The 144,179-nt window shown below is 46.5% G+C and overlaps 1 protein-coding gene across 5 annotated transcripts; it reads left to right on the plus strand.

Moving 5' to 3' along the window:
- Positions 1 to 3,055: 3,055 nt before the first annotated feature.
- LOC125467293 (RNA polymerase II elongation factor ELL) lies at positions 3,056 to 115,537 on the plus strand. 5 transcript variants are annotated; one of them, XM_048562948.2, is made up of 12 exons: positions 3,056 to 3,196; positions 34,953 to 35,000; positions 69,508 to 69,638; positions 77,352 to 77,515; positions 79,387 to 79,652; positions 84,388 to 84,515; positions 91,643 to 91,757; positions 93,157 to 93,658; positions 94,711 to 94,774; positions 106,240 to 106,411; positions 107,948 to 107,992; positions 110,436 to 115,537. In XM_048562948.2, the coding sequence occupies exons 1-12, from the start codon at positions 3,056 to 3,058 to the stop codon at positions 110,541 to 110,543; spliced, it is 1,884 nt and encodes a 627-aa protein (XP_048418905.1). In that variant the 3' UTR covers positions 110,544 to 115,537. The 5 variants fall into 5 exon arrangements, with proteins under 5 accessions (XP_048418905.1, XP_048418906.1, XP_048418907.1 ...); XM_048562949.2 differs by having other exon boundaries at positions 69,511 to 69,638; XM_048562950.2 differs by lacking the exon at positions 3,056 to 3,196 and adding an exon at positions 28,773 to 28,850.
- The last annotated feature ends 28,642 nt before the right edge of the window (positions 115,538 to 144,179 follow it).

Consider the following 144,179-nt stretch of genomic DNA (forward strand, 5'->3'; position numbering starts at 1 on the left):
AACGAGATGGACAGATAGTTATTACTGAGTGGGCAACGAGATGGACAGATAGTTATTACTTTGGGAATCAAAATAGGAAAGCAAAATGTTTATTAAAAGGCATGAAACTTCTAGACCTTGATGTTCAGAGACACTTGAATATTTTATGAGGAATACAGAAAATTATCAATCAAATATTGGAAGCAACTAGAATGAAAAATGACATGTTGACCTTTATTGTACGTTCACTAGAGTTTAAGTTTAAAGACATCCTGTTATAATTCTATTTGGTTTGGTGAGATAATCACCAGGAGTATTGTGTGCTATTTCAGTCTCTACTTTTCATAGATCATAGATCATAGAATCCCTACAGTGTGGAAACAGGCCCTTCAGTCCACACCGATTCTCAGAACATCCCACCCAGCTCCATCCCCCTATACCCCACCTAATCAACACATCTCTGAATAATACAGGCAATTTAGCATGGCCGATCCACCTAGCCTACACATCTTTGGGCTGTGGCAGGAAATTGGAGCACCCAGAGGAAATCCACGCAGACATGGAGTGAATGTGCAAACTCCACACAGAAAGTCACCCAAGGGTGGAATCGAACATAGGTCCCGGGCGCTGTGAGGCAGCAGTGCTAACCACTGAGCCACCGCGCCATCTCGAGGCCACTGGGTGGGCCAGCCACTTATTAATTTAATGAACGATATATTTGTTTTGGAGATAGTACAGTGAAGGTTGACTAGATTGGCTCCTGGGATGGCTGTCTTGAGTTCAGAGATTATGTAAATTGGGCCTATATTCTTTTGGGCTTGGAAGAATACGAAATGATCTCATGGACACATGCAAGATTCTGAGGGGGCTTAAAGGAGCTAAACATTGTGATGTCATTACCCTAGCTGAATACCAGGTCAAAGGATGAGGATATGGAGTTGCCCCATTTAGGACTGAGCTGAGGCATTTTTCTCCACTCGAATGTCTGTGAACCTTTGGAAGCATCTACTCTAAAAAGCTGTGGATAGTCCACCACGCGTATAGAATGATCTTTGGCCTTCAGGAAATCACAAACCATGAGGAGGAGACAGTGGTTGAGGCAGAATATCAGCCATGGTTGGTTTGAATATTGGGCAGGTTTCCAAGATCTAGTGTAATATGTGACAAGTCAGAATCTCAGTGCAGTGAATGATAGATCATATCCAGAGGCTTGATGACACTTTGGGATCTTGGTGCAGTGAGTGACAGCCTGAAATTGGGAAACAGAGGAGAGAGTGGCAGGTGGGGATCTTGGAACATGGGAAAAGTAAGTGGCAAGTTAGGATCTATGCAGTAAGTTACTGATATGAATCCTGGGACATAATTGCAGTGGGTGACAGATTACAGTCCCGGGATCTAATGCAGTGAGTGACAGATTGGGATCCCAGGATATAGGAGCAAAGAGTGATGGGTTATGTTCTCATAGCCAATGAATGACAGTTGATGATCCATGAGTCCATCACATGGCAGTGCAGCATCAAATGCTCTAATGAGAGATTGGGGTCCTGGATCTTAAAAGATGAGGATCCAGTGCAGTGGGGTTGTGAATGTCCTTGTCTGTTGAGAGTTAGAACTAGATCATGGATTCCAGTGAATTGAAAGATGATAATCTAGCAAGTGCTTGGGAGGTCTGGATATTGGGATACAGGTAGAACATAAAAACGTAAGGAAAAGGAACAGGAGGAAGCCATCTGACTCATTCACCCTTCTCCACCATTCAACAAGATCATGGCTGATCTTTTTGTGACTCAGCTCAACTTATCTGCCCATTCACCATTACCCTTAACTCCTTTACCATTCAAAAATCCATCATTAGCTTAAAAACATTCAAAGAGGTCGCCTCAACTGCTTCACTGGGCAGGGAATTCCACAGATTCACAACACTTTGTGGGAAGAAGTTCCTTCCCAACTCAGTCCTAAATCTGCTTTCCTTATTTGAGGCTATGCCCCCTAGTTCTAGTTTCATCCACCAGTGGAAACAATCTTTCTGCTTCTATCATGTCTATTCCCTCCATAATTTTATATGCATCTATAAGATTAGATTAGATTCCCTACAGTGAGCAAACAGGCGCTTCAGCGCAACAAGTCCACACCGCCTCTTGAAACATCCCACCCAGACCCATTCCGCTATAACCCATACATCCCTAAACACTACGGGCAATTTACCATTGCTAATCCACCAAACCTGCACATCTTTGGACTGTGGGAGGAAACCGGAGCACCCAGGGAAAACCCACACAGACACGGGGAGAATGTGCAAACTCCACACAGACAGTTGTCCAAGGCTGGAATCAAACCTGGGTCCCTGGTGCTGTGAGGCTGCAATGCTAGATCTCTATCATTCTTCAAAATTCAAATGAATATAAACCCAATTGACTCAACCAGTCAGCAAAAGCCAATTCTCTCAATTCCGTAATCAACCTAGTGAATCTCCTCAGCACCCCCTCCAGTGCCAGCACATCCTTTCTCAAGTAAGGAGACCAAAACTGCACACAGTACTCCTTGAGTGGCCTCACCAGCACACTCTAAAATTGTAGCAACATAAACTGTTGTTAAATTCCTTCACTGCGGCAATAATCTGGTAAGCAGTGATCTAAGTCACCAGGTGGTGATCCCACGCAGAGTGAGAGGTGGTGATCTAGTGTGGTGGGGTGTGTGCACAGAGGGAGCAAACCAGCGGGGAAGATATCTGGTGGGCAGTGGGGCGAGGCAGCAATCTGGAGGTGAATTGGGACAGGAGGCAGTGTCCTGACAGGCAGGAGTTGGTGCTCTGGTCGGTTGGGCTGGCAGGCAGGAGGCAGCGAGCTGGTGGGAAGGAGGTGGCGATTGGTGGTTGGTGACCTGGTGGGCGGGGCTGGCGGGCAGGAGGCGGGACCTGGCGGGCGGGGCAGGCGGGCAGGAGGCGGGGAGAAGGTGGGCGGGGCTGGCGGCCTGGAGGCGGTGACACGGTGGGCGGGGCTCACGGGCAGGAGGCGGGACATCGCGGGCGGAGAGCTGGTGGGCGGGGCTGGCGGTATTCCAGCCTGTTTTGGTGAAGATGGCGGCGGGAGCGCTGGGTGAGGAGCGGAGCTTCGGGCTGTCCTGTGAGAAACTGAACCCGGGAGCTCGCCTCTCGCTGTATCACGTCAAACTGACGGACACCGCCGTCAGGGCGCTCGAGGCTTATCGTCGGCTGGCGGTCAGTGAGCGCGCGCCCTACGGGCGGGAAGGGTTGGGGGATAGAGAGAGTGTACAGCGGAGGGTGAGTGGGTAAGGGAGGGAGAGGGAAGGGGGGAGAGCGGTAGGGGAGAGGGAAGGAGGGAGAGCGGTAGGGGAGAGGGAAGGGGGGAGAGCGGTAGGGGAGAGGGAAGGGGGGAGAGCGGAGAGAGGGAAGGGGGGAGAGCGGTAGGGGAGAGGGAAGGGGGGAGAGCGGTAGGGGAGAGGGAAGGGGGGAGAGCGGAGAGAGGGAAGGGGGGAGAGCGGTAGGGGAGAGGGAAGGGGGGAGAGCGGTAGGGGAGAGGGAAGGGGGGAGAGCGGAGAGAGGGAAGGGGGGAGAGCGGTAGGGGAGAGGGAAGGGGGGAGAGCGGAGAGAGGGAAGGGGGGAGAGCGGTAGGGGAGAGGGAAGGGGGGAGAGCGGTAGGGGAGAGGGAAGGGGGGAGAGCGGAGAGAGGGAAGGGGGGAGAGCGGTAGGGGAGAGGGAAGGGGGGAGAGCGGTAGGGGAGAGGGAAGGGGGGAGAGCGGAGAGAGGGAAGGGGGGAGAGCGGTAGGGGAGAGGGAAGGGGGGAGAGCGGAGAGAGGGAAGGGGGGAGAGCGGTAGGGGAGAGGGAAGGGGGGAGAGCGGTAGGGGAGAGGGAAGGGGGGAGAGCGGAGAGAGGGAAGGGGGGAGAGCGGTAGGGGAGAGGGAAGGGGGGAGAGCGGTAGGGGAGAGGGAAGGGGGGAGAGCGGAGAGAGGGAAGGGGGGAGAGCGGAGAGAGGGAAGGGGGGAGAGCGGTAGGGGAGAGGGAAGGGGGGGAGAGCGGTAGGGGAGAGGGAAGGGGGGAGAGCGGAGAGAGGGAAGGGGGGAGAGCGGTAGGGGAGAGGGAAGGGGGGAGAGCGGAGAGAGGGAAGGGGGGAGAGCGGTAGGGGAGAGGGAAGGGGGGAGAGCGGTAGGGGAGAGGGAAGGGGGGAGAGCGGTAGGGGAGAGGGAAGGGGGGAGAGCGGTAGGGGAGAGGGAAGGGGGGAGAGCGGAGAGAGGGAAGGGGGAGAGCGGTAGGGGAGAGGGAAGGGGGGAGAGCGGTAGGGGAGAGGGAAGGGGGGAGAGCGGAGAGAGGGAAGCGGGGAGAGCGGTAGGGGAGAGGGAAGGGGGGAGAGCGGTAGGGGAGAGGGAAGGGGGGAGAGCGGAGAGAGGGAAGGGGGGAGAGCGGAGAGAGGGAAGGGGGGAGAGCGGTAGGGGAGAGGGAAGGGGGGAGAGCGGTAGGGGAGAGGGAAGGGGGGAGAGCGGTAGGGGAGAGGGAAGCGGGGAGAGCGGTAGGGGAGAGGGAAGGGGGGAGAGCGGTAGGGGAGAGGGAAGGGGGGAGAGCGGTAGGGGAGAGGGAAGTGGGGAGAGCGGAGAGAGGGAAGGGGGGAGAGAGGGGAGGGGGGAGAGGGAAGTGGGGAGAGCGGAGAGAGGGAAGGGGGGAGAGAGGGGAGAGGGAAGGGGGAGAGGGGAGAGAGGGAAGGGGGGAGAGGGAAGGGGGGAGGGGGGAGAGAGGGAAGGGGGGAGAGCGGTAGAGGAGAGGGAAGGGGGGAGAGCGGTAGGGGAGAGGGAAGGGGGGAGAGCGGTAGGGGAGAGGGAAGGGGGGAGAGCGGTAGGGGAGAGGGAAGTGGGGAGAGCGGTAGGGGAGAGGGAAGTGGGGAGAGCGGTAGGGGAGAGGGAAGTGGGGAGAGCGGTAGGGGAGAGGGAAGTGGGGAGAGCGGTAGGGGAGAGGGAAGGGGGGAGAGCGGTAGGGGGGAGAGCGGTAGGGGAGAGGGAAGGGGGGAGAGCGGAGAGAGGGAAGGGGGGAGAGCGGTAGGGGAGAGGGAAGGGGGGAGGGGGGAGAGAGGGGAGGGGGGAGAGAGGGAAGGGGGGAGGGGGGAGAGAGGGAAGGGGGGAGGGAGGGAAGGGGGGAGGGGGGAGAGAGGGGAGGGGGGAGAGCGGTAGGGGAGAGGGAAGGGGGCAGAGCGGTAGGGGAGAGGGAAGGGGGGAGAGCGGTAGGGGAGAGGGAAGGGGGGAGAGCGGTAGGGGAGAGGGAAGGGGGGAGAGCGGTAGGGGAGAGGGAAGGGGGGAGAGCGGTAGGGGGGAGAGCGGTAGGGGAGAGGGAAGGGGGGAGAGCGGTAGGGGAGAGCGGTAGGGGGGAGAGCGGTAGGGGAGAGGGAAGGGGGGAGAGCGGTAGGGGAGAGGGAAGGGGGGGAGAGCGGAGAGAGGGGAGAGCGGAGAGAGGGAAGGGGGGGAGAGCGGAGAGAGGGAAGGGGGGGAGAGCGGCAGGGAAGGGGGGAGAGCGGAGAGAGGGAAGGGGGGAGAGCGGCAGGGGAGGGGGGAGAGCGGAGAGAGGGAAGGGGGAGAGCGGCAGGGGAGGGGGGAGAGCGGCGAGAGGGAAGGGGGAGAGCGGCAGGGGAGGGGGGAGAGCGGAGAGAGGGAAGGGGGAGAGCGGCAGGGGAGGGGGGAGAGGGAAGGAGGGAGAGCGGCAGGGGAGGGGGAAGGAGGGAGAGCGGCAGGGGGGAGGGAAGTGGGGAGAGGAGACGGGGGGGAGAGGCAAGTGGGGAGAGGAGACGGGGGGGAGAGGCAAGTGGGGAGAGGAGACGGGGGGGAGAGGCAAGTGGGGAGAGGAGACGGGGGGGAGAGGGAAGTGGGGAGAGGAGACGGGGGGAGAAGGACAGGGAGTGGGGAAGGGGGGAGAGCGGTGGGGGAGAGCGGTGGGGTGGAGGGAAGGGGGAGAGGGAAGTGGGGAGAGGAGACGGGGGGAGAGGGAAGTTGGGAGAGGAGACGTGGCGAGAAGGACGGAGAGAGCGGTAGGGGAGAGGAGGATGTACAGAGCGGTAAGGGAGAGGAGGACGGAGAGAGCGGTAGGGGAGAGGGAAGTGGGGAGAGGGAAGTGGGGAGAGGGGACGGGGGGGAGAGGGAAGTGGGGAGAGGAGACGGGGGGGGAGAGGGAAGTGGGGAGAGGAGACGGGGGGGGGAGAGGAGACGGGGGGGAGAGGGAAGTGGGGAGAGGAGACGGGGGGAGAAGGACAGGGAGAGGGGAAGGGGGGAGAGCGGTAGGGGGGGAGGGAAGGGGGAGAGCGGTAGGGGGGAGAGGGAAGTGGGGAGAGGAGACGGGGGGAGAGGGAAGTTGGGAGAGGAGACGGGGCGAGAAGGACGGAGAGAGCGGTAGGGGAGAGGAGGATGGACAGAGCGGTAAGGGAGAGGAGGACGGAGAGAGCGGTAGGGGAGAGGGAAGTGGGGAGAGGAGACGGGGGGGAGAGGGAAGTGGGGAGAGGAGACGGGGGGGAGAGGGAAGTGGGGAGAGGAGACGGGGGGGGAGAGGGAAGTGGGGAGAGGAGACGGGGGGGGAGAGGGAAGTGGGGAGAGGAGACGGGGGGGGAGAGGGAAGTGGGGAGAGGAGACGGGGGGGGAGAGGGAAGTGGGGAGAGGAGACGGGGGGGGAGAGGGAAGTGGGGAGAGGAGACGGGGGGGGAGAGGGAAGTGGGGAGAGGAGACGGGGGGGGAGAGGGAAGTGGGGAGAGGAGACGGGGGGGGAGAGGGAAGTGGGGAGAGGAGACGGGGGGGGAGAGGGAAGTGGGGAGAGGAGACGGGGGGGAGAGGGAAGTGGGGAGAGGAGACGGGGGGGAGAGGGAAGTGGGGAGAGGAGACGGCGGGGGGGGGGAGAGGGAAGGGGGGAGGGGGGAGAGGGAAGGGGGGTGAGCGGTAGGGGAGAGGGAAGGGGGGAGAGCGGTAGGGGAGAGGGAAGGGGGGAGAGCGGTAGGGGGGAGAGCGGTAGGGGGGAGAGCGGTAGGGGGGAGAGCGGTAGGGGGGAGAGCGGTAGGGGGGAGAGCGGTAGGGGAGAGGGAAGGGGGGAGAGCGGTAGGGGAGAGGGAAGGGGGGAGAGCGGAGAGAGGGAAGGGGGGAGAGCGGAGAGAGGGAAGGGGAGAGCGGAGAGAGGGAAGGGGAGAGCGGAGAGAGGGGAGAGCGGAGAGAGGGGAGAGCGGAGAGAGGGGAGAGCGGCAGGGGAGGGGAGAGAGGGAAGGGGGGAGAGCGGAGAGAGGGAAGGGGGAGAGCGGCAGGGGAGGGGGGAGAGCGGAGAGAGGGAAGGGGGAGAGCGGCAGGGGAGGGGGGAGAGCGGAGAGAGGGAAGGGGGAGAGCGGCAGGGGAGGGGGGAGAGGGAAGGAGGGAGAGCGGCAGGGGAGGGGGAAGGAGGGAGAGCGGCAGGGGGGAGGGAAGTGGGGAGAGGAGACGGGGGGGAGAGGCAAGTGGGGAGAGGAGACGGGGGGGAGAGGCAAGTGGGGAGAGGAGACGGGGGGGAGAGGGAAGTGGGGAGAGGAGACGGGGGGGGAGAGGGAAGTGGGGAGAGGAGACGGGGGGAGAAGGACAGGGAGTGGGGAAGGGGGGAGAGCGGTGGGGGAGAGCGGTGGGGTGGAGGGAAGGGGGAGAGCGGTAGGGGGGAGAGGGAAGTGGGGAGAGGAGACGGGGGGAGAGGGAAGTTGGGAGAGGAGACGTGGCGAGAAGGACGGAGAGAGCGGTAGGGGAGAGGAGGATGGACAGAGCGGTAAGGGAGAGGAGGACGGAGAGAGCGGTAGGGGAGAGGGAAGTGGGGAGAGGGAAGTGGGGAGAGGGGACGGGGGGGAGAGGGAAGTGGGGAGAGGAGACGGGGGGGGGAGAGGGAAGTGGGGAGAGGAGACGGGGGGGGGGAGAGGGAAGTGGGGAGAGGAGACGGGGGGGGAGAGGGAAGTGGGGAGAGGAGACGGGGGGGGGAGAGGGAAGTGGGGAGAGGAGACGGGGGGGAGAGGGAAGTGGGGAGAGGGAAGTGGGGAGAGGAGACGGGGGGGGGAGAGGGAAGTGGGGAGAGGAGACGGGGGGGGGAGAGGGAAGTGGGGAGAGGAGACGGGGGGGGAGAGGGAAGTGGGGAGAGGAGACGGGGGGGGAGAGGGAAGTGGGGAGAGGAGACGGGGGGGGGAGAGGGAAGTGGGGAGAGGAGATGGGGAGAGGAGACGGGGGGCAGAGGGAAGTGGGGAGAGGAGACGGTGGGGAGAGGAGACGGGGGGGAGAGGGAAGTGGGGAGAGGAGAAGGACAGGGAGAGGGGAAGGGGGGAGAGCGGTAGGGGGGCAAGCGGTGGGGGGGAGGGAAGGGGGAGAGCGGTAGGGGGGAGAGGGAAGTGGGGAGAGGGAAGTTGGGAGAGGAGACGGGGCGAGAAGGACGGAGAGAGCGGTAGGGGAGAGGAGGATGGACAGAGCGGTAAGGGAGAGGAGGACGGAGAGAGCGGTAGGGGAGAGGGAAGTGGGGAGAGGAGACGGGGGGGAGAGGGAAGTGGGGAGAGGAGACGGGGGGGAGAGGGAAGTGGGGAGAGGAGACGGGGGGGAGAGGGAAGTGGGGAGAGGAGACGGGGGGGGAGAGGGAAGTGGGGAGAGGAGACGGGGGGGAGAGGGAAGTGGGGAGAGGGAAGTGGGGAGAGGAGACGGGGGGGGAGAGGGAAGTGGGGAGAGGAGACGGGGGGGAGAGGGAAGTGGGGAGAGGAGATGGGGGGGGAGAGGGAAGTGGGGAGAGGAGACGGGGGGGAGAGGGAAGTGGGGAGAGGAGACGGGGGGGAGAGGGAAGTGGGGAGAGGAGACGGGGGGGGGGAGAGGGAAGTGGGGAGAGGAGACGGGGGGGGGAGAGGGAAGTGGGGAGAGGAGACGGGGGGAGAAGGACAGGGAGTGGGGAAGTGGGGAGAGCGGTAGGGGGGAGAGGAGACGGGGGGGGGAGAGGGAAGTGGGGAGAGGAGACGGGTGGGGGAGAGGGAAGTGGGGAGAGGAGACGGGGGGGAGAGGGAAGTGGGGAGAGGAGACGGGGGGGGGAGAGGGAAGTGGGGAGAGGAGACGGGGGGGGGGAGAGGGAAGTGGGGAGAGGAGACGGGGGGGGAGAGGGAAGTGGGGAGAGGAGACGGGGGGGGAGAGGGAAGTGGGGAGAGGAGACGGGGGGGGGAGAGGGAAGTGGGGAGAGGAGATGGGGAGAGGAGACGGGGGGCAGAGGGAAGTGGGGAGAGGAGACGGTGGGGAGAGGAGACGGGGGGGAGAGGGAAGTGGGGAGAGGAGAAGGACAGGGAGAGGGGAAGGGGGGAGAGCGGTAGGGGGGCAAGCGGTGGGGGGGGAGGGAAGGGGGAGAGCGGTAGGGGGGAGAGGGAAGTGGGGAGAGGAGACGGGGGGAGAGGGAAGTTGGGAGAGGAGACGGGGCGAGAAGGACGGAGAGAGCGGTAGGGGAGAGGAGGATGGACAGAGCGGTAAGGGAGAGGAGGACGGAGAGAGCGGTAGGGGAGAGGGAAGTGGGGAGAGGAGACGGGGGGGAGAGGGAAGTGGGGAGAGGAGACGGGGGGGAGAGGGAAGTGGGGAGAGGAGACGGGGGGGGGGGGAGAGGGAAGTGGGGAGAGGAGACGGGGGGAGAAGGACAGGGAGTGGGGAAGTGGGGAGAGCGGTAGGGGGGAGAGGAGACGGGGGGGGAGAGGGAAGTGGGGAGAGGAGACGGGGGGGGGAGAGGGAAGTGGGGAGAGGAGACGGGGGGGAGAGGGAAGTGGGGAGAGGAGACGGGGGGGGAGAGGGAAGTGGGGAGAGGAGACGGGGGGGGGAGAGGGAAGTGGGGAGAGGAGACGGGGGGGGAGAGGGAAGTGGGGAGAGGAGACGGGGGGGGAGAGGGAAGTGGGGAGAGGAGACGGGGGGGGGAGAGGGAAGTGGGGAGAGGAGACGGGGGGCAGAGGGAAGTGGGGAGAGGAGACGGTGGGGAGAGGAGACGGGGGGGAGAGGGAAGTGGGGAGAGGAGAAGGACAGGGAGAGGGGAAGGGGGGAGAGCGGTAGGGGGGCAAGCGGTGGGGGGGAGGGAAGGGGGAGAGCGGTAGGGGGGAGAGGGAAGTGGGGAGAGGAGACGGGGGGAGAGGGAAGTTGGGAGAGGAGACGGGGCGAGAAGGACGGAGAGAGCGGTAGGGGAGAGGAGGATGGACAGAGCGGTAAGGGAGAGGAGGACGGAGAGAGCGGTAGGGGAGAGGGAAGTGGGGAGAGGAGACGGGGGGGAGAGGGAAGTGGGGAGAGGGAAGTGGGGAGAGGAGACGGGGGGGGAGAGGGAAGTGGGGAGAGGGAAGTGGGGAGAGGAGACGGGGGGGGAGAGGGAAGTGGGGAGAGGAGTCGGGGGGGAGAGGGAAGTGGGGAGAGGAGATGGGGGGGGAGAGGGAAGTGGGGAGAGGAGACGGGGGGGAGAGGGAAGTGGGGAGAGGAGACGGGGGGGAGAGGGAAGTGGGGAGAGGAGACGGGGGGGGGGAGAGGGAAGTGGGGAGAGGAGACGGGGGGGGGGAGAGGGAAGTGGGGAGAGGAGACGGGGGGAGAAGGACAGGGAGTGGGGAAGTGGGGAGAGCGGTAGGGGGGAGAGGAGACGGGGGAGAAGGAAAGGGAGAGAGCAGTAGGGAAGAGGGAAGTGGGGAGAGCGGTGGGGGGAGAGGGAAGTGGGGAGAGCGGTAGGGGGGAGGGAAGTGGGGAGAGGAGACGGGGCTGAGAGGGAAGTGGGGAGAGGAGACGGTGGGTAGAGGGAAGTGGGGAGAGGAGAAGGACAGGGAGAGGGGAAGGGGGGAGGGAATGGGGGAGGGAATGGGGGAGAGTGGCAGGGGGGAAGAGGGAAGTGGGGAGAGCGGTGGGGGGAGAGGGAAGTGGGGAGAGCGGTAGGGGGGAGGGAAGTGGGGAGAGGAGACGGGGGTGAGAGGGAAGTGGGGAGAGGAGTCGGTGGGTAGAGGGAAGTGGGGAGAGGAGACGGGGGGAGAAGGACAGGGAGAGGGGAAGGGGGGAGAGCGGCAGGGGAGAGGGAAGTGGGGGAGAGCGGCAGGGGGGAGGGAAGTGGGGAGAGCGGGTTGGGGGAGGGAAGTGGGGAGAGCGGGTGGGGAGAGCGGCAGGGGGGAGAGCGGGTGGGGGGAGGGAAGTGGGGAGAGCGGGTGGTGGGAGGGAAGTGGGGAGAGCGGCAGGGGAGGGGGGAGGGACGGAAGGAAGGAGGGAGAGCGGCGGGGGAGGGAGGGAAGGAGGGAGAGCGGCGGGGGAGGGAGGGAAGGAGGGAGAGCGGCGGGGGAGGGAGGGAAGGAGGGAGAGCGGCGGGGGAGGGAGGGAAGGAGGGAGAGGGGAGGGGGGAGGCAGGGAAGGAGGGAGAGCGGCGGGGGAGGGGGGAGGGAGGGAAGGCGGGAGAGCGGCGGGGGAGGGGGGAGGGAGGGAAGGAGGGAGAGCGGCGGGGGAGGTGGGAGAGCGGCGGGGGAGGGGGGAGGGAGGGAAGGAGGGAGAGGGGGGGGAGGGAGGGAAGGAGGGAGAGGGGGGGGAGGGAGGGAAGGAGGGAGAGCGGCGGGGGTGGGAAGGAGGGAGAGCGGCGGGGGAGGGAGGGAAGGAGGGAGAGCGGCGGGGGAGGGAGAGCGGCGGGGGAGGGAGGGAAGAAGGGAGAGCGGCGGGGGAGGGGGGAGGGAGGGAAGGAGGGAGAGCGGCGGGGGAGGAAGGGAAGAAGGGAGAGCGGCGGGGGAGGGAGGGAAGAAGGGAGAGCGGCGTGGGAGGGAGGGAAGGAGGGAGAGCGGCGGGGGAGGGAGGGAAGGAGGGAGAGCGGCGGGGGAGGGAAGGAGGGAGAGTGGCGGGGGAGGGGGGAGGGAGGGAAGGAGGGGGAGGGGGGAGGGAGGGAAGGAGGGAGAGCGGCGGGGGAGGGGGGAGGGAGGGAAGGAGGGAGAGCGGCGGGGGAGGGAGGGAAGGAGGGAGAGCGGCGGGGGAGGGGGGAGGGAGGGAAGGAGGGAGAGCGGCGGGGGAGGTGGGAGGGAGGGAAGGAGGGAGAGCGGCGGGGGAGGTGGGAGAGCGGCGGGGGAGGGGGGAGGGAGGGAAGGAGGGAGAGTGGCGGGGGAGGGAGGGAAGGAGGGAGAGGGGAGGGGGGAGGGAGGGAAGGAGGGAGAGCGGCGGGGGTGGGAAGGAGGGAGAGCGGCGGGGGAGGGAGAGCGGCGGGGGAGGGAGGGAAGGAGGGAGAGCGGCGGGGGAGGGAGGGAAGGAGGGAGAGCGGCGGGGGAGGGGGGAGGGAGGGAAGGAGGGAGAGGGGAGGGGGGAGGGAGAGCGGCGGGGGAGGGAGGGAAGGAGGGAGAGCGGCGGGGGAGGGAGGGAAGGAGGGAGGGCGGCAGGGGAGGGAGGGAAGGAGGGAGAGCGGCGGGGGGAGGGGGGAGGGAGGGAAGGAGTGAGAGCGGCAGGGGAGGGGGGAGGGAGGGAAGGAGGGAGAGCGGCGGGGGAGGGAAGGAGGGAGAGCGGCGGGGGAGGGGGGAGGGAAGGAGGGAGAGCGGCGGGGGAGGGGGGAAAGGAGGGAGGGCGGCAGGGGAGGGAGGGAAGGAGGGAGAGCGGCAGGGGAGGGGGGAGGGAGGGAAGGAGTGAGAGCGGCAGGGGAGGGGGGAGGGAGGGAAGGAGTGAGAGCGGCAGGGGAGGGGGGGGGAGGGAGAGCGGGAGGGAGGGAAGGAGGGAGAGCGGCAGGGGAGGGGGGAGGGAGGGAAGGAGGGAGAGCGGCAGGGGAGGGGGGAGGGAGGGAAGGAGGGAGAGCGGCAGGGGAGGGGGGAGGGAGGGAAGGAGGGAGAGCGGCAGGGGAGGGGGGAGGGAGGGAAGGAGGGAGAGCGGCAGGGGAGGGGGGAGGGAGGGAAGGAGGGAGAGCGGGAGGGGGGAGGGAGGGAAGGAGGGAGAGCGGCAGGGGGGAGGGAGGGAAGGAGGGAGAGCGGCAGTGGAGGGTGGAGGGAGGGAAGGAGGGAGAGTGGCTGGGGAGGGGGGAGGGAGGGAGAGCGGCAGGGGAGGGGGGGGAAGGAGGGAGAGTGGCAGGGGAGGGGGGGAAGGAGGGAGAGCGGCAGGGGAGGGGGGGAAGGAGGGAGGGCGGGAAGGAGGGAGAGCGGCAGGGGAGAGAGGGAAGCAGGGAGAGCGGTAGGGAAGGCAGGAGGGAGGGAAGGGGAGAGAGCGGTAGTGGGGATGGAAGGGGGGAGAGCGGTAGAGGGGAGGGAAGCGGGGAGAGCGGTAGGGGAGGGGGGTGGGTGGGAAGGTGGGAGAGCGGCGGGGGAGGGTGGGAAGGAATGAGAGCGGCAGGGGAGGGGTGAGGGAGGGAAGGAGGGAGATCGGCAGGGGAGGGGTGAGGGAGGGAAGGAGGAAGAGCGGCAGGGGAGGCGGGTGGGAGGGAAGGAGGAAGAGCGGCTGGGGAGGGGGGAGGGAGGGAAGGAGGGAGAGCGGCAGCGGAGGGGGGAGGGAGGGAAGGAGGGAGAGCGGCAGGGGAGAGGGGGGGAAGGAGCGAGAGCGGCGGGGGAAGGAGGGAGAGCGGCAGCGGAGGGGGGGAAGGAGGGAGAGCGGCAGGGGAGGAGGGCAGGAGGGAAGGAGAGAGAGCGGCAGGGGAGGGGGAGGGAAGGTGGGAGAGTGGAGGGGGGAGGGAGGGAAGGTTGGAGGGGGGAGGGAGGGAAGGTGGGAGGGGGGAGGGAGGGAAGGTGGGAGAGCGGCAGGGGAGGGGGGGGAAGGAGGGAGAGCGGCGGGGGAGGGGGGGAAGGAGGGAGAGCGGCGGGGGAGGGAGGGAAGGAGGGAGAGCGGTAGGGAAGGGGAGAGGGAGGGAAGGAGGCAGAGCGGTAGTGGGGAGGGAAGGGGGAAGAGCGGTAGGGGAGGTGGGAGGGAGAGCGGCTGGGGAGGTGGGAGGGAGAGCGGCTGGGGAGGTGGGAGGGAGAGCGGCTGGGGAGGTGGGAGGGAGGGAGAGCGGCAGGGGAGGGGGGAGGGCGAGCGGCTGGGGAGGTGGGAGGGAGGGAGAGCGGCAGGGGAGGGGGGAGGGCGAGCGGCAGGGGAGGGAGGGAAGGAGGGAGACCGGCGGGGGAGGGAGGGAGAGCGGCAGGGGAGGATGGCGGGAGGGCGGGAGGGAGAGCGGGGGAGGGAGGGAAGGAGGGAGAGCGGCAGGGGAGGAGGGAAGGAGGGAGAGCGGCAGGCGATTGGAGCGGGAGGGAAGGAGGGAGAGCGCCAGCGGAGGGGGGAGGGAGGGAAGGAGGGAGAGCGGCGGGGGTGGGAGGGAAGGAGGGAGAGCGGCGGGGTAGGGAGGGAAGGAGGGAGAGCGGCAGGGGAGGCGGGAGGGAGGGAAGGAGGGAGAGCGGCAGGGGAGGGGGGAGGGAGGGAAGGAGGGAGAGCGGCAGGGTAGGGAGGGAAGGAGGGAGAGCGGCAGGGGAGGGAGGGATGGAGGGTGAGCGCAGGGGAGGGATGGACAGACGGAGAGCGGCAGGGGAGGGGGGAGGGAGGGAAGGAGGGAGAGCGGCAGGGGAGGGGGGGAGGGACGGAAGGAGGGGGGGAGGGAGGGAAGGAGGGAGAGCAGCAGGGGAGGGAGGGAAGGAGGGAGAGCGGTAGGGGAGGTGGGAGGGAGAGCGGTAGGGGAGGTGGGAGGGAGAGCGGCAGGGGAGGTTGGAGGGAGGGAGAGCGGCAGGGGAGGTGGGAGGGAGGGAGAGCGGCAGGGGAGGGGGGAGGGAGAGCGGCAGGCGAGGGGGGAGGGAGGGAAGGAGGGAGCGTGGCGGGGGAGGGAGTGAAGAGGGCGAGCGGCAGGGGTGGATGGCGGGAGGGAAGGAGGGAGAGCGGCAGGGGAGGGAGGGAAGGAGGGAGAGCGGCAGGGGAGGGGGAGGGAGGGAAGGTGGGAGAGCGCCAGCGGAGGGGGGAGGGAGGGAAGTGGGGAGAGCGGCAGGGGGAGGGAGGGACGGAGGGAGAGCGGCAGGGGGAGGGAGAGCGGCGGGGGAGGGGGGAAAGGAGGGAGGGCGGCAGGGGAGGGAGGGAAGGAGGGAGAGCGGCAGGGGAGGGGGGAGGGAGGGAAGGAGTGAGAGCGGCAGGGGAGGGGGGAGGGAGGGAAGGAGGGAGAGCGGCAGGGGAGGAGGGAAGGAGGGAGAGCGGCAGGCGATTGGAGCGGGAGGGAAGGAGGGAGAGCGCCAGCGGAGGGGGGAGGGAGGGAAGGAGGGAGAGCGGCGGGGGTGGGAGGGAAGGAGGGAGAGCGGCGGGGTAGGGAGGGAAGGAGGGAGAGCGGCAGGGGAGGCGGGAGGGAGGGAAGGAGGGAGAGCGGCAGGGGAGGGGGGAGGGAGGGAAGGAGGGGGGGAGGGAGGGAAGGAGGGAGAGCGGCAGGGGAGGGAGGGAAGGAGGGAGAGCGGTAGGGGAGGTGGGAGGGAGAGCGGTAGGGGAGGTGGGAGGGAGAGCGGCAGGGGAGGTGGGAGGGAGGGAGAGCGGCAGGGGAGGTGGGAGGGAGGGAGAGCGGCAGGGGAGGTGGGAGGGAGGGAGAGCGGCAGGGGAGGTGGGAGGGAGGGAGAGCGGCAGGGGAGGGGGGAGGGAGAGCGGCAGGCGAGGGGGGAGGGAGGGAAGGAGGGAGCGTGGCGGGGGAGGGAGGGAAGAGGGCGAGCGGCAGGGGTGGATGGCGGGAGGGAAGGAGGGAGAGCGGCAGGGGAGGGAGGGAAGGAGGGAGAGCGGCAGGGGAGGGGGGAGGGAGGGAAGGTGGGAGAGCGGTAGGGGAGAGGGAAGTGGGGAGAGCGGCAGGGGGAGGGAGGGACGGAGGGAGAGCGGCAGGGGGAGGGAGAGCGGCGGGGGAGGGGGGAAAGGAGGGAGGGCGGCAGGGGAGGGAGAGCGGCAGGGGAGGGGGGAGGGAGGGAAGGAGGGAGAGCGGCAGGGGAGGGGGGAGGGAGGGGAGGGGGAAGGGAGGGAAGGAGGGAGAGCGGCAGGGGAGGGGGGAGGGAGGGAAGGAGGGAGAGCGGCGGTGGAGGGAGGGAAGGAGGGAGAGCGGCTGGGGAGGGGGGAGGGAGGGAGAGCGGCAGGGGACGGGGGGAAGGAGGGAGAGCGGCAGGGGACGGGGGGAAGGAGGGAGAGCGGCAGGGGAGGGGGGGAAGTAGGGAGAGCGGCAGGGGAGGGGGGGAAGGAGGGAGAGCGGCAGGGGAGGGGGGGAAGGAGGGAGAGCGGCAGGGGAGGGCGGGAAGGAGGGAGAGCGGCAGGGGAGAGAGGGAAGGAGGGAGAGCGGTCGGGAAGGCAGTAGGGAGGGAAGGGGAGAGAGCGGTCGTGGGGACGGAAGGGGGGAGAGCGGTAGAGGGGAGGGAAGCGGGGAGAGCGGTAGGGGAGGGAGGAAAGGAGGGAGAGCGGCAGGGGAGGGAGGAAAGGAGGGAGAGCGGCCGGGGAGGGAGGAAAGGAGGGAGAGCGGCAGGGGAGGGGGGTGGGTGGGAAGGTTGGAGAGCGGCGGGGGAGGGTGGGAAGGAATGAGAGCGGCAGGGGAGGGGTGAGGGAGGGAAGGAGGGAGATCGGCAGGGGAGGGGTGAGGGAGGGAAGGAGGGAGAGCGGCAGGGGCGGCGGGTGGGAGGGAAGGAGGAAGAGCGGCTGGGGAGGGGGGAGGGAGGGAAGGAGGGAGAGCGGCAGCGGAGGGGGGAGGGAGGGAAGGAGGGAGAGCGGCAGGGGAGAGGGGGGGAAGGAGCGAGAGCGGCGGGGGAAGGAGGGAGAGCGGCAGCGGAGGGGGGGGAAGGAGGGAGAGCGGCAGGGGAGGAGGGGAGGAGGGAAGGAGAGAGAGCGGCGGGGGAGGGAGGGAAGGTGGGAGGGGGGAGGGAGGGAAGGGGGGAGAGCGGTCGGGGAGAGGGAAGGGGGGAGAGCGGTCGGGGAGAGGGAAGGGGGGAGAGCGGTCGGGGAGAGGGAAGGGGGGAGAGCGGTCGGGGAGAGGGAAGGGGGGAGAGCGGTCGGGGAGAGGGAAGGGGGGAGAGCGGTCGGGGAGAGGGAAGCGGGGAGAGCGGTCGGGGAGAGGCAAGCCGGTAGAGCGGTCGGGGAGTGGGAAGGGGGGAGAGTGAAGCGGGGAGAGGGGTCGGGGAGAGGGAAGCGGGGAGAGGGGTCGGGGAGAGGGAAGCGGGGAGAGGGAAGCGGGGAGAGCGGTCGGGGAGAGGGAAGCGGGGAGAGCGGTCGGGGAGAGGGAAGCGGGGAGAGCGGTCGGGGAGAGGCAAGCCGGTAGAGCGGTCGGGGAGAGGGAAGGGGGGAGAGGGAAGCGGGGAGAGGGAAGCGGGGAGAGCGGTCGGGGAGAGGCAAGCCGGTAGAGCGGTCGGGGAGTGGGAAGGGGGGAGAGCGGTCGTGGAGAGGGAAGGGGGGAGAGGAAAGGGGGGAGAGCGGTCGGGGTGAGGGAAGGGGGGAGAGGGAAGTGGGGAGAGCGGTCGGGGAGAGGGAAGGGGGGAGAGCGGTCGGGGAGAGGGAAGGGGGGAGAGCGGTCGGGGAGAGGGAAGGGGGGAGAGCGGTCGCGGAGAGGGAAGGGGGGAGAGTGAAGCGGGGAGAGGGGTCGGGGAGAGGGAAGCGGGGAGAGGGGTCGGGGAGAGGGAAGCGGGGAGAGCGGTCGGGGAGAGGGAAGCGGGGAGAGCGGTCGGGGAGAGGCAAGCCGGTAGAGCGGTCGGGGAGAGGGAAGGGGGGAGAGGGAAGCGGGGAGAGGGAAGCGGGGAGAGCGGTCGGGGAGAGGCAAGCCGGTAGAGCGGTCGGGGAGTGGGAAGGGGGGAGAGCGGTCGTGGAGAGGGAAGGGGGGAGAGGAAAGGGGGGAGAGCGGTCGGGGTGAGGGAAGGGGGGAGAGGGAAGTGGGGAGAGCGGTCGGGGAGAGGGAAGGGGGGAGAGCGGTCGGGGAGAGGGAAGGGGGGAGAGCGGTCGGGGAGAGGGAAGGGGGGAGAGCGGTCGCGGAGAGGGAAGGGGGGAGAGCGGTCGGGGAGAGGGTGGGGGGGAGAGCGGTCGGGGAGAGGGAAGGGGGGAGAGCGGTCGGGGAGAGGGAAGGGGGGAGAGCGGTCGGGGAGAGGGAAGCGGGGAGAGCGGTCGGGGAGAGGCAAGCCGGTAGAGCGGTCGGGGAGTGGGAAGGGGGGAGAGTGAAGCGGGGAGAGGGGTCGGGGAGAGGGAAGCGGGGAGAGGGGTCGGGGAGAGGGAAGCGGGGAGAGGGAAGCGGGGAGAGCGGTCGGGGAGAGGGAAGCGGGGAGAGCGGTCGGGGAGAGGGAAGCGGGGAGAGCGGTCGGGGAGAGGCAAGCCGGTAGAGCGGTCGGGGAGAGGGAAGGGGGGAGAGGGAAGCGGGGAGAGGGAAGCGGGGAGAGCGGTCGGGGAGAGGCAAGCCGGTAGAGCGGTCGGGGAGTGGGAAGGGGGGAGAGCGGTCGTGGAGAGGGAAGGGGGGAGAGGAAAGGGGGGGAGAGCGGTCGGGGTGAGGGAAGGGGGGAGAGGGAAGTGGGGAGAGCGGTCGGGGAGAGGGAAGGGGGGAGAGCGGTCGGGGAGAGGGAAGGGGGGAGAGCGGTCGGGGAGAGGGAAGGGGGGAGAGCGGTCGCGGAGAGGGAAGGGGGGAGAGCGGTCGGGGAGAGGGTGGGGGGGGAGAGCGGTCGGGGAGAGGGAAGCGGGGAGAGCGGTCGGGGAGAGGGAAGCGGGGAGAGCGGTCCGGGAGAGGGAAGGGGCGAGAGCGGTCGGGGAGAGTGAAGGGGGGGGAGAGGGAAGCGGGGAGAGGGAAGGGGGGAGAGCGGTCGGGGAGAGGGAAGGGGGGAGAGCGGTCGGGGAGAGGGAAGCGGGGAGAGCGGTCGGGGAGAGGGAAGCGGGGAGAGCGGTCGGGGAGAGGGAAGCGGGGAGAGCGGTCTGGGAGAGGGAAGGGGGGAGAGCGGTCGGGGAGAGGGAAGGGGGGAGAGCGGTCGGGGAGAGGGAAGGGGGGAGAGCGGTCGGGGAGAGGGAAGGGGGGAGAGCGGTCGGGGAGAGGGAAGGGGGGAGAGCGGTCGGGGAGAGGGAAGGGGGGAGAGCGGTCGGGGAGAGGGAAGGGGGGAGAGCGGTCGGGGAGAGGGAAGTGGGGAGAGCGGTCGGGGAGAGCGGTCGGGCAGAGGCAAGCGGGGAGATCGGTCGGGGAGAGGGAAGGGGCGAGAGCGGTCGGGGAGAGGGAAGCGGGGAGAGCGGTCGGGGAGAGGGAAGCCGGGAGAGCGGTCGGGGAGATGGAAGCCGGGAGAGCGGTCGGGGAGAGGCAAGCCGGGAGAGCGGGCGGGGAGAGCGTTCGGGGAGAGGGAAGCGGGGAGAGCGGTCGGGGAGAGGGAAGGGGGTAGAGCGGTCGTGGAGAGGAAAGGGGGGAGAGCGGTCGGGGAGAGGGAAGCGGGGAGAGCGGTCGGGGAGAGGGAAGTGGGGAGAGCGGTCGGGCAGAGGCAAGCGGGGAGATCGGTCGGGGAGAGGGAAGGGGCGAGAGCGGTCGGGGAGAGGGAAGCGGGGAGAGCGGTCGGGGAGAGGGAAGCCGGGAGAGCGGTCGGGGAGAGGGAAGCCGGGAGAGCGGTCGGGGAGAGGCAAGCCGGGAGAGCGGGCGGGGAGAGCGTTCGGGGAGAGGGAAGCGGGGAGAGCGGTCGGGGAGAGGGAAGGGGGTAGAGCGGTCGTGGAGAGGGAAGGGGGGAGAGGAAAGGGGGGAGAGCGGTCGGGGAGAGGGAAGGGGGGAGAGCGGTCGGGGAGAGGTAAGGGGGGAGAGCGGTCGGGGAGAGGGAAGTGGGGAGAGCGGTCGGGGAGAGGGAAGGTGGGAGAGCGGTCGGGGAGAGGGAAGCGGGGAGAGCGGTCGGGGAGAGGGAAGCGGGGAGAGCGGTCGGGGAGAGGGAAGCGGGGAGAGCGGTCGGGGAGAGGGAAGCGGGAAGAGGGAAGGGGGGAGAGCGGTCGGGGAGAGGGAAGGTGGGAGAGGGAAGGGGGGAGAGCGGTCGGGGAGAGGGAAGGGGGGAGAGCGGTCGGGGAAAGGGAAGCGGGGAGAGCGGTCGGGGAGAGGGAAGCGTGGAGAGCGGTCGGGGAGAGGCAAGCGGGGAGAGCGGTCGGGGAGAGGGAAGGGGGGAGAGCGGTCGGGGAGAGGGAAGCGGGGAGAGCGGTCGGGGAGAGGGAAGCGGGGAGAGCGGTCGGGGAGAGGGAAGCGGGGAGAGCGGTCGGGGAGAGGGAAGCGGGGAGAGCGGTCGGGGAGAGGCAAGCGGGGAGAGCGGTCGGGGAGAGGGAAGGGGGGAGAGCGGTCGGGGAGAGGGAAGGGGCGAGAGCGGTCGGGGAGAGGGAAGCGGGGAGAGCGGTCGGGGAGAGGGAAGCGGGGAGAGCGGTCGGGGAGAGGGAAGCGGGGAGAGCGGTCGGGGAGAGGCAAGCCGGGAGAGCGGTCGGGGAGTGGGAAGCGGGGAGAGCGGTCGGGGAGAGGGAAGGGGGGAGAGCGATCGTGGAGAGGGAAGCGGGGAGAGGAAAGGGGGGAGAGCGGTCGGGGAGAGGGAAGGGGGGAGAGCGGTCGGGGGGAGGGAAGGGGGGAGAGCGGTCGGGGAGAGGGAAGGGGGGAAAGCGGTCGGGGAGAGGGAAGGGGGGAGAGCGGTCGGGGAGAGGGAAGGGGGGAGAGCGGTCGGGGAGAGGGAAGTGGGGAGAGCGGTCGGGGAGAGGGAAGGGGGGAGAGCGATCGGGGAGAGGGAAGTGGGGAGAGCGGTCGGGGAGAGGGAAGGGGGGAGAGCGGTCGGGGAGAGGGAAGGGGGGAGAGCGGTCGGGGAGAGGGAAGCGGGGAGAGCGGCCGGGGAGAGGGAAGCGGGGAGAGCGGCCGGGGAGAGGGAAGGGGGGAGAGCGGTCGGGGAGAGGGAAGCGGGGAGAGCGGTCGGGGAGAGGGAAGCGGGGAGAGCGGTCGGGGAGAGGAAAGAGGGGAGATCGGTCGGGGAGAGCGGTCGGGGAGAGGCAAGCCGGGAGAGCGGGCGGGGAGAGCGTTCGGGGAGAGGGAAGCGGGGAGAGCGGTCGGGGAGAGGCAAGCCGGGAGAGCGGTCGGGGAGTGGGAAGCGGGGAGAGCGGTCGGGGAGAGGGAAGCGGGGAGAGCGGTCGGGGAGAGGGAAGCGGGGAGAGGAAAGAGGGGAGATCGGTCGGGGAGAGGGAAGTGGGGAGAGCGGGGGGGGGAGAGGAGACGGGGGGGAGAAGGAAAGGGAGGGGGGCAGAGGGAAGGGGGTAGCGGAGACGGGGGGGATAAGGAAAGGGTGGGGGGGAGAGGGAAGGGTGAGAGCGGTCGGGGGGAGCGGTAGGGGGTAGAGCGGTAGGGGGGAGAGCGGCAGGAGAGAGGGAAGGGGGGAGAGTGGTGGGGGAGAGCTGCAGGGGTGAGGGAAGGGGGGAGAGCGGTAGGGGGAGGGAAGTGGGGAGAGCGGTAGGTGGGGGGCGAGGGAAGGATAGCGGTAGGGGGGAGAGGGAAGGGGGGAGAGCGGCAGGGGAGAGGGAAGGGGGGAGAGCGGCAGGGGAGAGGGAAGGGGGGGAGAGCGTCAGGGGAGAGGGAAGGGGGGAGAGCGGCAGGGGAGAGGGAAGGGGGGAGAGCGGCAGGGGAGAGGGAAGGGGGGAGAGCGGCGGGGAGAGGGAAGGGGGGAGAGCGGCAGGGGAGAGGGAAGGGGGGAGAGCGGCAGGGGGAGGGAAGTGGGGAGAGCAGTGGGGGGGGGGCGAGGGAAGGATGGAGAGCGCTGGGGAAGGATGGAGAGCGCTAGGGGAGTGGGGGCGAGGGAAGGAGGGAGAGCGGGAAGGAAGAGGGGAGAGGCAAGTGGGAGAGGAGACGGGGGGAGAAAGAAAGGGAGAGCGCGGTAGGGGAGAGGGAAGTGGTGAGAGCGGTAGGGGAGAGGGAAGCGGGGAGAGCGGTAGGGGTGAGGGAATGTGGGAGAGTGGTGGTGGAGAGCTGTAGGGGAGAGGGAAGGGGGGAGAGCGGTAGGGGTGAGGGAATGTGGGAGAGTGGTGGTGGAGAGCTGTAGGGGAGAGGGAAGGGGGGAGAGCGGTAGGGGAGAGGGAATGTGGGAGAGTGGTAGGGGGGAGCTGTAGGGGAGAGGGAAGGGGGGAGAGCGGTAGGGGAGAGTGAAGGGGGGTGAGCGGTAGTGGGGAGGGAAGCGGGGTGAGCGGTATTGGGGCGGGAAGGGCGTTGAGCGGTAGTGGGGAGGGAAGGGGGGAGAGCGGTAGGGGGGTGAGCGGTAGGGGGGAGGGAAGCGGGGTGAGCGGTAGTGGGGCGGGAAGGGCGTTGAGCGGTAGTGGGGAGGGAAGGGGGGAGAGCGGTAGCGGGGTGGAGGGAAGGGGGGTGAGCGGTAGGGGGGATGGAAGCGGGGTGAGCGGTAGTGGGGAGGGAAGTGGGGTGAGCGGTAGTGGGGAGGGAAGGGGGGTGAGCGGTAGTGGGGAGGGAAGGGGTGTGAGCGGTAGGGGTGAGGGAGGGTGGCCAGGAGAGCGAGGTCGGGTGGCGGGGGAGACGGTGTCAGGGTGCGCGGCGCGGGAGAGGGAGGGAGGGAGGGCGGCGGCAGGGGAGCGTGTGGGAAGGAGGTGTAGGGGGCGGCCGGGGATGATGGGGGAAGGAGGGGTAGTGGGGAGGCGGGACAGGAGGGGTAGGGGTGGTGGACGGAAGGTTAGGGGTGGGGGATGGCAGGGGAGGAGTGGGAGACCGTAGGGGCGAGGAGGGGACGGGGGGAGGGGGGTGGATGGAGGAGTAGGGGGCGGGGAGGCGGTAGGTGGGATGGGGAGGCGGGAGAGGGCGGTGGGTAGGGGTGAAGGACGGGGTAGGAGGGAGAGGCGGAAGGCCGGAAAGCGGGATGGGGAGCGAGGCGGAAGGCGGGAGAGCAGGGCCGGGGGGAGAGTTGGGGAAGGAGGGACCGCGAGGTAGGGGAGAGAGGGATGGAGACAGCGCGCGATAGGGGAGCGGGGGAAGGACAGAGACTGCGGGTCGGGGCGAGGGGGAAGGTGGGAAAGCGGTCGGGGAGAGGGAAGGGGGGAGAGCGGTCGGGGAGAGGGAAGGGGGGAGAGCGGTCGGGGAGAGGGAAGTGGGGAGAGCGGTCGGGGAGAGGGAAGGGCGGAGAGCGATCGGGGAGAGGGAAGTGGGGAGAGCGGTCGGGGAGAGGGAAGGGGGGAGAGCGGTCGGGGAGAGGGAAGGGGGGAGAGCGGTCGGGGAGAGGGAAGGGGGGAGAGCGGTCGGGGAGAGGGAAGCGGGGAGAGCGGTCGGGGAGAGGAAAGAGGGGAGATCGGTCGGGGAGAGGGAAGTGGGGAGAGCGGGGGGGGGAGAGGAGACGGGGGGGAGAAGGAAAGGGAGGGGGGCAGAGGGAAGGGGGTAGAGGAGACGGGGGGGATAAGGAAAGGGAGCGGGGGAGAGGGAAGGGTGAGAGCGGTCGGGGGGAGCGGTAGGGGGTAGAGCGGTAGGGGGGAGAGCGGCAGGAGAGAGGGAAGGGGGGAGAGTGGTGGGGGAGAGCTGCAGGGGTGAGGGAAGGGGGGAGAGCGGTAGGGGGAGGGAAGTGGGGAGAGCGGTAGGTGGGGGGCGAGGGAAGGATAGCGGTAGGGGGGAGAGGGAAGGGGGGAGAGCGTCAGGGGAGAGGGAAGGGGGGAGAGCGTCAGGGGAGAGGGAAGGGGGGAGAGCGTCAGGGGAGAGGGAAGGGGGGAGAGCGTCAGGGGAGAGGGAAGGGGGGAGAGCGGCGGGGAGAGGGAAGGGGGGAGAGCGGCGGGGAGAGGGAAGGGGGGAGAGCGGCAGGGGAGAGGGAAGGGGGGAGAGCGGTAGGGGGAGGGAAGTGGGGAGAGCAGTGGGGGGGGGGGGCGAGGGAAGGATGGAGAGCGCTGGGGAAGGATGGAGAGCGCTAGGGGAGTGGGGGCGAGGGAAGGAGGGAGAGCGGGAAGGAAGAGGGGAGAGGCAAGTGGGAGAGGAGACGGGGGGAGAAAGAAAGGGAGAGCGCGGTAGGGGAGAGGGAAGTGGTGAGAGCGGTAGGGGAGAGGGAAGCGGGGAGAGCGGTAGGGGTGAGGGAATGTGGGAGAGTGGTGGTGGAGAGCTGTAGGGGAGAGGGAAGGGGGGAGAGCGGTAGGGGAGAGGGAATGTGGGAGAGTGGTAGGGGGGAGCTGTAGGGGAGAGGGAAGGGGGGAGAGCGGTAGGGGAGAGTGAAGGGGGGTGAGCGGTAGTGGGGAGGGAAGCGGGGTGAGCGGTATTGGGGCGGGAAGGGCGTTGAGCGGTAGTGGGGAGGGAAGGGGGGAGAGCGGTAGGGGGGTGAGCGGTAGGGGGGAGGGAAGCGGGGTGAGCGGTAGTGGGGCGGGAAGGGCGTTGAGCGGTAGTGGGGAGGGAAGGGGGGAGAGCGGTAGGGGGGTGGAGGGAAGGGGGGTGAGCGGTAGGGGGGATGGAAGTGGGGTGAGCGGTAGTGGGGAGGGAAGTGGGGTGAGCGGTAGTGGGGAGGGAAGGGGGGTGAGCGGTAGTGGGGAGGGAAGGGGTGTGAGCGGTAGGGGTGAGGGAGGGTGGGCAGGAGAGCGAGGTCGGGTGGCGGGGGAGACGGAGTCAGGGTGCGCGGCGCGGGAGAGGGAGGGAGGGAGGGCGGCGGCAGGGGAGCGTGTGGGAAGGAGGTGTAGGGGGCGGCCGGGGATGATGGGGGAAGGAGGGGTAGTGGGGAGGCGGGACAGGAGGGGTAGGGGTGGTGGACGGAAGGTTAGGGGTGGGGGATGGCAGGGGAGGAGTGGGAGACCGTAGGGGCGAGGAGGGGACGGGGGGAGGGGGGTGGATGGAGGAGTAGGGGGCGGGGAGGCGGTAGGTGGGATGGGGAGGCGGGAGATGGCGGTGGGTAGGGGTGAAGGACGGGGTAGGAGGGAGAGGCGGAAGGCCGGAAAGCGGGATGGGGAGCGAGGCGGAAGGCGGGAGAGCAGGGCCGGGGGGAGAGTTGGGGAAGGAGGGACCGCGAGGTAGGGGAGAGAGGGATGGAGACAGCGCGCGATAGGGGAGCGGGGGAAGGACAGAGACTGCGGGTCGGGGCGAGGGGGAAGGTGGGTAGCGCGCGGTCGGGGCGAGGGGGTAGTTGGGTAGCGCGCGGTCGGGGCAAGGGGGATGGTGGGTAGCGCGGGGTTGGGGCGAGGGGGAAGGTGGGTAGCGCGGGGTTGGGGCGAGGGGGAAGGTGGGTAGCGCGGGGTCGGGGCGAGGGGGAAGGAGGTTGGGGTCGGGGCGAGGGGGAAGGAGGTTGGGGTCGGGGCGAGGGGGAAGGAGGTTGGGGTCGGGGTGAGCCGGGGAAGGAGGTTAGCGCGGGGGGAGCAGGGGAAGGAGGTTAGCGCGGGCGAAGGATGTTAGCGCGGGGGGAGCGGGGGAAGGAGGTTAGCGCGGGGGGAGCGGGGGAAGGAGGTTAGCCCGGTGGGCGCCGGGGAAGGAGGTGGGCGCAGGGGAAGGAGGTTAGCGCGGGGGAGCGGGTCAAGGACAGAACGTGGGGGAAGCGGGGAGCGCGGCGGAAGGAGGGAACGCGGGGTAGAGCAGCGGGGGAATGAGGGAGAACATGGTAGGGGAGTGGGGGGCGGAGGGAGGTGGGGTCGGGGCGAGGGGGAATGAAGGAGCGCGGTGTCGGGGCGAGGCGGGAGGTGGGTGCGCGGGGTCGGGGGGAGGTGGGTGCGCGGGGTCGGGGCGAGGGGGGAGGTGGGTGCGTGGGGTTGGGGCGAGGGGGGAGGTGGGTGCACGGGGGCGGGGCGAGGGGGGAGGTGGGTAGCGCCGGGGGGGCGGGGTGAGGGGGGAGGTGGTTAGCGCCGGGGGGTGGGGGATGGAGGTTAGCGCCGGGGGAAGGAGGGACAGCCGGGTAGGGAGGTTAGCGCCGGGGGAAGGAGGGAACGCGGGGCCGGGGCGAGGGGCAAGGAGGGAGCGCGGGGTCAGGGCGTGGGGTGAGGTGGTTAGCGCCAGGGGAAGCCGGGGAGTGGGGGGAGGTGGTTAGCGCCGGGGGGAGCGGGGGATGGAGGTTAGCGCAGGGGGAAGCCGGGTAGGGAGGTTAGCGCCGGGGGAAGGAGCGACAGCCGGGTAGGGACGTTAGCGCCCGTGGAAGGAGGGACAGCCGGGTAGGGAGGTTAGCGCCCGTGGAAGGAGGGACAGCCGGGTAGGGAGGTTAGCGCCCGGGGAAGGAGGGAACGCGGGGTCGGGGCGAGGGGCAAGGAGGGAGCGCGGGGTCGGGGCGAGGGGGAAGGAGCTTGGCGAGTGGGGAGTGGGGGGAGGAGGTCAGCGCGGCGGGAACGGGGGAAGGAGGTTAGTGCGGGGGGCGCGGGGGAAGGAGGGAACGCGGAGTCGGGGGACGGGGGGGAACGCGGAGTAGGGGAGCGGGGTAAGGGGGAGCGTGGCGGAAGGAGGGAACGCAGGGCAGGGGAGTGGTGGAAGGGGGGAGCGTGGCAGAAGGAGGGAACGCGGGGTAGGGGAGCAGGGGAATGAGGGAGCGCGGCGGAAGGAGAGAAAGCGGGGTAGGGGAGGGGGGGAATGAGGGAGAACGTGGTAGGGGAGCCGGGGACGGAGGAGTGCGGGGTCAGGGCGAGGGGGAAGGCGGGTGCGCGGGGTTGGGGCGAGGGGTAAGGCGGGTGCGGGGGTCGTGGCGAGGGGGAAGGCGGGTGCGTGGGGGCGCGGGGGAAGGCAGGAACGTGGATTAGGGGAGCGGGGTAAGGGGGGAGGGAACGCGGGGTAGGAGAGCGGAGGAATGAGGGAGAACGTGGTAGTGGAGCGGGGGACGGAGGGAGCGCGGGGCCGGGGCGAGGGGGACGGAGGGAGCGCGGGGCCGGGGCGAGGGGGACGGAGGGAGCGCGCGGGGCCGGGGCGAGGGGGACGGTGGTTCGAGCGGGGCGAGGGGCACGAAGATTAGCGAGGGGCGAGGGGCACGGAGATTAGCGAGGGGCACGGAGATTAGCGCGGGGCGCTGGGCGCGGGGATTGGCTCGGGGCGAGGGGCACGGAGATTGGCGCGGGGCGAGGGGCACGGAGATTGGCGCGGGGCGAGGGGCACGGAGATTGGCGCGGGGCGAGGGGCACGGAGATTGGCGCGGGGCGAGGGGCACGGAGATTGGCGCGGGGCGAGGGGCACGGAGATTGGCGTGGGGCGAGGGGCACGGAGATTGGCGTGGGGCGAGGGGCACGGAGATTGGCGTGGGGCGAGGGGCACGGAGATTGGCGAGGGGCGAGGGGCACGGAGATTGGCGAGGGGCGAGGGGCACGGAGATTGGCGAGGGGCACGGAGATTGGCGAGGGGCGAGGGGCACGGAGATTGGCGAGGGGCGAGGGGCACGGAGATTGGCGAGGGGCGAGGGGCACGGAGATTGGCGAGGGGCGAGGGGCACGGAGATTGGCGAGGGGCGAGGGGCACGGAGATCGGCGAGGGGCGAGGGGCACGGAGATTGGCGAGGGGGACGGTGGTTAGCGCGGGGATCGGCGCGGGGCGAGGGGCACGGAGATTGGCGAGGGGGATGGTGGTTAGCGCGGGGATCGGCGCGGGGCGAGGGGCACGGAGATTGGCGAGGGGGACGGTGGTTAGCGCGGGGATCGGGGCGAGGGGCAAGGAAATTGGCGAGGGGGACGGTGGTTAGCGCGGGGATCGGGGCGAGGGGCAAGGAAATTGGCGAGGGGGACGGTGGTTAGCGCGGGGATCGGGGCGAGGGGCAAGGAGATTGGCGAGGGGGACGGTGGTTAGCGCGGGGATCGGGGCGAGGGGCAAGGAGATTGGCGAGGGGGACGGTGGTTAGCGCGGGGATCGGGGCGAGGGGCAAGGAGATTGGCGAGGGGGACGGTGGTTAGCGCGGGGATCGGGGCGAGGGGCAAGGAGATTGGCGAGGGGGACGGTGGTTAGCGCGGGGATCGGGGCGAGGGGCAAGGAGATTGGCGAGGGGGACGGTGGTTAGCGCGGGGATCGGGGCGAGGGGCAAGGAGATTGGCGAGGGGCCGGGACGAGGGTCAAGAAGATTAGCGCGGGGGACGGTGGTTGGCGCGGGGCTCGGGGCGAGGGGCAAGGAGATTAGCGCGGGTCCGGGGCGAGGGTCAAGGAGATTAGCGCGGGGGACGGTGGTTGGCGAGGGGCAAGGAGATTAGCTCGGGGCGAGGGGCATGGAGGTTAACGAGGGGCGAGGGGCACGGAGATTAGCGCGGGGGAAGGTGGTTAGCGCGGGGATCGGGGCGAGGGGCAGGGAGATTAGCGCGGGGGAAGGTGGTTAGCATGGGAAGGAGGGAACGCCGGGTAGGGGCGCCGCGGAATGAGGGAGCGCATGGTAGTGGAGCGGGGCAAGGTGGGAGCGCGGGGTCGGGGCGAGGGGCAAGGTGGGAGCGCGGGGTCAGGGCGAGGGGCAAGGAGATTAGCGCGGGGGAAGATGGTTAGCGTGGGGTGGGGGAGCGGGGGAAGGTGGTTAACGTGGGGTGGGGGAGCGGGGGAAGGTGGTTAGCGTGGGGTGGGGGAGCGGGGGAAGGAGGGAATGTGGGGTAGGGGAGCGTGGGAAGGGGGGTGCGCGGGGTCGGGGCGAGGGGCAAGGAGGGAGCGCGGGGTCGGGGCGAGGGGCAAGGAGGGAGCGCGGGGTCGGGGCGAGGGGCAAGGAGGGAGCGCGGGGTCGGGGCGAGGGGCAAGGAGGGAGCGCGGGGTCGGGGCGAGGGGCAAGGACGGAGCGCGGGGTCGGGGCGAGGGGCAAGGACGGAGCGCGGGGTGGGGGCGCAGGGGAAGGTGGTTAGCATGGGGTGGGGGAGTCGGGGAAGGAGGGAATGCGCGGTAGGGGAGCGGGGGATGCGGGGAGACGGGGAAGGTGGGTGCGTCGGGGAAGGAGGGAGAGCGGGGCAGGGGAAGGGGCAGGAGCAGGAGGGATGGGGGAAGCAGGGAGAGGGAGCAAGAGGGGGAGGTGGAAGGAGGGAGAGCGGGCCAGGGGACGGGGGCGGAGGGAGAGCGGCTGCACTTTACAGTTGGTATAACGAAGAATCTTAAATGCTGGAAATACCCGGCTGGAGTCTAAGAATCACTGAAGAGATATTAGTAAGCAGCTAGATCATTGTAATTTTAAAAGACTTGCAGTATACAGCCTGTCAATTTCCTGATCTCCTTTAAAATAAAGGATGTGATATTCAAAAATAAATTGTAGCTGTGCAGGTCAAAATATATCTAAAATACTTAATTTGTTTGTTCGAGCCTGCATTTATTTTTAAAGTACTGTTACTGCTATTTATCAAGTGTGTATTTTCATGTTACCAAGTTTGCATCTGAATAAGTGTGTAACATTTTGAGCAAGGTGTTTTAACTTTTCATCTAGATTGTTGTGTTCAAGTAATTTGCAAGCGCCACACAACGCTGTGGTAATTTTTTGTTGTCAGTTTGTTACTAAGATTGTTCTGTATTATTCAAATTGGTTGCTTTTGGTTTACTGCGACTTCTTTAGCTGCACTGTTTGCAAAGTTGATTCTTGTCAAACAGCCACTTTCCCTTCTCCTTAACCGACTGGTAATCTTCCAATGTTACCAAAAATCACTTAGCCTTATGATTCACTTGGTTATGATGTTGGTTAGCTGATCCATAGAGGTTTGAAACACACAATGATTTGGTCAGTTGCGGCCACGAAGGCAGAAAGAACAGTTGGGTGTGAGATTCCTATTTTAGGGAAACAAAAATCGGGGAGGTGCCATGTACTTTCTAGGTCTTCTCCCACTTTATGATGAATACATGTGTGGATCGGGGTCAACAATACTTTCACTCACTTCCCACCTCCTCGAACTGCCACCGTCACTCTTACTGCCCTGGTGAGGAGCCTGCTGACAGTTACTGCTGGGACTTGTAACTACCCCTGCAAGGAGAGACACAGCTATCATGATGTGCTGCATTTGTCCATATTGCACCGTCTTCACACATCTATTGTAGTACATCAGCAATTGCTTTGTGCTGTCTGTCATTCAGTCGCATTTAGGTTGACCATGTCTTTCTGCTGCCTGCCACTCTGCCCTGTGGAAAGGTCTCTGCAGTCTTTGTTCCCATCAAATGGCTGAATACTGACATCTTTATACTGAATGTCTCCTGCTCCCTGTTCAAGGGGCAAGTTACTTGAATGCAGTTGAGACCCCTAAGTCACTGTTTTGAAGAGTTTGTGACGGAAAGAGGAGAGTAGAAAATTCACAGAATAAGAAGACAAAGTAGTGTGCCAAAAAGATAGCATCACATGACAAAGAATGAAATTTTTGCAACACTACACATTGGCTTGTTGCTGCGTGCTACTGATTAAGTAACTGCATTCGCATTGTACTGAGCTGGTGTGGATTTTGTTTTCTATTGGCTATGCAAAACAATGTTGCTTTGAAAATATCCACAAGATTGTGTTTTCTGCTTGTCTTACTGTTTGTTTTGTTTTGGTTTAGTTTGTTTGTTCAGTTTATTTATTTGCAAGTTATCTAACTGCAGGAGATTACCAAGTACCCACCCAATATGTAAATATGTTCATATTTTTAGCTTTCTATTTTTATTCATTCATATTCATTGTATGTGATCATTGCTAGCAAGAATAGTGTGTATTATTGTCTGCCCCTAAGTAGTCTTGAGGATGCAGTGGTGAGCTACCACCTGGTGTTTATATGGAGCAGGAGTCGGCCATTCGGCCTGTTGGGTCCATGCCACGATATGTAGTATGAAGTGTAGCAAGCCCACTGAAATGTCAAGAAATCAAGTGAAATCTGTCTTTTATTTTTTGTTTTGTGATACGGGATATCTGCAGTGAATTTAAGCATAAGCAGTAATTTTTCCAGTTTTTGAGGGTAGGTACTGCCTTCAGGGGGACAGTTACTTCTTGGCTGTTAGTAAAGACTAGCACAGGTATTTGCAGTAGCTTACATAACCATCATGGCCATTTTGTATATTTTTTTAACAAAGCTTTCTCTGCACGGCTTGCGTATGTTTAACCTCTGGGCTCTGAACTGTTCTGAATGTGGACTGTTATGCTGAGTGCCAAAATGAATGTGAATTCATCAGATCATATTAAACATATGAATTCTTTATTATCAGCCACTCCTTTGCACAGGACGTTGATGTACTATTAAATCTGTATACTGTAGTAAATGTGTGTGTGTGAGAGAAAGTCATTCAGTTTTGATTTGGAAACTGGTTTATGTGCAGGACGAGTAACTGAGACTTGAACATTTGTTGACCCTTTGGCTGCCAGTCTATTCATGTGAGCTGGGATGTCTGCTTTCAAGCTGCAGGCAATCATTTCAGCAGCTTAAAACTATTAATACGAAAAAAACATTAAATGTTTTTTAATGGAAAAGTATGCCAAGAATTCCAGTCCTGATTTTTTTTTCATATAGCGATAAGAGTTGTACTGCACAGAAACAGACTGTTCAGTCCAACTTGTCCATGCTGACCAGATATTCTAGATGAATCTAGTCCTAATTGCCAGCATTTGGCCCATATCCCCTTAAATCCTTCATATTCATATACCCATCCAGAAGACTTTATAAATGTTGTAATTGTACCGGTCTCCATCGCTTTAGCCTCACCTTTAAACCTTTGCCATCTAGTTTTGGACACCCCCACCCTGGGAAAGAGACCTTGGCTGTTCACCCTATCTATGCCCCTATGATTTTAGCAACCTTTATAAGGTCAATCCTCAGCCTTTGCTCCAGGGAAAATCGCGCCAGTCTATTCAGTCTCCCTACAGCTCAAACCCTCCAAACCTGGCAATGTCCTTGTAAATTTTATTCTGAACCCTTTCAAGTTTCCAACATCCTTCCTATAATAGAGAGTCCAGAATTGCATGCAGGTCTAACCAATGTCCTGTACAACCAAAATGTGACCTCCCAGCTCCTGTACTTAAACTGGAAGAACTGCAGATGCTGTAAATCAGAAGTAAAAATAGTGATTGCTGGAAAAGGTCAGCAGATCTGGCAGCATCTGTGAAGAGAAATCAGATAGCATTTTGGATCCGGTGGCCTTTCCCCAACAGAGCTTTTTCAGCAATTTCTTTTTCTTTTGTCTCTCCTATACTCAATGTATTGACCAATAGTGGCAAACATACCAAATACTTTCTCATTCTCTGAATTCATAGCTCTTTATGTTTCTGTAGAACAGTTCAGTTATAGTTTTAATCCATTTGATGGGCAAATATTTGTACATGTTGTATTAGAAAATTTTCTGTTGTCTCACTCACTGATTTTAATTTGTTCTTCCAGGTACGTGTTTTGCAGCTATGTATCTTGATTTATTTATCTGACTTTAATTACAGTGACCTTAAAATGTAGAAGGCAAGAAACTAAAATTAACTATGCTGTATATTTTAAGGAGAAAAAATGCTTGGATGGAATTCTTGATTAACTGCTTTGATGTATTCATTTACGTGTACTCATACTGTTTGTTGAATCATAATTAGTTTTAAATGTGAAGAGTAGAATTTCGCAGCATGTTTAATATAGTTAATCCTGTCTCTGACATTTCACACAAATAGTCATTTGTTTTGGAGTGCAGTAACAGTGAGCTAGGAACACCCAACATTGATTTCTGACAAGCTGTCGAGATGCATGACTAGTTAATTCTTTTATGGTGTCAGCTACGGGAGGAATGTTGGCCAAGACCCACGGGATGCTTCATTGGTTTAAACTACCAGAGCAGCAGGTGGATCTGTATTTGAAGGATGGATTAGAAGTACTGAACTGGTCTAATTTGTTTTACTGCTTACAAGTACAGAAAACATTGCCCAGAAAATGCATCGTTAAGCAATACTGGCTTAGCAATAACCTGCTCTCTGCTGCCAGGATCACTCAGTTCATGACCTCCTTACAGCTTTGGTTCAAACATAGACAAAAGAGCTGGAGTCCAAAGGTGAGCTGAGTGACTGCCTTGATATCACGCTGCATTTGAGCGAGTGTAAAGTTAAGGAGTCCTAGCAAAACTAGAGTCAGGCAAATGAGGTGGAAGTCTCTATTTGGAGTCATAGATGGTGCAAAGAAAGAAGTTTGTGACTGTTGGGTGTTCAGTCACCACAATTCCAGGGCACCCTTGCAGAAGTTCCTCAGGATAGTGTCCTAAGCCCAGCCATTTTTAACTGCTTCATCAGTGACCTTCCCTCTAACATAAAGTCAGAAGTAGTGATGTGCAGTCATCAATGAACAAATTTCAGCACTGTTAGCAACTCCTGGGATACTGAAGCAGTCCACGTGCAAATGCAACAATGCCCGGATAATATCTGTGCTTGGCTGTTAAATAACAAGTAACATAGGACTAGACAGATATAAACTGTGGTTAAGATGAAGCCAGAGGCTTGGAATCTTGCGACAAGTAATTTTCTCATGTCGCTGAAAAGTCGGCCCGTTATCTTCAAGACATGTCAGCAGTGAGAAGGACTAATCTCCACTTGCCTGGACGAGTGTACTCCCAACAAAACTTGTGCTTCTGTTTCTGCAGTTTAAAAAAACAACAGTCTTGACACCATTCAAGATGATGCAGCCTACTTAATTTGCACGCCATCCACCAGTATTGACTCCCTCCACTACAGGTCCACAGTAGCAGCAGTGTGCATCGTCTCCATGATGCATTGCAGAAATTGAATAAGGTTCCTTAGACGAAACCTTTACAAACCCATGATCACCACCATTCTGAGGGACAAGGACAGCAAATACTTTAGAATACCACTACCTGTAAGTTCCCACTAAGCTACTCGCCATCCTGACTTGGAAGCATATCAGCATTCCTTATGAATCAAGATCCTGGAACTTTGTCCCTGACAACAGTGTAGGTGCCCCAAAATTGGTTGGCGTGCAGTTCAATAACACAGCTCGCTACCATCTCATGGGCAGTAAATGCTGGCCTACCTAGAAAATCTCTCATCCCACGAATGAATAAAAACTGCCTCATCAATTTTTCTAATTCCATTTAAAAAGTGTACAAGGCACAGTTTACATTTTTGATAAAATGTAAAAGTGAAATCCTCACTCTTTCAAAAAGTGAACAATAGCTCCTTTGAACAGTGCATCTGTAAGTGCACGTCTATCTTTTGCGTTGCTGCATAGACAACATCCGTACCATCAGAAGCTATTCTATGTGCTGCAGTGGGTGTGGACTGGAACTTTACCAATGTTCAACCCATCTTCATAGCTGGTTGTGATAAGGTTAAGAGTGAAAAATAACTACTTATTTTAGACTCTAAAATGTTTAAAAAAAATCCTGGTTTTAATGACCTTCCAGAAATACTCAAATATATTAGAATGGTTCATGTCAAACTATTGATTTGAATTACAATTTCTCATTACTATTGCAACCCAACTTGTTAGCTGATAATACTAAAGACTATATCTATATTTTAAAATAACTTGCTGAGTTTATGAATGACACTCTTGTATGCCTTTAAAAAAACAAATAAACACTTCATCCAGCCCATATAATTGTACTGTTAACCATTGATATAACTGATATGTCTATAATTTAGCAGCATGTAATCCTAAACCAGCAGGTGTATGCTGTATGTTAGCACATTGAAAGTGTAAACGAATATCAAGATTTAGTTGCGTGCAAACTATTTTTACATATTCTTATGTTTAATAGATCATCTGCGGCAATGATTGTTCATTTGTAGTATTTGGGCATTGCTGACCAGGTCAGCATTTATTGCCTGTCCCTAATTGCCCTGGAATTGACTGGCTTGTGGCTACTTCAGAGAGTAGTTGAGAGTGTGGAGCCATATGTAGGCTAGACCAGATAAGGATGGCAGTTTTCTTTCTCTGAGGGACATTAGTGATTTAATTGGGTTTTATGACAATTGACAATGGTTAAATTTTCACCATTAGGCTAGCTTTTAATTCTGGATTTTCTTTGAATTCAAATTTCACCATCTCCCATGGTGTGATTTGAACTCTTGTCCTCAGAGCAGAGTCTGAGGTTCTGGGTTACCAGTAAACTGACATTACACTGTGCCCCCTCCTAGCAGACTATTTTTACCTAATACAATGAGTGGAACATTTTTTCTGACATTGCAGAGTAACTTTATTGAATAATTTTCCTGGGTGTTATATTGATCGTGAATAAATCAAAGTTTATAAACTTTGTAAGTGTGGATCTGTCCTGTCTTATCAGCTTGCATTTGAAACTGAAACTTACTTTGTTGTCTAGGCTTCCTTACCGAATCAGCCAGTAATCTGCTTCCAGGGAAATCAGGGGGTAAGTACTTTCCTTCAGTTTTTTTTCCATTAATCTACCCTATAATTTAGAGCTCTAAGTTCATTTTCATAATTGGTTAGAAGTAAAATTAGCATATCTTTTTATGTTGCATGTAAGCAGAATGTGATACGCAACATCAACAAACAGCAATGAAAAGAAACTTAAATTTATATTGTGACTCAGATACACCGGAACACCACCGTAGAATTATTATTTTATACTGTGCAATATACAGCACAGGAACAGCCCCTTGAGCTTGCCAAGTCTGTACTGATTCCTAAGCCTTATTTAGAGCTACTACTTATTTCCCATACATGGTTTCTATGCCTTGTTTGCCCTTTCTTCATCAATCATTCTTGTGATCTCAGAAAAACACATCAGTTGGTGAGGCATGACCTTCCCCGCACAAACCCATGCTGCCTATCACTAACAAGTCAATTTGCTTCTAAATGTGAATAAATTTTGTCTCAGTATCTTATCTAACAGCTTCCTGACTGACATCAGGCTCACTGGCTTGTAATTACCTAGATGATCTGTTTCCCTGCTTAAACAAAGGAACAACATTGGCCATTCTCCAATCCTTGGAAACCTTACCTGAGGCCATAGAGGATGCAAAGATGCTGTTTAAGGCCCCAACTATTTTCTCCCTTGCCTCCTCCAGTATCTTGGGATAGACCCGATCTGACCCTAGAGACTTGTCTGCCTTAATACATTTACAGTCACTCAACACTTCCTCCTTCATTATGTTGACCTGTCTGAGAATATTCGCACACCTTTTTCCTACCCCCAACATCCCTGTCTTTGTTTTATGCCAACATAAAGTACTCAAGAATCTCGCCCATATCCTGTGGCCTCATAGATAAACCTTCTTCCTTTATTCTGATATATGTATCTGAAATGCCTTGGGATTCTTCCGAACTCTACTGGCCAAAGACATTTCATAGCCCCTTTTTAGCCCTTTTAACTCCCCTCTATAGAGCAGGGCTAACCATAGAGGCTTGAACTGTATTTGCTTCAATGCAAGAAGTATAACAGGTAAGACATTTGAACTTAGAGCCTGGATTAATGCATGCACTTATCGTGTTGTTGCTGTCACAGAGACATGGTTGAGAGGGGGACAGGATTGGCAACTTAATCAGTGGGTGTCAGTGTTTTAGACAAGACAGAGAGGAAGCTAAAGAGGTGGGGAATTGCATTACTGTTTAGGGAGCATATCAGCTGTTTTGACAGAAGACACCTTGGAAGGATCTTGTGTAAGTATGCGGTATTGCAACAGCAAGATTCACTTCATGAAAACTGAGTTGACTGACTAATTTGACTTTGGGAGAGGGAGGAAAGTTGGGACTCTACACAAACTTCTCTGAACAGTGATGTGAAGTTCAATACCTGACATTCGTAACAGAGCAACCCGAACACCACGATGGAATCTTGAATTATTTGTGCACTAAACTTTACATGTAACTTAGAATCCCAATATAAATGAAAAATGTTGAAAAGTCTCCAAGTCTGGCATCGGTGAAGAGAAGAACAGAATTATTCTTTTAAATCAGTTGAGTTTCATCAGAAGTGCAAAAAGTTCAAAGTAGGAAGAAACAGGAGCAAGTGTAGACTATTCAGCAAGGCGAGCCTGTTGCATCAATTCCCACAGATTGTCTATTTTTGTGCCTGCTTTTCCCATTATCCCTGTACATCCTGGTGTCATGAGTATCCGGAAATCTAATAGGTGTTGAGAGTGGAAAAAGAACCAAAAGGAAGGTGACCAACCCCGCCACTTTTGATTCTCTTCAGCATCTAAAATATTCAGGGGAAATATTGGTTCAACATCCTTTTGGTTCAGAGATAAGTGCATCCCCTGAGCTAAGGCTGGCATTTAGTATAAGGTGGGGGCCTCCACAATTGTCAATATTGCTCTATTGTTGGATCTCGCTTCATTTTCAAAATTTATTTAGGGAATCCTATTCCTTTCTCATTATCAATTGCTGATCTCCAGCCTGCTCCAGATTTTAACTTGAAGAAAATGGGAGAATATAACCTGAAAGGTGCAGAATGTTATTTGAGTATTGTGTTATTGGGATGCTGGATATCAGTGTGCCTAAAAGTACAATATTTTAAAAATGCCATTAGTTGTGCTGAGTGAGCAGGCTATTGGCCCCTCTATTTGTTTTGGTAGATCAATTGAGATACCCAAAAGACACATGCAAAATTCTGAGGATATGAAAATAGAAATAGCTGGAAATGTTCAGCCCTGGCAGCATCTGTGGAGCAAAATCAGACTTAACGTTTCGTGTCAAGTGACCCTTCAGAACCGGTTTTTTGGTTTGGTCTTTATTCTGAGGATGTAGTTAGTTTCTAAGTAATCCAAAATAGCAAATAGATTTTTCACTTATACGTTATCTTATACCAAACATTATTTTCAGGAAGGTAAAGTTTCTGTAGTTTCCAAAATAATAATATTAGGTATAATGTTAGGTACAATATTGGGGCAGCACGGTGGTTAGCATTGCGTCTTCTCAGCACCAGGGACCCGGATTTGATTCCACCTTCGGGCGACTGTCAGTTTGGTGTTAGAAAAGTACAGCACGGTACAGGCCCTGTTTGCACATTGTCCCTGTGTCTGCTTGGGTGCACAGTCTAATGATGTGCAGGTTAGGTGAATCAGCCATAAGTGCCGTGTTACAGGGACATGGTAGGGATTTGGGTCTGGCTGTTTAGAGGGTTGGTGTGGACTTGATGGGCTGGATGGCCTGTTTCTGCACTGTGGACATGCAATAATTCTATATTTTTCCCCTAATGTTTTGATACAAGTTTTTTTTACTTCTCTATTCTCTATTGGGAAATGTAACAAAATGTATCCCTTGCACTTAAAAAAAAATTACCCATGCTGTCTGCACAGGAAAATCAATATACTGGTGGATAAGGTGTTATTTTTCATTGTCAAATACATCCTACTGAATTTGTGGGCTATCAAATAATGACTTTGGTATTGCTGTATGCATGGAAATGTGTTCCAGGCAGTGGCATTGCATGATAGAGCATTCCACAGGGAGGCAAAGCAGTTCAAACAATACCAATTTCTGTACTGAAAAGAGAAATTAATTTTAAAATAATTTGAATTAAGCAGTGCAAGTAGTAAAATATCACGTGAATTCAGACCTTTAAATGAGTTATATCATTTCAGTTAAACAATCTGAATTAAAAGTAGTAGACTGTCAGATAATTGATCTTGTTCATGACTGATTTTGCTTCAATGCACTATATTATCTTTATTAAAATGCTGACCAATTGCTTCTCATACTTCATACACATCATTGATTAAATCCCTTGGATATTCTAGAGACTTTTGCATTTCTCTATCAAAGTTATAAAATGCTAAAGCTTAGATTTGTCTATTGATTCCATGTTCAAAATTAGGTTTTTAAATATTAAACACTTTTAAATTTGAGAATGACAAATAGCTGTGATTTTCCTTTGAATATTCTTCGTCTTCCTGGGTGTCTGCTCTTAAGATGACTTCGTCTGGAAAATACGTTCTTGTTTGTGATCACACTGATCTTGATTCAGGCACTGAGTTCAGAAGTTGTTTGTTCTTAGCAAGAAAAGCTGAGTCAGATTTTAAAAGAGCCAGGGAAATTAGGTGGACCTTTTAAAAAGTTATAGGAGGTACCTGGATCTAGAATTCTCGACTATTTTTAATAAACCTGACCTCTGTCAGTGTGTGAAAAGGGATGGGGTGAATTCTTAGCAAGAGCATTTAAACACGATGATGAGTTTAAATAGCCATTTTGGCTGTTGCAAGAGCCTTAACCCAAAATGTCAGAAGCACAAATTGATGGAGTATGCTTTGTTGTTGCCATGATGTGAGGATTCTTTTATATCCCTTGTTCTTTAAACTGTTTTCTTAAGAAAACAAAGCTCTTGGCATTTAAAGACAAACGCTGATTGGCTGTTTTGATTAACAGCCCATTTGCTGCAGTTTGAGGAACCAGAGAGTGCCTTGCCATGAAGTTTGACAAGACCTCTGTTGACATTTCGCCAAGTGCTACAATTCTCATAGAATCCCTACAGTGTGGAAACAGGCCCTTTGGCCCAACAGGTCCACACCAACCCTTGACCCATCCAGACCCATCCCCCTATAGCCCACATACCTCTAAATACTACGGGCCATTTAGCACGGCCAATCCACCGAGCTTGCACATCTTTGGACTGTGGGAGGAAACCAGAGCACACGGAGGAAACCCACGCACACACTGGGAGAATGTGCAAACTCCACACAGACGGTTGCTGGAGGCTGGAATCGAATCTGTGTCCCTGGCGCCATGAGGCTGCAGTGCTAACTGCTGAGCCACCATGCCACCCCAAATTATGTCATAATGAATGCTTGGCAGAGTTTCATAGCTACATTTATCTGTGTAGGGTATCTGAGTTTGTCTATCAATAAACCAAAATGAAATGTGGCTCTTGTTAATTAAACCTCAGTGATCAGTTCCAAACAAAAAGTATGTTCTTAATCTCTTGGGCATTTTTGGAATGCTTCCAGCCAATGTTTTGTTGCTTTACTGATCAGACCTTTGACTAGAGTGTAGTCTTCATTTACTTAGTTATGAGACAGGAATAGTTATTGAATTCAGATCTGATGTTTTTAGTTTGTATTGTACTTCTGTGGAATGTAATATGTACATAAACTATCACTGAAATTATAATCCTTTCCAGTGCAAAGTTAAATTTGGTCTGCCTGACCTAGGCGTAATTCAAAATAAGCAGTACAAAGCCTGTTTCAAAACTAAGCACTGTCAATGTTTGTTAGCAATTTTCTTTTGTCTCATTATCTAGATTGTAATGCCTTATTTACTTTAGTTCTGTGAAACTTATTCCTCTTGCCGTCAATGTGAGATAATAACATTTCTGACCCAACAAAATTTGGAAAAAAAATTTTTGTAACCAAAAAGAAGCAGCAAAGGCTTGGTCCTGTCCCAACGGGCTTTATTTGTTTAACGGTATGTCTACTCTCTTATGTTCCTTCACAAGTTGTTAATTTGTCCTTGGTATAAACATGTATCATAAGTATTTGCAAAGCTGCTGCTTGGAGCAGTTCTTACACTAACACAAAACCTTAGATAATATACCTTCAATCAGTTCATTTTAGTGCCCAAAATCTCCTCTTCTCATTAAACATCTACCTTGCTCATTCAGTTTTGCTACAAGTAAATATAGTTGCTACTGTTACTGGCTAGAGTCTAGCATCTTCGAAGAGGAAGCGTGAAACCATTTTTAGGATTCTCTTTTGCATTGTTCATGGGATGAATTTTAGATGAGTTCAAGAAAAAGTGAGAGAGAAGCTGGGGTGTTGCGGACAGCAGATAGTGTTGGTGAAATTTCTTGAATGTCACCGTTTCAAACAAAAATTTGAGTTCTCTATTTAAACGGTTCTTTCACAACTTTTTTTTATATATTGTAAGTCAGTGACAATACTGATGAAGTGTTAAAACTATCTTGTCTAGTAACACTGAAATTTCCTGAATGGCAGAGAATGAATTTTGGTTTTCGCTGGCTCACTGTTTTAAAACCTGCATTTGTTGCTCGTCCCATGCCCCAGAAAGTCTATCCAGTGAACTGCTGATTCATTTGACTAACAACATCCCAGTTCTTCAACCACTTAACACAAATTAATTTGTTCAGCTGTATGTTGGCAGTTATAATATAGACAGGATGCTGTCTGTATGATTCTATTTAAACCAGGAGTAAATCAGCGAATTGTGACTCATTTTAATTTATCTAACCTCAGCTAGGGCATTGTAAGAGTACTGCAGTTATCAGCAGCCACCTTGAATTAAGAAGGAGCAAGTTAGTCAGATTCTTGATTACTGTACAGTTAGACTATGAATGTTCTACAGACGTTTGCTCTTGAGTTTGGTAGTGGAATACAAGCTGTACTGGTGAAATAGCAGTGAATGAGCAATAATCATGGAATCAATGCTCAAAGAACCAAACCTTATGGAGGAATCAGCACCTCTGAAGGCAGAGAGAAAATTATTGAGAAAAACATATAGTTTTCATATTAGTGATAATGGGAACTGCAGATGCTGGAGAATCCAAGATAATGAAATGTGAGGCTGAATGAACACAGCAGGCCCAGCAGCATCTCAGGAGCACAAAAGCTGACGTTTCGGGCCTAGACCCTTCATCAGAGAGGGTCTAGATGAAGGGTCTCTGATGAAGGGCCTAGGCCCGAAACGTCAGCTTTTGTGCTCCTGAGATGCTGTTGGGCCTGCTGTGTTCATCCAGCCTCACATTTCATTATCCTAGTTTTCATATTAGTTCTGTTTGGGATGGATTCCACGATTCTTAACAGGACCAGAGAAGCGATTAATTTCTCTGATCCTATAAAGTAGTGGCTGCATGTAAATCTTAATCTATACTTTATATTTCTAATTAATCTTGAATGTAAGGTTTTATGATTTCTGCTTGGTTAGTTTATTTCAAATCTCCTGTTGTTAAAAAAATTACTTCTAATCTGCAGCTGCTTATTTTGTCTTGTGACTACAGGAACTCCAGATTACTTTGTCAATCATTTTAATTGTGATGTTATGAAGTCTGCACTAGGAATGTTCTTCATTTTAAACTTTCACAAACCATTCAACTCCCAATATGTTAACAGCAGCAAGCTCACTTCATTTTGATTATAATATGTCTGACATTTTGATTCAGAAGACATAAGTATATGGTTCATTTTGAAACTTAAGCACAGAATCCAGCTGAATCCAATGCAGTAGATGTGGTTCCCACCTCCTATATAATGAGCCAAATGTTTTTCAGAAGTCATTTTCATTTGAAATGTGATGATAAGCTTTTTGAAGCCTTTCTTCTGCCTCAAATAGTGGTAAGTATTTTGAATAAGGACTTTTGGTTTTGTAGCAATTTTTAAAGCTCAACAATGGTCAAGGTGTTGCCAGAACAAAATGGACACCAACCTGATGAAGAGAGCGTTAAGAAAGGGGACCACAGGGATGGGTATTAAAGAATGAGTTGGAGAGGCTTTGGGTTTTGGGCGTAGATTCCAGAGCCTGGTGCAAAAATAAATATTTTGTGAGACTAGGAAGAGGTTACAGATAGGGGAGAAATAAGACCCTGAAACAATAAAACATGAGATTGCGAATGTTAAAAATTTGCTAGGCTGAGGAACTGGTGATAGGATAGCTGAGTAATAGGAAGTCAGTAGAGTTTCGGATGAGCCAGAAATTTTAAGGTGGGAGATAATATGTTGTCCAAATGACCGCTGATTGGAGATGTTCAATGCTTATGAATGAGGGTTTTGAGTATAGGTGGACTGAGGTGGATCATGCTCCTCATGTGGACTGGGTACGTTTTTGCAATAGAGAGGGTATGGAGTTGGAAGCTCAATATGGTGATAACTCATACACTGAGATTGAGAACTACCCAGGTCAGTTGGCATGGAGGAAGGTGCAGTCAGTGATGAGCAAATAGAATTTCGAGTGAGGACTGCGCGCACTGGCTTTGATCTTGCCAACAGTTAATTGAAGGAATTACCTTCTGAAAGCACAGACGGGGAGTGGTTGAGAAACATGTTTGCAAGGTAGAGCTGGAGTCAGAAGTTTTGTGTAACCTAAAGCTCATGCTTTTCAGTGAAATTGCTAAGAGGCAGCTAAGAAAATTAGCTGTTCCAATTGATTACACAGCAATAATCCCTTCAAATATAGTACATAGATTCTGAAATGTTTTGGGATGTGCTTAATTCATTTTCTGTCTATTGTGCTTCTATGTCTTGCATAAATAGCTCAAAGAGAGGAGGTGTGTTGTATTTAATGTTCAGGGATTACCAGAGCCATAAGGCCAACTGGCTGCTAACAAAACTTACACCAGACAAAGTCAGCATTTTGATATCTGGTCTGGAAAGCAATTTACCCTCGAATAACATCTATTGGATGTGAATTTGGGCGTAGTAGGGACCATTGATCAGCGATCAAAATGACAACCGATGTAGATGCACACAGTTCTGCACTGATTCTTTCAGAATACTATCTGGTGATGGTGTATATTTGCGCAGCTAGTATACAGTAGATGTATGCATAGCAGGGAGATCAGGATGCTAATGAACATGCCGCAAAAAAATTGATTCTCATGGAGTTCAACACCTTCAGTCATCACCTTCCCATAAATTTGCACAACTCAACCTCTTACTCGCTCACCCGTCCACCCCCACTTTGTCAGCTTCAGGAAGACAACCTCCCCACCCACCCACTAACACAATTAAAAGGATTGTCAGCTAGTTTTGGGTTAGATGTGGTTGATTTTGATTTCCTTCTGGCTGGTGCTATGATTACCATAGGTGTTTTGATATTATCTATAATTTATTCAAGTTCCACAATCTACAGATAATGGTGTGGCATGGAAAGGATGTTTGTGGCAGAAACCAGTTGCTCAGCTGTGAGTAGGGTTGTAGGTATTTCCCTTGGAATATATCAGGGTTGTATGGTGGCTGAGTGGTCAGCACTGCTGCCTCACAGTGCCAGGTTTGATTGGGTAACTGTTTGTGTGGAATTTTCACAATCTCCCATGTCTGTGTGGGTTTCTTTCTGGTGCTCTGGTTTGCTCCCACAGTCCAAAGATGTGCAGGCTAGGTGGGTTAGCTATGGGAAATGCAGGGTTATAGGGATGGGGTCAGTGGCGGGTCTGGGTGGGATGCTCTTTGAAGGGTTGGTGTAGACTTGATGGATTGAATGGTCTGCTCCCATTCTGTAGGGATGCTATTTTATGTATGAATAGCAGAACTGAGAGAATGACGAGTCATGCAGAGTAGAAGAAGTTGGAAAATGGAGTGAGAGATGAATATTTATTGTCACGTGTACTCTGCAATGAACAGTGCAGTAAAATACAGTAAAAACCTTTAATGGTCGCCACAGTCTGACACCATTCAAATACTTCAAGAAAAGAGAAGAAAAAGTTAAAGCTGAAAGAAAGTCTGTCTTTGTTCTGCCACCTCCACTGTGAGTCTCGAGCCCTGGACCGGCTGACTAACGATGGCCATGTCACCACATACACCAGACCAAACCAACATTTAGGGGTGCCATCTGTTCGTTATTAGGCTTACCCTGTTGATGAGCCGCTGATGCTCGATCCCATGCTGGACACACGTTCGCCCCTCAATCAGGAGTTACTGGCTCCACTGTTGCTGCCTCGATGCTTAGAGTCCTTGCTCTGGGGCCACCACAACGAAAACTACCTGGCTTTGCCACTAGCCCAGGCTGCTGCCTCCCCAACAGTCCCATTCTGACCATTCCCCTCTGCAATGTCACTCGGTCTACCACCGACAGGAAGAAGACGAAGGAAATGAAAGACAAAAAGGGTAAAGAAAGCAGGGAAGAAGGGGCCACCTGGAGCAGACAGGCACAGGAGCCCAAACACTAGCTACCTTACCAGTGCTGCCATCTTGGGAGGGTTTTCCATAAGAGACCATGTCCATGCAGCATGTTCAGGAAGAGCCTCTCCAATCTAAACCTCAGTGGTGATCAGTAAGTGAGAAATTTGCACTTCACAAAAGATGGTATTCTTGCTGAAATTTGCCACCTGCTGCACCCACAACTGCAACGTCGAAGCAGGAGATGGACTTCATTGCATTTGATGTTACAGTGACTCTGGTGGTGAACTTGTGGATGCCATGCTTTTTCTCCCCCAATGTATTTGCTGTTATATAGGCAAATGTGTTAAATAGAGCACAGCAAAGTCAAACAAATCACAGATGAACCAATTACTTGATAATGTGAGTGTTTTTGGACATGTTAATACTTGCAAGGTCTTGGTGAGGAATATGGTATTTTTATCTGTTTGAAGAGAGCTATGCAATCCTTTAAGTTCACCCAAGCCTTTCAGTCCAATAGATGTTCCAAAGTGTGTGTGTCCTGTGTTTCTGAGAGCCCTAAAAGTTAAACTCCAAGATAAAAAGGCCGATATCAGGGTATTCCACTTTTGCATATTTTGCTTCCACGAAATTCAAACTAATCATGCTTTTAGACTCAAAATTCTAGAGTTTCATGACCCCCTGGATGTACTGTACACTTGCACAACAATTAATTCCTGGTTTTCTTTTTAAAAATAACATAACATAATGTACTGCAAACAAGGGCCTGCACCTACTACACATACAATTTAGTCTACTTCATCTTCTAGGTTAGAAAGCATCAGAAGTAGACATGGGCTGAGAACTGAAGCAAGTCTCTGATTTTCCCTGACTTTGTGCCCAGGTCATGGGCCTACTATGGCAGGGGAGTTTGTGGAGGTGAGGGCTTATGTGCAAAGATCAGGAAAATTGCAATGAACAATAAAATTTGTTCCCATTTAGATGGAACACTCCAGGAATGTACCAGCTCAGCAAATTGGGCAACATAAAAATAAGCTGTTTGGGAAATACCTTGCAACATACGTAAGGTGGCTGTTAAAACCTTAAAATAATTCCACTGTTTCTGCAATATAAATAGGGTATTCATCAATAATTAGTCACAACAGCGTGGAGCAGCGGAGGCCGGAAAAGACCTAAAGTATTTTTCGGATCTTTAGTCTACCAGTAATGGTGCACTAAGAAGTAAAATAGTTCTGATATCAACAAAACTATCTTTGACATCTGCTGTTTCTGAAGTAGGCTTCACACTAATGCAAATTTACTACAACACTGTGAGGTTTCACACTGTAGTGTGCAGTTGTTTTGTGATATTTATTCAAAATGGTATTTACTGAAAGCTGCTTACAGTCTAGAGGTCAGTTTTTTTTTAATCTGGCTGTTTTTCCAATTTTCCCTGGCACTTTTTTTTGTTGGGGTTCCTACCTTGTGAAGGGAGCAATATTGCCTTTTGTATTTGTGTCTGGGAGACAGATGCATGTGCTGCTGTCTTGTGTGACTGCAGTAGAACTGCTCCCACGCCAACACTGTGCCTCAGTGGTTAGCACTGCTACCTCATGGCGCTGGGAACCCAGGTTCAAATCCACCCTCATGCAACTGTTGGTGTGGAGTTTGCACGTTCACCTCCATGTCTGCATGGGTTTCCTCTGGGTGCTCTGGTTTGCTCCCACAGCCCAAAGATGTGCAGGGTAGGTGGATTGGGTGTGCTAAATTGCCCTTAGTATCCTGGGATGTATAGGTTAGGTGGATTAGCCATGAGGAACGTGGAGTGAGATGCTGTTTGGAGAGTAGACGTGGACTCAATGGGCTGAATGATCTGCTTCCACACTGTATGGTTCTATGTTCCTGTGATCCTCCAATTGATTGTAAGCTCGGTGAACCAAAGCAACTCACAAGTGGGAGTGTGTCCCGACTGCGAATGAGACAAAAGTGTAATTCCCTGAACCTATCCACTGCAACTGCATTATTTGCTGTGATTCAGAAGGTTATTAGGGGCTTTACCTTTGCTGATGTGGTGGCTCAACCCACTTTCTGTGCTGCAGTAGGAGCCAGTGGCTTGAGCACTCTGACCGTTGTACGCATTATCCACTACTTGTTTTGCTGCTATTGCAGTCAGAGGCAGTTTCCCTTGCATGCATGCTGCTGATAGGCTCACTACTGCAATGAAAATTAAATCTACAAGCATCAAGCACAAAAGAGTAACAGCCTCTGATTGGAGGGGTAACATTTGTCAGATTGTTACTTGCACATTATAGGTACAGCTTTTCTCTCATTGATTAGACCATTTGATTGAATTCTCCAGGCTTTATGGAAACTTTTGAGAGAATTCATGCATAGTCCTTGTATATTTTGAACCATGTTGCGATCACTGGGTAGTTGTATTTTCTTTCCTTGAATGGTTTGGATTTTCATTGAGATACATCTTGTCAGAATCAAGTGAAGCATGAAGCTTTTATTGGTTTGTGTCTGTCCGTTTGCCTCCATCATCCAGATATACATGGTTATTAATTGGCAGGCATCTTTTTCAGAATTGCACATAAGACCATCAGGAACAGATGTAAACTTCAGTTCAGAGATCATTCATTCTTAACTTGTCATTTTTACACAATTTATGGAGTAGTAATTGGACAGTAATACCAGACCTTTTTTAAAAATGTCATAATGGTTTATTCAATTGTGCAAAATGAATAAAATCTTTCAAAAATAGAACAAACGTTTCTGGGATTGCAGTCCTCCCTGAGCGACCATGATACTTTTCTAATAGACCCTGGACTGCCTTGTGTTTCTTGCAAAAGTAACAGTTCCCCAAAACACAACTGAATAAATGACAGTAATAATCTCAGATATTTTGTTAAAGATAAACTAAACTGGGTCAGGACTCCATTTGAATGAAGTAATGTAAGATTTCTCTATGCCTTCACTCGTGTAGCTCAGTAGTGGGGAAAAATTGGTTACAAGTTTTTAGATCCAAATGCACTTTCAAACTTGCATAGCCAATGATATATTTGACAAATATATTCATCATAACTTTTCTGTTTTTGCCATTGTAGCCACATTCAGAGCATTCAAACAGTCCTTGGATAAGCATATGGATAATGATGGGATAGTGTAGGGGGGAGGGGCTTAGATTAGTTCACAGGTCAGCGCAACATCGAGGGCCGAAGGGCCTGTTCTGCGCTGTATTGTTCTATGTTCTATGTTTATTAAACTGACAGTATTGGTCCCACTGTAAGCCTCCCTCCATAGTGCTCAAGTTGTATCTGTGCACCATACTAAAGATATATACAACTGTTCTTCAGGCTATCAACACAACTGGATTAACTGCATTAGAGAGCCTTCCATACATGACTGTTTACTGTGATTGTTCTCTAGTCCTGAATGCATTATACAGTGCACCAGCGAGAATTTAAAACTCACTTTGGCGATACTATTTTTAATGTACAGCCTACTCCATTTCTCAGAGACTTTGACATGATGCAGCTGATTGTTCACTCGGAATCTGTCTGCTTCTTCAAAAGCTAACAATATCTGATTGTGCCAGTGCTCACTTCTGCTAATTAAAGGGATTTTGTTGCAGACCATCAAAAGGAGAGACGCACCCAGTTTTCCATAAGACAACATTAAGATGGCTGTCATTAATTTTTTCATGTAAGGTGTCATTCTTACATGTTTTTCATTTGCAATGTTTGGAAAACCTGTTTCTTATTTATTGGAAGAAAGAAGAATATCATGCATAATGAAAAGATTTCTTAAATATGATGCAATAGTAAAGATTTAAGGATTTTGGGGTGTGTGTGTTTGTGTGTTTGTTGTGTACATAGCACTGACTCTCAGTGAATGCAATCTGGGATTGGCAGTGAGATGGCATTTGGGCCACAGTCGGATGCACCATGATCATGTTGAGTGGCAGAGCAGGCTTAAGGAGCAGAATAGCCTATAATACTTCTCTGAAATTTAGCTGAAGGTTAACAGTGAGGTAGATCTGCAAATTGTTGCAGTGGTTATTAGATTTCCATGCTGGTTTTAACAGCAGAGTTTAAATTTCGCATTTTCGAGGCACTGTAAGTTTTTTGCTTATTTTGTTACATATCGTGCACATTTGTAGATTGAAAGGATAGTAGATTTCCATTCTTGTGCTACTTCCTTCAAATGCATTCTCATTCTGTGTATAATACATGTAGCTGCTGAGATTTTGCAGTTGTTCAGATAGGCATTAGTAAATGCAACCTAATTAATTTGGCAAAGAGTTAGTCATTTTGGTTCAGTGGTCACTTGTATCACAGTTGTTTAGTGTTCTGGTATTATGTGCACATTGGCAGCTGTTTGCTGCATTACAATTGTAATTGACTAAAAGTGTTTTCGAATGCTCCTTGGAAGGAAGAAGCACACAACATCCTGTGACAACATGCATTTAAATTCACTGGTCAATGTGAACTGTTGCAAATTATTTTACTGTCCCTATTACAGAGCATTAACATGACCAATATTGAAGCAAGCCACATCAAAATATTCCAAGTGCAGGAGCACATGATAGCACAACAGATTTAGTTGTTTCAAACTTCCTTTTTCTCTTTCATTTGAAGTCACTGGTAAAATTGGTCACAAACTGTGACAATATTGATTATTACGTTTAACATTTTAATTTTTTGAAACCCAAAAATTAATATTGTATACCCTCCTGCATCTACCTCAGCGATATGGTAAAGAAAATGTGGAGAGTTTTGTGATGTAATAGTGTCACTACTTAAGTTTTGTACTGTATATAATGCTGCGTTTTAAGAGATTTGAAGTGAATTGAGATCTTGTTAAGTTTGGATCCTTTGAAACAGGTATGCACAGATGCCCTAGTAATCAGATACACCACATTTTCATCGAATCTGGACTTTAAAACTCACTGGTGTGACATTCTAATTGTGCCAGTTTTGTCCCCTCCACTATATTGCTGAGTTGCTTCTCACCTGAGCAAACATAGCATGCTTGTATTTTGAAGAGTTAATGGTTTATATTAATTACAAAATTGATAGGCCTTTCGCTGTAAGTTGGAGCTTGAATGAATTTAAATCTCAAAATTTTTTGAAACGTAGTGTGAACAATTACTGTATTAAAACAAATGGAACTAACAGGTACACATCACAGTAATGACATATTAAGTTGTATGGTAAAGTGTCAAAACATGGCAGATTATGGTGGGAATAGCTAGCCAACTCAAATATTGCACAGGCCGAGAACTTGCGTAAGCTGGATGTCTCTTTGCAAAAGCTGCTTGCCAGATTGCTTTTGTCAGGTTCAGCTTGGTTTTCTTTTTACTGTAACTTTGTACGAGTTTAATTTCTTTAATCTTATTCGGATATGTTATGACAGGTGAGGGTAATTGCGACTTGATTCGAATCTTCTGGTCCAGAGTTAGGACACTAATACTGCACTGCAAGACCCCTCTCCCAGCAAGTGTAATCTTATAGTGTGGCAATTGCAATGGGGCACCTTAAACTTCAGTGAATGAATGGGAGGATCATTATATTTCCTTAACTATTAAGGTTTAAGAAATGAAGAATAGAAATATAATGGAGAAGACAGGTAATTTAGATTCAAATTGAACACAATGAGGGTGGAGCAGGATTTCGTTTAAACAAGGAAATAAAAACAAACAAAAAGTAACAATAAAATTAAAATTTTGACCATAAAAGCTCCAAATTTCATGAGCCAGTGGAATGATATTCTACGGTTTGCAATGTTCTTTTTGTTGCTGGAGAGTGATTGATTGGCAATCATTGATAACTATTAATAAAATGAAAATGCTGGAAACTCTGGCAGCATCTTTTTTCTTTCTCTGTAGACAATATTTCAGCTGTATAATTTATCTTTAGATTGCCAACATCTGATATACTTTTTATATTAAAAAATTGAAAGAACTGAGGATGCTGTAATTCAGGATCAAAACAACAACAAAGTTGCTGGAGAAACTCTGGCCTGGCAGCATCTGTGAAGGGAAAACCAGTTAACATTTCTGGTCCAGTGACCCCTCCTCCGAACTGAGTTCTTTGTTTTTATTTTGATCCACTATACTTTGTTTTGTTATGAACAATTATTGTGTCATGTCTGTTATTAATTCGGTCAAATATATATTCATTTACTAGATAATTAGTATATAAATCCAGGGCTACTTTAAAAAATCAGAACAAAAAGTGGAATGCTGTTTGTGTAAAGCAAATAGTGGAATAGAGGTAATAGGGAAATTCGGGAGTCTGAACTCTCACCACATTGCACGCTCGCTGTCCACAATGACATGTATCATTAGAAAATGGCATATTAATGACACTTGGCCTAATAACGTGCAGGTCAGTTTTTGTATTTGAAAAGCAGTGTTGTAACCAATGGACTGAATATTCACATCAAAATATCAAACAAGGTTAGAATTTGCAGCTAATGTATTTCAGTCATTAACAAATAGTATAAATGACAGTGATAACAAAGTGTGGAGCTAGATGAGCACAACAGGCCAAGCAGCATCTTAGGAATGACAGTTGTAGCTGTGTTGCAGAACATCAGTTATTTGTTCTTCTGAAGTTTGACTTACAGTAGAAGTTGATGTTTCAGAAATGAAGATTATCTTTAACTCTTCTAATCATTACATCCATCATTTCATGCTTTCATTACTATTAAACAGGTGCAGCTTTTGCTTCTGAATCTTTACTTGCCTTAGCTGGCTGATAGCACTGGCTATGTTTTAATCCCTTTCCCTTTTTTTTTGTCAACTGACTTCCCGCAGCTTCCCTCAGTTTAACTTTGAATGCTGCAAGGCTTTAAGGAAGCTGATTTTGTTTGTTTGAACTGTTTGAGCATTCTGCTTGTCTCAGTTCATCTGTTAGACCTATGGTTTTACAATTCCCTGCAGCAAGTTCCCACAAGACAAGTAGAGGACAGAGTGAGCAGGTAGGCAAACATAAGCCTTTCCTTTGGTCATTTGATCTTGATTTTTCATTCACACTTGCATGCTTTGTGCATACTTGAGTTTCTTAATGAGAAAAACAAAGACTTTGAACTTCTTAGACAACTTGGATTTCAGGAACACTGCTCAGATTGCTTCACATTTCAAAAGTGTGCTAGATTCAGAGTCCTTTGATAATAAAGCCTGTATTTTTCTGTGGCTATGAAGGACGTTCTGAATCCTGGCGAGAGTGTTGGTTTGCTTGGTGAATGCAATTATAGCTAGGTCCATGGCACCACAGCTGGCTCAGTCTTGCAAGGGGACAGGAGAAAGAGTGGAAAAGCAGCAGTGACAAGGAATTCAATAGGTGGGGGAACAAATAGACACACTTACGTCCACCGACGTGAGTGCAGGATGATGGTGTTGCCTTCCTGGTACAGAGATCAAAGATGTCAATAAGAGCCTGTGCAGATATCAGGGGGAAAGGTGAGCCAACTGACCACCTCCATTTCAGGATCAGCCGCGTGTGTAAAAAGAGAAACAGGGTCTCAAAAGCAGTAATGTCTGGATTACTCCTGATGCCATGCGCAAGTGAGTGAAGAAATAAGGGAATACAACAGACCAATGTGAGTCTAAACAGATGGTAGGATGTAATTTAGTGAATTTCTGGGACACAAGGATTTGTAGAGGGCAAAGTGGTAGTGCTGGGTCCAATTGCCCGATGTTGTGAATTGCTCATAGTTCTGGGGAGGACGTAAATTAACTTGGCAAGGGTGTAGGAAGAACAAGGTAATGTTAAAGGAGAAAACCAAGTAGTACAGAGAATTTGGAAAGACAGATCACGCTCATCAGAAATAGTCATGTATGAGATGGAGTCACAGTAAGAAGGAAGGTAATAAAGTCTAAAACAGGATTACTCTGCATGTGTAACTGTACTGAATATGCCTGATAAAATATTCTGGCATACACACAGTGTGGGAAAGATGGGGTGGAGGATGGTGGTGGAAGTTATGAAGGAAACGTTACAGTGCTGGAGCGAATGTTCCTGAGAGATCAAGGGCAGAATATTTTGCTTTGAGCTCAAAAAGACAATTGATGGGTCATTTCAATACTGGATGTGTGAGAGAGAGATGTAGAGGAACAAATATGCAAGGAAACTGCAGGGAATTACAGGAATGGTAAAGCAGTTACATTTGAAGACTTCTGTTATCCTAATTTGAATTGGTGCAGTAGGACAAGCTGTCCTCCTTTTTAAGTCAGGGTTGCATCCAAGAAAATAGTGACAATAAATGGACAAGAAAAATTCAGAAGTTAGGTGCTGTAGGGCTTCCTTAGCACAGGAAAGAAAATTAAATCTAAGTTAAAATACTTTAAATGACTACATTCCTACACTGGTGAATAAAATAACTGTTAAAAACAGAATAATTATTTGTATTGAAGAGAAATTTAACATTTGATGTACTTCCTGTGGTGATCCTCCTCCACTTGTAGGCCCAAGAGCACATTGTCCAAGCTCTACCAGAGGCCTTCTCTGGACTGAGTAGTGGGCCGCCTGCTGAGGCCCTTGCTTGTTCCTGGCTATACCATGACTGCTGCCTGGTCGTGCCCTTTTGGGGGTCATGTGCCCCTCCTTGCTGGCTGCACTTGTTGCCTTTGGAGCCCACCCATGCAATGTGTCAAGATATCTTTCAGTGGCTTTCCTGCTTTGCTGTCCTGGCTAGGAGCTGAAGTCTGATGTAGAGATCCTTTTCATTTCACAAGGTGTTTAATAAAGTGTCATGACAGACATCTGAGTGAAGTTAAGAATTCATGGAATCAAAGAGCTATACTGGGTATAAAGTTGAAGAGGCAGAACAGTGGTGAATATGCATGGCACTTGGAGTGGAGGAGGGTTTATTGCAGGATTCCCTGGGCTTGGTGTTAGAAATCCTACATTTCTTGATTATAAATTAATGAACTACTTACAAAATGAATGCCCTTTATCCTGAAACTCGTCAAACATCTTCATTTTTTGACGATGCTACACAGGAGACAGTAGTGTTTGAAAATCCATCTTGTTCAATGACTTAGTTGTAGTATAACAGATCTGTGAACTTGTTAATTTAGGTAGCTTTGTGTTGAGACAGAAAACTTGAATATTTGCCCACCTGGTCCTTGTGCAGCTGTGGCTCACGTATAAACATGTTGAGTTCTGCACGTACGTGCCCTTAACAGGGTTTATGAGGATGCTGCAAATGTGCATAACTACGCTTGATTGGGATTGTCATATCACTTGGAATAGAACCTCAACTGACACAGTGGTGATGCTATTTCTAGAGGGGTCACTTTTCCTGTGATAGCATTAGTTTTGAAACCATCCACTATCCCAATAGAGAGATGCTTTTCTTCAGTTTATTTTTCTGGGTCATGTTAATTTACAATTAGTATCTGTGCACTTTTGTTTTCTGGAGTTATGTCAATGGGTCAGGGTTTACCACTTATGCAGGAGTCTCTATGATCCTACTTCATAGCTACCTGGCTGTCTGTACCTCGTCTTTGACCCTCAGCTCCCATCTATGGCTCAAGTAGCCCTGGACACACCACCATATCTGTCAGTTTACAAACCAAGCAGTGAGGCTAACATGCAAGCTGAAATTCATTAAGAGATTTGCCTCTCTAACCGCTCTTATTTTACAAGTGCACAAAATAAAGCTGGTTTTGGAACTGGTTTATCCATACTGTCAATGTAGCTATGTGGCCAGCTATAAACATCACAGGCACAGAAGGTGCTGCAAATCACCCACTGCTGTCAACCATATCTGCACGCATCTTGAGTTGTCAAGCCATGGGGAACAGATGTGTAAAATGTGCAGAGTAGGGCTAGCCAAGCGCAACCAACCTTCACTGTAGCACTACAAGTGCAGGAGTTTTTTGTGTGCATACTTTACTGATTCCTTCACAGTCATCCTCTTGTATCTTGTATACATTACAAATACCTGGTCAGAATCCCAAAGTGAGCATTTTTAACTTGTAATTCCAAAATTTGTTTTTTTTAAGGTGGACTGACATAAGCAGAAGTTGCTGTGTAGATGGAGAAAGAATATAATACCTTAATTATACTGGATTGTGATCGCTTGTAACTCTAAAGATAATCAGGGGCTGGCAACCCCCTGCTCAACAACCCCTGCCGTGCCCCCCCCCCCCCATCGTAAATAGTGTCTCAATTTTCCCCCCCTTTTTTTTTTGAGGAACGTATAAGGATAGGGATTTAAAAAACTTGTTTCGAATCTCCCAGAATGGACTAGTTGGACCAACCAGTATCCTGTAGTGGCTGTGAAGGTCATAGTTGAAGAACTTTTGTTACCAGTTAGAACTTTGTGCATCTCCAAGCATGGAAACCAATTTTATAAGGAAACTCTCTTGCCCTTAATTCCAAAGTTTAATGACGTCGAAAGACGTCAGAACTACCAGATCTCAACTAATCTGCGAAACTGTGGTTCGTGAAACTGGCTGTTTACTGCCAATGTCAATGCTACCAGTAGTCTCCACTTCTACAGCCACAGTGTTCAACTTTCTGCTCTCCATGAACAAATCAGAAACTCAAACTTTTTTTAAAATCTTTTCGGGTTTACTTATTTCTAACCTGTGTGTGTTCTATATAATTGTATACTTTATTCTGTTTAGTAATTGTTAAATTCATTACTTTGTTAATTGAAGAAAGAAGCCTGGTTAATTTGGCTCCTCTTAGAACAGGAGTTCATTTGCATCTGAGGGCTCAGTGCCCACAAGGGAAGCAATTCTTTTTAAATTAACCTTGTTGCAGCCAGCCAAGGGCAGTGACTGAATAAAGAAGGGGAACTAGTTCATTTCTGCTCACCTGAGTGCTTAAGAATTTGGGTTACCCTGTCAGAAACTGTAACAATTGGGATAACCCACCCAGGTTCTTGCTCTGATACATAAAATGCACTCCTTTAGTATTCATCCACAAACTAATATAGTTTGAGTGAGACAACAATAAAGAATCAGGAACGTTACTTAACTTTTGGAAGATGTGGACTCTATAGAATAAAGACAGTAACTCCTAATGCTAGTGCAGAATTAGTATTAAGTCTGGCATCGCAAAAAGTCTAAATGCTCTCTGCAGGGTCATAAGTCATCATCTAAGGACTCTACTGTTACTTCTCATGAAAAATAAGTATGCAACAATCTGCCCAATATATAAAATGCTCAACAAGGATGAGTTCTGTAAATAATTAATACCTGCATTTATGAGGATTGGTAAGTATTACAAATATGCCTTAGGAAGACAATCTCCTTGTGATGATACCTTAAACAATGCAAAGGTAGGAACTGAAAAACAGATTTGAATAGCATCCTGGGGAATCACTGTGAATGAATGCAACAGCAATTGCATGCTTCTGGGCCTTTGAATCCACTGGAATATGTCAAGCACTCACATATCTTTCAACAAAAGGCAAAGTGCAAAAACACTTGGGTGCGCCTGCGATCCAAACACTTGCACCAGGTTGGCTTTGTCCCTCTGGCAGAACAGTAAAAAGGTATTATGATCACCAGGGCCACACTCTGAAATGAAATTTGTTATTTCACCACTAGGATGACCAATATGCACCAAACACAGAAGAAATTTGATATACAGAAACTGGCATTGCAGGGAGTGGCGAATAGTTCAGGTTTGGATCTGAAAAACAGCTATGTGTCTTCTAAAGGAAGCTCAATGATATTGAAATAGCACAGTTAATATCCAAATAATGGTTCTGGAAGCTACCAGTGCTGTCCTGGAAACACCCACGAAAACAGTGATTAGATCAATTTTGAAACTGTTGATCAAATTAAGGAACAGAATTAAGGAGAAAAATATTGCATGACTGGAAAACAAAGACACAGCTGCTGCCTGTTAAGTCACTCCGGGTGAAGAACGGGGACTTATGCCAAAGCAGTTTAGGATACAAGACACGCAGTGGATCAAACAAGTTATAAATCTTCAAGTCTGTGCTGATCACTGTTTTACAAAAATGCCATGTGTCATGCTAAAGGCTGTGTATGATCCTCCTTGAAACAGCTACCCTCTTGTTCTTGGTGCTGATGGGGAAATCTCTCCTGATGGACAGGTCAGTTATCAGACAGCGCTGGGCAGAACATTGTAGGGATGTACTTAATCATCATCCACTGTGAATTGATTATCTGTAGGCCAGCTTTTAGACTGGCCCACATTTGAAAACCCGTACAGGAAAAAATCTGTTATGGAGAAATGATAAAACTGCAAGATCCCCACCATGAAGCAAAGTCCCAGCCTCTGATGGGATCCCTGGAGAAATTTACTGTTTCAGTGTACCCAGCTGGACTTCTGCTTGTGTTTATAGAATCAACAAATAATTCCTCAGGAGCTTGGGTGTACTGCTGTTGTTCAGTTGTACAAAGGGAAAAGACATAGCTGTGTATGACCAGCAGCGTACTCTCTCAGCTTGTCATAGCTGGTAAGATTAGAGCAAAAAGTTCTACTTGACAGATTGATTTAACTACGTAGCATAACATCTACTGCCAGAAAATCTAACTGGGTTCAGGAAAGGGAGAGTCACTGCGACATGATTTCATTCTTTGGCAAATACAAGAGAAATGCTACAAAAAGATGGAACTTTTACCATGTCTTTGATTGAATGGATGAAGCCCTTTTGACAGGGTAAATTAGGCCTAGTGAAAATTCTTGTACAAATCTGGATGTCCTGAGGCAGCCGTGAATCTGATACAACAATTTCACGACAAAATGACAGCCGGATACTCTGCTTAAAGTGAATACACTGACCTGCTTGCCAGCCGGTGCGTTTGATTGCAGACGTTTCATCGCCTTACTAGGTAACATTGTCAGTGTGCCTCTAGTGAAGGGTTGGTGTTTAGTGGTTTGTATATGGGGTCCAGTTCAGTGTTTGTAGATGGAGTTCTGTTTGGAATGCCAGATCTTCAGGAATTGTTTGGCATTTCTGTTTGGCTTGTGTTATTATGGATGTGTTGTCTCAGTCAAATTTGTCTCCTTTTTTTTGTCTGCTGAAACGAATACCAACTAGCCACCAAGATAGACTAACCACTGAAACAGAGCCGGAAGTGATGCCAGCCACCCCAGCAAACCGAGGCGCATAAATAACAAGCGGGGCAGAATACCAGCTCAGTGAGCAAGACTTCAACCTCATCCACAACCTGAGCTACAAATCTTCTTTAAAAACTTTGAATACCCTGACTATTTTGCTATGTGAATCAGTGATATGTCATGGCCCCTGTATTCTTCAGCATGTTCATTGCAGTCAAACTTTCTGGGACATTTCATGGAAACTTTGAACTATGCATCCAATTCCGAACAGCTGACAATCTCTTCAACCTGAGACAACTGCATGCCTGAAATAAGATAATCTAGGAACTTCTCTTTGCGGATAACTCTGCCCTTGTCTCATTCAGTGTGCAGGATCTCTGAAGGATCCTGGACTGCCCTTCAAAAGTGTCTCATGGTCATGGGCTTGCCATCAATGTAAGGAAGGTAAAGATACTCCATCAGTCACTATCAAATTCTGACTATGCCTTGCCTCCTGTGCCTATCAGTGACAACTCTGAAGCCTGGAAGTAACTGCAGCTATCTCAAAAGTACAATCTTCAGAAATATCTGTTGACACAAAATAACAAATAGAATTGACACAGCAAGCAGAGCATTTTCTCATGTGTATGGTACTGTGGGAGGGGAAAAAATAACTTGAAAAAAGCCTGTTCTATTCCAAGCTATGATGATATTGACTGTGCTGTATTTCAAAGAGGCATGGATCTATCACCGTATCAAATACATGAAGTCAGACATGAGATGCATTCAGAACATAATGGGCATTAAATGGGGTGAAAGAATGCACAAAAATGAAGTGCACCAAGCAGAAATGTCCAGAACTGATGGAAACACTCATCAGAGCCCAGCCCAGAAGGCGTGGGCATTTTGTAGGTATGACTGACAAAATCTCTAAAACAGTCGCATGTTCATATCTCGAGGTCAAACACAATATGAATTAGGGCAAAATGAAGGATTTAGGACTTCTTGAAGGCACAGGAGCTGTGACATGTCCACCACAGACTGGAAGAAAAATAACCAAGGAAGAAGTACGTGGGGAGTAATCTCAAATAGTAGTGTTCCTTCCATACAGGTGACAAAGTACAAAAGACAAGTGAGAGACTAGACAGTACCACTGGGTCAAAACCTTAGAACTTTTTCCCTAATGGCTTTGTGGGTGTATGTACACCAAATATGCTATGTAATTTATTTACTGTTCATGTCTCTGAAGAAAATAAAGAACCCTCTGATAATGGCTAAGATCAGGTAGCTGAACACAAGCAGGGAACCTGGGACCTCCCCGATCTGTGTGACTCAGCTGTTCACAAACTTAATCAGCTGAACCTTTGGGTGAAGCAACATTTTTTTATTTTAACGTGAGGCCAAGAATAAAATCCCTGCACTCTTTACAGAACTTCAGCAAAAAGCTTAAAAAGGAAGATCAAAGTGTCTCAGAAGCACAGTAATTATTGCAGTCCAAATTGTGGCATTGTGTTTACTTATTAATTTGAATAGGCTTAAAACCCTGTATGATGGAATTATAATTCATTTAATCTGTTTAACAAAAAGCCCATGGGTGTACTTTCAGAAGCTATTTAAAGAAAAAATCTGTCTAGGGAATTGTGCCGATAACAGCAACAAGTCATGCAAGTCAGTCGCCTGGAGGTGTGATACTGTACCTGACATGCAGAAGCAGAACAGAGCACATGCTGTAACAAGAAGAACAAAGGTACTCAAGTTCTTGTGCCTTCAAAAAGGACTGAAAGGCATTTTATAATATTGCTACGAAAATGCCAATCCAACTTCTTTAAAAAAATAACTGCTAGTGGATTTCATGTCTCTAGTCAGCTCATTGTTCAAACATTTTCAATGAATTGCAGTCACTGTTATCCCTTGAGCTTGCAAGATCCTGATTTTTAACATAGACTTAAAATTCCTTGCAAGTTAGAGAGCATAATTTTCTAGAAAATGGATCTGTATTTCATATATGTAGAAAAAGAATGTTTGCAATTTGTGAATTTTCATAATGTAATAGTATGGTGCAGATGTGAAAGATACTTGTGGAATTATCAGTGGGAAATCTTTTGATAGTGCACAGTATTGCATTGTGTGGGTTGTGAAAATCCCTTGTATGTTGCCATGGACGATGTTTAACAGTCAAGAATCTGTACCTTTAGAGGCAGCGAAAACAAGGAATGAAGGAAGAGGATTGGCATCAATAGTGAGTTCATTTGAGTACTCTTTCTCTGGACAAATGTTCTGATATATACACTTCAGCCCCTGACTACACAATTTCCTTTCCCCCAGGAAGCACTATGTTAAGATGGCTTTTCAAACAAAGAAGACACTTTGGGACATTGCTCACCTGGCCACTCTGTGTGTGTGTGTGTGTGTGTGTGTGTGTGTGTGTGTGTGTGTGTGTGTGTGTGAACCTAAAACAGCAACCAGGTTGTTAGTCTTCACTTAATGTGGGGGCTTGTTAACGTTTGTAAATTGGCTTGTGTGTGTGCACGTGGGGTGGGGTGGGGGGGGGGTGGTGTGGAGATGGTTTGGGGGAGTACCAGTTAGCTCAATTGGCCAGATGACTGATTTGCAATGTAGAGTGACACCACCTGTTAGTGTGGGTTCACTTCCTCAGCTGAGGTTACCACAAAGTTCTCACTTTCTTCACTTCTTTCCTTGTCTAAGGCATGGTGTCCCTCAAGTTAAACCATGCCTGTTGTCTCTCGTTCTCCTGTATAATATATATCGAACTGTGGCTGTTTCTTCTCTTCCTCTGGACACAGGGAAGAAGCTGAGGCACTCAGTTAATGCATCCGCAGATAGCAGCTAACACCCAACAGAGCAATCCTGCTCATTAATATTAACTGGAAACTTCAAGCAGCCAGTCAGCAAGAAATTAATTTTTTAAAATTTGCTGAACTGACAACCCAGTGATCGCTGCCTCGTTTAAATGCTTTCAGAGCCACACCCTGCCCTACCTAGCGACTGTCTTCAGCTCTGCACTGCTATTTGCACCTTTCTCTTCTGACGCTGATCCGTTTGTTTCTCAGTAGCTTCACTCTTCCATTGGTGGCTGTTCTTTCAACTAGCACGATTATGCCCCCTCTCCTCCCATACTGTCTTTTGACCTTGTCACCAACTCTATCTGTCCTTTCTGTACTGTATGTTTATTTTTTACATCTGACACTTCTGAGAAGTCCTATGCATTTAAGTTCTATGTACTTTAATCTATTATTTTTTAAAAATTGTTCGAATTTCTCAGCTGGTCTGACTGTATCTGTTGAGTGACCTGCAATATTAACTGTCCCCCTCCTCAAGTGCTGCCAGACCTTCTAAGTATTTCCAGGACATCCTCCTGTTATTTCAGATTTCAAACATCAATAGTATTTTGACTAGGAGATAGTAAGGATTGCAGATGCTGGAAGCCAGAACCGATAAACATGGAGCTGGCCAAAGATAGCAGGTCCGATAACATCCGAGGTGCAGGAAAGCCAACGTTCTGGGTCTCTTAATTGTCTTTAGGCTAGAAGTTTTCAATATTTAGAAACCATATCGTGCACATTGAGCAGTTAATTTGTGATGTTCGGTGTAGGAGAAAATAGATTTTGCATTAAGTACTTTTCCAGTTTATGTTAACATGAAATTAGTCCCCTAGGCTGGGTCTAGTTTTATAGGACTTAATTGGATCTTCTGATTGAGCATGAATGTCTAAATGAAATTGTGCATTGTTTTGAATGCATACGTATTCTCATAATAAACATGGAATAAAACCTTTTAAACTATTTCTGAAATGAGTTACAAAAATTGGACAGGTAAAATATTCCATTCAGTATTTTTGCATGCTGTTCAGAAAACCATTGTTTTGAAGTTTTCAACCTGCCGACTATTAGTTGGAAGCAGTACAATAACTGAAAAGTAGATGGATATTTTGAGATTTTACCTCTGGGACCATAGAGTAACTTTTTTTGATAAGGTTGCTTTCTTTCCTATTTACAATTTATATTAGAAATGCTTGGGAATAAACCCAGACTTGTTTTACAGAGATTAATTTGTTCCTACTACCTACGTCTTGACTCAGATTGTCCTAGTCCATTTAAGAAAATATATGTACAAAGAGCAATTTGCTCCCTTTACTCTGCCTTGCTGGAAATATGTGCACCCACCATAGAGGTCAGGCTTGTAAAGATTTTGGTTTTAGTTTCAGTGGCATGATATGTCTTTCAATTTTCCAAAACAACTAGGACAATTAGATATTTGGACACAATCAAATAACTTAAAAGGTTCATGAAGGGGGGGGAAAAAGTTACTTTGTTAAACTAACTTGCTATTTATGAAAGGACAGATGAGATGGAAAAGGTGATGGAGTAGCATTGTTAGCCTGGATGATTTAAGTACAATAGCAAGAAATGACCTTGGGTCAGAGAATGTAGATTCCATACGGATGGAGGTAAGAAGTTGAAAAGTAGAAGAGGCTACTGGTAAGAGCAGCTTGTAAGCCCTCTATCTGTAGCTATTTGGTTGGATTGAGCCATAAATCAGAAGGTAATAAGGACATATTAAAAAGGCGTGACATTATTCACGGATGGGCTTAATCTTGTAAATTGAGATAAATTGACAGATGTAGCCACGAGGTAGGATTCATAGTGTGTGTTTGGGAAAGTTTCATAGAACAATTTGTTGTGGATCCAAGTAGAGATCAGGCTATTTTAGATTATGGTGTGTAAGGAGGCAGGTTTAATAAATGATGTCAGAGTAAAAGATACCCCAGGGAACAGTGAGTTTGAGAAGAAGAAACTTAAATCCAAAACAACTGTGCTAAGCTTAAGTAAGTAATTATTGAGGACAGATCTCTTGAGAGGGGATTGGCAGAGGTGTTTAGCAGCAAAGACAGTTGAAGAAGAATAGCAGACATTGTAGAAAATAGTCTTGGCTGACAGTAAAAACATATCCCAATGAGGGATGATTCTCAGAGGGAATAAGCCAGCCATGGTTAACCAGGGAAACTAGGGAAGAATAAGGCTGGCATCAGATAGAAAGAAAATTCATGCACTGTGGCAAAGTTTTTTGCGGTAAGCTAGCAAAGCAATAAAAGATGACCAAAAAATAATAGATGGAGAAGATAAACTTTGAGGCCAAAATTTTGTTTTCATCATGGAATATGGCATCACCAGATGGGCCAACTTTTATTGCCTATCCCAGAGGGCACTTGAGTCAACTACATTGCGGTGGGTGTGGTGTTACATGTAATCCTAACTGGATAAGAATAGCACAGTTGCTCCTCTGAAGGACATTAGTGAACCGCTAGGGTTTTTACAACAATCAACAGTGGTTGCCATGAGGCGAGCTTTTCTAAATTTCCAGATTTTATTGAAGCACATTTCACTATTTGTCAAGTAGGATTCAAACTCATGTCCCCAGAACATTATTTTGGGTTTCTGTATTATTTGTCCAGTGATTTTACCAAAGTGCCACTGTCTCCACTGTTGTAAGTCATATTCGCTTCTTCAAATATACTACAGCTAAGTTAGAGGCCAAAACTAATGTGTGACCCTTAGAGAATGAGGCTGGAGAAATGATGGGGTGCAAGGAAGTGGTAGAGGAGTTGAACAAATACTTTGCATCCGTCCTCGTAGTAGAAGATACTAATAGCATTCCAGAATTACTAAATAACAGGGCAAAACATGGAGGTGAAAAAAATATAATAATGATCAGTAGAAAATAAGTGCTCGGGAAATAAATGGGTCTGAATAAAAACAGAAGAAACTGTGGGTGCTTTAAATCGGGAACAAAACCAGAAGTTGCTGAAAAAGCTCAGCAGGTCTGGCAGCATCTGTGAAGAGAACAGTTAACGTTAATGTTTCGGGTCCGGTGACCCTTCCCCAGATGGTATGGGCTGTGATGGCTTAGTGGTATTATTGCTGGACAGTTAATCTAGGTCCCCAGATAATGTTCTGGGGACTTGGATTCAAATCCTGCCATGGCAGATTGGTAGAATTTGAATTCAATAAATATCTAGAATTAAGAATCTAACCATGACCGTGAATCCATTATCAATATTCAGGAAAACCCATCTGGTTCACTAATTCTTTGGGAGAGGAAACTGCCATCCTTACCTGGCCTGTGCATGTGACTTGAGACCTGCAGCAATGTGGTTTACTCTTCACAGCCCTCTGGGGTGGGCAATAAATGCTGCCTAGCCAGTGATGCCCTCATTCCATGAATGAATAAATGAAGGAGAGCTGGTTTCCCAGTTCTGAGGAAGGGTCACCAGACCCAAAACGTTAACTCTGTTCTTTTTATCTTCACAGATGCTACTAGACCAGCTGAGCTTTTCCAGCAACTTCTGTTTGTGTAATGGGACTGAAGACTGTTGAAATTCCCAGGATGTGTTTTTTTTAAATTCATTCATTTGTGGGATCTTGGCATTGCTGGCTGACCAGTATTTATTGCCTGTCCCTAGTTGCCCTTAATTTGATGGTGAGCTGCTTTCTTGAACCGCTGCAGTCCGCCTGTTGTGGATTGACCCACAAAGCCATTAAAGAAGGAATTCCAGCATTTTGACTCAGTTACAATGAAGGAATGGTGAAATATTTCCAAGTCAGGATAGTGAGTGGCTAGGAGGAGAACTTGCAAAGGTTGGTGTTCCCATATGTCTGCTGCCCTTGCCCTTCTAGGGGGGAGTGATTGTGGGTTTGAGGATCTTTTGAGCTTCTGCCGTGCATCTTGTAGCTAGCAGCAGTGTGTACAGCTGAGCGTCCGTGGAGGGTATGGCTGCCTTTGCATATAGTGCAAATCAAGCACCTGCTTTATCTTGAATGGTGTCCAGCTTCTTGAGTGTTGGGGATACACTCGTCCAGGCAAATGGTGGGTATTCCATCACACTCCTGACTTGTGCTTTGTAGATGGTGGACAGACTTTGGGGAGTCAGGAGGTGTATTACTCACCACAATATTTCTAGCCTCTGACCTGCTCTTGTAGCCACTGTTTGTGGTTGAGTTTCTGGTCAATGATAACCCCCAGAATTTTGACAGTGCATGATTTAGTTATGGTAACACCGTTGACTGTCAAGGGGCAGTGGTTAGATTTGTCTCTTATTGGAGATGGTCATGGTCTGGCATTTGTGTGGTGCAAATGTTACTTGTCACTTATCAGCCCAAACCTGGATATTGCCCAGATCTTGTATTTGTATATGGACTGCTTCAGTACCTGAGGAGTCGTGAATGGTACTGAACATTGTGCAATTATGTACGAACGTCCCCACTTCTGATGTAGGAAAGGTCATAAATGAAACAGCTGAAGTTGGTTTGGCCTAGGACAGCTGAGATACTGACGTCCAACAACCACATCCATCTTTCTATGTGTCAGGTATGGTTCTGACCACTGGCGAGTTTGTCCCTGCATTCCCAATAATTCTGGCTCCTCGATGCCGCACTTGGTCGAATGCAGCCTTCATGTCAAGGGCTGTCACTGTAATTGACCCCTGGAATTCAGCTGTTCTGCCCATGCTTGAACCAAGACTGTAATGAGGTCAGGAGCTGAGTGGTCTTGGCGGAACCCACACTGGGCATCACCTGAGCAGGTGTTGCTTGACAGCAATGTTGATGACACCTTCCATCATTTTATCAATAAACAAGAGTAGACTGATGGACCAGTAATTGGCTGGGTTAGATTTGTCTTTTTATATATGGGACATACTTGAGGCAATTTTTCATATTATCAGGTAAATGCCAGCGTTAAACTGGAACAGCTTGGCTTGGGAGTGGCCAGTTCTGGAGCACAAGTCTTTAGTGTTATTGCTGGAATGTTGTTAGGGCCCATAGCCTTTGCAGGATCCATTGTCTCCGACCATTCAGCCTTATCTTTTGCACTGATGTGCTGGGCTCTTCCATCATTAAGGATGGGGATGTTTGTGGAGCCGCCTCCTCCTCCAATGAGTTGTTTAATTGACCACCACCATTCATGACTGGATGTGGCAGGACTTGCAGAGCTTAGATCCAATCTGTTGGTTGTGGGATTGCTCAGCTGTGTCTATCACTTGCTGCTTTCGCTGCATGCAAGTAGTTCTGTTTTGTGGCTTCACCAGGTTGAAACCTCATCTTCAGGTATGTCTGGTGCTGCTCCTGGCATGCCCTTGTGCGCACTCAATTGAACCAGGGTTGATCCCCTAGCTTGTTGATAATGGTTGAATGGGGGATATGCCGGGCCACGAGGTTTACAGATTGTGCTGGAGTACAAATCTACTGCTATTGAAGGCCCGCTGCATCTCATGATGCATGGTCTTGAGTTGCCAGATCTGTTTGAAGTCCATCCCATTTAGCATGCTGATAGTGCCACGCAACAAGATGGAAGTTATTCTCAGTGTAAAGCTGGGATTCGTCCCCCTCAAAGACTGTGCAGTGATTGCTCTTACCAATACTGTCATGTACAGATGCATTTGCAGCTGGCAGATTGATAAGGATGAAGTCAAATATGTTTTTATCCCACTTGATTGCCTCACTATCTGCCACAGACCCACTTTAGCAGCTGAGGGAGGACGGTACTAGGTGGTCAGCAAGATGTTTTCCTGCCCATGTTTAATCTGAAGTCCTGAGACTTCATGGAATCCGAGTCAATGTTGAAAACGTCCAGGGCAACTCCCTCACTGCTGTATTTCACTTAGCTGCCAGCTGTGCTGGGGGTCTCCTCACATATCCAGGGATGGTGGTGTCTGGGACATTGTCAGGTATGATTCCGTGGTAAGACTGTGTCAGGCTGTTGCTTGACTAGTCTGTGTGAGACAGCTCTCCCAATTTTGGCACTAGCTCCCAAATGTTCGTAAGGAGGAATTTGCTGGGTCAATAGGGCTGTTTCTATTATTGTCTGTTCCAGTACCAAGGATATTAAAAGAAGTAGATACAGATGTAATGGTTGCACAGGTCCTAATTTTCCATGAAATGTTGGAAAGATCTCACATGATTGGAAGCTCCCAATGTAACGTGTCTGTTCAAACAGTTAAGACGACAGGGTAAAAGGAGTCTAAATGCCAGTTAGTTTAATATCTGTTATTAGAAAAATGTGAGTCTGTTAAAAAGGATGTAATAACAGAGCATTTAGAAATGCATAATATGATCAACCCAAGTCAGCATGGATTCACAAAGGGAAAAATGGTGCCTCACAAATTTATTGAAAATTTGAGGTAACAAGCAGCAACGATAAAGGGGAAGTAGCACATGTAATATATTTGGATTTTCAGAAAATCTTTGAGGTGATATCTGTTAGACTACTTAAGATAAAAGCCATTCATGTTGGAGGTGATTTGGTTGCAAGGATATTATATTGGTTAGTTAATAGAAGACACAGAAATGGGATAAGAGGAATATTTTCAGGATAGTAGCCTCTAATTAGTGGAGTGCCACAGGGATCTGTGCTGGGTTGGGGTGGTACAGTTATTTATAATACGAATGTAAGTCATGTCAATGTAAGTCCAAGTTTGCAGATGATACAAAATAGTGGAAACGTAAGTGGTGAGCATGACAAGGGGATTATAGACAGGTTAAGCAAGTGGGCAAAAACTTGGTAGATGGAACAGAATGTCAAACGTGTGAGGTTGTGTGTTTTAGTAGGAAGAATAGAGGTGCTTAATAGTATTTAAATAGAGAAGGACTGCAAAAAGTTACAATGCAGAGGAAGTTGGGAGTTCTTATTTAATAAATCATAAAATGCTAGCTTAAGTCAACAGGCAATAGGGAAGCTAAATGGAATGTTGTCATTTATATCAAAGTGAATGGTGTGCAAAAATTAGGGCAGACTTACGAAAACAATACAAGGTACTTGTCAAATGAGAGCTGGAATGCTGTGAACAAAATTGGGTCTGTCATCTAAGGCAAGATGTAGCTTTAGAGGCAGACCAGAGAAGTTTCATTAGACCCTCCAATCCTGGAAGGGCCTATCTTATAAGGAAAGTTTTTTTTGAGTAGGTTAGGTCTGTATTCATTGAAGTTTAGAAGAATGCATGAGAACCTTTATTAAAACATACAAGATTTTTAGGGGACGTGGCAGGTTAGATGTGGAAAGGTTGCTTCCACTTGTGGGGAAAATTTAAAGACCAGCAGGCATAATCCTTGAATAAGGGATCACCCTTTTAAGGCAGAGATAAGGTGGAATTTCTTGTGGAATTCTTCACTGCAGAGGCTGGATCGTTAAGGATATTCAAGATCAGATTTTTAATCAATAAGGAAAGCAAGGATTATGGGGAAAAGGCAGGAAAGTTGAGTTGAGGATTACCAGATCAGCCTGAAGTACTGAAGGAGACTCAATGGGCTGAATGAACTGCTTCAGTTCTTTTATCTTATGGCCTTACAAGTCTCAAGTTTACTATCTACTTTTTGAAACTGCTAACAGTTACACCTAAATGTGAGAATAGAAAATATTGAGAATCACTAAACGTTGCTAGTAAATTGAGGAACTCCTCAACTTAATCAAGTGCACGGAAATCATCATAAAGTGTGGGAAAGGTAGAGCATAGAAAATATATTGTACCTGAGTAGTTAACTTCTTAAAAAATTTGGTTAAGTTGTGCAGTAGATATAGAAGCTTGAGTTTCTGAGAGCATGTGACAAATTACATATTCATAACTTGTGTTGATAACTATTGATGTAAAAGACGCAACATCTTTTGGGTCTAACACTTTTCTTAAAAAAAAAAAAAAAAATCCCAGTTTGAGAAAGTTCTTTGTCTGTTCAGTTTAGCCTGAGACCAGGCAAAGGGCAATTTTGGTTTTCTTTGCGAGCAAGCCCAATTCCAAATTTTTTTAGAAGTTAACTAATACTGTACTTGCGTTTTAATCTTCACAAGGCAAATGAAGGTATAGCATTATGGAAAGTTCACCAAGATCTATGTAACTGCTACATGTGCTGAACTGTGTGACATATAATAAATATAGATTAGAATGCCAAATAATTATTTTCATTCAAGTTTTTCAAAATAATTGTGATAAAATATTTAAAATACAAACATTGCAATTTGTGAATCAAAGCTTTTGAAGTTGGCTAATTCCGGTTATGATTTATGAAGACTTGGTTCAAGAGATTCTAGCATATTAACAAGTGTGTGGAAACATGCCCACCAGAGGGGTTTGGAGATTTGAAGACATTTCTGCCCAAAGTTATAATTATGGTAAATCAGTTCAGCTATTTTGTTAATTTAGTGAACTTTGTTTGTTGTTATTGATAACTATTAAGCAATGAATGAGAACCAAATTGTGTTGTAAGGTGCTTCAGCAACTATGGTCTTGTCATTATGGCTCAATGTGTGAGGAGTAGCTACTTGATCAGTATTCTGATTTGTTTAGATCATAGTTGCCTCCTTAATTGTGCCATCAAAATTAAGCTGAGGTTAGCAGTATCACTCATTTTCTGGACCTATTATGTGGTGTTTCAGACCAAGTACTACAAGTTTTATACAGTCTATGTATTTACAGTAACAAGTTTTACCTTGCTGTATTAGAGATATAGGCCTCTTTTCAGAACTCCAGTGAAACCTTCTTTTCTACAGTGCTACAGGCTTAAATGTACAAACGAACCTTAACTGTCAGAACTAACACTAGCCTAACAGTCAGCTTGGTAGTTCCATTATGTTTGGAGTTTCTAGTTTGCCAGCATAACCGTAAAACACTAGAAATTTTATTGTGTCCATCTCACACATCTGTGAACCTTTTGCATAAGCATATTTAGCTTTATTGCTAGAGCAAAAGTGAGAATTTTTGTACGTAGCCAGTTGTTCTGAGGAATAAAGTGCCTCTTTTATAAACAGTTTCAATAATAAGTTGCAGAAAGGAATTAAAAAATACTTGAAAGGAAAAAAGAATTGCAGAAATATGGGAAAAGGGGGTATGGGTTTGAGATTGACTAGGTAACACTTTTAGAAGAGCCAATACATGAGTGGTAGGCAGATTGGCTGCCTTTTGTGCAGTACAAGTCTACATTTCAAACATTAAGCGATCTTTCAGAATTGAGCAATGGTTTTCCATTTACATATTTATAATTTGTAACTGTAAAGTATGCTGTATTGTTTTACAAAAAATTTATGTCATTGAAGCATGTCTCATTTTCTATAGCAGTACATCAAAATTCCTGCTCCTAAATCAGACTGCCATGACGGCGTGCGATGTTTTTCATTCTACTTGTCAACCGACAGCAAGGACAAGCCACAAGCAAGTTTTGACTGTATACACCAGTATGTTTCAAGGTAAAAAAAAATACATAGCTGTCAAGGCATGAGTTTAAGTGCCACTATTATGTCAAGCCTGTACATTTTATGTATTGATCTAAGACAAATCACTTAAGTGCCAATTAACTGGAAATTCCTGTTAGTATTTTGAAAACCTGTTTGTAAAGGATGAAATTTCTTCTAGGTTTGATTTGAAGGCTCACTGTATTTTTTCTATTTTTTATGTTGTTTTTGCTCAGTTTTTGACACTTTATTGTTTTCCTCTTTCTTCTCAGTGAAATCTGGAACATGAAGATCTTACACTTTTTATTTTGCCTATTGTTTTCATACAGATTTCTGAGGCAAGAAATTATGATTTTCATTTTTGTGTGGCCTCAAGTTCATTTTAGTCATCCCGCCTCCTTGAGCTGTCTGTCTTCCCTGGACTGACCTATCCCCTCCCTACCTATACTCTCCTCTCCACCTATCTTCTTGTCTCTCCATCTTCGGTCCGCCGCCTCCTCTCTCCCTATTTATTCCAGAACCCTCTCCCCATACCACTCTCTGATGAAGGGCCTAGGCCCAAAACGTCAGCTTTTGTGCGCCTGAGATGCTTCTTAGCCTGCTGTGTTCATCCAGCTTCACACTTCATTATCTTCATTTTAGTCTGTGCTGTGTATCTGGAAAGAATGATGTTCCAAACACCTCCACAAATATTAAGCATTTTTTTGGTGGATTCCTCCAGTTAGGTTAACTATTATTTGGAGATGAAGATTTTGTGGTGTATCGGGGGAATCCTTAATGTAATTGCCACTGTGCAAATTTCCAATGAAGGCTTCTGATTTGAAGGAAATATTTGAACTAATCAGAAGCATAATATCCAGAGCCTTCTATATTGATATATTACAGTTCAACCTTATTAAATTGCCTCTGGTCAGAAGTTATATTATTTCTCCAAAATAAATGTTTAAACTGGAACACCAGAGCTTTCTAGGGTATTTTCTACATCCTTCACATGCCCTCAATGTATTATTTTGGAAGGGAAGTGATTTGGCTAGTAATTTTGCTAAGAAAATTACACTGTGCAAAGTCCCATTACGAGCAAATTGATTAGGTAAATTGGTTTGATGTTGATCCTACTCTTTCATACCTCCCAACAGATGCCTCAGTTTAATGTTTTATTCAAAAGATGTCACCTGTGACAATATAGCTCCTTCTCAGTCCTGTATTACTGTACTCAAGTCCTGGTATAGAGTTTGGGATCATTTGACCTTCTGACTGTGAGGCAGGAATTATATGAATGAATTCTGCTCATACTTTGTTTTTAAACTCTGAACACAGTGAAAGCATCTTATGTCTTTCATAATTTGCTACCGGATCTGCCACTTTTGTGTTAACAGCATGCTAAATTTATCTCCGTATAAAAGCTATTTTGTTCAAATATACAATCTTCCTTATTCACTGCTAGAATTGAACCACCTCTGGAAAATGTTCTAGGGAAATTGAGTGGCAGGCTACTCCCCCACTAGCCATGTGTTGACAGCAGAAGCTTATTTCTCGGCCAAGAATAATAATCTGCTGCCCTCAGAATTGCCTTTATGACAGGTTTTTCTTTTGTTGATATTCTTAAGTTTTAAAATTAGAGAATGAGATTCAAGTGAGTGAACAATTAACGCTTATTTTACATGTTAATGAAAATATGAATCTCTTCAAAGTCATTTTATTTACTTTTTTCTGGTATTACTATAAAGCCTTTTGAGTTTGCTAGCTTTTATGGTTCCTTGTTTCTGTTCAGTTTCAATTGACGTTTTCTACATTTTTTTAATTTTTAAGAAGTTGTGAACAATTTCCCAAGTGTTTTGTTGTGTTCTTGTTTAATGTATTTTAATCGGCTTCACTATTTACATGTCAAAAGGACATGTTAAGTTCTCGTGATGTTGTTCATGGATTAAAAATGTCAAAAACTGTATTTATTAAGCAACTCACTGGCGGAGGAGGCTTCACAAGTATCCCCATCCTTCAAACTTGCCGCTTACCTAGGCAAGCTCCACCAGTACAGCTGCAACATTGCTATCTCGCTGACAATGTGGAAGATTAAATGGTGGAGCAGGCTGGAAAGGCTGAATAGCCTATTCCTATGCCTATTTTTTATGTTTCTATGACAAGATTGTTGCTTTCAACAATGGTTTGCTATTTAAATCCATAAAAACCACACATCAGCTACATGATCATTCAAAATGAAAAGCAAATCAAGAGCACTTCTAAGACTTCTTTTAAAGAGGATTCTAATTATTTTTATTTGATTTCACACTAGTTTTCCTCTAATGACACGGGCTTGTCTTTTTATAGCAATGCCTACTTATGCGTTAAATTTCCACCTACGTAAGTGCTGCATACTTGTTCCACTTAGTGTTCTACCACTATATTGATTTCCATGCCTGGATGTTTGAATCGTGTGGAAATACAGCTTCTGTTGCATTCGTTTTCAGATCTTTGCACATACTAAGCTCTCATTTTGGATTTAGGAGAAAGTACTAAACTTATTCTGTCGTCATGGTTGTTTTGATTTTCTTTAGCGTTCTAGGCAAGTGTTTAATTTTGGACACACTTAGACTACTTTTAGAAGGAAATCCATTTCCTTTGGATTGTGTAATACAATTCTTTAATTTTATCTGTTTCCTCACAAATCAGAGCAAGAATGTCATTTCCACAATGTGCAGCCTGATAGACCTTGCGTCTGACTGCAGAATCTGTCCCAGAAGGCAATTGAAACCAGTTTCTGAGCAAAGGTTATAGAATGGACAGTGAATTGCAATGAGCGCACTGGCAAAAGGCCATATCTCTCAGGCGATGGGAAGGTAGCTCATGGAATTTTAGCCCATTCAGCAATGCTGTACAGCATTGAATTAGCTTCTGTTAGTAACTTTTTGAAAGTCACTTGCGTAGAATAACTTGAATGTTGATAAAACTATAGTATACACTTAACGGGAATAGAGCTGACTGGATAGCTCCAAAAAGAGCTGGTGTGGTTTTGATGGTCTGGCATGTTGTCTTCTGAACTGTAAAAATTCTGTAACAAATGGGTAGAAACCTTGTTGATAGAATATGCATCTTCACCAGTGTATGGCTGTGGCATTTATACAGTACATGATTGGGATACATGGTCTGGTATCATACCATCGTCTGGTATCATACCATCGTCAATGTCCTCTGTGACATTTTTGATAATTACTGGATTTCATCAGTGTTACATTGCAATAATGTGTATAGGATGGTGTAAGTTTTTAGTCAATTCTTAATCAACAGGCAGATGATTTATTCTTTATTCAAACTAAATGTATAAATCAAAGATTCATTGACTTAACTGTATTCAGGAAAATCTTTTCTCTACCACAGGGAAAGATCTAGGACTTAACTTTAAGTTCAATAATAGTGACACTTAACAGTGGAAAAAACTTCCCAATGCTTTGGAATGAGGGTATAGTCAGTCAAAAATGGATAACAAGCCGGAAAAAGCGTTAATGGATGACCATAAGCTCGATCAAAGCATTGAGCTTTCAGGAAGATCTTGGAGATGTCATGATAGTAGATTTTTTAGAAGGGAATTCCATAATGAGAAGCCAAGAGAGCCTAAAGTGTGATCCTCAGTAATGGAGTAAATTATGCACAAGAACCTCGAGCCCAAGGGGGCTGAAGAATTCTGGAGGCAGGACAGGTGTTTTAGGGTTGCTGAGCAGTCATTAAGAGGAATTAATTGAATGAAGCTGAGTCAGTGAAGGTAAGGGAGGGTGAGGTTAACAGATGAGAGTGACATGGGTTAAGGTATAAATGTTAAAGTTACAGAGGAGCTGAAATTTTCTGAGTTGGTCTCCATTGAATTGGACTAATTGAGACTTCACAATTCATTCTCACTTGACGGTGAACTTGATGGAAATAAAAATCCAAAAGCAGCACCCTGTTTGTTAAAAGAAAAATGCCAAATTGAATATAATGAGCATTATGAAGAAGTAACCAGCAAAATCAACGGTTTTAGGATTGTCCCTCAAATATCCCTCTTTGCAAAAGCAATCATGTGTTTCTCTATTGCCAGGCTTTGGCTTAAGAATTAATGTGAGAAAAGTTGAGAGAGAGCTCCCATTTGTAGAGTTCCCCACTCTCTCAGATTACTTTTTTAATTTCTCACATTGAGGTCTTCTGATCAGGTGAGAAGTACTTGCTTCTTGGAGCAGAGGGAGGTTTAGAGTTCATTCTCCATAACATGAGAGGATCTCAATAACTGGGTTCTCTGTGCTCTACCAACTTTACATGCTCTCTGAGAATGAGGTAATTTTAAAATACAACTCACAGCTGTCTGCAATTGAAGTATTGAGACAAACTTTATTATGGCACAGGTGGAGTTTTAAATTCATGTAGGGCTGAGCATGACATCACATCTTCTGTACTTTGAAAACTTTTGACTCAGCCATTACTGTGCTATTTTTCACACACAATCCAGTGCTTCAGCCTATTTTTAAAAGGCAAAATTGTTGGCAAGATTCGATTCGAGTCCATCTTCAGTTACTAATTTTAATAATTTCATCCTCTCAAGAAGAGGAAGTGACAGAGTGCTTTAGAAATGGACTTTCCACATGTTGGATTATACTGAAAATGTGTTATGCAAAAGGATTTATTTAATTTGTGTATAGGTACCACTAAATAAGCACTTACACTTTGTGCTGAACTACCTTTGCACTAATGATAATGCTTTAAAGATGTTGTCATCTCTTATTAGCATCCATAGCCTGTGATCCACAAAAAACTCCAAGGTGTCCGCAAGGATAAAAGCCCATTGTTTCTAAACAGACTAGGCTTATGGGCCCTGGTGGTCTAGTCTTCCTAGTTTGTTTGTTCATAATTGCCATGAGCAGATGGAGCCTTTCAATATACAAACAGAAGGATGTGATACATAAATCCTGACTCCTTTATCAAATCACTTTTTTGAGAAGCCAACAGACCTTATTAGATCACAAAATTTCCATACCTTAACTGAAAGTTTTCATACGTTCACTCATCATCACAGGTGAGCAAGAATAGTCGTATCTGGCTGAAATAAAGGAACCACTTAAGATTCTATAGCTGTCCATTTTGAAGTTGACATTCATACACAAAAAATTGTTATTGTCTTGGCTAATGTACCTGACTGCCTGTTTAAGTCCATATATTTTAATTGTTGGGGACTGTGGCCCAATACGTAATGAATGCTTGGAAAGTGAGAGAATACTTGTGCTCCTATAGGTCACAGTTTAATGGGTTTGTGTTTTCTTTTCAGCCAGCCAGCATAAAATTTTAAATTTTGGTTTTCTAACCGAATGGCTAATTTATTAATTCTTGTTTAGATTAAAGGAATGTTGATCTGCATTTGGCAGTGGTGCTCCCATGACTTTGGAGACATGTGCCTTAAAGATATCCCCTCTGTTGAACACAGTCGATGCAACATTTATATGCAATCACCACAGATTGAACTTCAGAGAACAAGAGTAATCATTGAATCTTCGAGGTGTACAGCATAGAAACAGACCCCTTTGGTCCAACTTGTCCATGCCAACCAGGTTTCCTAAATTAATCTAGTCCCATTTGCCAGCATTTGGTCCATATCCCTCTAAATCCTTCCTGTTCATATCCCCATCCCAGATCCCTTTTAAATGTCACAATTGTACCAGCGTCCCCACTTCCTCTGACAGCTTATTCCATACATGCACCACCGTCTGCGTGAAAAGGTTGCCCCTTAGGTCCTTTTTAAATCTTCTCCCTCTAACCTCTAAACCTATGCACTCTAGTTTTGGACTCCCCTATTCTGGGAAAAGACTATTCACCCTATCCATGCCCCTCATGATTTTATAGGTGTCTATAAGATCACCCCTTGGCCTCCAACACTCCAGGGAAAATAGCCCCAGCCTATTCAGACTCTCACTCTTGTGCACACCCTTCAACCCTGGCAAAGTCCTTGCAAATCTTTTCTGTACCCTCTCTAGCTTGACAGTGTCTTTCCGATAGCAGGGAGACAAGAATTGAATGCTATACTCCAAAAGTGGCCTAACCAACGTCCAGTACAGCTGCAACGTGACGTCCGAACGGTAGCACTCCATACACTGCCATGATTGATATACTTCTCAACCCCGTCCCCAAACTGCTTGTCCCCTTTCTAATCAAGGACATGCGTTACGGTCCATTTTGACCAGTTCCTCAAATATTCATCGTTACCTACAGCCAAAATCTCCTGCCCTTGTACACACACCCAATTTCTATCTAAGTAACAGTCTTGAATGTCTCTGACCTTGTCCCCATCCACCCTAACTCCAGGATCTGCATTCCCACACCCTTAAGACACTGCCTTAAGGGACATAGGTCCAGTATAAGATTAAAGTACAGCTATATCTCTGAGAAATTTCTATTTTCTAATAGTTCAGTGTGCATGCATATCTTCAAATTATTATTTCAAGAATGGCTCAGAAATTGCATCTTGGTGATGGGAAATGCAGATGCTGGAGAATTCACGATAACAAAGTGTGAAGCTGGATGAACACAGCAGGCCAAGCGGCATCTCAGGAGCACAAAAGCTGACGTTTCGGGCCTAGACCCTTCTTCAGAGAGGGGGATGGGAGAGGGTTCTGAAATAGGGAGAGAGGGAGAGGCGGACCGAAGATGGATAGAGGAGAAGATAAGTGGAGAGGAGAGTATAGGTGGAGAGGGGATAGGTCAGTCCGGGGAGGATGGACAGGTCAAGGAGGCGGGATGAGGTAGGTAGGTGGGAAATGGAGGTGTGGCTTGAGGTGGGAGGAGGGGATAGGTGAGAGGAAGAACAGGTTAGGGAGGCAGGGATGAGCTGGGCTGGTTTTGGGATGCAGTGGGGGAAGGGAAGATTTTGAAGCTGGTGAAGTCCACATTGATACCATTGGGCCGCAGAGTTCCCAAGCAGAATATGAGTTGATGTTCCTGCAACCTTCGGGTGGCAACATTGTGGCACTGCAGGAGGCCCATGATGGACATGACTTCTAAGGAATGGGAGGGGGAGTTAAAATGGTTCGCAACTGGGAGGTGCAGTTGTTTATTGCGAACCGAGCGGAGGTGTTCAGCAAAGCGATCCCCAAGTGTCCGCTTGGTTTCCCCAATGTAGAGGAAGCCACACCGGGTACAGTGGATACAGCATACTACATTGGCAGATGTGCAAGTGAACATCTGCTTATTATGGAAAGTCATCTTTGGGCCTGGGATGGGGATGGGGGAGGAGGTATGAGGGCAAGTAGCACTTCCTGCGGTTGCAGGGGAAGGTGCTGGGTGTGGTGGGGTTGGAGGGGTGTGTGGAGCGGACAGGGGAGTCACGGAGAGAGCGGTCTCTGCTGAAGGCAGATAAGGGTGGGGATGGACAAATGTGGTGGTGGGTCGGATTGTAGATGGCGGAAGCTTCGGAGGATGATCCGTTGTGGACTTCACAACGGATCATCCCCTCTCTCCCAATTCATTTTAGAACCCTCTCCCCATCCCCCTCTCTGATGAAGGGTCTTGGCCCGAAACATCAGCTTTTGTGCTCCTGAGATGCCGTTTGGCCTGCTGTGTTCATCCAGCTTCATACTTTGTTATCTTGTTATCTCAGAAATTGCATCGACCTTTGTTTTCTTACAGAATTAACATAATAGTATATTTTGCATGTGGTTAATACGTGTCAAAGGAAATTTTTTTTGAGTCTTGAATTTGTTTTGCTTTTATTTAAACCAGTTTCGAAAAAGATCAACTTGACTGCCTGGGGAGTATTCAGGATAAAATCACAGTTTGTGCGACTGACGACTCTTACCAGATGACTCGAGAACGGGTGTCACAAGTAGAAAAGGAGTCATGGAGTCGAACAACTATAGAAATTAAACCAGACTCCTCATGTCAAGGTATAGAAACCATACACATGTAATAGTCATGTGTAAATCTCTCCCTAAGGGCTTTGTGGGTTGACCTACAGAACATGGACTGCAACGGTTCAAGAAGGCAGCTTACTACCATCTTCTCGAGGGCAACTATGGATAAGCAATAAATGCTAGACAGCCAGCAACGTCCACCTCCCATGAATAAATATAAAGAAACAGTTTATATTCGTAATTCAACAATACATGCCTGTTGTAACTACAGACTCAGCTGGTCGAATAATTTCTTTCTTGCAGAAATATACCCTTGTGATTTGTTGCTGACTGTCTAACTTGGCAAATTGGTGGAAAACTAAATTGTGCCTGATCGCAATATTTCAGTTGTAACATATTTCTTAAAAATTCCTGTTGTGACCGCCAATATACATTTTTGATTAAATATTTCCTGTTCTATTTTAGCATGTACATTTATGTATGAATTTCCGCATAATGAAACATTGTTAGTGGCTTTCCAAATAAATTAGTTACTAAAATATATAGAATAAGTATGTTTTATTTGCATTTTGTTTATTCAACTTTCTCATCAGAGCTAGTGTAGCTTCGTTCTGGAAACTGAAGACCTGTGACAAAATAGTATCGTTATAATCTGTCCAACTTACAGAATACAGTTATGATTGTACTTTTTCCTTATTGGCAAATGCTATGTGCTTCGGCAGTGCTGTCCAGTTAATTTGCTGAGCAGTTTCTGCACTAACTAAAGCTACAGAAATAATTGCAGGTTATGAGAGAGCTGGGCTATTGGATGTAATTTGCTCAAACTGTATCATACGTGAAATTTCCAAAATACCTAGGAACTGTGATGCTTTGACCAAAGTGTATTTTCCTGTACTTTGTGTACATGGCAACCTTAGCTTTTCAGGAGGTAACCCCAAAACTTTAAGAACTGGAGGGTATTTAGTGTTGAGAATAAAGAAGCATTGCATTGATTACTTGGACTACATTTAGAAGGACAACTGAAACCAATCAAATACTTCTCGACATGGGTAAAAACAACAAAAAAAAGTAGTTGTCATAGAAAGTACACAAATAATCATCGTGATGAGTTAGTGGTCGAGATTATAATTGCTGATTTATTTTCTTTCTAAGAAAGGAGTTAATATTCAAAATCAGAAGTTGTGGGAAAGCTCTGCAGGTCTGGCAGCATCTGTGAAGAAAAAAGTCGGAGTTAACGTTTCGGGTCAGGTGACCCTTCGGCAGCGGACCCGCAACATTATCGCTGACTTTTTTCTTCACAAATGCTGCCAGACTTTGCGGAGCTTTTCCAGCAACTTCTGTTTTTATTCCTGATTTGCATCATCTACAATTCTTGTTTTTATTTAAGGAGCTATTGTTGTCTGGAACTTTTATGTAATGCATGTGCAGAAGTTGAGCTCGTTGATCTATCACTCCAAAAACTGTAGCACAGGAACAATATGTTTGTAATACTAGAGCTATATTGTAGGTTTTTTGTCTTTGCAGCAGTGTATGGTTAAGAATATTGAGCAAAAGAATGTGTTTGAAAATTTTATCAAATAAACCTCAGCTACACTTTATAAAGAGTTGATAACTAGTTTAATTATTTTAGCAATATCTCAGCTTTCTAATCATGAGCAATCATCCTTGTCTGTTCAATGTAACCCAAGACAAGCATACCTGTTACTGTTGTAAAAATTGATCCTATGATATTTGGTATAAAATTTTGAGTTTTATGCAAGTACACCGGGTAAATGTTGTATGATACTGTTGGTGCTAAGTGAGTTGAGTCAGTAATTTATTGTTACACCTTGCCATTGTTATCTTCCCTCTTTAATGTCAAGAAGGCCTGTTAACAGCCTTTAAAATACAGTTTTGCCTCCTAGGTGTGCGAAAGCCAGTCCATTTTCGAAAGCAAACAGTAAGTCCTGCTGGAGATGGCATTCCACTTCGAAAACACTCTCCTACCATGAATCCAAGCTTTGGAATGAAGAAAAACTGTATCAGTACAGTTACCCAAAGACCACTTAAAGATCGCCTCATCCATCTTTTAGCTTTGAAGCCCTATAAAAAGCCTGAGCTGCTTCTATGGTTGGAGAGAGAGAAAGCAAATCCAAAGGACAAAACTGAACTGTCTTCTGTATTGGAGCAGGTAAGAAAAACAAAGATAGAACTTGAATTCTGTGGTGCCTTTGCTGGCTTTAAGATGAACAACTATTTAGAGGAACACGATATTCTGTTTGTCACTCTGTGCTATTACTGAATCTATTTTGATAACATTGTCACAAACACTAACTTGCTTCTCAATTTCCTGATACATTCTGGGATATCATGATTTTGTGGAACGGATTCTTTGCGGTTGATCTCATATGCCACTTTGAAACTTTTTTCTGTTTTTCTTTTAAAGCTCATACAACCTTTTGAGTGTTTAGTAAATTCATCCATTGAAACTTTTCAGTTTATAAAACTGAAACACATAGTCAACTTTAAATATTTAAAATACACTCACTGACTCTTGTGGCTGGACCATACTTTTATGTTTGTTTTGTTCACATAGTTCTTCTAGATGCTTTACAATGTTACAAAGCTGCTTGCATCACCTCTTGAGAGAATGGGGCAGGTGCTCTGGTGAAACTGAGTAAGAATTTAGTTGAAATCTATTTTCAGAAGTTACAGACATGCTGACATACTATTAAGAAGCCTTAAGTGAAAAAAACAAGTTGCTAATTGGTAGATCATATAACTAATTAATACAAATTAATTTCAAAGGGAATATAACCTGGAGGAAGAAACTCCTTGCCAATAGGAATGTTTCAGCACCGTTTGATTCTTCAATGCAAATGGCCTCTGTTACCTGATAAGAGTCACAATAGTGAACACATTGTCCACCATTCCCCTTTTTTTTCTTGTTTCTCTGCCAATCTGTTCCTAAGCTGATTCAGAACTCGCTTAGATGACATCTTCAGGATAACAATGTGCATGTAAAATAACACTCCATGTCCTTTCTCTAGTGCCTACTTAAAGAAATATTGCTCACCTTGCTGGATCTGAATTAAAATCAGCAGAATTTGATGTAATCCTCTACTAGTGCACAAACTTGCACTAATTTTTCTCATGTTTCTTAATGTTACAATTTATTGACATCTTTGTAATCATGGTAATCCCAAAAGCTATCTGATTTTCCCAAAAGAGAGAGTGCCTTGGGACATCTATTTCAAAAGTGCTATTGCTATTTTCACCTCTACTTCTACAGGTAACATTGACCAAACAGGATACACTGCACTCAATTTTCTGACGCAGGGTCCCGACCCGAAATGTTAGCTTTCCTGTTCCTTTGATGCTGCCTGGCATGCTGTGTTCCTCCAACTCCACACTTTGTTATTCTCTCCACTCCATTGTTCAGTTGACCAATTGCTTGTATTTGCCACGGTTATGCTTCTGCTATTGTCCAAGATTGACAGTAAGTTCAAGTTTTTAAAATTCTTCCATTGTGTACTCTTCCAATTCAACAATTCCAACTCTGATTCATTTGTATAATTTTAGCTAAGTTCCCTTCCTCGGCCTGTGAAATCCCCAGTGACACTCAACCCATTCACAAACTTGCAGTCTGGTGTGAACCCTCTCTTAGGTATTTTCACGCAACGGATTCATTGCTACTGTCAAAGCAGTATTTTCTTTCTGCTGACAGCCCTGCTGAAGGAAATCCCTTTGTCTGACCTGTCTAATCCACTGCTTTAAGTAGTTCTAGGGAAATCCTTCTGCTACCAGAGCAAGTGGCAGGCTCTACTTACCACCAAAACATTGCTGTTCTGCCCTGAATTCAGGTCTTAATGTTAGCAATTCATCACTGCGCCTTGTCTCCAAATCAGCTCTGCAAGCCCCTGTGTCAGTTGCTAATTCCTGCCTCCTTTTTTTGCTCTCTTCCCGTTTCCAAGATTGTTCCTCTTACTGCAAAAAGTGTCTTTTATTGTTTTTTGCTCATATTTAAAGATGGGGAAGAAACTGCCATCAATCATGTTAGAAGATTGATTCATGTGTGGAGCAAAATTTACTGAGGTGCTTTGTAAGAGTCAGTCTTAGACAACAAACACCCTTTGGTCCAAGTCATGCGCACCGACCATGTATCCCACTATATATAGAGGAATAACAGACGTGTCGTTCATCTTGAGTGTATGCACTGTACAGATTCAACAATTTCAATCAATAGATATCCATTCTGAATGATTATTGGAGATGATTTCAGTTGGATTCATCTTTGTACAAATAATTCTTTGTTTTCAGGTCCTGTGACAGTTTATATTGCTTTATTTATTGCATTGAGTATATTGTTGGCACTTGAACAGTGTTATATTTGCATAGTCAGCATTACATTAGTATCATATTGACTGACTCCTGTACATTGTAGAACAACAAATCATACAGGACTGTTTGGGAACCATCATTAATTTTAAAAAAAACTTGTAAAGTTTTGAGAGAAGGAATGTAAATAGTTCGCTTCTAATTGGTCTGACAACATGGCAAACGTCCGATCACTGTTTCCATGTCGCAGAAAAGTAATAGAATATGCAGAGCGTTGTATAAATGCTTAATATTGAAACACAGCAGATTATCTCACTGGTGTGACTGATGCTTTTGCAGGTTCACTTGTTTTTGCGTCAGGATCTGTATATATCAGTGCACTTGTTACTTAATGTTTTTTAGGTCTGAACAACAATATTACAATATTTCTGAGGTAACTTTGAAAACTTAAATATTGCTTAAATGAATCATTGAACATTTGAAAGCATGCAGGACCTATTAGAATAAGCTTGTATTTTCTATTGTTTAACGGTGTTCTGGTGGAACCCATTTCATATACAGATTTTCGTAAAATGAGGTTGTTTATTATACCACATCTGCCAACTGTAAAATGACAATTATGCCATATGGATTATCTAAATCCAAATACATACTAAACAGTTTATTCAGGGCATGTGCTTCCAACTGCAAGATTTACTTCCAGCAACACAGCTTCTGTCAACATTCAGCATTGGCAATCCTAGTTAAAATTTAAAAACTACATCTGTTTGTATTATTTTAATTCAAAACACACTGTAAGCACTTAATCATTTTTTGTCATGGCTTGTTATCAGTGCTTTTAGAAAAATTACTTAGGAGCTATCTTTCCACACATCATTATCTATAGTCAGAAAAACGTATATTTTTTAAAAAGTCAATAAGTGTGGAACTAGAAAAACGCAGCAGATCCGACTGCATCCAGGGAGCAGTAGAATCAACGTTTCAGGCTAAAATTCTCTTCAGGGTCTCCATTTAAAAAAAAAACATTTTAATAAAATAGATATTGCATAATGGTGTAGAAGAGCAAGTTACATTTATACAATGCATCTTGGGCCATTACATCCAATTAATTATTTTGAAATACAGTCTGATGTTTTGTAGGCAATTACAGCAGCTGACTTGTGCAAAATGCCACAAACAGCCATAACACACATGGCCAATTAATGGTCGGTAGTTGAAAGAGAAGAGCATGCTTGAATATATGTAATCAAAATGTAGCATAATTGGCTGACAATACACTGACCCCCTTTATCTTGAAAATCAGCTCATTTTACTGTTTTTAAAATCAACCAGATCCAGTATTTACTACATTATCTTGTGCTCCCAAGTCATTTATCACTCGCTTTAGGGAATTAGTGAATAATAACTTTAGAGCTTGCTTTCAGACTAGGATCTGCTATGGAAGTGTTTAACTGGTGTAAGTAATGCAGCACATTCCATTATAAAGCCTTAAGTGTGCATTAGAAGTGTACACAAGATAGCTGAATTATGGCCATAAAATTTACATTTTTAATATTCCATTAAAAATGAGTAATTACAATGTCTTATCAAAACTTTGGATTGTGCTGACAACAGAGACATTTCACTGCTTTGAGTCAAGCAGTCCTGCAAAGTATATCATAAAACTGTTTAAGCTCCTTTTATTTTAAATACCTTAGATGTGCTAAAAATTGTTGACTTGTAAATGAATATTGTGTCAAGTTGAGCGTGCATGCTAAGGGATTATGGAATTTATTACATCTGACAGCTGAAACTCTGGCTTCTGTAGCAGTTGTCATTGGTTTTTTTAAAAAGAAAACTATCTATTCAAAGATGTTATTACATACCTATAGAGCAGTTAGGACTTGAATCTGGACCTCCTGGTTCAGAAAAGTGACATTTCCATTGCACAACCAGACTTTGTTGCTGATACCAGGAATTGAACCATAGACCTTTATCCAGACCGAGGCTCTTCCACCAGCACTATTTCAATGATGTGCTCAGGCTTTCAGACATTTACTGAGTTCTTGAATTGGCACTTCATGTCCAAATAACTCTGTTTAAAAAGTAACTCTTAACCTTGCCATTTGGTATCTGTGACCTTAAATGTGTACTCATAACCGACTCAAATACGTCAGAATGCTCGTTTATAGAAATATCCAAATCGAAGATCAGAATTATATAATGAGAAGTTTGCTGCAGTGCAGTTTTACTTTGGAAATTATGATTTCAGCATGAAATAAGTTTTTTAGTCCAATTTTACAGTTAATTTACACACAGCATGAAGATGTTTTTGTGTTCTAAGAATGCACTTGTTTATTTGCAATAAAATAAAAGTAAAACTTAAGTTTTGTTGTAACACCTATTCTGTTGGAACTGACAAGATAAGACTGGAAGTTCTCTATAGCAGTAAAAATACATCCTATTTTACATGACTTTTTTTTCCTTCAACCATCAATGCGTGCACCAACTTTCAACTAAGATGACATTATGGTCTCAAATCCTGCCTTGGATTCAACTTGCTATTTGGTTATTTAGTTCTGATCGTACATACTATTTTCTCTGTCCAGGTAGCAAAGGTAAATATAAAGGACAACAACAGCTATACACTAAAAGATGAGCTCTACAAGGAAATTCAACAGGATTGGCCTGGTTACAGTGATGAAGAAAAACAGTTGATTCGAAGACACCTAATAAGGTTGACATTCATGTAATTATGATTACATAAATCTGCATTGCATACACTTTTCTCTTACTTCACAGCTCTACTGAAAAATGTTAAGGTTTTTTTACTTTGGAGGAAAAGGAGAAAATCAGTTATTTTGTGTAAGGATTTCTGACCTTAGTTTTACCTAGACCAGAAGTCTGGGATTTATAAGCAAGTGCCAATCTATATTTATGTCCACCAATAATTAGGCTGTAATTAATCTCCAAATATATCTACTTGAAACACACTGGTGTAGTCCTGAGCAGTGAAGTGCTTTACCTAGATAAATGTTGAGTTGAGGTTAATTGACTGGACTAGCCACAGTTCCACTTTGCAAATAGATGTCTATCCAGACTATGCTTGGGTAATCTCATGGGAACTCACGGACTATGTCTCCCATTAGATTATTTACACTAACTGATATGAAATGCTCATTTAAAATGACTGATATAATATTGTAACTCACTGTACTATACTGCTATAGTGAAGCTGTGTTTAAACTGGTCTGTGTCATGATGTCAAAAAGCTCATTATTATTGATCAAACAGCTTCAAAAAATACAAACTGATTTTGGAAGCGAGTTTGTTCGCTGAGCTGGAAGGTTAGTTTTCAGATGTTTCGTCACCATTCTAGGTAACATCATCAGTGAGCCTCTGATGAAGCGCTGGTGTTATGTCCCACTTTCTATTTATCTGTTTAGGTTTCCTTGGGTTGGCTATGTGATTTCCTGTGGTGATGTAATTTCCTGTTCTTTTTCTCAGAGGATGGTAGATGGGCTCCAAATCAATGTGTGTGTTGATGGAGTTCTGGTTGGAATGCCATGCTTCTAGGAATTCTCGTGCGTGTCTCTGTTTGGCTTGTCCTAGGATGGATGTGTTGTCCCAATCAAAGTGGTGTCCTTCCTCATCTGTATGTAAGGATACGAGTGATAGTGACAACACATCCATCCTAGGACAAGCCAAACACAGACACGCACAAGAATTCCTAGAAGCATGGGCATTCCAACCGGAACTCCATCAACAAACACATTGATTTGGAGCCCATCTACCATCCTCTGAGAAAAAGAACAGGAAGTGACATCACAAACGCAGGAAATGACATCACCAACCCAAGGAAACCTAACCAGATAAATAGAAAGCGGCACATAACACCAGCGCTTCGTCGGAGGCTCACTGATGATGTTACCTAGAATGGTGACGAAACGTCTGAAAACTAACCTTCCAGCTCAGCGAGCAAATTCACGTCCAGAACCTCAACCTGAGCTAAAATCTTCTCAAAACTCGCTACAAGCTGATTTGTCACATCTGGATAAGATTCACATTGACAAAATATCAATGAACAGCAGGTAATCAGTTTAAAAGGTGAAGTCAGAACATAAAGAAAAGCTAAGAATTCATTCAAACAACTAAAGGGACAGTGAGTTGTCTGGAAACATCGCCATTAACCAAGGAAACTCAATTATTTTGAACAGTACACTTACCTTCCATCTTGTGTTTTGTCACAGATTCTCACCAACTGTGCACTTTATAAGCCTTAAAAAATACAAAATTTACTAGTAGTTGTCAAGATTAGCCATATGATAGTACTTTGTTCAAAATAAATACACTGAATTCTGACACTTTAACGTAAGCAGGATGTTTTTGAAAACCAAGACGGTCTGGATTCTTGCAGAAGTACCAGATACCTGCCATGTCCCTGAAGTCTGGAAGCAAAGCTCACAAGATCCAAGTTAGACAATACATCTTTCACTAAGGCAGTTACCACTATCAGCAATAGGATTCCTCTGTATGCCAAGAAGGGCCATGGACAGGGTGAATAGCCAAGGCCTTTACCCTCGGGAAGGGGAGTCTAAAAACTAGAGGGAAAAAGTTTAAGGTGAGAAGGGAAAAATTTAAAAGGGGCAGCAACTTCACAGAGAAATGAGCTGCCTGGGGAAGTGCTGGAGGCTGGTACGATGACAATATTTGAAAGGCATCTGGATGGGCAAATTAATAGGTCAGATTTAGAGGGATACGGGTAGCAAATATGACTAGATTAATTTAGGGTATCTGGTTGGCATGGATGCATTGGACCAATGTGTCTGTTTCTGGGTTGTAAATCTCTATTGCTCTCAGTCCATCTGTACTTCATCCCAAAGGCTGCAAGGATTTAATGGCTGTCTCTCCAACAGTGATCCCCATCCACTGATAAAATAGTAGTCGAAGCAGGTAGGGTCCTTAACTGGCCATGTGTTTGGGCTCCAGGAGGCAGGCCCCTCCCTCCGTCCTCCTCTTCCTTCCTTTCCCTTCTCTCCATCTCCCTCTCCAGCTGATGCTTTATCCTGACTTGTTTTTCAATCAGATCAAATTCATGCTGTTGGTATTATTCTGAGCAGCACAGAACCATCCTGCTGACTGAGCTAACCAGCTGCACCAATTTGATGGTATACCTTACAAAATAACAACACAGCTGATGAAATTGCACAAACGTAAAACACAGCTCTGCTTAACCATTGAAATGTAAATAAAAACCAAAAGAATTGCCAATGCTATAAGTCAGAATCAAAAACAGAAGTTTCTCGGAAAGCTGAGCAAGTCTGCAGATATGTTCTGAGGAAGGGTCACCAGACTCAAAACATGAAGCCTGATTTCTCTGAATAGATGCTGCCAGACTTAGAGATTTTCCATTGAAATGCGAATGCCTTTGTTTTGGTTATTGCCAAACTACAAGTTATGAAGTACATGAAGCTGTCTGAATTTTAAGCTGGTTTAAGTTGTCAAATTAACACGTCAAATAATTTTACCTCCTTTTAAAGATCTAGAAGCACTCAGGAACATTTTCTGTCTTTTGTCCATTTCTATCTTTGGTACAATAATCAAATGTATTATTAAAGTACTATAAGGTTTCTTAATTTAAAAGCTTAAGTAATTGAAGTTGCTATCTTGTTTAGTCTCCAGAAATTTAGCACACAGAATTGTGAAAGATGGTCATGAAATGTTTGTACTACTCTTAGTTCTGCTACTAGTTCTTGTTACTTCTAGTTTTAGGGCTAACTGTATAACACCCTAGTTGCTTGTGAATCCAGCATCCACAATCAAAATACAGGGAAGTTAGAAACTATGCCAAAATATCTGAGTCATCAAGAATGTGGATTTATAGTTCACAGACTTATAGTTTTTGTCTGTCTGGTGCTTTTGCAGATGAAAGTCTTTTATATCTAACAATGGGCTCTGTGGTTGAATTACAGTCCTTAAAATCTCATGCCTGGGACTTTCCAGTTTCTGTGGTTAGAAGACTGCTTTATTTACTGTAAAAGTCCTCTTTACCAGAAAACCTGCAAAGCTTTATACCCGGAAGACTTTCCTGTAATAATTTGTGTTTGTCTGGATCTGGTGAGAATACTTAAGACAGTCTGCTTTCTTAGATCTCAGTCAATTCAGTAAAGTTGTATCAGTGGAATAACACTGAACATCCAAAATTGTTGTTGAACGTATGTGAGATAGGGCGCACTACTTCCAAAAGTTTTCCTATCTTGGCTTCCTTAAATTCTTAACAGATGTTAATTGGAACATGTATGATCAGGTCAGTTTACTTAGCCAGTAAAAACCAAAATGCAGACATTTTCACTTTGCGGAACACCTACGCTCAGTTTGCAACAAACAACAACATCTTCCAGTCACGAACCATTTCAACACTCTTTGGCCCCCCCCAAACGATAACGCCACCCGCAAGATGCAGGAACAGCATCTCATACTTTGATACCCTCGGGCTGCCGGGTTCCCAAGCAATGTGGACTTCACAAGCTTCTGACCACGTCCCAAAACCAGCCCACCTAGTCCCTGCCTCCCTAATCATTCCTCCTACATCAAGCCTCATCCTGCCTGCTTGACCTGACCATCCTCCCTGGACTGACCTATCCCCTCCCTAACTCCCCACTTACATTCACCTTCACTCGCTCTAACCTCTCTCTTTGACCTGTCTGTCTCTTCTCGCCCTGTCTTTTCCTTTATCCATCTTCTATCCCCCTCCCCCTGTCTCCCTATTTATTTCGGAATCCCATTCCTCTTCCCCCATTTCTGAAGAAGGGTCTCGACCCGAAACACTAAACTTTCCTGCTCCTCTGATGCTGCTTGGCCTGCTGTGTTCATTCAGCTTCACACCATGTTATCTGTAGATATTTACAATTTGGATTGAGTAAATCTCTGTATGTTCACATTCATTGTAATAGTTGTCCTGTTGCTTTATAAGGCATACCACCAAAACATGCAAGTGGTGCACGTTCCCCACAGTCTCACTCCCAGATTTGTCCATTTTTTAAACATTAAATCTTTCCATTAAATATTGAGAAATTTTTGTATTAGCATCTGGCCTGGGTAGCTAAGTTATTTGTTGCCTGTTTTTTTTTGTTTCCTTGTGCATATATGATTTGTCAACATGAATACTAAATGCACAAAGTAGACATTTTTGAAGATTTTTACGGGTGTAACTAAACAGTAAATGCTCAGAATTTCATTTTTCTTAACTGTTTAGTAAAGTTTACGCATATAAAAGTGTGAGTTACTAGCACTAGGAAATGGAGCAGTTTTCCATTTTAGTTGCCCAGTGTCAACACCAAGCACTCCTATTGTGGGTTCACCATGCATGAATACAGAATGAACTTTTCTCCGTGGCAGTGGGCCTTAGCTGAAATTTAAAGAGCATTCCTTGACTGTGCCAGTGCAGTATTTACCAATTCTAATGGAGGTCATCCTGTTTGTTCTCCTTATTGACATCGCCAAATTCAAGGTCTTTTTGTGCTGTGAGTAATGCCAGAAATTATCGGTTTCTTCAAACTAACAGATGCTGACGCAAAATACATCCTTTAATATTTGTTACATTTAAGATTAACAGCTTGAGTAGGTTTAGTTGAAACAATTTACGATGTATTCAACCTATTCTCATGAGTGGTTTGATTTTTCTTGACACTGTTGTTTGTATTGCCATGGTAAACACATTTTTTGGACTCTAAGCTATCCAAACAGCGGGTTTACTTGAACAGCAATTGGCTTCCTTACTAATTTTGCATAAAGAATTTTGTTCAACACTTTTTGAAAATCCAGGTAGACTCTGTGTTGGGTTATCTAGGTCTTGTAGTCTAGTCAGACATTTCCAGTGGGTTTGCTAGGCATGGTCATTTAATGGATGTGAGATTGCTCACTGAGCTGGAAGGTTCATTTTCAGACGTTTCGTCACCATTCTAGGTAACGTCATCAGTGAGCCTGCGACGAAGTGCTGGTGTTATGTCCCGCTTTCTATTTATCTGGTTAGGTTTTCTTGGGTTGGTGATGTCATTCCCTGCATTGGTGATGTCATTTCCTGTTCTTTTTCTCAGGGGGTGGTAGATTGATTTGGAGCCAATGTGTTTGTTGATGGAGTTCCGGTTGGAATGCCATGCTTCTAGGAATTCTCGTGCGTGTCTCTGTTTGGCTTGTTCTAGGATGGATGTGTTGTCCCAAAGTGGTGTCCTTCCTCATCCGTATGTAAGGATATGAGTGATAGTGGGTCATGTCGTTTTGTGGCTAGTTGATGTTCATGATGTGGCTAGTTGATGTTCATGAACATCAAATAGCCACAAAACAACATGACCCACTATCAATTGTATCCTTACATATGGATGAGGAAGGACACCACTTTGATTGGGACAACACATCCATCCTAGGACAAGCCAAACAGAGACACGCACGAGAATTCCTAGAAGCATGGCATTCCAACCGGAACTCCATCAACAAACACATTGGCTCCAAATCAATCTACCACCCCCTGAGAAAAAGAACAGGAAATGACATCACCAATGCAGGAAATGACATCACCAACCCAAGAAAACCTAACCAGATAAATAGAAAGCGGGACATAACACCAGCACTTCGTCGGAGGCTCACTGATGACGTTACCTAGAATGGTGACGAAACGTCTGAAAATGAACCTTCCAGCTCAGCGAGCAATCTCACATCCAGAACCTCAACCTGAGCTACAAATCTTCTCAAAACATGGTCATTTAATTCTAAAACTGTATTTATCTGTACTACTTCATATTTTCATTTACAGTATCCTGTGCAATGTCTTCTATTCTTTCCTACTATGCTGGTCGGCTAACTGACCTATACTCAATGTGTTCTTAGCTGCTGTCTTGAACGTTTGAATTACATTTGCAGTCCCAGGTCCTCCGAGATATTTCCATTATTTATGATTTGTGATGATTATAAATCTAAGTAACATTAATTTCTTTCTCTTTAATTTCTCAACAGTCTGTAACCCATCCCTTCATGTTAGTCAGTAATTATTTTAAAATTTAAATATTTCTGTTTATGAACGGCATGTTGTTTATTAGCTTTTATAATCATAACATCCATTTATTATGGTGAAATGTTAATTTTATCTCATTTGTTTGACAACTCAATTCCGAAAAATAGATTCACCACATTTGGCACGTCCGATAATGGCTTCAGTAGTTTTATCAATTTGTCTTGGCTGAGGTTCACCATTTCAAAGGAATTATGAAGAAGGATAAATTGAGCACTATTAATCCTGAATTGGGAGGAGTGAACTGATTGCTTTCCATGCCCAACACTCGAAGTTTAAATTTAAGCTGTGATATTGCCAATTGTGTGGGATATGCATATTATATATAAATATAAACTGTTTTGTATACATATATGCACACTGCAATATGTAGTATTCTGTGAATGTGTACGATTGTCAGTGTGCCCATGTGTATGCACGTGCTATTATACACATAGTTTGATAGTTGACCTATCGACCATTATATGTCTATCTAGCACAATATCAGAAACAAATCAACCAGGTTCCTGTAGGTAAAGAACTAACTTACTGCAGACAAAGCTTACCTGAGTCAAGATATGATGATTGACAAAACATTTTAAGATGTGCAAGTATATACAGCTGACATTCTCAAGAACTAACTTTTGTGCACGTATGCACACCTTCCAAGTCTTTATTAAAATAGCAATTTAAGGAATAGGAAGAAAATTGTAGTTCAGTTTACGTCTGTATGGATGATACTGTTGGCAAGGCAATAGCATTTTAGGCATGAGCTGAGACATCTTTGTATACTTGCTGTAACCAATGTCTCCTTATTGTAGGAAGCGGCCAACAGCTCATTCTAGTCAGACCAAGAGTTCGCAACTCAGTTCTCCATTCCAGAAGTCCTCAGGGGAATCTTCACCACAATCCAGCCCTGTCAAGAACGCTTTAATGGTATAAAGTCAAATTTATGATTGTTTTTATGTCACTTCAGTAATTTCCTGCATAACTTGTCTGCAGCAACTAAAATATATGGTTTGGATATTGGGGAGCTCTTTTTGATTTTAATAGAATGGTTGCCTTGTTCAAGTTTTCTTAATGTTAATATGCAACATTTTAGTGAGAACTGGGATATCTTTGAAACTGTGGAGTTTGGCTTTGGTTTAATGTGAAAATAGAAATGAGCTATATGTATGTGTAAGTGTGTATATGTGTGTGTGTAAATGGATGAGGTTGAAAAGGCATAGAATAACAGTTTGAAAGGAAATGCATGGTAGAAAATAAAGGTATTTGATTTGAATTAGGATGCAATTGTGTTGCTGGTTATAGGATAGGTCTTTTGGGGCTGTTTTCCATAACTCTTGCAATCTAAGCTTTTAATTTCTGTACTGCAGTGCCTGAATTTACTAATGTGGACATATTCAGACTGTCAGATATGACAGTCAAGGAATTTTGACTGATGGTATGTCTGGATTTTGAAAGTATTTGTGGTATTTGACTGGCTTTGTTGCAGGAATGTTATTGCTTTTGTTGTTGTTGGCCCAATATTTAAGCTAAAACTAATCTAGACCAATAAGCCCAACATTTTGCAGATTTCACAGTTTAGAGATTAAAATTCAACTTTCGTTAATTTAGACTTATTGTAAAATTCAATGCATCTATACACTTGTTCACATCAGGCATTAAAATTGGCTAAAGCTGAACTTTTTTTGACTGTCCAATGTCTTTTGCCCTTGCACCTTGCCCCTCATCTATTAGAATTAACTTAAACAACTGAATACTTTAAAAAGTGGTATTTAAGCCAGTGTGTGCATTAAACTTAGATCTCACCACATGAGTGGTACTTGCCATTGGAGTCAATTTTAACTGAATATTTCCACAGATGCCGCCAGGCCTGCTGAGTTTCTCCAGTATTTTCTGTTTTTAACAGATTTCAATGGTCTATGATTGAACTTTAAATTGGCCAAAGTTGTAACTGGAAATAGTTATTGTTTAAACTTCATATTGTTAACTTGCGGATCTCTTTATGACTTTATCAGAATATAGGGGAAAATATTGCTGCTAGCTGGCGCCATTATCGTGAGGAGCAGCTGTTCATTAAATTCAGAACATAAATGTCTTATGCCTCATTGTCATCCAATCATAAACCCATAACTGCAAAATTAAATTGTGGTTGCTATAAAAGGCCAATGAAATTGTGTCAAGAAGGCCGACGTAAACTGTGTCTCTTGCGTTTGGTGCCAGTAAAAATATTATAGGGCTGCTTTCACTGACTGCATGAAATATTATATTGCTGTAGTAAAAGGATTGCAGCTGTGTTCACTTTTTTGAAAAAGATGTGCCTTTCTTCCAGAAAAGACCAGTGCCTTTGGAGCGGATAGATTCTCACACAAACAAAAGAAGTAGAGTGTTCCAGTCCAAGGATCATCCGCAGCCGGTTTCAAATGGACAACATCCTCATTCAGCATGCCTTACTGCCACAGCAAATTCCTGTGTAACTGTTAAAACTGAGTTCCAGCAGACCCACACTTCACTGCCTGGGTGTCCAAATGAGTTTGATGAAACATTTAAAAAGTGCAACAATTCTTCAAAAAGTGACTTAAACAGAAGTGACAAAGATCTTAAAAGCAACAGGGATACTACTGGTAACCCTAGGAACCAGGTTGCACAGGCGAGTTTAGAACAGACAGCTTATCCTCTGAGTGTGTGTTCGGAGCTCTCTGCTAGTCACAATAAGAAGAAATCCAAAAAGCACAAAGAAAATTTGAGAGAACGTACAAGGTCTGAAACAAGAACATGGCGAAAAGAAAGTCCAATACATCAGGTTCGAAAACTGCATGAAGAGACTTTTGAAGGTAACATTTATGTTTTTGAAATTACGATGCCTCCTACCTTTTGCAATGTCTGAGTCCTCAAAATAGCAGTCACTATGGATGAATGATTAGAAAGTGTTATTGGTAACTTTATGACTCTTGTAGAGGTGATTTTGACACTTCTCATTACAACTTTAAATGTAGAGAGTTTAACGTAGCTCTTGATAACTGTTTGCTTCCTTCCAATCCTGCACCTCTATGCTGATGAAGCTACTCTAGAAATAGCTTTTGTTAGGGAATGGTATTAAGGAATATAGAGCCAAGGTGAGTACATGCAACTGAGATTGAAGCTGCTTTTTTCCAACTGAAGGCTGAAGAGATGAGAGGGGCTGAATGGCCTATTCGTATTCCTGTGCTTCCAGAAGTCAGAGGCCATAGCCAACAGTGAGGGCATAATTAAACACTGATTGCTCAGTAATAGGAAGGAAAGCAAAGAAAAGTGGTTGGGGTTGAACAGAGTTGATAAATATAGTTTCATCTGAAAAGGGCACAACCCATTGAACCTGTATTAATTGTGCATCACTACAGCAGTGACAGGGGCTGTCATCAGCATGTAATTGTAAGTGAAACCTGAGTCATGATTTTGGGTTAGTTAATGAAATGAGATTAACTATAAAGTGTTAATTTTTACTGTATGTTTTAGAAAAATATTCTGTTTAATATAGCAGTTCTACTCTGTGTTTTTCGGTAGGTTTGATAATAGAAGAGATTAATTACTCTTATTTTCGGCTACCTTAGCTGTTCAAATATTGTGCCTAAGGTTCTGTGAAACATGGCAGGTGCAGTGAAGTGCAAATGCTATTAGCTCTATATATACAACGTGTCAAAGATTTTTTGTTTCGTTGGCCATAAATAGCTATGAAGATCCAATAATCCAAGCATCTGATGCCAGTGAAGTCTTTAAAAGGAATTGATTATAGATTGTTGCCAATGTCTATTACTGAAAAAAAAGCCTTGTAATAAAGGCGATTAGTAAGGTCCATTGACATTTACTATTTTAGATAGTCAAATAACCTGTATGATCTTATCTACAGAGCATGAAACCACAAATACATCTGCAACCGCTAGTTCAACAGTGGAAATGCCTGACTATTTATTGTGAGTAGTTTTAATTCAGTAAAAAAAAATTTGCATTAGGAAATTGCTATATTTAGTGAAGCTACTGTTGCTTTTATCTGTACACTAACGCATGTTGACATTGATATATCTGAAAGACTGAAAATATAAAAGGCTTTTGATCTGCACACTAAAGGTTCCCTAGTTTTATACTGTGGTGTCTTAGCTGCATTGTTACTCTCAGTTCAGCAGCAACTCTATACCACTGACAAGCCAAATGCCAAAATGCAATGTAATTGATAGGTTTGAAGGTGGAAGATCCAAATTCCTGTCTAAATTTGATGTTGGCAGCAGAGAAGACAATTTGACTTCAGTAGGTCTGCTCCAAATTAACTTAGAGCAAACCATTCCACAAAATATCACTACCTTGAGTGAGCAGAAAATCTTGCAATTGTTCTTTCGTCCAGAACAGTGGGTTACTTTGCACGTTGCCTATACTATCTTGCAGTGCACTTTGAAAAGGCAGTAAGTTGACCATTTGCTTATCTGCATGAGGGAGGCAGAAAGACACACCCAGAGATAACAATGTGTGAAGCTGGATGAACACAGCAGGCCAAGCAGCATCTCAGGCGCACAAAAGCTGACGTTTCGGGCCTAGACCCTTCATCAGAGAGGGGGATGGGGTGAGGGTTCTGGAATAAATAGGGAGAGAGGGGGAGGCGGACTGAAGATGGAGAGAAAAGAAGATAGGTGGAGAGGAGTGTGTAGGTGGGGAGGTAGGGAGGGGATAGGTCAGCCTAGGGAAGACGGACAGGCCTAGGAGGGGGGATGAGATTATCTCTGATCACACCCAGAGATACTTCTGTTTTAAAATATAAAAGCAGGGTTGAGACCTCCTCCCCCATTCTGTGGTGCAGCCTTGTTCTGGAATCATTTAACAACACTCCTTTCTTAGACTTTGCAATGACTAACAAGTGGAAATATACCCAGTTCTAACGAGTTTTGGTTTCTCTTTCAAATTTCTAGATGTTTACTATGTGGCAATATTAGTTTATTTTTAAATTTTAGCTTTAGACTTGTGTCGCCTATTTTCAATCATATCCAGAGGTTTCGTAGACAGGGTTGTCTTGCTTAAAGAATTTCATCAAATGGGATTTATTCCTGTAACAGTTGTTCATGTTGCCATCCATTGTTGTTCTTGATATGACTGTCTTGCTTTCCCTAGTGGCTTGATTAGCTAGAGACTTGAGCAGAGGTAGAGATTTTATATGGTAATGGCCATTTTAAAGATCCACCAGCTGACTAATGCATTTTGCTAATTTAAACCTCAAGGGAAGAAGTATTTACATTCCATGAGTTGTCATTTCCTTATCTGGTCATAGAATCACAGTCACACAGCACGAAAACAGATCCTTTGGCCCAATTTGACCATGCTAACTGAGTTTTCCAACTCGACTAGTCCCATTTGCCTGCATTTGGCAGATATCCCTCTAAACCTTTCCTATTCATGAACTTATCCAAATATCTTTTAAATGGCGTAACTGTACCTTCATCCACCACTTCCCTGGCAGTTAATTCCACATACGAACCACCCTCTGTGTGAAAACGTTGCTGCTCAGATCCCTTTTAAATCTTTCTCCTCTCACCTTAAACATATGCCGTCTGGTTTTGAACTTGCCTACCTTTTAAAAGACCATTTGCTGTTCACCTTATCCAAGGCCCCATGACCTTGTAAACCTCTGTGCTCCAGTGAGAAAAGTTCCATCCTACCCAGCCTCTCCATATAACCCAAACCATCCAGTCCTGGCAATATCCTGAACCTGCTCCAATTCAATAATATCCTTCCTACAACAGGATAACCATAAATGTACACGGTACTCGAAAAGTGGTCTCATCAATGCCTTGTACGAATTGTAATTTAAAGTTGTGCCATTGGTAGCCCAGATAAATGCAAGAGATTTGTCATCAATATTGTTCAATGGTAGGACTAGGTTTTCCTGCAGGCATCAATTAAATCACTGTTTGATGAGCAATCTTCCTGTCAAAGAGTAGTGGTAAACTGGATCTGTCTTCCCCAAAAAGGCTTGGATCAATTGGGAAAATTTGAAAGTTGGAATTTGAGGCTGAGGAAAAGAGTTTTTTTTAAGTTAGGTAAGGGTGTCACTGGAAATAGAGATCAGGGAACTAAATAGATCTGACAAACTGAGCATTGGTGATATTGCTGAATGATGGACAAACCCAGTGAGGCTGAATGCTGTTGTTACATTCCTGTGCAACCAAACTGGTGATTCTGTGCAAATTGTTTTCGGGATTAAACTGGATGCTTGTGTTTTAGCCAGCACAGACATGATGGGCCAAATGGCTGCCACCTGTGCTGATGGTTTCAATGACTCTGTTTCAACAAATTGGCTTAATGGCAGGAGGTGCCTTTTGGACTGGACGCTTGTCACCAGTGGGGTTCTGCGTCCTCTTGTTAATTATTTATATAAATGATTTGGATTAGAATATAGAAGGCTGGTAAATAAGTTTGCGGGCAACACCAAAATTGGTGGCATTCTAGACACTGAAGAAGGTTTTAAGATTACAAAGGGATCTTGATCAAATGGTTGAAAAATGGTAGTTGGAGTTCGATCTGGATAAATGTGAAGTATTACATTTTGATACAAAAAACAAGGGTAGGGCTTCATACAGTTAATGGGTGTTTGGATTAGTGTTGTAGAACAGAGGGATTAAGGCATGCAGGTACATCATTCTTTTAAAGTTTGTGTTACGTATAGAAATAATGGCTAAAGGCCTTTGGCATGCTCGCCTTCATTGGTGAGGCCTCTTCTGGAATACTGTGTCCAGTTCTGGTCACCCAATTGATGAATATTATTAAGCTAGAAAGGATTCAGAGGAGATTTACCAGGATGTTGCTGGGTATGGAAGGTTTGAGTTATAAAGGAAGGCTGGATAGGCTGGGACTTTTTTCACTGAAGTGTGGGAGGTAGAGAGGTAACCTTCTAGAAGTTTTTCAAATAACGAGAGGTACAGATAAGGTTAATGGTAATTGGCTTATCTCAAAAATGGGGGCTTCAAGACGAGGGGGCACATTTTTAAGCTGAGAAGAGATATTTAATAAAAGACATGAGGCCACTTTTTGACACAGGATGGTTTGTGTGTGGAATGAACTTCCTGAGGAAGTGGTGGATGTGGGTACAATTACAAGGGTGTTTAAAAAACATTTGGAAAATTACATGAATAGGAAAGGTTTGGAGGGATATGGGCCAGGAGCAGGTAGGTGGGGCTAATTTAGTTTGGGATTATGTTTGGCATGGACTGTTTGGGCCGAAGGTCCTGTTTCTGTGCTGTATGACTGTATGGTCCTTACGTTCATATTGATCAGTAAGTCTTCTCTGCTTTTAAGCCTGAAGGGGGTTAAAATTTTATCGTCTTTACAGATGTTGGTACAGATTGCAAAGAGTAGTTGCAAATAAGCACGTGAGAAATAATGGAGGTGTAAAACTCTGTTGGGAACTGACTCCTTATAGCCTTTGATTCAGTGTTCTGTACAGCTGAATAAAAGGCTGTTGGTATTGGTTATTCTGGTTAGATTGGTCTGCTTTCCAATTCCCTCCTTAGTTCTATAAATGTTCATGTCCTCTCAAAGGTAATTGGCAGCCTCAGTGAGACCAAGGAATGACATGTAAAGATACACACTGTAAAATGCAACCAACTGTATTTAAACGTCATGCTGCCATGACATTAGGTACAATTAATTTGTGTTGTAGGTGACTCCATTAAACTATCTATGTTAGCCAATAGCAAAGTGACGACAGTCAGGGGTAGGTACTCAAACATTGTTTGCCTGTGTTCAACCAATTGAGCTTTTTTAAGATTTCAGACAGAACTCACTGCAGAGTTTAATTACCAGTAGCTAATTTCTTCCATTGCGAAGTTTGCTACTGGCTTGGAACACTTATTTCTTTCGATGGAAGATTCCCAGGTTAGATGGGTTAAGAAATTGGGATGTCAGGCAGAAATCAGAGTGCCTAGGAGGTTTCAGTTTTATGGTAATGAAGAAGCCTGACTTGGTCTCTGTATCAGAAGCAATTCAACAGGTGAGATTCCTTGTCACTGTCTAACTTCATCTGATAATACTATGCAGAATCATCAAGACTGCTTGCAGTGTTCTGCTGAGATGCCCATACCAGCAGGATGAAGGAATGGCACGACAGTGCTTTAATCAGTGTCCTGAATCTGCCATGCTACATGACAAAATGGCCTTGAGGGTGATGCACCAAAACTTTATAGCTTATCTTTCACATTGCAGATGTGCATTTTTTTCTTTGTTTTGCTTTCTATTATGTTGTAGCTTTCCCTTTTTTATCCCCCCTTGGTTACATGATGAAGGAGCAGTACTTTTGAAAGCTTGTGATTTCAGATAAACCTGTTGGATTGTAACCTGGTGTCATGTGACTTTTGACTACATGAAAGAAGTCACAGGCCTGATCCTGAATCTTTGCTTTGTGATGCTGAATGTCAAGGGATCCATTTTAAGATGTTTTTGCATACTTAAATTTAAATTTGGAGATTGGAGGATATACATTTTTACCCTGCAGCTACCATTCTCCTCACTGACTGCAGGATGCCTTTGTACACAATTCTGAGGATTATGGTGAGGGAGAGCATTAGAGTTACTCTTGACTTTGAATGTTAAGGGACACTTTTGTGGAAGTGTCCTCATGTAGATGGGCAAATGCATTTGTGTTTTTTTTATTCATTCATGGAATGTCATCATTGGCCAGGCCTGCATTTATGTCCCAGAGAGAAGGTGACAGCCACCTATATTGCTGTGGATCTGGAGTCACGTGGAGGCCATATCAGTTAGGGATGGCAGATTTCCTTCCCTAAAGGACACTAGTGAACCAGATTTTTTTGAGACCATCAACAGTGGATACCATTAAACTAGCTTTTCAGATGTTCCAGATTTTTATTGATTTAAAATTTCATGATTCCATCATGGTGGAATTCAAAACCATGTTCCCAGAGCATTAACTAGGGGTTCTGGATTACTGGTACAATAGGGAAATGAGGAAAATGCCCTAGGGGTGAATATTGAGGAATTCGAATACATTTCCTACCTTTCTGCTTAGTTAAATTTAGTCTTTGAAATGTTAACTGAATATTTTTGTTCAAAAGATATCTAGAAGAGTAGCAAAAATGTGCTCCTGGCCAAATTTAAAAGCGTTCACTCTGCTTGATTTAAATTTCAGGAATTTTAAATTTTGTGTTATATTGCTAAAATGTTTGAAGGTTTATATAGTGACTGGCTGTCTTAATCCTGTTTTATTAAACTTCTTTTGTTGACTTTCTTGAACTCAGCTGCTGGAAAGCAAGTATTTTAGTACTTGATGTTTCAGAATTGAGTGGTTTGATGCATATTTGCAGAAGTGAATAGGATGATTGTCATAGACCCCTGTAACGGGTTCTGACTGCCTAATTCAAGGAATCAAGTCTACCGGGGTTTCGGGGTGGGGGGGCGGCGTGGAAATCTAGTTGAAAGTTTTGAGGACATTTCTCTGGAATCCATGATCTAGATATTCCTCAGTACAAAAGCTTGGCCCTGAGTTAGCTTAGAATCTGGAATGGTCATTTTGAGTCTTTGTTCTGTCAAACTTTGCCATCTGCTGGTAGTTCTGTCTTGCAATATTAACTGTTAATATTTATACCACTGACCCCTGCTGGAAGAAAATAACCAGTTATTATTTATACAGTACCGAATGTTCGTTCATTCCAAATATAGATTGGAAAGTATTTTAAAAAAGAAATTTGTGTGATTTGCTGGAGCTTTTAAGAAATTAAGTTTGCTTTGCTGGTGAGCAGCTTAGGTCCAGCTGGCAGATGGATAATGACAGGTTTAAAGTCCAATGTTGTGTATTACGTGGTGTTACGATGAGGGTTCTAACGCCGTGTTTGGTTAGACTGCTATTCCAGCACTTGACTGAATACTGGAAGCCATTGGTATAGTGGAGCACAACATCTGAGAAGGAAAAAATGGAGAAAGAACAGTTTTTTGCCAGTATTATAAGTGGAGAAAAATAAGTTGACATTTCGGGTCGAGTGATTCTTGATTCTGAGGAAGGGTCAGTCCACCCAAAATGTTAACCTTTGATTTCTCTCCAAGATGCTGCCAAACATGCTGAGCTTCTCCAACAATTTCTGTTGTTGTTTCTGATTTATATCATCTGCAGTTCTTGTCAGTTTTTATTTGCTGGTAATATTTTCTTTCACGTGGGATAATTTTTGGTCCAGAGTCAGACTGCTGACACTTTGTGATGAGAGGGATAGTTTTTATCCTTTTCATAAGCATTTGCAAGGTGAAAATAAAGATGTGTTCCTTAAGCTTTCTGACTTGTGCCTGTCAGGAGAAATGCAAGAATTCCAAACTTTTAAAGGTCATTATTTATACTGAAGCGTAAGAGTGCTGAATGATTAGCATGCCATCCCTGGTTGAGATGTTGCTGTGGAAAAATCATCAGGGAATCATAGGCTCCCTAACTCTGGGGTAATTCAAAACAGGCACAAAGATTTAGTCAAGATAACCAATTGTGAAGCTGGTTGAACACAGCAGGCCAAGACCCATTATCTCTGATCACAAAGGTTTAGTCATTCTTTTTGTTTGCTGAGAATGGGCCCTGTAACTGAATGTGTCACTTTTGGCTTATCTGGGAGCTTCAAGAGCTCACTGTTTATTGTTGCTTCATCTGTGGCAAATTTGGCATTTTGTCCTAGAGTCCAAGACCAAACATTTTGGCAAAATGTCTGTCTTTGCAAAAGTATTCAAGTCTGTACTGCCAAGAGGTTCTACAAAAGTTATATCAATCTCAATGCAAAAACTCCACCAAATAAAATAGACTTGCAGTAAAATCTATTTACCAAGTACCTTCATAAAACTGCTTCTGGAACTCTGGCCTCTGGCTCTATCATTTTTTTTCAACAATGATCTCAAATATACTTGGGACACAATATTGATGTTGTTTGTAAAACCATATGACATTTCTGGAGACAGCCTATCCACTAAGACCAAGAGACTTGAGCAAAAGTAGGACACTTAGTTCATCATCAACTGTACCATTCAATGAGATTGTGGCTGGATGACAATCTTTAACACCAGCTCCCTGCCTTTTTCCCATAACCCTTGATATCCTTCCTGATTACAAAATCTGTCTATCTCAGCCTTTAGAGTCATTGGAGATATAGCAGCACGGAAAATATACTTAGTGCCCCAACCGCTACTGCCCTCTACAAATGAATTACACAGGTTAACAACCCTCGGAGAAAAGAAATTCCTCCTTATCACTGTCTGAAATCGATGGCAAACCTTTTCTCGGAGACTGTGCCCTTTGGTCCTAGATTCTCCCACAAGGAGAAATGATCTTTCTATGTCTACCCAGTCAAATCCGTATGAATTTTGTATTTTCAAGGAGGTCACCCCTCATTCTGTCATTCTTCTAAACTCCATTGAGTACTGACCCAATTTACTTGGCATCTCCTCATAACCCAGTTCCTCTAAACTCAGAATAAACTTTGTGAACCACCTCTGGCCTGACTACATTGCCAGTATCAGTGTTAATAGGAACTGCAGATGCCGGAGAATTCAAGATAACAAAGTGTGGAGCTGGATGAAGACAGCAGGCCAAGCAGCATCTCAGGAGCACAAAAGCTGACGTTTTGGGCCTAGACCCTTCATCAGAGAGGGGGATGGGGAGAGGGAACTGGAATAAATAGGGAGAGAGGGGGAGGCGGACCGAAGATGGAGAGAAAAGAAGATAGGTAGAGAGGAGAGTATAGGTGGGGAGGTAGGGAGGGGATAGGTCAGTCCAGGGAAGATGGACAGGTCAAGGAGGCGGGATGAGGTGGTAGATAGGAAATGGAGTTGGGGCTTGAGGTGGGAGGAAGGGATGGGTGAGAGGAAGAACAGGTTAGGGAAGCAGAGACAGGCTGGGCTGGTTTTGGGAAGCAGTGGATGAAGGGGAGATTTTGAAGCTGGTGAAGTCCACATTGATACCATTGGGCTGCAGGGTTCCCAAGCGGAATATGAGTTGCTGTTCCTGCAACCTTCGGGTGGCATCATTGTGGCACTGCAGGAGGCCCATGATGGACATGTCGTCTGAGAAATGGGAGGGTGAGTTGAAATGGTTTGCGACTGGGAGGTGCAGTTTTTTATTGCGAACTGAGCGGAGGTGTTCTGCAAAGCGGTCCCCAAGCCACCGCTTGGTTTCCCCAATGTAGAGGAAGCCACAATGGGTACAGTGGATACAGTATACCACATTGGCAGATGTGCAGGTGAACATCTGCTTAATATGGAAGGTCATCTTGGGGCCTGGGATGGGGGTGAGGGAGAAGGTGTGGGGGCAAGTGTAGCACTTCCTGCAGTTGCAGGGGAAGGAGCCAGGTGTGGTGGAGTTGGGAGGGGGGGAATGTGGAGCGGACAAGGGAGCCACGGAGAGAGTGGTCTCTCAGGAAGGCAGACAAGGGTGGGGATGGAAAAATGTCTTGGGTGGTGGGGTCGGAGGATGATACATTGTATCCGGAGGTTGGTGGGGTGGTATGTGAGAACGAGGGGGATCCTCTGGGGGCGGTTGTGGCGGGGGCAGGGTGTGAGGGATGTGTTGCGGGAAATGCGGGAGACGATGTCAAGGGCGTTCTCGACCACAGCGGGGGGAAAGTTGCGGTCCTTGCAGAACGTGGACATCTGGGATGTGTGGGACTGGAATGCCTCATCCTGGGAGCAGGTGCAGTGGAGGCGGAGGAATTGGGCATAGGGGATGGAATTTTTGCAGGAGGGTGAGTGGGAGGAGGTGTATTCTAGGTAGCTGTGGGAGTAGGTGGGCTTGTAATGGGCATCAGTTTATAGCTGATTGCCTGAGATGGAGACAGAGCGGTCCAGGAAGGTGAGGGATGTGTTGGAGATGGCCCATGTGAACTTGAGGTTGGGGTGGAAGGTGTTGGTGAAGTGGACGAACTGTTCGAGCTCCTCTGGGGAGCAAGAGGCGGCGCCGATACAGTCTTCAACGTAATGGAGGAAGAGGTGGGGTTTGGGGCCTGTGTAGGTGCGCAAGAGGAACTGTTCCACGTAACCTACAGAGGCAGGCATAGCTTGGGCCCATGCGGGTACCCATGGCCACTCCCTTTGTCTGTAGGAAGTGGGAAGAATCGAATGAGAAGTCGTTGAGGGTGAGGACGAGTTCGGCTAGGCGGATGAGGGTGTCGGTGGAGGGGGATTGGTCGGGCCTGAGGGACAGGAAGAAGCAGAGGGCCTTGAGGCCATTTGCATGAGGAATACAGGTGTATAGGGACTGGACGTCCATGGTGAAAATGAGGTGTTGGGCGCCAGGGAATTGGAAGTCCTGGAGGAGGTGGAGGGCGTGGGTGGTGTCACGGACGTAGGTGGGGAGTTCCTGGACCAAAGGAGAGAAAATGGAGTCCAGATCGGTGGAGATGAGTTCGGTGGGGCAGGAACAGGCTGAGACAATGGGTCAACCAGAGCAGGCAGGTTTGTGGAATTTGGAAAGGAGATAGAAACGGGCCGTGTGGGGTTGGGGAACAATGAGGTTGGAGGCTGTAGGTGGGAGGTCCCCTGAGGTGATGAGGTCATGAATGGTGTTGGAGATGATGGTTTGGTGCTCAGGGGTGGGGTCATGATCAAGGGGGCGGAAGGAGGTGGTGTCGGCGAGTTGGCGTTTGGCCTCGGCGATGTAGAGGTCAGTGCGCCATACTACCACTGCGCCACCCTTGTCTGCGGGTTTGATGTTGGGGTTGGAGCGGAGGGAGCGGAGGGCTGCCCGTTCTGCAGGGGAGAGGTTGGAGTGGGTGAGGGGGTGGAGAGGTAGAGGCGGTTGATGTCTCGACAGCAGTTAGAGATGAAGAGGTCGCGGGAGGGTAGGAGGCCTGGGGGTGGTGTCCAGGAAGAGGACTTGTGTTGGAGGCGGGTGAAGGGGTTAGTGGAGGGAAGGTTAGGCTCCCGGTTAAAGAAGTAAGCGTGGAGGCGAAGGCGTCACACAACCACCCCAGCTCGTCCCCTCCCCCCACTGCATCCCAAAACCAGCCCAGCCTGTCTCTGCTTCCCTAACCTGTTCTTCCTCTCACCCATCCCTTCTTCCCACCTCAAGCCACACCTCCATTTCCTACCTACCAACTCATCCCGCCTCCTTGACCTGTCCGTCCTCCCTGATCTGACCTATCCCCTCCTCACCTATACTCTCCTCTCCACCTATCTTCTTTTCTCTCCATCTTTGGTCCGCCTCCCCCTCTCTCCCTATTTATTCCAGTTCCTTCTCCCCATTCCCCTTCTCTGATGAAGGGTCTAGGCCCAAAACGTCAGCTTTTGTGCTCCTGAGATGCTGCTTGGCCTGCTGTGTTCATCCAGCTCCACACTTTGTTACATTGCCAGTATATTGCTCCTTACATAAGGGAAACAATTCTGTTTACAGTATTGCAGCAGTTATGACTAGTGCCCTGTACAGTTTTAGCATGATCTGAATCTTTTGGATACTCCATTTCCTTTGAAACAAAGCCCAGCATTCCATTTGCCTGCCGTATTCACTGCTGAACTTGTATGCTAGATCTTTATGATTTATGTTTGAGGAGTCGCAAATACCTTTGTAGTTTTCTACAGTCTTTCTCCATTTAAACATTATTGAATGCCTCTTCCTGCAAAAGTGCATAACCTCGCATTTTCCCACATTATATTTTTTCTGCCGTATTCCACTCGCTTAACCTATCTATATTGTTCTCCGGAGTCTTTGTATTATCCTTGCCGTGTGCTCTCCCATGTATTTTTGTCATGCAAAAATGTGGCTATATTTCATTCACTTTACTTATCCAAGTCACTCATATATATTGTATGTAATTGTGGCCCTGGCACTGATCCATTTGCCACTATTTTAAGTTGCATTTTCAATGGCATTCTTCTTTTTTGCTGCATTCACTGATTCTGCTAGTTTTTAAATTCTAAAAATTTCCTAGAATTTTTTTCCAATTTAAGTTAAATAATGTCTGCTTGAAAATTAGAAGGAAGTGTTTTACTGTTTCTAAAAAGGCATTTTGAATATATATGCATTAATTTCTTTCAATATGCTTCCTTATTTGAGTTTGGATGTTGAAGTTTTTTTGTTAGAATTGAATGCAAGAGAAAATTCTACACATGATACAAGTGTTCTGTGTATAGCAGGGAAAAAAAAGCGAGCGAGACAAAATTTCATTCACATCAGGGATGTATTGAATTGTATGGGTTAAGAACGTGAGTCCTCAAGTGAAAATTAGTATAAATTGACACACCATAATTATATCAAAGAAATGGTAGAAATCCCAGCACTTCCTTCCCATCTGTTCTTCAACAAATTTCCCACAAAGCGTTTCAGAAAAATGAAGAATCTTTGTTTTTCTTTCAGTTTGTATTCAGTTATTGCTTTAAATTCCGTGGTTTTGGATACTTGGTGATAACAATATAATTATTTTTGCAGAAAGTACACTGCAGTTACATCTTTAGAATTGTATCAGAACTATCGGAATGACTTCAATGCAGAATACAGCGAATACCGGGATCTTCATGCAAAAATTGGAAATGTAACTGAGCGGTTCATGCAGTTGGGATCAAAAATCAAAACACTTAGCCCAGGAACGGAGGATTACAAGGTAAGAGAATGCGTATTATTTGATTAACAGAGATTGATACTATTCAGTCCTCTACCATCACACTCTTGCTTCTTCTTAGTTCCCCCAAACTGCTATCCTGTCCCTCCACTGTCACTACTAAATTCTTCTCTCTAATCCCACCCCCTTGCTAATCACCCGTCATTTTCACCCTTCTCTCCCTTGCTCCTCTCTCTCTCTCTCTCTCTCTGCCACCCCTGTGTGCTTGCTGTTTTGCCCCCATTTGATTTTATTAATAATTATATTGTAACATTGGTATTATCTGTGCCAGTAGAATGTGTTAATTCAGTAGCCCATTGTGTTAAACATGTTGAAGTGAGAGGAGGGGATTTATTAAAATAGAATGACATGCAGCTGCCTTCCTGTCTGATTTTGAGACAGCTCAGGACAGCTAAAAAGCTGGAGCAATCTGATTTGCTGCTCACTGTACTCCATGTCAGACTTTACACTGAATGAACAAAGACAAACAAATCGTAAAATGCTGCATCAGTTTAAACCAAAACTACTTTTTCTGACGTCATAATAATTGGATTCGTCTTTGATCATTCATAGTGGCTAGTCTGCCTCACATTTGCTCTTCGCTACTGTAATCCAATTTGTGGCGTCCTTTCCTAAAAATCTGAATAGGATTAAATTTGACAGCGCGGTTACTTCAACATGTAAAATTGAGTGGTAGAATGAATTTTCAAAGAAACACTGCAATAATTCAAAGACTGACTTAGGAAGTATACTATGTGAAAGTTTGAAAAGTAAAAGATTGGAAGCCACGGTAATTTCCATATCCTGTTCAGGAGCATACAGAAATTGGAGACGGTTGGAACACAGTAACCACTGAAGTGAATGATATTGGTTTGCGTGCTGTAGCTCAGTGCTAGAAGATCACAATTGCTCTGCTGTAGGAATTAACTGTCAATTAGGCATGAGTGATGTAAGCAGCTCTTTCTGAAACTCCAGGTCCACAGATCTTTAAAAGGATAAGCTAGCAAATAAGGAACAGAAGCACCAAAGTAGAGCCCAATAACATGAACGTTGGGGGGCCAATGTGGCCCAAGTCTGTACATACTCTCTTGGAATTTTTAATTGAGTTTCATTAAACTATCATTTCCTACTGATTTGATTACTCGTAGTTTAAGACATTAAGTCATTTAAGTCATTGGAAAAAAAAATTCTATCGTTTAAATTCTTCTAAAAATGCTTAACTAATGGTTTATATTTAAAATAAACTTGGTGAAATACAAATTTAGATTATCATTTAAATTGGTAATGTTGGATGACCATGGTTAATTTTGATTGCAGTGAATATGTATTTTGAATTAGTGTTAATGGGTGTTCACATAACCATTTCTGTTTTCAAATATCTCACTTATCATCAAGCTGTGACTTTCTGAATTAATAACTTAAAATGGTTCAGAGGTGAATTTTGTATCTACTGCTTAATATCTGAAACCATGTTTGACGTGATGTATTAATACACTTATGTTGTAAAAACTTGATTCCTATTTTATTGATATTTTTCAGATGGTCGAGGATCAAATATTTGAGGAATATAGGAAATTTAAAAAGGTAGGTTACTCATTTTGGGATAAAGATGGTTTACTGTTTTACCTAATTTTTTGATTTTGTTAATTCAGAAGTTGTTTTATGTAATTGATCAGAATTACAACTTCCAGGTAGCTCAGCTGTTTTTCTTGCTGATTTCTTGGGCTTTAAATTGGAAAAGACTGTACCATTAGTTCTTTACAAATCAAGTGCTAGATTTTGTTTCCTTCAATTTCACTGAATCATCACAGTGCAGAAAGAGGGCATTTGGCCCATCCTGTTTGCACCTGCTCACTGAGCATTATGACTTTGTGCCAAACTCCTGCCTTTTCTTTGTAACTCTGCATTTTTTCCTCCTTTAATAGTCATTAAATTCCCTCTTCAATATCTCAGTTGAACTGCTTCCACCACTGATTCATGCAGTGCCTTCCAAACTCTGAGCACTCCTGTGTGAAAAGGATTTTATCTCACCTTGTATTTGCTTTTGCAAAACACTTTCAAACTGTACCCTATGGTTTTGATTCTGTTTAAGAGTCTGAACCATTTTTCCCCTATCTATCCTGTCTGTATTCTTCATGATTATGAAAACTTCTGTCACATCCCCCAACAGCCTTTTTCTCACCCAATTTCTCCAGTCTGTCTTCATACTTGATTTAATAGATGGGAAACTTCATTCTCATAAAGCTCTTCTACATGTTCTCTGTTGCTTCTGCATCCTTCCTAAAGTTGGTGCCCAGAACTGTACATGGTACTCCAGCTGCGGTCTAACCAAGTGCTCCCCGTGGGTTCTTCATAACCTCCCTGCTGTTCTATTCTGTGCCACTATTACTTAAGCCTAGAGTGCTATCTGCTTTATTAACCACGTTCTCTTCCTGCCTTGCCACCTCTAATGATTTAAATACGCCTTTTTAGAATAGCACTGTTGATTTTGTACTGTCTCTCCATGTTCCCTGTACCAAAGTGTATTGTGCCTCAACTCTCCACATTGAATTTTAACTACACCCATCTGCCCACTCCACTAACTTGTAAATGTTTGTTTTGAAGTTCTACACTGCCATCCTCATCACTTGCAGCTCATCCACAATTTGTGTTGTCTGCAAACTTTGAAATGATCCCACATTTACCACATGATATAATCAAAAAAATCAAAGCCCCAATACTAACCCCTGGGGAATTCCACTACAAATCTTCCTTTGCTCAAAAAAAACCCCAAAACCTATTACTTTCTGCTGCTTTTCACTCAGCTGATTTTTTAAATCCGCGTTGCAGCTATGCCTTTTATTTCCATTACATACCACTTGCCTTGCGTGTGTTGTGTGTCACGTATTTGAATGCCTTTTGAATGCCCATGTCCACACTATCAATAACCTTTAGCTCGACAACATTCTGTTACTTCACAAACTCTAGCAAGCTGGTCAGATGCAGTGTTTACTTAGCAAATCCAGTCCAACTCTTCCAAATTAATGCCTATTTTCTGTGATGATTATTACACTCCTGGATAATTGTTTCTAGAAGTTTTTTTACCACCAAAGTTAAATTGCTGCATCTCTTTTAATCATTTTTGAACACAAATGTAATGCTTGCAATTCTGGAAACCATCTAGGACTGCCTCTGAGTCTAGGGAAGAGCGAAAGATAATTACCAGTGTCTCTGTAATTTCCACTCTGGCATCCTTCACTCTCCTTGGATGCATCCCATCAGTGCAAGGTGCTTTGTCAACTTGAGCACCAACAACTTGTCCAATACTTAATGTAAAAATTTCCTTCTGTCACCATGGCCTAGGCAGCATCTATCTCATAGATAAATATAGATGCAAAATATTAATGTCAGATGTCAACCATGTCTATTGCTACCATTATAAATCAGCTTTTTCCTGAATCGGCCTGCTACTCATTTTATCTCCTTTTTACCATTGAGCTTATAGAATACTTGAGGATTTCTTTGTTAGCTGTCGGTCTCTTATTGCAATTAGTCTTTGCCTGGGAATGTTGTGATATGGGATATAGGTATTTTCAAAATGCTTTGGAGATGGTCATATTGTTTATCAGTTCAGTGATCATGTTTTATTTTGCATACGTTATTTTTGCAGTGCAAAAAGTCTTAATTTCGACAAAGTCCATTTTCCTGTATCTCGGCCTGATCAGCTCTCCAGATTTATTCAATAACTTGTCTTATCGTTTTGTCTGTCCTCTGACTCTTCCCTTCGTTTCAGTGATGCTGAGATCATCAATATCTATGGAAACTTATGCCTTTCCATCACTATTTCTAAATTAACGATGAGTTCAACTATAAAATGTTTGCAATAATTAAGTGCGTGCCTCCTCCATCTATCCCAGTCTCTCATGCACGTTGTAAAATTCAGTTATGGCTCTTTTCACAAGGTTTTTGTTATATTTTGTGTGTTTTTTTAACAATTTAAGTATTGTGAATGTTTGTTTTTTTATTTCCTCCCATTTTTTTGAAACAGACCCATCCCACATACCAGGAAGAGAAGGTTCGCTGTGAGTACCTACACCGGAAGCTATCACACATCAAACAGTTAATATTGGAATTTGACCCAAACCAGATGTCATGACAATGTTTACTGCCAAGATTTCCTTTTCTTAAACATTAAGACCACCTTCGTTGCTTCTGGATACAAGAGAACTTATTTGTCTGAATGACAATTTTTAGCTTTTTTTTTAATATGACAGTTGCAGTTTGACCATTGAAAGCGATACAATCTGCCATTGAAGGACTGAGGGTCACCGTGCTCATGACAAGGTTTGACTACCTGTGATTAACAATGTGAACTGAGCCAGAAACTGCACGTTGTTTGTACGATTTTTGCAGTGTATATATGTACTACATACCAAATCTCAATGCTAGAAAATAATGCTGTCTTAGTATTTTGGCAAATGTTTATCTCCTCTAAGATGCCTTAATATGAATTTAAAATGTTAGTCTACCATGCATTTTTGTGGGGCCAATCTTAATCTGCAGCATGCATTTCTGATCATAAATTCACCAACTAAGGTTACAATCTCGTACATTAATAGTTTCAGGTGACATCATTGTGATATCTTAAGACAAAAATACCCAGCTTTAGCAGTAATACTGCCTTAAGGTGTTTCATCTTGGAAATAATACTAGTGTGTGTTTTCTAATGACTTTTGTTTTGGCTCATTTTGCTGTTAAGCCAGTCAGAATTGATTTATTGTCATTTTATCCCAAGTAATACAATCTGTCAAATAATTTATCTTTCAGTTAGAATAAATATATTCTTCCAAGATTGCTTATGAACCTTTTATGAGGAAAAGAATGTGCTATGGGTCACGTTTTACTCTTGATGTTTTTGTATTTTAATTATCAATATTCTGAGGGAAAAAAATCAATTTTAAATTCAAAATTTAAAGCCCAATTTGGCCAAGATTTATTACAAAGAATATAGTGACATCTTCAGATTGTATGACTGGTATAGGGTTTACTGTATATTTCACCCTGTGAAAACATGTTATCTATACTCATTTAAGCTGCTGCATCCTTGTTCATCAGTCCATACACCTGATCTCTGTCTAAAATAATTTATTGCTTGAATGTTTTGCCTTTTTTTGCACAATCAAAGCAGAATGATTTTAAAATGTAGGTGCCTGAGCTAAATTTAAACTTTACAGGATGTATGTAAAAATACATAAAATGGCAGAGATATTCACTGGAAGGAACTGCATACCATTTTTATCACTCTACGTAAGATCCTCGCGTGATCATGACTCCTCCCTCTTTCATTGTAGCGCGAGCTTTGACTGTATCATTATTTGTCACCACGCATCATGCACGTGAAATCAAACATGGCTGGCGTGCTGTACAATAGTTTGTATGGTGAAATGATCATAAATAACCATGCTGTGTGAACTGTACCCTGTATGGTTGAATTGTGTTGGTAGATGTGTACTCTACCACTGAAATCGCATTTCAATGAATGAGAACCATTCTGATGCTGTTCCTATAAATATGACGATGGTATTGCTGAATGTTTGATATGAAAGCATTTCTGGGGTTTTGATGATGTTATTGCAGGTGGGGGAATTGAGAACTTGTTATCTCTAGCCAAAAGATCTTGGTTAAATTAATCCAGTAGAATGTTGACATGGTGTAAAATAACACCTTTCCATGCAATGTCTGATTTAACATTTTGTCAGGCCAATGACTTCAGTTACATAAATTTCCAAAGTTCTAAACTCTTGCTGTTCTGCATTAGTGAAATCTGTTAACCATTTTTAAGGACAGGAATTGACCAGTTCTGTTTTCAGCCTTGTTCAGCCTTGTTTAGCCTTGTTGAGTCTTGTTTCTGTAAATTATGGATTATGATCAGAGGCTGAAGTTGGCTTTTACCATGTAAAAATTGACTAGCAGCAGTGTCACGTTGCATGGATGTGTTTTCCAGGCATATCTGTGCAAATAATTCCTGTTTTCAGGTACTGCTTACTTAGCAGTTTTAATTGAACTTTCAGAGGTATGCTTCATCCTGAACTTTTGGTTTGAAATTGTTGTTTGTGTCATTGCCATCACCCTTAGTTTTATTGCCAACTTCATCTCATTTCTTGGTTCTTCCTTTTCTCCACGTCTCATTTTCTTTTCATTGTAAATCTCTTGTTAAATGGCACTTCACACAAATAAATCCCCATGTTTTTACATGTGACCTGCACTGTCCTGAGCTGAAAAAACATAATAAAAATACTGGAACAGATACAGGACACATTGGAAACAGTCAGCATTTATGAGAACATGAGTTGAGGTTTGGAATCTAGGATGCCTAAGACCTCAAGCCATGTGTTCATTCTGCAGATACTGCCTTAACTCCTGAATTTGTCTCTAATATTTGATTGGATGTTCACAAACATTACTGTTTTGTTAAATGTTGTAGGTAACTCGATTTGACAGAAATAGTTGCAAATCTGCTTTTGGAGTCTTTTGTATCCTTTTTTATCAAGGGTTTTCTTTGCATGTCTTTCTGAAAAAGAAACTAATGTAAGCCTATTGTTTTCAAATGTGTTTGAGGATCTAGAATTTCATGATGTACTGAAAGACTTTTGATCTTTACTTAAGCTATTTATTTACTTCCAGAACTTCCTTAGGTGAAATAATTTGACTTGCAGTACACAAACTTCCAAACGTTTTGGTGTGCTTTCTTAATCTTAGAAATCACATGGTTAGCTCTTTTCGTCATAGATTGCCGTGTGTATGAGGAATAGTGCTATGATCCAGCAGCAGTGTAGCCATAACTAATCTGACCTTGAAATTGCAGAATTAGGCCTATGGTTTGTATGTGTTTACCAGAAGCTACATGCCATAATGTGGCTTATTGAAAAAGTACCTCTGTATAATGGCACCGGCCAAAATTGCCTTCTGCCAAGCCATAACCATAACATTGATATGTTTTGACCATATCATAAAGAATTCTGCATTTATTAAAAAACCATTCACATTTTGGGAATTTTTATATTAAATTCAATCGTCCTCCTTGTTCCGTACTATATGAATGTCAACTCTACTGAAGCATTTTGCTGCAAGTTGAGTTTGGTATGTAACAGCAGAGAATTATTTGAGAAATCCATTAAAATTGAGCCCTGTGTTACCACTTGTAATGTTCCTGGCTGTTATTTTACAATATCGCGCCACAATATTAGATACCTACAGTGGACCACCATTTTGGAAAGGGTTCTCCTGTTTTATTCTGTTTTAGAACATATTTTGCAAGAATACAGATTGAGTATTGCAGGTAAAAAGGTCACTCTGTTAAAGCTTTCCATGTTGCACTCATCAGAAGCAAACATATCACATTTGAAAAGGAACAGCAATTTATATTGCATGATCTTTACAAACAAAATCACCAGGCATTGTGCCTTTCTCAGTTAAACAAAATATTAGGAGAGAACGGTTTCCTGGTACATATCCCACAACAAATGCCTCAAAAATTCAGATTTGACTTGCCCTTTTTGTTTTTAAAGAAAAGGTTGGAAACAACTTCTCCCAAGTACTTTTATCCATCCGACAATCAGAGCAATTTTCCCATGCAGTACAAGTTGACTGTTCCCTTTGAATTTTGGTATTTCTGTATGTGTCCTGATAAGTGCAGGATGAAAACCTTTGCCACATCTGTTCCTTCAGCATAATGCAATTCACAGCATGGTTATGAAAATTGTTGAGTATATTTAAGCATACAACTTGGGGTGAATGGTTGTCTAAACTTGAAATCATCATGGACTTTGCCCGGTCCCGAATTGCACCAAGTCTTGTTCCCCAACAGCCCTATTCTCTGACCTACATTGGCTATCAGTCAATTAATGTCCTAATTTTAAAGATCTCATCCTTATTTTCAAATCCCTCCATCTTACACACATGGACACTACACACAATGAAGTATATCATGGAAAAATATGAGGAAAATCTCTTTTTCTCATGAGATACTGACATGGGCACACGCTCACGGACACATCCCATATGCACAGAAATAGTCATAGAGGTACTTGGACAGTCACAGAGGGAGCCTTGTAAACATGTAGCCTCTCACCTCCCTACCACTTGTAATCTCCTCCAGTGCCATAACATTCAATATCTAATTCTAGCCCCTTGTGCATCCCTGCTTTTAATCACTTCGTCATTGATGACCATGTCTTCAGTTCTTTTGAAAGCTTTGAATTCCTTCCCTATACTCCTCTACCTCATCCTCCTCCTTCAAGAAAGTTCTGACCTCTTTGACCAAGTTTTCGGTCGTCTGACCTTAATATCTCCTTATTGGCTTTTAGATTTTTCTGTGAAGGGCGTTGGGACATTACCTTAATAGCATTATATAAATGTCATTGGTAGTACCACAGGCCAAATCGTGATTTCTTAATTATACTCCTGATAACAAAATTTATATAAATGGAAAACTGTGTACAGCATAAAGCCGTAGTTGTTTTCTAGTAGTCAATCAATAGAGCCAAATCCATGTGTTTTCTCATCCTTTTCTGACTGGAACTCCTTACTGCATTTTTCATCAGAGCATTCCTTTGGAGCTGTGTTCAACTGGACTTTTCTAATAACTTCTGCAGAGTTGTCAGATACATCAGCTGCTTTTTCTGACCTTGGACATAATCCACCTTTTTGAAACGGTTGTGTTGAATGTAGGGACTGAGTTAAAAACCAATTACCAATCACCGTGAAGGCAGCCTTCTAATTTTCAAGATTGCACATAGGAACGCAGAGTTATAGCTCCAAACTTCCTCTACCCTCTGATAACACTATCAGTACCATGTCTACATAGTTAAACCACCCTCTACTGCAGCTACAGCTTTGCTAATCTACTTACTGCAGCACAGCTTAACACTAACCCGTGATCTTTATTTTAAACCAAAAGTTGCATTTATTTTGTGCGTGCCTCAGGACACTTGAGTCTTCGATTGCTAATTTAAGTTCTTTGTGTTGTCAGACTTTTATAATGTAGGAAACATGGCAGCCAGTTTACACACAGCAAGGTTCCATAAACAGCAATGCAGCCATGCCTAGGTTTTGTTTTTTGATTTTGATTTGAGAGACAAGTTTTGGCTGTGACACATAGAACATAGAACATAGAACATAGAACAGTACAGCACAGAACAGGCCCTTCAGCCCACAATGTTGTGCCGACCATTGATCCTCATGGATGCACCCTCAAATTTCTGTGACCATATGCATGTCCAGCAGTCTCTTAAATGACCCCAATGACCTTGCTTCCACAACTGCTGCTGGCAACGCATTCCATGCTCTCACAACTCTCTGCGTAAAGAACCTGCCTCTGACATCCCCTCTATACTTTCCACCAACCAGCTTAAAACTATGACCCCTCGTGCTAGCCATTTCTGCCCTGGGAAATAGTCTCTGGCTATCGACTCTATCTATGCCTCTCATTATCTTGTATACCTCAATTAGGTCCCCTCTCCTCCTCCTTTTCTCCAATGAAAAGAGACCGAGCTCAGTCAACCTCTCTTCATAAGATAAGCCCTCCAGTCCAGGCAGCATCCTGGTAAACCTCCTCTGAACCCTCTCCAAAGCATCCACATCTTTCCTATAATAGGGCGCCCAGAACTGGACGCAGTATTCCAAGTGCGGTCTAACCAAAGTTTTATAGAGCTGCAACAAGATCTCACGACTCTTAAACTCAATCCCCCTGTTAATGAAAGCCAAAACACCATATGCTTTCTTAACAACCCTGTCCACTTGGGTGGCCATTTTAAGGGATCTATGTATCTGCACACCAAGATCCCTCTGTTCCTCCACGCTGCCAAGAATCCTATCCTTAATCCTGTACTCAGCTTTCAAATTCGACCTTCCAAAATGCATCACCTCGCATTTATCCAGGTTGAACTCCATCTGCCACCTCTCAGCCCATCTCTGCATCCTGTCAATGTCCCGCTGCAGCCTACAACAGCCCTCTACACTGTCAACGACACCTCCGACCTTTGTGTCGTCTGCAAACTTGCTGACCCATCCTTCAATTCCCTCGTCCAAGTCATTAATAAAAATTACAAACAGTAGAGGCCCAAGGACAGAGCCCTGTGGAACCCCACTCACCACTGACTTCCAGGCAGAATATTTTCCTTCTACTACCACTCGCTGTCTTCTGTTGGCCAGCCAATTCTGTATCCAAGCAGCTAAGTTCCCCTGTATCCCATTCCTCCTGACCTTCTGAATGAGCCTTCCATGGGGAACCTTATCAAATGCCTTACTGAAGTCCATATACACCACATCCACAGCTTGACCCTCATCAACCTTACTAGTCACATCCTCAAAAAACTCGATAAGGTTTGTAAGGCATGACCTACCCCTCACAAAGCCGTGTTGACTGTATTTGATCAAGCCATGCTCTTCCAGATGGTCATAAATCTTATCCCTCAGAATCCTTTCTAACACCTTGCAGACGACAGACGTGAGACTTACCGGTCTATAATTGCCGGGGATTTCCCTATTTCCTTTCTTGAAGAGAGGAATTACATTTGCCTCTCTCCAGTCATCAGGTACGACTCCAGTGGAGAGCGAGGATGCAAAGATCTTCGCAAGTGGCGAAGCAATTGCATTTCTCGCTTCCCAAAACAGCCGAGGACAAATCTGATCCGGGCCTGGCGACTTGTCAATCTTAATGTTTGACAAAATTTTCAGCACATCAGCTTCCTCTATCTCTATCCATTCCAGCATGCACACCTGCTCTTCAAAGGTTTCATTCACTACACAGGTCGTTTCTTTCGTAAAGACAGAAGCAAAAAACTCATTTAGGGCTTCCCCTACCTCCTCAGGCTCCACACACAAGTTCCCTATGCTATCCCTGATCGGCCCTACTCTTTCTTTGACCATTCTCTTATTCCTCACGTAAGTGTAAAATGCCTTTGTGTTTTCCCGGATTCCTTCTGCCAAGCCTTTCTCGTGCCCCCTCCTGGCTCTCCTCAGACCATTTTTGAGCTCCTTCCTTGCCTGCATGTAATCCTCTCTAGCTGAACTTGACCCTAGCTTCCTCCACCTTATGTAAGCTACCTTCTTCCTTTTCACTAGAAGCTCCACCGCTCTCGTCATCCAAGGTTCCTTTATCTTACCCCGTCTTGCCTGTCTCAGAGGGACATATTTACTCATCACTCCCAACAACTGTTCCTTAAACCATCTCCACATGTCTATAGTTCCCTTACCATGGAACAACTGCTCCCAGTCCATGCTTCCTAACTCGTGTCTAATCGCATCATAGTTTCCTCTTCCCCAATTAAATATCCTCCCATTCTGCCTAATCCTCTCCTTCTCCATAGCTATGTAGAATGAGAGAGTGTTATGGTCACTATCACCAAAATGCTCTCCCACCACAAGATCTGATACCTGCCCCGGCTCGTTTCCGAGCACCAAGTCTAGAATGGCCTCTCCCCTCGTCGGCCTGTCAACGTACTGCGTTAGGAAACCCTCCTGAACACACCTTACAAAAACAGCTCCATTCAAATCTTCTGCTCGAAGGAGGTTCCAATCAATATTAGGAAAGTTAAAGTCACCCATTACAACAACCCTACTGCGTCCACACTTTTCCAAAATCTGTCGACCTATGCTTTCTACAATCTCCCTGCTGCTATTGGGGGGCCTGTAGTAAACCCCTAACGAGGTGACTACTCCCTTGCTGTTCCTAATTTCCACCCATACTGACTCAGTAGGCAGATCTTCCTCGACAATGGAAGCTTCTGTAGCTGTGATACCCTCTCTGATTAGTAGTGCTACACCCCCTCCTCTTTTTCCCCCCTCCCTATTCTTTTTAAATGTTCTAAACCCTGGAATATCCAGCAACCATTCCAGCCCATGAGAAACCCATGTCTCTGTTATGGCCACAACATCATAGCACCAGGTACTGATCCATGCTCTAAGTTCATCACTTTTATTCCTGATACTCCTTGCATTAAAGCAAACACACTTTAACCGATCCCTTGGTTCCTTCCCAGGAAAATCCTTCCCACTAGCTGGTCTACCTCTTGCTACTGCCTCACCTGCATCAACGCTCACCTCTGGTATACAGCTCAGGTTCCCACCCCCCTGCCATACTAGTTTAAACCCTCTCGAACTACTCGAGCAAACCTTCCACCCAGGACATTGGTCCCCTTCCAGTTCAGATGCAACCCGTCCTTCTTGTACAGGTCCCACCTTCCCCAGAAGGCATCCCAATTATCAACATATCTGAAACCCTCCCTCCTACACCAGCTGCGTAGCCACGTGTTCAGCTGCGCCCGCTCCCTGTTCCTCACCTCGCTATCTCGTGGCACCGGTAGTAAACCAGAGAACACTACTCTGTTCGTCCTGCTCTGCAGCTTCCATCCTAACTCCCTGAAATCACTTTTTATATCCTCAAACCTATTTCTGGCTATATCATTTGTGCCAATATGTAACACGATTTCTGGCTGTTCACCCTCCCCTTTCAGAACTTTATACACCCGATCGGAGACGTCCCGGACCCTGGCACCAGGGAGGCAACATACCTTCCGGGAATCCCGATCTTGCCCACAAAATCTCCTGTCGATTCCCCTAACTATCGAGTCCCCTACCACGAGTACTTTTCTATTCTGCCCCCTTCCCTTCTTTGCCACAGTGTCAGGCTCAGTGCCAGAGAACTGACTACTATGGCTTTCCTCTGGTAGGTCAACCCCCCCAGCAGTATCCAAAACGGTATACTTATTGCTGAGGGGAATGCCCACAGGGGATCTCTGCACTGTCTGTCTGTCCCCTTTCCTCCCCCTAACTGTAACCCATCTATCCTCGTCCTGAGCCTTAGGAGTGACCAACTCCCGATAACTCCTCTCAATTACCCCCTCTGCCTCCCGAATGATCCGTAGTTCATCCAGCTCCAGCTCCATTTCCCTAACACGGTTTTCAAGGAGCTGTAGCTGGGTGCACTTCCCGCAGATGTAGCCAGCGGAGACGTGTGCCACATCTCCCAACTGCCACATTTTGCAGGAGGAGCACGCAACTGCCCTAGCATCCATACCCCACTTATCTGAACACCCACTCAGTACTAAAGCAGAAAGCTCACTTCAAGTAATAATAACAAATTAATAACAAACTTATGACACCTTTGAGAAGTCTCCAACTCTTTTCAGAACATGGTATATTTACCCTACGCCCCAGAGGGCAAGCTATGTAGGTGCTTTAAAGTCACATCTGAAAAAAATATTGCTGCCAAAAAAAATCTTGTGGTAAAATCAGTGTCATCCATTTAGTTAAACTCCAATAACAACCCTGAACATATTTACAAATCCTCGAGCCTTGGCTGTTGTATTTAAGCGGTCCCAGTTTGGACCAATGAGAGCAGTTTGTAGAGGAAGAGTATAAGTTGAAACTACGCATATCAAGAGATCTCAGCCTATTTTAGGGATTCCTAAGCAGGATGCTAACTTCTCTCGTGTATTAGGAACCCTGCTAAAAAGATGATTCTTGTTTCCAGCACCTGTTTAGAAAGCCTTGGAAACTTAGTTTTTTCTGTCAGGTGGGAATGTTTAGCATGATTTTGTTTTCATAAATATTCACACTCCCATTGAACAATCTTTTGAAATCTGTAGCTTTAATCAGCAATAATTATGTGACTGTTAATATGCTGACTGCATATGGCACAACCCTTTAGTGCAGCAGCTGTTTATCTAATTGCAGAGAATTCTCCCATGTATCATGTTGAGCCTTACTTTCTTGCAGGAGGAACATGTGTTTCTGCCTTCATGAACCCATGTATCTGGCTCTTGTAATGTACTTTTCATTTCTTTGACAGTTACTACCCCTTTTTAAAAATGATTGAATAGCTCTTCCTGGGTGACCAACTCTGATGTAAAATACTTTTTCAAAAGATCGTTATTTCACGTAACCTGAAGCCTTCATGTTTCACTTTGGAGACACTTTTGATTCAGAGTTGTAGCAGAAGCTGATATTATGGGTGCAAGCTAAATGTCCTTTGAGACCCATTGAATTTAAACATTAACAAAGAAAGTGTGCTGGCATATGGCACATGTTGTGTTTGGACTCATTTCAGCATGCAAACATTCATTGTCCACAGAGAATAGTATAACTTTCTGAAATAAGGCAGTGATAGTAATCCAGTGTTTTCATAATTTTATCACACATCATTCCTTTCTTCAGAACCATTTCAGTATTGTAGATTGAACCCTCTCAGGATTCAGGTAAGGAAATATTTACTTGCACCCGATGCTCATTTACTCTGGATCCCTTGAATGAATGCTAAAGAAGCCCCAGCGTAATCGAGACATTTTAGCAATCATTGTCAATAGAGAAATGAGGACCAAGTGCTTTCTAGTTTGAACTTCATCCACTAAAAGTACATTGCAAAATGCTAACAAATGTAATTATATTTCCCAACATGAAACATTTTGGCTTTGTTTGCCAAGTTAGCTCTGTTTGGCAGCTTTGAGAATTTAACAGGCTATTTCTGACTATTCAAACAAAAAATCTTTATCCGCTTGTGCTAAGTAACAAAAATAACATGAGCAGGAATATAGTGCTCAATAACTAAGTAGCTTCAATTGAGTAGACTGCAACAAACATGGATAACATACAAAGTTGAATCCCAAAACAAAAACCATAGGAACCCTGAGGTATTACAACCTTTTTGGATGATGTACGTTCTACTGCCATCATGGTTTGTAATTTTTTTGAGTAATTTCCCAAAAACACTTTTTGTCATCCATAACTGCCCAGGCATCTCTCAACTCTGCTAACATATTGCTCTAAAAGATTGGTCTGTCAGCAATAGAATTTAGGATATGCCATTCAGTGAGTGGGTTATGTTTAATTCCACTGACTCTAAATAATGTGTAAAGATTATTCAGTGCTTAATTTATAAAAAGTGTTTTATTTAAATATTTATTGAATAGGCAACACTATTATTCATCAGGAATGAACGATCATAATTGGATAAAATTAGATCGGTGACATTGAAAAATGTTCCAATGTTTAATCTGTACAATTCTGAAAGACGACTGGCCTCTCCACATGTTCAGATAAAATATCTTCATAGAAATGTGATAAATGCAGCATAATTTTATATTGTATTTGTTTGCTTTTGCCGTTTTGTTATTTTACACAGCTGAATTTGTCCATTTGATCTTGTGAAAATTTTAAATTGTATTACTGCAAAATGGTCGACAAAGTAGATAAAGTTTCAAAATGTATTTTCTTCTTGTAGCAGCTGTAATTTGTTTCATCTTAATAAAGTACTGTTGATTTTAAAAGTGGATTCTTGGCTTGTGCCATACTCCATCAAAACTCTAAAGTGAATTAATGGCTTTTTAAGAATAAGGCAGGAAATGTATTGGTTTCAAGTGATTGTTGTCTCCATGTCTTCTCCTTGTGTCTTTTTATTGTCTGAAGTAACTAATAACCTGTTTAGTGAATTCTGATAAGCCTACGTCAAAAAGTACAGTACAAAAAGGGAAATGCCGTCCTTTATAAAATATTGTACTTCATTTAGCCCTCAAAGGTTTTCACTTAAAGTTCAATAAAAACAGATAAACACGACAGCATTTGTGAAGGGAGGGACAGGCTCAAAGTTGCGTGTCTTTTTTCCTTGCTGTTTGAAGTAATTAAAACGTGCTAGATTACAGTAAGATTTCACAGTTTGCAAATTTCATATATAGAACAACACAGCACAGGAACAGGCATGTCGGTGCCAACCATGATGCCATTCTAGGCTAATCCCATCTGCCTGCAACAACAAAAGCAGAAACTGCTGGGAAAATGCAGCAGGTCTGGCAGTGTCTATGGAGAGAAATCAGAGTTCATGTTTTGGGTTCAGTGACCTTTCAGAACTGGTTTCTTCAGAACTGTAGAACTGATTTTCCCATCTGCCTGCACGTGGACGGTATCCCTCCCTTTCCAGCTTGTTATGTACCTGACTAGATGCCTCTTAAAAGTTAGTATTGTATCTGCTTCTATTACCTCCCCTGGCAGTACATTCCAGGTACCTTACACACTGTGTTTATTAAAAAAACACATGCTTCACACATCTTCAAACTTTTCCCTCAACTTCAGCCTATGACGCCTATTATTTGACTTTTTCTGGGAGGATTATCCACAGTATCCAAGCCCCTCCTGATTTTATATAGTTCTGTCAGATGCTTCTTCAGTCTCTGACATTCTACTGAAAACAATCCGAGTTTGTCTACCCTCTCCTTTTATAGCTAATACTCTCCAATCCAGGCAACATCCTGAAAAACTCCTTTGCAAAACTTCCACATCCTTCCAATAGTGTTGTGACCAGAACTGACCACAATACTCCAAATAAGACCTAACTAAAGTATTCTGCATCTGCAACATGATTTGCCAACTTGTATAGTCAGTGCCCTGACTGAAGGTAAGAATGCCATATGCTTTCTTTACCCCATTATCCACCTGTGTTGCCACTTCCAAGGCACTATGGACCTTCATGCTAGGATCCCTTTGTATATCAGTGTTCCTTAGGGTTCTGCCATTTATTGTATACTTCCCTGTTGCATTTGGCCTCCCAAAATGCATGTTTTTGCACTTGTCCAGATTAACTTTGAACTGATCTGTACCCTGCTATGGCCTTTGCCAACCTTTCTCATGATCTACAACTCCTCCAGTTTTTGTGTTCTGCAAACTTACTGACCAAACCATGCACATTTTCATCAATCATTTGTATAAATTACAAACAACTGAGTTCCAAGCACTGACCCTTGCAGAACATCTCTGCTCAGAGACTCCTCCAGTTGGAAAAACACTCCTCCACAATGACCCTGTCATCTATGGCCAAGCCGATTTTATGTCAACTCACCATGGATCTCGTATGACTTAATCTTCTGGACCTCCTTATCATGAGGCACCTTGTCGAATGCTTTAGTAAAGCATCAACTGCCCTACCCTCGTCAATCAACTTCACTTCAAAAAAAGTTCAAGCAAATTTGTGAGACAAGACCTCCCTTGCACAAAGCCATGCTAATATAACTAATAAGCCTATTCCTTTCCAAATAGGAGTAAAACCTGTCCTTAAGAATCTTCTCCATAAATTTCCCTACCATTGATGTAAGGATCACCAGCCTACAATTTCCTGAACTATCCCTTTTGCCCTTAAAGGAATGACGTTGGCTATTCTCCAGTTTTCTGGGACATCACTTGTGGCTAAAGAGGATCTAAAGATCTACCTTACAGCCCTAGCAATCTTTCCCCTTGTTTCCCTCCATATCCTGGGATTGACCCATCAGACCTTAGGGACTTATTTACCTTAATGTTTTTCAAAACACTCAATGCCACCTCTTTCTTGATGTTGACATGCCCTAGAATATCAACATACCCCTCCCTAATTTTACCATCATCCATGTGTATTTTCTTTTCTAAACCAATGTGAAGTACCCATTAAGGACCTCGCCCATTTCTTCTAGCTCCACAAATTAAATCCTTCCTTTATCCTTGAGCAGATGTACCCTTCCCTATCTACCCTTTTGCTCCTGACATATGTAGGAAATGGCTTAGAATTCTCCTTAATCTTAGTTGCCAAGGACATTTCATGGCCACTTCTGGCCCTCATAATTCCTTAAATTCTTTCCTACTTCCCTTATATTCCTCAAAGGTCTTGTTTGATTTCAGTTTCCTTACATAAGCTTCCTTTTGAATAAAGTTTCAACATCTCCTGTTATCTCGGGTTCCTGAATCCTGCCATCCTCAGGAGCCTGCTGGTCCTGAACTCTGATCAAAGAGCAACAACAGTACAGCACCTGAAAAGGCCCTTTGGCCTTCTGAGCCTGTGCTGACATATTTTGCCCTTCTGTAGTAAAACAATCTTAATTACAGGATCCATATCCCTCTATTCCCTTCCTATTCGTGTGTTCATCCATGTGCTTCCTGAATGCTGTTATTGTGTTTGCTTCCACCACCACCTCTGGTAGCTTATTCTAGGCACTCACCATCCTTTGTGTGAAAAACATACCTCACGTTTTTACTTTAAAGAGAAACCACCTCCCTCCCCCAACCCCTGCACCTTGAACTTGCATCCCCAAGTAATGGAACCTCCACCCTGGGAACAAACGCCATACTTTCTGCTGTATGCATGCCATTCGCAATCTTAAACTTCCTTCAAATCACCTCTCAACCTCCTGAAAACAAATCCAGCCTACCTGAGCTTGGAGACAGTGAGGACTGTAGATGCTAGAAGCCAGAGTTACTTGATATAAAGCTGGAAAATCACAGCAGGTTAGACAGCATCCCAGGAGCAGGAAAGTCAACATTTTGAGACAAAGCCCTTTGTTAGGACTGGGGTGGGGGACGCGAGTCCAGAAGTATCTGGAGGGAATAGGTGGGTGGGTGGGATGGTGATAAATGGGTCCAGGTAGGAGGTTATGATGATTGTTCAATGATAAGGGTGGAGCATTTAGGTGAGTAGGAAGATGGACAAATTGGGTCAGGTCAAGGAGGTGAAGAGGCAGGTGAGGGTTGGACATGTGATAAGGCTGGGGGTGGAGGGATTTTGAAGCTGATGAAATCGGAGGTTGTTGACATGCTTGCCGAGCTGGCGGGTTTGGTTGCAAATGTTTTGTCACCTTCCCGTTTTGGATTTTATCGCAGTGGTATTATTACTGGACTGTTAATGTTCTGGGGATCCAGGTTCAAATCCTAGCATAGCAGGTGGTGGAATTTGAATTCAATAAGTATAGGGAATTAAGAATCTCACGATGACCATGAATTCATTATCGATTGTCAGAAAAATCCATTCATTAATGTCCTTTAGAGAAGGAAACTGCCATCCTTACGTTGTCTGGCCTAAGTGTCACGCCAGACCCACAGCAATGTGGTTGACTCTTAACTGCCCTCTGGGCAATTAGGGATAGGCAATAAATACTGGCTAAGCCAGCAACTCCCTAATCCCATGAATGAATAAGGTCACCCTGCCATGTAATATAGTCAGCGTACCTCTGGTGAAGCATTGGCTTTCTGTCCCACTTGTTATTTATATGCCTCAGTTTGTTGGGGTGGTTGGTACCATTCCTACTTAAATAGTTTGTACTCGGGGTTTGATTCAACCTGTACGTTGACGCAGTTCCGGTTAGAAGACCAGGCCTCCAGGAATTCCCTGGCGTGTCTCTGTTTGACTTGTGTGATTATCGATGTGTTGGCCCAATCGAATTTGTGTTCCTCTTTGTCCATATGTGGTGAGACCAGTGGGATTTGGTCGTGCCTCTTGGTTAGTTGGGATTCATGTCTCCATATTATCAGTTTTCTTCCAGTTTGGCCTGTGTGGTGTTTCTCACGGCCCTTGCATGGTATTTTGTATATTATACCGGTTTTGCTGGTTTGGGATATGGGATCCTTTATGTTCATCAGTAGCTGTTGTAGAATGGTTGTTGGTTTGTGGGCTACTCTGATACCTAAGGGTCTGTTAGCCTCGTGGTCATCTCTGAAATGTCCTTGATGTACAGTAGTGTGATTATTGAGTCAGGCCATGTTGTGTCTTCCTGTTGTGGTCTGTCTGTGAGGTAATGGCAGATTGTGCTTTTCAGGTATCCATTCCTACTTGATTCATCCAGCAGTGTGGCACTGGCCTTATTGGCTTTGTCAATGTTTATGGGTGTAAGTAGTGCTGTTACATCAAAGGATATCATTATCTTGTCCTCTTCTATTCTGGTGTCCTTGTTGATGTTGAGGAATTTTGGGGAGGAGTGGATGCGTGAGTATTGTTGTCAATATTGATAATGAAGTTAATGTTGAGGTCATTGGGCTGCAAGTTGCCGAGGCAAAATAGCAGGTATTGTTCATCCATGTTGCAATTTTTCACTATTTAAATAATAGTCCATTTTGATGTTATTCCTACCAAAATGGATGATCTCACATGTACTCCATCTGCCAGACCCTTGCCCACTCACTTAACCTTGCCATATCTGTCTGCAAATATTTAGTGTCTCTGCACACTGTGCCCTACCAGTCATCTTAGTGTCATCTGAGAACTTTGACACATTACACTTAGTCCCCAACTCCAATTCATCTATGTAAATTGTAAACAATTGTGGTCCCAACACTGATCCCTGAGGCACACCACTGATCTCCAACCAGAAAAACACCCATTTACTCCCCATTCTTTGCTTCCCATCAGTTAACCAATCTTCTATCCATGCTAATATGTTACCCATAACACCATGTACCTTTATCTCGTGCAGCAGCCTTTTGTGTGGCACCTTGTTGAATACCTCCTGGAAATCCAAATAAACCACATCCACTGGGTCCCTGTTGTCCACAGCGCTCGCAACGTCCTCAAACAATTCCAGTAAATTTGTCAAAAATGACCTGCATTTCATGAATCCATACTGTGTCTTTCTGACAGGACAATTTCTATCCAGATATCTCGCTGTTCCTTCCATAATGATAGATTCAAGCATTTTCTCCACTACAGAAGCTAACTGACTCATAATTACTGCCTTTTCTCTACCTCCTTTGTTTTAAAACAGTGACGTTCCATTTGCTGTTTACCATCTGCTGGAAACGTCCCAGACTCCAGCAAATTTTCGTAAATTATCACTGTTCTTCCTTTTAGATTTACTTGACTTTAACCCGATCTACTGGTCTTGATCCTACCCCCTAACACACTAGTCTAAACCCTCGTCAGCAGATCTCCTTGCAAAGATATCCGTACCTCTCCAATTTGGGTGAAACCTATACTTCACTGTGGATGTTTTTCCTGTGTAGGCAGTTTATTTCTGCATGTGCAGCATTCTCCCATTTTTGTTCAGACTGGAATGTTTGGAATTTGTGTCTGGGTAAAGGGATAGTTGTCTCATTGGCATCAACTCATTTCTTTCTGAACAAACTAAGATATGAGTTTTGAAAATAGGCTGAAGCAGAATGGGGAAAATACACGGTTTGTGAACCCTTTTTAAATGAGGCTGTTCTATGGTTTTCTCTTCAGGATGGCAGACGATTCTCTTCAACATGAAAAGTGATCCTAATCTAAAGAATGAGTAACTTAAGGCTTGATTTACATCAGTTAATGATATATGCCTTTAAGGAAGATTTGTCTGTCCCACCTCTTTTGAAGGGGCGTGTTATAAACCTGTGCTGAGCTGTCTGCTTCATGGAAAGCAATGTAGAAAACCTCGGGTTTTTGTTTAAAGCAGACCACACGAGCATGAATGGGTGGAGTCAGACTCACACAGACCTAGGATTTTAGTTTTGCTTTCAGTTGTTGGAATTGAGGTTTATGGAGTTGAAGCTGCTGGATCCAACTTTCTCTGCTGCTGCTGCAAAACTCCTGAGTTGTCTCTCTGCTGCTAGATTCATGCTTTCAGTTCTTTTTAGCCTTTTTCCTGGACTGGAGAAGACCGCAAGTGAGGGAAATCTGTTTCACTGAATTTGTCTTTGCCAAGGGTGTGTTTATGGAATCCTGCTACATTGGAACAGTTGATGAGTAGGAGTTAAAATATATTATTTTGTTAAGTATTTTGATAGAGTCAAAGTTATGTGATTTTGTTTTTTTTATTTTAACTGAGTTGTAATATAATGTGTTTTGCTTAAAGCCTAGTAGTTTGTCCAATCAAATCACATCTAGAATGTAACACCTCACACTTGCCTTTAATGAAGTTAAAAGGTAAGGTCTAGGCTATCTCCTTCATATATTTTGATGGGGTTTGGTCTGGTCCATAACAAATTGAGGATCCCGGATGAGCCTCCGATTTGTTATGGATCACACAGCAAGATTCCACAAATATAGGAATGTGGTAACGACCAGAACATTGGTGACAACTGCTCTGTTTTCCAAATAAAGCGGGGGGAGCGTGGGTGGCAAGGTAGAAGTGGGGTACTTTTGCCAATGCTGAAGAGGAGAATCAAGTCTTTGGCTTAACATCTCATCTGAAAGACGGCAACTCCTTTGTAAAATGTTAGACTATCAGCCTAGATTTTGTTCCCAGGACTCTGGAATGTGTGCAGCTTTCTGAGTCAGAGACCAGGCCACTGTTACCTGAGCCACAGCTGGCCCTGTGACTGGGGCACACAGATCAGTAGGTGATTTGAGGCGATCAGCTTCTCTCTGAACAAAATGGAAAATTGCAATATTATTAGACACTTGTCATAGAATCCCTCCTGTGTGGAAACAGGCCATTTAGCCCACACCAACTCTCTGAGGAGTATCCCACCCAGATTCACCCACAGACAATTTAGCTTAGCCAGTCCACCTAAACTGCATGTCTTTGGACTGTGGGAGGAAGCCAGACCACCCAGAGGAAACTCACACAGAGAATGTGCAAACTCCACACAGACAGCCACCCAAGGATGGAATTGAACCTGAGTCCCTGGCGCTGTGAGGCAGCAAGGCTAACCACTGAGCCACGACGCCATTTGATTTAAAAGCATTCTGCAAATCTCTCCCAGATGCATGCATTGCATAAAATGAAATCAGTATTTGGATTTCCCCAAAATATTTGAGAGAGTTTTTAAAAATTGTAAAATTCTAACATTGATTCTCCCACTGAACTGTCCTCAGTAGGTGGGCGTTAGATTATTTGTATTTCTCCAAGCATGAGGGATTGAGGGGAGATTTTCATAGAGGTTACTGATTTAGATAATGGGTATTCTCACTGACCGATGGGATCAGGGCTAAAAGCCACAGATTTAAAGGTTTGGGTAAAAGCTGGCTGGGAGAATGAGAGGAAGGGCTTTATTCCACAGTGAGAGTGGTGACCTACACAGAGAGCTGATCATCAGTCAGGAATGAGACATTTCTGTTGTAGCGTGGGATTCTGACTTTTGCAAGCTAATTAATTATTCCATGCTATGATATACCCTTTGTCCTCCTGGCTGATCAGCTCCTCTCTGTCTCATATCTGGTGCTAACCTACAAGCCATTGAGATTGTGAGCTGCCAGAGGCCGTAATGCCTCTACCTGTTCCTGCCACCCTGCACCGTACCCTTAGTGCTACTTCCTCTGTGCTGCCTGCCATGGGTAGAGGAGTCTGAGAGCTTGGCAGAGACTAGGACCGTGAGTGGGCTGGGGGCCAGAGATGTGCAGAACAGGACCAGGACTTGGGAACTTGGGATGGAGGTTCATAATTCCTTGAAAGTGGAATTGCAGGAAAACAGGACAGTGAAGGCAACGTTTGGTATGCTTGCCTTTAATGGGTTCAAATTGCGTGTCGGAGCTGGGAGGTCATGTTGCAGCTTTACAGGGCATTGGTTAGGCCACTTCTGGAACAGTGTGTGCAGTTCTGGTCTCCCTGCTGTGAGAAAGATGTTAAACCTGAACCGGATTTAGAAGGATTTTTCCAAGATTTCAGGTTTGAATTACAGGGAGAGGCTGAAGAGGCTGGGACTATTTTCCCTGGAGTGTAGGAGCCTTATAGAATTTTGTAAAATCATGAGGGGCACGGATAGGGTGAATAGGCAAGGTCTTTTTCCCAGGGTGGGGGAGTCCAAAACTCGAGGGGCATAGGTTTAAGGTGAGAGGGGAAAGATTTAAAAGGTACGAAAGTACAACATTTTCATGCAGAGGGTGCGTGTATGGAACAAGCTGGCAGAATTCCAACATTTAAAAGGCATCTGGATGGATATATGAATAGGAAGGGTTTGGAGGGATATGGGCCAAATACTGGCAAATGGAATCAGATTAATTTAGGATACCAGGTCAGCACGGACGAGTTGGACCGAAACGTCTGATTCCGTGTGCTGTGCATCTCTCCAACTGGGATCCAGTCCTGGGGTTTGAACAGCAATGGTCACTTTGTCCCAGTATAGCTCTCCCACATTCACAGATGGTCAGGAAATTGAGGAGAGAGGAAGAGAGTTGTGTATAGTGAGTATGGGAATGAGACCATGAGTGAGTTTGAGTTGGGGATTGGGGATTAAATAAGGAGAAAAGGTGTGATTGAGTGAGGGGATGCAGAGTGGGGATGGGAGGGCTAGAAAAATGGTTGTGGGCGGGAGCAAGAAAATCCTGCCGCCATGCACTCTGGGCAAGTTGGAGATAATTACAAGTAAAGAAAATAGTCACATCTTTACAAAGTTCTTGTCAAAATTCTAATTTACATGTTTTACCTAATCATAGACAGGAACCTTAATAATATACCAAATGTTACGATGCAGCTTTATTGTTGCTTTGTTTTTTTCTGCGTCTGGGGTCACTGTTTTTCATAGAACATAGAACATAGAACAGTACAGCACAGAACAGAACAGGCCCTTCAGCCCACAATGTTGTGCCGACCATTGATCCTCATGTACGCACCCTCAAATTTCTGTGACCATATGCATGTCCAGCAGTCTCTTAAATGACCCCAATGACCTTGCTTCCACAACTGCTGCTGGCAATGCACTCCATGCTCTCTCAACTCTCTGTGTAAAGAACCCGCCTCTGACATCCCCTCTATACTTTCCTCCAACCAGCTTAAAACTATGACCCCTCGTGCTAGCCATTTCTGCCCTGGGAAATAGTCTCTGGCTATCAACTCTATCTATGCCTCTCATTATCTTGTATACCTCAATTAGGTCCCCTCTCCTCCTCCTTTTCTCCAATGAAAAGAGACCGAGCTCAGTCAACCTCTCTTCATAAGATAAGCCCTCCAGTCCAGGCAGCATCCTGGTAAACCTCCTCTGAACCCTCTCCAAAGCATCCATATCTTTCCTATAATAGGGCGACCAGAACTGGACGCAGTATTCCAAGTGCGGTCTAACTAAAGTTTTATAGAGCTGCAACAAGATCTCACGACTCTTAAACTCAATCCCCCTGTTAATGAAAGCCAAAACACCATATGCTTTCTTAACAACCCTGTCCACTTGGGTGGCCACTTTAAGGGATCTATGTATCTGCACACCAAGATCCCTCTGTTCCTCCACACTGCCAAGAATCCTATCCTTAATCCTGTACTCAGCTTTCAAATTCGACCTTCCAAAATGCATCACTTCGCATTTATCCAGGTTGAACTCCATCTGCCACCTCTCAGCCCATCTCTTCGTCCTGTTAATGTCCCGCTGCAGCCTACAACAGCCCTCTATACTGTCAACGACACCTCCGACCTTTGTGTCATCTGCAAACTTGCTGACCCATCCTTCAATCCCCTCATCCAAATCATTAATAAAAATTACAAACAGTAGAGGCCCAAGGACAGAGCCCTGTGGAACCCCACTCACCACTGACTTCCAGGCAGAATATTTTCCTTCTACTACCACTCGCTGTCTTCTGTTGGCCAGCCAATTCTGTATCCAAGCAGCTAAGTTCCCCTGTATCCCATTCCTCCTGACCTTCTGAATGAGCCTACCATGGGGAACCTTATCAAATGCCTTACTGAAGTCCATATACACCACATCCACAGCTTAACCCTCATCAACTTTTCTAGTCACATCCTCAAAAAACTCGATAAGGTTTGTGAGGCATGACCTACCCCTCACAAAGCCATGTTGACTGTAATTGATCAAGCCATGCTCTTCCAGATGGTCGTAAATCCTATCCCTCAGAATCCTTTCTAACACCTTGCAGACGACAGACATGAGACTTACTGGTCTGTAATTGCGGGGGATTTCCCTATTTCCTTTCTTGAAGAGAGGAATTACATTTGCCTCTCTCCAGTCCTCAGGTACGACTCCAGTGGAGAGCGAGGATGCAAAGATCTTCGCAAGTGGCGAAGCAATTGCATTTCTCGCTTCCCAAAGCAGCCGAGGACAAATCTGGTCCGGGCCTGGCGACCTGTCAATCTTAATGTTTGACAAAATTTTCAGCACATCGCTTCCTCTATCTCTATCCATTCCAGCATGCACACCTGCTCTTCAAAGGTTTCATTCACTACAAAGTTCATTTCTTTCGTAAAGACAGAAGCAAAAAACTCATTTAGGGCTTCCCCTACCTCCTCAGACTCCACACACCAGTTCCCTATGCTATCCCTGATCAGCCCTACTCTTTCTTTGACCATTCTCTTATTCCTCACATAAGTGTAAAATGCCTTTGTGTTCTCCCTGATTCGTTCTGCCAAGCCTTTCTCGTGTCCCCTCCTGGCCCTCCTCAGCGATTCAAGCGATTTTTCTTCATCTCCCTGCTCACGTGAGCAGTCCTGCCAAGTGTTGTCAATGTCAATCTTTGTCGCCCAGCCCTGATTTCTCTTGAGGATGTGGTGATGAGTTAAAATGGGCTCACGTTGGTAACAGGTTTGGGAAGCACTGCTGTGGTCCTTTGCTTTGCTTCATTTCACATGTGCCTAACCCCGCAGGGCCTTGGTGCGGACTTCGCCCTGAAGTATCGGCACTGGCTGCATTGAAAACTCAATTGCTCAGATCACTCGGATGGCTCAATACAAACGCCTTAGTCCACACACTGGTGGGTAATAGAAGGTGAGCAGAGGGAAAGCTAATCATTGACCTGTGATCATTTCCATCCGTTTGACGTGGCCTAGAATCATTTCACTGCATATAGTGAAAAATGTTTTTGTTTTCATTGTTCTCATCACAAAAATAAATCAGACTTTTTCTTGTCCTCAGCTGCTGTCACTCCTGAATGATTTCAAAATGAATTGGAACAGCTCTCAAGGGAAATCAAGTTACAGAGCGATTAAGGCAGGGAAAAGGACGAACGGGATTACTGTGCTGGTATGGACTTGTCAGGCCGAAGAGCCTCCTCTGTGCCCATAAAGACTAGACCCTGCATAATGAAACAATGGTCATCAGGCACGGTTTCTGTAAGCAGCATTTCCGAAGAATGCTCACAGTATTGTTGACCGACAGCCTTCACTGTGCTACCCTTTAGCTCAGTTCAAAGATGTGACTACCTTACATCTTCTGCCAGCCCTTTGTCACATCCCCTCATGTCAGACAAACCCTACCTTACCCTGCTTGCTCTGAACTATGCTGGTGCACTGCAGCAAAGTCTGAGAGAGAGATGTTGATCAGAGAACATGGTGGTCTGTTGAACTGTTGAAGCATAAGCTGGAAGCACAGCACAGTGTTGAGCTGGAGGAACACAGCAAGCCAGGCAGCAGAGGAGCAAGAAAGTCGACATTTCTGAAGAAGGGTCCCAACCCGAAACATCAGCTTTCCTGCTCCTCTGATGCTGCCTGGCCTGCTGTGTTCCTCCAGCTCCACACAGTTATCTCAGACTCCAGCATCTGCAGTTCTTACTATCGCTGGAATAACGGCACCTCATTTGCCATTTGGGACTTACAGCCTTCTGGGCTCAATATGGAGTTCATCAATTTTAGGCCTTGAGGCACCTTCTCCCATGTCCTTACCCCAATCCCCACACACCAGGCCTTGTTATCACGTGGCCTGCCATTCCACACACCCCTCATCATTAACCACTCATGGTCCACTCATAGCGATTCATTCTCCCAGACTGTTCTTCATCCAACTGTCCCTCTCTGTCTCTCTGGGTTCGATCACCACCTATCGTTTATTCCTTCCCTTCCTCACCCCATCCTGCCCTCTGCATATAAACCAACACTTTCCTACCTACCACCTGTTCTGAGCCATGGTCACTTGAAATGTTACTCTGACTTAATTCCACATATCCTGCCAGACTTGTTGAACTTTTCCAGCAATTTCTGATTTTGTTTCTAATTTACAGCTCCTGCAGTTCTTTAAGTCTGAGATAACACAGTGTGAAGCTGGAGGAACACAACAGACCAGGCAGCGTCAGAGGAGCAGGAAAACTCACATTTTGGGTCCGGACTCTTAGAAATGGGGTGGGGGCAGGGAGCTGGGTAATAAATAGAGAGGGAAGGGGTGGGGCTGGGGGAGGTAAGTGCAGGTAGGGAGTGGTGGGGATGGGTCAGTGAGATGGGAGGAGGGGATAGGTGGGAGAGAAGATGGACAGGTTGTGTCAAGTCAAGGAGGTGGGATGAGAGGGAGGGCTGGTCGTGGGATGAGGCCGGGGGTGGGGAGGTTTTAAAACTGGTGAATTCCATGTTTAGGCCACTTAGACTCCCGAGGTGGAATATGAGGTGCTGCTCCTCCAGTTTGGTGTGGTGCCATTGTGACACTGGAGGATGGACATGTCACCCAGAGAGTGGGAGGGGAAGTTATGATGGTTGATGACTGGAAGGTGTTGTAGTTTGTCATGCACAGAGTGTGTAGGTGCTCTACACAATGGCCCCTGAGTCTATGCTTGGTCTCACTGATGTAGAAGAGGCCTCATTGAGAGATACAGTAGACCAAGTTGGTGGGTGCACAGGTGAATCCCTGACTGATGTGTCAAGCAGTTCTTTCAGTTTGAATTGCTTTTGAATGTAGGAAACACAGCCACTGATCTATTTTATGATGTTGACTAACAGCTAAATATTGGCCGGGACAATAACTCCCATGTGCTCTCCCTCCCGATGGTGGGATATTTTACTTCATTCGAAGGAAACAAACAGACTCTCCGTTTAACATGAAAGGAAAGTCACTACCTCCCAATGCAGGGGTGAGGCCATTCGATAATGCGCAGGAACTATGGTCTTCATCTTGTTGGTGAAAAGGGCTTTGAACTCATAACCTTTAGAACAAGAGAATCAAACTTAGTGAGGTAAGGTTAGTCTCATCCTATACAAATTGTTTAATTTTCTCAACTGTCCAACTGCAGTCTCCATGTTCAGCAACGATCACTTTCCAAGTTACTACCTCTGAAATATTCTTTTGCAGTGCCAGTGAAAAATTTACAGGAAAATGCTTGGCCCAGAGGGTAGATGTTGCAGTTCACTGATTTATAACAACAGTTCCAAAACTCACGTTGAATTTAAAAGCTGTTCTGGGGCTTCATACGTTATCTGGAAACCAACACTTTGCCTGGTCTATAAGGGTTAGCCACCCAATCAGAATGTCTAATTATTTGCAAGGCAAAATCAAAGAGAACTTCCCACCCGCATTACATTTCAAATTTGAGATTTAAGCTTCGGATTTACTCAGACTCTAAAATGTTAAATTCGTGCAAGGTTCCACACGGGTAATTCGATCGTTTGGGCTATAAAGAAATAGACCGTTGACTAATAAATAACATGCAAATGCAAAATTCATTTCATTTTGGTCTGAAAACTTTAATAACTAGAAGCTGATAGCAATTAAAAACATAAACGAATATTAACTGTTGTCAAAATGAATAATGGATGTATCTAATCTTAAACACGGAGGTCTGTTAATCTGGGGTTTATTCATTGGGAATGCCTTTACTGCTTTGTGTGGAAATAAGTTCTTGTGTGGAAAAAGTCCACAATAAAGATTGATTCCGTGCACAAATTCTTTTTAACTGGTAAATAATTCCCAGAAAGCGATGTAATGCTGCCATCTGGTGGGGTTTGATGCACAAAGCTGTGCACCATGTTAAAATATCTTCAACAATTGATGTGAATTGGTCACCGGAAACAAGCCTGAACCATTAGGCCCAAAGGAAACCAAATATTGGACCATGGGCCTCATTTAAAGGAGAGAGCCAAGTTTTGGTCATCTATAGGCCATTCTCCAGGCAACTCCCTGGAAAAGATTACAGAGAAAGAACAGAATTAATGAACAGGGGAGGCAGTGAGCAGGAGAGGATGGATCCGGATACAGAGCCAGGACAAATTGGGATATTGAGATGGCTTGGCAATCAGGTGGGGAGAGGTATTCCAGTATGTTCTTTTATGCACATCTTTTTTTGGGTGCGGTCTCTGGGTATAGTCTGTAAAGAAGCCTGATATTTTCCTAAGCACAGCCCAGTTGAACTGTCTTAGAGCCAGGGCTTTACTGGAGCGACAGCCGTAAACAGCCATTCGGTCCATTGTGTGCATTTGTTTATGGATCAGGTACAGAGCCCTGGACGTCATTTACCAATATGGCAGCTAATCGCCCCCACCCTCTCTACTCCCCCACCAGTATGGTGCACTTCCTGCCTGCTGTACCAGGAGATTAAATGCCCATTGAAACATGTGTCAAACCAGCTCAGCGAAACTAGCCCTAAATTTCAAGCATTGGCAGAAAAGGTGACAGAACTAGAGAGTTTTAAGGCCCTGGGCAGATTTAGACTCAAGTTGATTTACTTTGAGTTGTGGGATTAGATGTTTTAGGCTGGGATGTTTTACCTTAGAGCATCAGAGGCTGAGTGGTGACCTTATAGAGGTTTATAAAATCATGAGGGGCATGGATAGGGTGAATAGTCAAGGTGTTTTCCCCAGGGTGGGGGGAGTCCAAAGCTAGAGGGCATAGGTTTAAGGTGAGGAGACAACTTTTCACACGGGGATAGCGTGCATATGGAACCAGCTGCCAGAGAAAGTGATAGAACCGAGTACAATCACAACATTTAAAAGGATATTTGGACAGGTATGTGTGGGCCAAAGGGGCTGTTTCTGTGCTATACGGCACCATGACCCCACTGGAGGCCAAAGTAGATCACCAAGTAAATAATCAGGTTTTAATGTAGGACATTCAATCAACAAATCACGTAATCTCTACAGTGTGGAAAGAGGCCATTCAGCCCATCAAGTCTACACCAACCTTCCAAAGAACATCCCACACAGACCCAGTCCCCCACCTTATCTCCATGGCTCTGCTTTTTCCATGGCTAACCCACCTAGCCTGCACAGCTCTGTCCACTATGGGCAACTTAGCATGGCCAATCCTGCTAACCTGCGCATCTTTGGACCGTGGGAGGAAACCGGAGCACCCAGAGGAAACCCATGCAGACACAGAGAGAATGCACAAACTCCACACAGTCAACTAAAGCCAGAATCAAACCCGGGTCCCTGGCGCTGTGAGGCAGTGATGCTAATCACTGAGCCAGCATACCGCAAATGGGGATGTACAGCAATTTATGCAAGGTGGAGGAGAGTCGAAGTTTGGAACAGTTGAGTCAGGAGGTGACAAAGGTATGTAGGGAGTTTTTGTTGAGGCAGAGGTGGATGACGTCTCAGATCAAGAAGAAGGGAGCTGTCTGTGATGATATGGGATTTGGAAATTTAGGTTGGAGTCAGGGCAAGAACAGTCTAGTTCAACATGAGACAGCAACAAGGAGGAAGGTGGGAGCCCGAATTTACAATTTTTTTCAAACAGTGTCATAGAGGCCTACAGCACTGTAAAAGGCCCTACAGCCTATTGAGTCTGTGCTGGCTGAAAACAACCATCTAACTATTCTATCAGAGAGAGTAGGAACTGCAGATGCTGGAGAATCTGAGATAACAAGGTGTACAGCATCAGAGGAGCAGGAAGGATCTAGGCTCAATGTCAGCTTTCCTGCTCCTCTGATGCTGCCTGGCCTGCTGTGTTCATCCAGCACTACACCTTGTTATCTCACCATTCTAACCCATTTTCCTGTACTTGGCCCATGACCTTGTATTGCCTTGGCATCACAACTGCACATCCAAATCCTTCCTCAGTGTTGCAAGGGTTTCTGCCTCTCCCACTCTTACAGGCACTGAGTTCCAGATTCCCACCACTCTCCGGGTGAAAAAAAATCTCTTCCTCACATCTCCTCTAAACCTTCTGTTCTTTACCTTAAATCTATCCCCCTCAGTCATTGATCCCTCCGCCAAGGGGATAAGTTGCTTGAATTTGCTGTGACCAGTACTATCCTAAGGAAATTCCAGCACATCAGACTGAATGTCAGAAAGGAGCCTGATGTTCTACAGACAGATATTAATCTGCTCTCTGGTGTTGTTCCATTAACTCTGACAATGTGAGCACTCAGACTGGCTTGTTATGGAGAGCAGCGATGAGGAGGTTTAATCATTGAGCAACTGTTTACACGATAACACTGTTATGGCCTTTGGAATAGTCTGGACTCAGACCTGACGTCGAATTGACTTTGATAATGGATTACAAAGTACAATGGTAACTATTCAAGATGGAGCTGATACCCTGATACAGGATTGTTACATCATGGTGATGAGTTGAATTTGAATGATTTATTGTTACACTGAATAATACAGTAAAATACAGAGAAGCTTCAACTGTTGCGGCAACCCGGAGCCATTTTGAAGAGTTTAAGAATAAAAAGAGGAAACAGATATCACTGAAGGAGAGTCTATTTTCATTCTGTCACCCCCTCGCTATGAGTTCTGAGCTGGTTCACCAACAACACCTATGCTGCCAACCCTCCCCCGTTTCCTCACCGCTGCCTGTGCCAGACCCACCATGATAGAAGTCTCCCCTCTGTAAGCGCCATCCCTTCACCATTGGGCCCATCTCGCTGATGTCGAGTCCCACATTCACCCCACAACCAGGAGTCTCCAGCTCCACTGCTGCTGCCATCTCACTGATAACCAGGACTCCCCGCTCTGGGCCTACCCTGACCGGCACCAGGAATCTCTGGCTCTGCTGCCACCTCAACGAGGCCAGGGGTTCCTGCTCCAGGCATACCATGCTGCTGGCACCACTTCGCCAATGCCAGGAGTCCCCGCTCTGGGACGACCGCAATAAGGAGTCCCTGGTTCCCTGATATTGTCACTTAGCTCTCTCAAAGATATATACTTGCCTGATCATGAATACCTGCCATAGCACATCAGGTTTAGAACTGAATTGTTCTGTGTTCAATTGCGAGGCTCTAGTAACTAATCTATAACTTGCAGTTTGATTAGTTAAACCTGGGTGTAAATGGAGAAGACCCGACAGAAGTGAGTGGAGACTGACCTATAACTATAATGCAGATGTTTTGTTATTGTGAGATATTTCACATTTATCCACTTTATACTTCATCTGCCATGTATTTACCCACTCACAACTTATCCAAATCACACTGAAGCACCTCTGCTTCTTCCTCACCGCTCACCCTTCCACCTAGCTCAGTGTCATCTGCAGAACCGGAGATTTAACATTTTGTTCCTCATGTAAATCATTCTAATGCTTTGTGAACAGTTGGGGTCTAAGCATTGATCCCTACAGCACCCTGCTAGTCATAGAGTCATTGAGCACAGAAAAAGACCATTCAGTCCAACCAGTCCATGCTGACCATAATCCCAAACTAGACTAGTTCCACCTGCCTGCCCTCACCCCATATCCCTCCAAATCTTTCCTATTGCACTTAACTAAATGTCCTTTAAACATTGTAACTGTATTTATATCCAACACTTCATCTGAAAGTTCATTCCACGTGTGAACTACCCTTTGTGTAAAAACAAAACCGTCCCTGGTGTCTGTTGTTAAATGTTGCTCCTCTCACCTGAACAAGTACGTCCCCTAGACTTGAAATCGCAACTGTGCCCAGGGAAAAGACCTGCCACCTCTCAACCTCCTACACTCCAATGAAATAAGTCCCAGCCCAATCCAGTCTCTCCCTACAACTCATACCCTCCATTCCCGCTAACATCCTGGTAAATCTTTTCTGAACCCTCTCCAGCTTAATAATATCCTTCACGAGCTGCTACTTGGAGAGAGATCCATTTAATCCTATTAAAAACCCAAAGAACTGCAGATGCCATAAATCAGGAACAAAAACAAACTCTGTGATAATGGGAACTGCAGATGCTGGAGAATCCAAGATAACAAAGTGTGAGGCTGGATGAACACAGCAGGCCCAGCAGCATCTTAGGAGCACAAAAGCTGACGTTTCGGGCCTAGACCCTTCATCGGTGAGGGTTCTGGAATAAATAGGGAGAGAGGGGGAGGTGGACCGAAGATGGAGAAAAAAGAAGATAGGTGGAGAGAGTATAGGTGGGGAGGTAGGGAGGGGATAGGTCAGTCCAGGGAAGACGGACAGGTCAAGGAGGTGGGATGAGGTTAGTAGGTAGGAAATAGAGGTGCGGCTTGAGGTGGGAGGAAGGGATGGGTGAGAGGAAGAACAGGTTAGGGAGGCGGGGACAGGTTGGACTGGTTTTGGGATGCAGTGGGGGGAGGGGAGGAGCTGGGCTGGTTGTGTGGAGACATTTTTCCATCCCCACCCTTGTCTGCTTTCCGGAGAGACCACTCTCTCTGTGACTCCCTTGTTCGCTCCACACTGCCCTCCAACCCCACCGCACCCGGCACCTTCCCCTGCAACCGCAGGAAATGCTACACTCGCTCCCACACCTCTTCCCTCACCCCTATCCCAGGCCCCAAGATGACTTTCCATATTAAGGAGAGGTTCACCTGCACATCTGCCAATGTGGTATACTGCATCCATTGTACCCGGTGTGGCTTCCTCTACATTGGGGAAACCAAGCGGAGGCTTGGGGATCGCTTTGCAGAACACCTCCGCTCGGTTCGCAATAAACAACTGCACCTCCCAGTCGCAAACCAGTTCCACTCCCCCTCCCATTCTTTAGATGACATGTCCATCATGGGCCTCCTGCACTGCCACAATGATGCCACCCGAAGGTTGCAGGAACAGCAACTCATATTCCGCTTGGGAACCCTGCAGCCCAATGGTATCAATTTGGACTTCACCAGCTTCAAAATCTCCCCTCCCCCCACCGCATCCCAAAACCAGCCCAGTTCGTCCCCTCCCCCCACTGCGCCACACAACCAGCCCAGCTCTTCCCCTCCACCCACTGCATCCCAAAACCAGTCCAGTCGGTCTCTGCTTCCCTAACCTGTTCTTCCTCCCACCCCAAGCCGCACCTCCATCTCCTACCTACTAACTTCATCCCACCTCCTTGACCTGTCCGTCTTCCCTGGTCTGACCTATACCCTCCCTACCTCCCCACCTATACTCTCCTCCCCACCTATCTTCTTTTCTCTCCATCTTCGGTCCGCCTCCCCCTCTCTCCCTATTTATTCCAGAACCCTGACCCCATCCCCCTCTTTGATGAAGGGTCTAGGCCCGAAACGTCAGCTTTTGTGCTCCTGAGATGCTGCTGGGCCTGCTGTGTTCATCCAGCTCCACACTTTATTAACAAAAACAAACTCTGGCAGGTCTGGCAGCATCTGTGAAAGAAAAAGACAGAACATTTTGTGCCGGGTGACCCTTCCTCAAAACTTCCAATTCTATTCCTATTCCTATTCTTTGATTCCTTTCTGCCAACCAGTTCTGTAACCATGCCAGTATACCACCTCCAATCCCAGGCACTTTAAGTTTACATGTTAGTCTCTTATGTGGGCCCTTCTGAAAACCTAAGTGGACCACGGCCAGTAGGTCCCCCTTATTAACTCTGAGTTATATTCTCAAACATTTCCAGTGGATTTATTAAACATAATTTCCCTTCTGTAAATGCCAGTTGACTCTGTCTGATCCGGTTGATTTCCAAGTGTTTACCACATCTTAAAACTCATGTCAGTAAAACTGCCACCTGCTGAGAGAGCAGTGCCATTTTTATATTGGTCTGTATTATACAAATGTGAGGCAGCCCAACAGGGGCAGAAATGAAGGGCAGTAGTGGGAATGCAGAGCCTGGTAGCCTCAGCACACAGGAAGCTGATCCCATGAGACTGGGTAATGTCATTGAGGGGCAGCTTGTAGCGAAGGACAGACTCAAACTGGGATGGTGTTTGGGTGCAAAGAGGACCTACTGCTTCAGACGTTGTTGCTCCAGGTGGAGAGCTCAGAATAGGGCCAGATAAGAGCAGTCCCTCTGACTGACCTTGGGGTGGAAACAAAATCAAGGCAGTGGGACGGTTGCCCTAGGTTAGAGGCTGTGGAGAAGTCAAGTGGGATAGGAAAGGAAAGTATATGCCGGGGTTGCAGGAAGAAATTGAAATTGATTTTGGGCTGTTTCAATGCTGCAGCAGAGACTTGAGATAGAGTTGTTGCTGGCAAGCCCAGAGGGTTTAGCTCATTTGGTTGGATGCCTGTCTTGTAATACAAAATCATAGCAACAGTATGGGTTCAATTCCTATATTGGCTGAGGTTATCATGAAGGACTGCCTCTCAACCTCTTCCCTCACCTGTGACCCTCAAGTAATGCCACCACCAGTCATCTCTCTCACTCTCTCTAAGGAGAGGGCAGTCTGCAATAAAGTTTCTTGATTTCTTATGGGGAGATAATGGCTTAGTGTTATTATCTCTAGACCATTAATCCAGAGATCCAGATAGTGTTCGGTGGACCTGGATCCAAAACCTGTCATACCAGATGGTGGAACTTGAATTCAATAATAATTTGGAATTAGGCATCCATTAACAATTGCTGAGGAAAAATCCATCTGGTTCACTGATGCCCTTTAGGGAAGGAAATCTGCCATCCTTACCTGGTCTGGCCTACATGTGACTCTAGACCCACAGCAATGTGGTTGAATCTTAACTGCCCTCAGGGCAATTAGGGATGGGCAATGATTGCTGGTCAAACCACTGATGACCTCATTCCATGAATGAATTAAAAACAAGGGCCTCTTCTGTAGATATAATATCATGGTACATCCTCTACCATTCTTCACTAGGTTAGGCCAAGCCAAGGCAAAAGAGGATGGTGGCAGCAAAGTGCCCCTTACCCATTACCACACACAGTGGTCAAGTGGGCAAATGCCACAAAGTTCAATGAGCGACCACTTCCCCTCCCTCTCTCTCCTCCTATCTCCTTCCCTCTTTCCCACCAGTTGTAAACATGATGTGTGAGTTAAAATTCTCTACCACCCCCAATGTCATGCCAAGGAGGTTGCAAAATATTTCCTGACTTTTAATGATCTTCTTTTCCTGTCTGTAAAGGTGTGAGGGGTGGGTTTCCGCTGCTGAGATTCACACTCCCTGGGGAGCAGTGGCAGGATTTGTGCAGAGCTGGAATGTTCTGGAAAATGACCCAAAATTCTCAAGTTGACAGCTACTCCAGGAGCGATAACTATATGATATTTTGGCACAATACATAATTAAATATGTAATCAAATTACTGCAGATGCTGGAATCTGTACCAAAAACAGCAAATATTGGAGAGTCTAGATGACTCTTCATCAGATGTTTAGACTTCTCCCCTGTCCTTTCCCCACTTGTATGAGACATAATTTGCACTAAAACCTATCACCGATTTCTGAGACCGTACAGCACGGGCCAGCTGGTGTTCTCAATTCCCTTTCCTTTGGACACGTGACTATTTTATTTTTGATTCCACCTGAGCAAGATCACAAATGTTTATGTGGAGATAGAATCAGAGAGCGACGTCAGTTCGTTGTGTGGAGAGTGAAGCACAGTTACCGGGGAGTACCTCGACCCTGTGAGCCTTCTCCAGGCCCGAAAGTCAGCCTTCCTGCTCTTCTGATGCTGCTTGGTCTGCTGTGTTCATCCAGCTCTACACCCCATTATCTCAACCATTCAGTAGCCGCTTAATGACTACTGTCCCGCTGTCAAGGTGGATTTACCAATGGCAGGGAAGGGTGGCGCCAAATAGGAACCTTGTGGCCTGACTGGGGACATCTGTGACCTTCAGAAAAACTCCAAAGATATGTCCTTCACCCCCTCTCCATTACCCCTACCATCCCCTCCTCATCTAGCCCAGCTCCCGTGCCTGAAGCTCAGGCTCTTGGCATGTCTCTGGCCTTTGGGACTGAGTGCAGTCCCAGCTGTGAAACAGATGAGGCAAGAGAGTTACTGGCCATATGATGGGTGTTTTTTCTGTGGGACCCCCTTCTCCTACAAGGGCAGAAGTCCCACCTCCTGCCAATTAAAGGATCCCATGGGGAACAGGCCAAACATGGCTTGGATTGAGGATTGGCTGTCTGACAGAAGGCAGAGAGTTTGGATAAAAGGTTCTTTCTCGGAATGGCAACCGGTGACGAGTGGTGTCCCGCAGGGTTCAGTGTTGGGGCCGCAGCTGTTCACCATATATATTAATGATCTGGATGAAGGGACTAGGGGCGTTCTGGTGAAGTTTGCTGATGATACAAAGATAGGTGGACAGGCAGGTAGTACTGAGGAGGTGGGGAAGCTGCAGAAAGATTTGGACAG

Source organism: Stegostoma tigrinum, chromosome 33 (genome assembly GCF_030684315.1).
Source record: "Stegostoma tigrinum isolate sSteTig4 chromosome 33, sSteTig4.hap1, whole genome shotgun sequence".
NCBI lineage: Eukaryota > Metazoa > Chordata > Chondrichthyes > Orectolobiformes > Stegostomatidae > Stegostoma > Stegostoma tigrinum.

Excerpts from the sequence above, each read along its gene's own strand:
- LOC125467293 (XM_048562948.2), top strand. The coding sequence starts at position 3,056 with ATGGCGGCGGGAGCGCTGGGTGAGGAGCGGAGCTTCGGGCTGTCCTGT. Across the intron at positions 35,001-69,507 it reads GCTTCCAGGGAAATCAGGGG|CAGTACATCAAAATTCCTGC; the intron begins GTAAGTACTTTC and ends CATTTTCTATAG. Across the intron at positions 77,516-79,386 it reads ACCAGACTCCTCATGTCAAG|GTGTGCGAAAGCCAGTCCAT; the intron begins GTATAGAAACCA and ends TTTGCCTCCTAG.